Source organism: Chaetura pelagica, unplaced genomic scaffold (assembly GCF_000747805.2).
Source record: "Chaetura pelagica isolate M959 unplaced genomic scaffold, ChaPel_1.0 scaffold169, whole genome shotgun sequence".
In the NCBI taxonomy this organism is placed as follows: domain Eukaryota; kingdom Metazoa; phylum Chordata; class Aves; order Apodiformes; family Apodidae; genus Chaetura; species Chaetura pelagica.
The window spans coordinates 518717-628053 of NW_009954616.1; the positions used below are offsets into that span (position 1 = coordinate 518717).

Below are 109337 nucleotides of genomic sequence, written 5' to 3' on the forward strand. Positions count from 1 at the left end.
AGAAACTGGGAGAAGAAAATAGCTTACAAAAAAAACTAGGAAAGGATACATATTTTCCTTCTGTTGCTCCTCATTAGAAAATGTTAACAAGTTTTTAAGAAAATCAGCAACCTGACAATGCAAATCAATTACGGTGAAGGCAAAGAGCTCTACTTTCAGTACCTCATCCTGGATGCTTGACTTCTGTGCATATGCCATCACACTGCAAGGGAAACCACCCACTTAAAAAAAAAATCTAATTTTGTGTAAGGACATTGCTACATGTATTTTGAGGCCAAGTATGAGACACAATTTAGTTGCCATAATGTTATGCAGCTGATGGGAATACAGTAATTTTTGGAAAGTTTTAATTGGGATTTTAGATAAAATACTCAATAGCAAATGGCTCAAATATGCTGCCAGTTGATTCAATAGGCTTGCAAAACAAGAGGCGATTAAAAATCTTTTATATTTTTGGGAAATCTTAAATTCATATGAAAAAGCCAGGCTATAATTATTGTTTAAAATGATGGCTACATAAACACATTTGTCTCACAACAGCAATTCCAGCATGACAGTATATAGAATCATGTATTTCATATTTTTGAAGGAGAAAGATCACAATCTTAGTAAATTGTTTCATTGATTTAAACAGGGGTCAGTTTACACACACAGTACTAGTTTCCTAGGTAGGATCCTAAACCACTGGTAAGACAATAAATGCAGCCACTAGCAGCCTGGCACGTGTTTTAAAACTCTTTTTAAATTAGCTATCCTTCCTACAGCACTAATTATGCTTTCTTTTTATTGTGTTCCAAATATCAGTAAAAACTTCAGTTTCAATAGTGAAACACTGGTTAAATCACTCACCATATCTGTGGCAGGAAGAAACAGGAGAGAACTGTAAGGTTTATCCAAAAAGGTGGGAGGTTGTGTCTTGTAAGATTGGTCTTCAAATTTTAATATTCTTGTTTTTCTTCTAAACTCTGTGTTTTAATCTATGTTTACAAATTTCCAAACAGAAGATAGTATCATCTCCTGCTACTTTGAATCTGAATGGCAATTACCTACTCTAAACTGCCTATTCATGATCGCAATTAGAAACTGGCTTTCCCATAGGAAATATACATTGTTAAGCCCCTTGGAAGGAATATGCCCTTTCTTCTGTGAATCTCTTAGTTCTGTACCATGTGTGCATGTCTCCCACCAGAGGAAGCACTGAAAAGAGTGGATGTCCTGCAAAGAGGGAAGGTGAAATGCAGCAGATGCCAAAGCTTTTGAAAGAGCACTCTCCACTCTCACTGTTCTGTGTGCATGTGTTGCTATTTTCACCTGGGGTTTGCTCAAATAATAGCCACAATTACTTTATACAGCACTCGATACTGTAGAAGATCTTCGTGGATGTTAATCATTAAATGAAGGACACCCTAGTAACAGCTCTGTTTCAGACTGGTCAAAGATCACTGATAAGAACATCAGCAAACAATTGTTTAGCCATGTTACTAGAACAACAGCAGCTATGTATGCAGAAACAATGAAAAATACACAACATAGGAAGGCACAGACATTTTCTCATGCATTACATGGAAACTGAGATCCTCATGGAACATTCTGAAGGACTTCTAGTTGAATAACACAAAACATATAGCTTTTAGGATTTTAGCTGTCTGAGAGTGTTGTTTCTTCTAGTCAATGAAATGTGACTGGTGCCTTTTCATGATGTGCTGCTTCACTGTTTGGCACAGTGTGGCATGGGGGGGAACACTACAAATAAGTCAGATCTAATTTTTCAGACCATTTTAAGAGTTCCCTTACAATGATTAAAAGCTAATGGCCAGATAAGATGAAACTTGGCATCCCAACAATTTTGTACATGGGTAAGTAAAGGGTTCTGCACAACAAATGGAACAGGACGTTATTCGTGTTCAAAGCATAATGTGCAATGAATAAAGTAAGATGTTGAGTAAGTCACTGAGAATGAGAAGAGAATATGGTAAGTCTTATAGCCACCTGTGTTATAGGAAGGTTGTGTGTACATGTGTGTATACTCAAGCACACATACTTGTTTATGTATTCACCTCTTAACTGTGTAATACTTCTTTGCAATATACAGTATTATATAGCTGCAGGCTAGGATTCAAGGAAAACAGCTGATGGAAATAAAAGTAATTGAAACCTAGGCCCTGAAATCTCTCTCTTCCTGCTTTGCATTTAATTTCATTCCATTTAACTATTTTTTTCCTAACCCTCTCCCTTTGAAGGATCACTTTTTAACGGGGTAGGACAGGCCCATATTAGATTCACAAACTACTTTTATCACAAGCCAGTGGTGGACAGGCATATATCTACAAGGCAGAAATTAAGAGGTAAGAAGACACGTATTAGAGGTTAGAATATAGATAGTATTATTAGGGGGAAATGCTGGGTGACAACTCCAGCTCTAGACAACAGAGGAAACTGCAACAACACATAAGATATTGGACTCTTGCAGAATAATGTGGTTGTGACGAGTTGTGAGTGTTGTCTATTAGCAGTAAGTACCTTCACCCTGCTCTGGTCAGGACTACTGGTGAAAACTGAGTGGCAGGTGGTAGATTTCCAAGATTAGAAAATAGGAAGCTGAGCAAAAACCCCAGATCCTTAGAATCCAAGAGAAATGAGCTTAGGTGGTTAGCTGTGAAGAGAATGATGAAAGCCAGTCTGCCAGCAGTTTCTCTCTCTCACTTGCAGACTGATGTGTCTGACTATAGCTCAGAAGTGTTGATGGCCAGAGTAGGGGCAAGATCTCCACAAATTCGGTTATGTGACATTAAAATATATATTCATTAATACCCTAGGTGGAAAGGACAATACTTCTGTGTCAGGTCATCCTCATCCAAATAACTTTGTAGTTAAGTAATTTTCAGTCTTTGGTTACCGGACTGTGTACTGATCAGACGTGAGCAATGTGTTCCAGACCTTTGTCAAGTAGGGAAGATCGTTTAACCTGGAGAGCAATTACACCTTTAATTTTCCCATTTTTTTTTCTAAGTATTTTCCCCTAGTGAATGTAGCTTCTGCGTATGTTGTGGAAGGAAACTGCCAATAATTATTGCTTTATTTTTAGTTAGACAGGATGAACACCAAGGGCTAGAAAACATGGCTACATATTACAGGCCAGTGTCTTTGGAGATAATTCAGCCTACGACCAAAGAAGAAAAGTAAGTCAATCGGGCTGATTTTGTCTTTTTCCTGTTTCTGACATGTTGAGTCACTGCATCAAAGAAAGGTCTTTAATGTGGATGAAGTTGTGTATAATCACTGCATACACCTAGAGTAGGACTAAATACTGAAGGATTCTTTGCAGGAATAAGCAGAGTATTCACCAGTGCCACAAAAATAAATAAAGCAGATAACAATAATGGATCTAAAAATATTTTGCATTATGTGTTTGAAATTATCAACTTTAGAAAAAAGCTAATGTGGCTGATTTCAGCATATACACTGGTTGTAGACTGGCTGAGGGTAACTGAAGTTAAAGGAGATCTGTACTTCACATTATAAATAGGTGCTTTCTGTGTAACTCATAGGTTCTGAACTGAGTTCCAGATTTTCTGGCTAACATGTCTCTGCTAATTCTACATCACTGTCTGAGCCCTGTCTTATCTCCAAACTGCAGGCAAAAATCTGTCTTTTCATGCTTTGTTTCCTGAACTAGCAGTATTGGAAGGTACTAATTCAGGCAAACACCTAGTATTTTCCAGTAAGTAAGATGAACAACAAGGCAGGAAATGCAGAGTTAAAACAGTTTCTAAGACATGTTTTCTTCTGGAATACGATTCCCGAACATGTGTTTTCTTTCAAGACTCCAGAGGAAGTGGAGCATTTCTGTTTTCACTACTTGTGTCTTTGATCCCCTGAGTGTAAGGATCAATATTTTAATATTTTGTTTGAAATTCCAGTTCAATTTCCAGGTTATTAAACAGGAAACATGGCTTGTAGTTTGTATTAGCATGATATAACCTTATTTAGGTCAAGAGGTGCAACTGGATGTAAACATGCTTCTCTAACTAATTAAGATAATTTTAAAACTCACAATGGGGTGGAGAGCTAAAGCCCATCACACAGGCTGTCCATATGAAGGGCTGCAGAGTATGTTATATTGCTAAGAACTGGAATCAGCAGTTGTGTCTCAAGAGCAGTTATACAAATACATGGCTCCACAGTGATAGAAAACAAGGACAGAGAATAATACTTACTCCAAATGGAGCTGAGCTATATACACAGACAAGAAGATTCCCCCATATCTGCACCCATTGTAAGAGAGGGCCAGCAATGGTCATTGTGAGAGGACACCCTCTCCTTGTATCAGTTCAGCCTTCTAGATGTGTAGGCAAACCTAGATAACCTTCCTTCTGAATGTTGCTGTGAAGTAAGAAGCAAGTGAGAGCAAGAGCAGTGAGTTTTGGCTTCCTTTAAAATTGTGCCTCTGGTGAGAAAAGCAATTTGGGATGGAATCAACAGAATGGCATGAAAAGAGAGAGAGAAGAGCTTGAGTTAGCAGTCTTTGTCCTGCTTCTCTAAGATGATGAACAAAGAGTAGACTACAGGAGCCATCAGGAAGGAGGGTTAACACTTTTTCACCTGTACTGGAAGTTTTTTTAGTACACACCTTTGGAAGGGCACAGGCTAAAATCAAGCATAGAGGAAGAAGGCTTCCAGATATATCATTGATTAGCAAACCCCTACAGCACTCCAGGAAATTCACTTGCCAAGAGTCTGTACTCAGGAATCAATACAATGCATAACAAATGTAGTGTGTGCTTCCAACAAACAAGATGCTAACATGAATATATCAAACATTAATTACCTGGTTAAAAAGTAGAAACACAATGAATAAGATGCTTTCTAGAAATAGGAGACTGCTAAGTCAAGCACTATTATCAGAGAACCTACAAGGCGTAAAACTAATTATTATTTTTTTTTTCCAGTAATGAAAATGTGGTTTCTTTTGTTGACAGTTTTAAAATTTTAAAGTAGTTGACCATCATTTTTAACATTATTCTAAATGCTGTCAGTCTTCTCTGTCTTCAGGGGCCATTGTACCTTTCGTCATTGCCGTTGTTGGGATGAGCTTTACAGGAGAAAAGAACTCTAGACCTTATATCCTACTTCAATTTAGACTGAAAGGAGTTTCCAGCTAGTGGTCGGTCAGTTCAGTGGCCAAAACAAAGTAATAAGCAGTTTTTATTATTTGAGTTTGATAGCTCTGATACACAAACGTTATAAAATTCAGTTCACTATGGTGTTATCAGGGATATAAACAGACCATTAAGGGACTATTAGTGTGAGATATAAGTGAATAGACCTTTCTACTGTCCAGTATTTGTTACCTGAGGTAGTTTTGGAAGCTGCAAAAGAAGACAGAGTCACTAAAGACCAAATAACTTTTTGTTATAATGTAACATTTGGGTCTAGATCTCCATTAAGTATCTCTGTTCCAGCTTGTGGATACTATCTACCTAACCAAGTGTTTATAGCTTGAAACGGCATTCACTTCTTTTGTCTTCATGAGATAAATCTTTACTGTGCTCATACCCAAGCAACTGATTGCTCAAACAGCTTTGATGGTAGTTTGTGCAATAGTTCATATATATGTTGGGTCAGTTAGCTCACCAGACAGGCAGAGTCTAGCTTTAGGTTTTGGTTAAAATGTTTGTAAAGTTTACGGATTCTTTTCCTTCGTTCCTTTATTACATTTATATTTTCTCCCTTTTCCTAGACACTATTATTCTTTTTCCCTTTTCCTGCCTTAGAACTTCCACTCTTAATGCCGGACCATGCAAGGTCCATGTATTTGGGATTTTTGTTTGTCTTTATGAATTTCTGCTGTTGCTATATTCCACTCCATCCAGACTTAATCACATACTTATGATACAGCCAGGATTCAGAATAAGAACCAGCATTGAATTTAGTATAATTTTACATGTAATAAGATTTTAGTGTGTTAGCCTTGAACAGTATCCCCAAAAAGTTTAAGATTATTTTTCTGTTGCCTATTTCCTCCACAACAGTCAGATGGCATGAAGAGTTGGATCTGGATGTTCTTCAGAATTACATACAGAGATGGACAGAATATACTACTTTTACGTGTACAGTGCATAGCAAGACAATGTAATATTTTACCATTCCTGTTGATGTTTACTCCGAATATGTACAGAGGCTTCAGATTTCAATATAAATTGTGTAGTAGTTACAAGGAGGTGCTTATATGCTGCTAATGAATGGCACAGAGAGACAGGGCTCAAATACAATTCTAATTGGAGAGAACAGCCTTGAAATAATATTAAGGCCATGAATAGTAGCCAAAAAGATGCAAAACTTGGTGAAAAATAATTCTTCTTCCCTTACTTTAACATAGTTTACAAATTTAAAATACATGTTTATGTCAGACTTAAATATAAAATACTAAAGCTCAAAAATCTTGACTGTTTATGCCTAAAACTAAACATACTTCGTAAATTTTGTTTCTTACTGTATCATCTTTGAATTATCAACACAAAAAAATGCCCACTAGTTTTCCATACTCATGCTTTTTTGTTTGTTTGGGGTTTTGTTTGGGTTTGGTTTTAAATTAAGCCACTTTCTCATTTGTTAATGGCAGAAAACCACACCTTGGGCTAACATTTTGGTGCTATGATGAATAGCAAAGGCATTTGTTAATAACAGAAAAATGTAATTTTCAGAATCAGTAAACTAAAGAGTGAACTTTAAATGTAGTGGATTATCTTATCATGTGAACTTGAAACTGCAGATAGTTCATCAGGTAACACAAGTTGTCTTAGCACCACTGAAAGCAATGTCAGTTTCTGACATCAAATGTTCTGCCCCTCTTGTCTGCTAATTTTACAGACATATTTCTGTTTAATTTTTAACACTAAGGTTTCAAGGAGTTTTCATAGCCTTTTGCAGAGCAGTAGAACTGATGATGACTCCTCACTGTAATCCAGAACAGTCCACAGCATATGGCTTAGAAGAAACACATTTACTACTATTTACTTTCCATCCTCGCACTTAGCCTAATAAAGATGTTGCCACTCCCTGCAGCTTTGGCATGACTTCTTTCTTAATAGCCTTTCAGAGAGATATTTGAAAGTGTTAAATGGTGAGATATCTCTAGACCTATTAAAAATCAGATGAGAAAATGTTATCTAAAAAAGTGTATAAAAGTTAAAGTAATGAACATGGTTTTTATTCCAGCTTTTATTTCTTTTGAAATTATTATTATTTTTTTTTTAGATGTTTCAATTACTTTCTATTATTAAGTTATGGCCTGACTAAATGTACTATGTGGCATTATGTGGCCACATACTTTTATAATCATTCCGTGACAAAGAAAAATATATTAGAAAAGTAAACACCAAACAAACTTTTCTGAAAGCATCTTATTTTTCTTATAGTTCATTGGCCTGATTCTCTCTTTTTCATACTTAAAACAAATATTTGCATTGATTTACTCCTGGATTAAGACAAATTCATTTTTTAAAATGGTAAAAAATATTCCAGATGCCACAAGCGTGAAGAAATATTTTTTCCCCTTGAGTATTAGCAGTAAAGGCTGAAAGTGCTTATTTTGTTATTCTCTTTGCTGCTTACCCAAACACAGGGTGTACTTGGTAATCTTTACTTTAGATTGAATCTACCTAAAAAGATTTCCCAAAAAAGAGGCAGTGCCACAAATTTTTATCCCCTAAGCACAGCCATAGAAAGTATTATCAGTACTGATGCAGTGTCTAGAGTTTCCCAATTAATTCTGCATCAATACTGCTAAATCTTTGATTTACATGTCTCTATTCTTACAAAAGTTCACAATACCATGGCCAAATTTAGCATCTATTTTTAAATAATATGCCTGCTTGCATTTTAAAGATCAAATTATCAGTATGATTTTTACCTTCCTGGACATGTCACTGAGAGTGTTTTAAGAGGTAGCTCTGCAATTTGAATTTAAGTGGTTTTGAATAGCAATGTATGCAGGCAAGCAAAAGTGAAATTCAAAACTTTCATCCAGAGGTTTCTAAATCTCTGCCACTCCAAGTAACTTTTGAGTTTGATTTCTGACATCTGAGCACTCTACTAAGCACTGAGAATCTGAAGCCTTTGCATCAATAGTCAGGAGAGTTGACAGTTGTTATGAAGGAGGAAATAACTAGTAAATGGCTTTTTCCAGTTACATCAACACCTGGGTTCTCGTGTCAGGAAGCCGAAGTCCTACCAGACCTCCACATACTAGAACAGTAGAGGCAAGGAGAATAGGGATTGCTTTGGTGATACCAACAAGGGAACCAAATATTAAGTTTCCAAGTACAGCTGCTGCTTTGCATAGTGCATTCAAAAAGCCAAAGCCTGTCGACCTAGAAGAAAAAAACAGAAGAAAGTTAAGAAATGGTTTAGAGAGTAAAGCCTTTGAGACTAATCCTCAGTGGGAATGAATCAGTATAACCTTGATATCTTAAACAGAGCTTATGCCAACAATGACTCTGTACATGTCTTTATAATACAAAATCAAAGCTCAGCTGCTACAGCATGTATTGAGGCAAATTCAGTCTGCTGCCTCAGGGACCAAAATGTGAAATGAATGACTGAATAGGTAACTTTACACCTCTACAGCAGAACAAAGTATTTGCAAATGTAACTCTTAAAATGTTGGATTAGGAGACAGGAGATGGGAAATCCTTTGAGAGCTACTGGTTTGGGATTTGGGAACAAAGTCACTAGAATAAAAGAAGAATCATCTTGATATACTGCACAGAAACAGATTTCTTATGGGTGGCATACATGTTCAACCAATGTTTTTTCAAAGGGTTTATGAGACCTCCAATAAAAGTTTTTTTTCTCTTAAAGCTAAAGAGAACAGAGCCTGAAAACCCTTGCTTGGTGCAGAAGAGGTATCTGAGAAACTTTGGAGAAAAGGCAATAAATATTTTGCCAACAGAAAGTACTACCTGGGCAACTCGTGGAGTCTTTTGCACTGCAGTGGTGTGATTTTAATAGTCTGGGTTAAGTATTTTAGATGTTTCCTAACTTGCATAAATGTGTTATGCAAGGTACCATAATTTTAATCAATGGTGTTTTGACCATTGACTGTATGATTCATAGTTGCAGGAATAAATGCATTCTACCAGAAGTATCCTAACAAAAATATTTGTACAATAGTAGAATCTCTATAATTTCTCGTATGTCTTAGAAGCGAAAAAGGGAAGGACTCAGCAGAGCTCACACTGTGCTTACAATGATAAATAATAAGAATCAGGGAAATAGAAACCTTTCAGAATAAAATGTTTCTTTTTTGTTAATATGAAGTACTGCCATTAGAAGGAAAACACTTCCAGTCTAAACAGCAGGGATTAACAAAAATGCTCCCAGTCTGAGCAACTAAAAAGAGCCGTAGGCATTGTAGTGAGGTGCATAAGATAGAAGGCCAATGCTCAGATGAAGCCTGAATTCCTAGGAATTAAGTTTGAGAAACTTCTGCTGGAGCTCCTAAAGAGCAGAGAATCAACTTGAAGTAAGCAGATTTTATCCCAGCTGAGAGCAAAGGTATAAAAGCCCAGTGTTCTTCACAGAACTATTTTTTAATTTGGGTAACAGCAAACCATGGTATCAAGGGAGAAGGGACCCTCATCCTCAAACAACCACTGGACATGGCCACAGCCCAGAGTGTCACTAGTTTATCTCCTCTTCTGCCAAACCGGATGCTGGATCTCAATGGTTTCAATGAGCCAGGCCCTTTGGTGTCCTACATGCAAGTCCTATACTGAGAGAAAGGTAAATGCCTCTGTTGACGAGGACACAGAGGGGTTGAGAGCTGTTTGTGCCTTGACTATCTGACATACTGTGCTTCAGAATTATACCAGTCCTGGTACATTTAAGGACCTGCCCCAAAAGGTGAAGGTAGATCTAGTTCCTTCTGGTATATTTCTAAATCATTCTAGTTTGCTCTAATTAACACAAATTAGAGTAGAAGCTCTAAGAAGTTCTAGCTAATCCACAGAGTCAATTCCAGAATCTGAACAAGATTCAGAAGTGTGCTAAATAGAAGTAATGGTAGTTCAGCTGCAAAACTCTTAAATCAGTTAAAAGAATGCTTGCAAAACAGAATTAAGATATGGAACGGACTAGATAATGTACCTTCAAAAATAAAATTTTTTTTCTGTTACTGTTAAATCTTCATTTGTTCATGGTTGCAGACCAAAGTCAAACTTCTTTGCCTAAATCATTATGGAAGTAAAATCAGAAGAGTTGGTACTTACTTTTCCAGTGTCAGCTCTGTGTATTATATACTTTTTCTGATCCAGGACAAGACAAGAGTTAGTATCTTTTCTGGGTAATTTTAATAATAGTAAATTTATTGTTAGTTTGGTTATACGTCTCTTGCAGTTGATAGCATTGTTTCCATCTCTGTACAAATACCTGAGATTTAGCCAAGTAATTACTATCTTTCCTGAAGTAATAATAATTCCTCTTTGTGCAAAACATGACACCAATTGATGTTACTGCATGACAGTAAGTATCAGCAATATCTAAGGAAGGAAAGACAGGTCACTCTGATAGCAGAGCAGAAACCATCTTAAAACATTGTGGGGAAAAAAAAAAAAAAAAAGCAAAAAAAAAAAAAAGCAGAAGAGACTCAGATATGCCTTCTGAACATTCAAAGCCCTCATTTAAATTTATTTCTTTCCCCTAAATTTGATTCCACTCCCAGTACTTCTATGTAATACGTACTGCCAAGAGAAACGAAAAATGCTCATCCTAGAGATAACAATCTCAAAAGAGATCTCCTCTCCAGCAATGCAAACTGCTGAGGGCTCCTTAGAGTACAAGGCTGGGAGCAGGTATGGGAACTTCAAAAATGTTGCTTGTGAAGGCTTCTGACAGAGAAATACTTGCAGCAGCTCCTTGAAAATGCCTTCCTTGGAGGAGAAATGCACAAGTTAAAACGTGCTCACTTTAAGAAAGACTTTTGGAGAAATCAGTCCAAAGGAGGAGTGGCAGATGCACTGAAGGAAACGGAGAAGAGCCATCCTATTGGATGAAGCTTTCAAAGCCTGTGAGAGGAACATCAAATATCTTAACCACAGAAACATAGGTACTACAAGGGCAGATAAAGCAAAGCATCAGAAGAGTGTCTGCAGGAGGCTGACTAGCACAGAGAGAAGCTCTTGAGAGGGAAGGAGCTCGAGACTGACACCTCTTCTAGGGCCAACAAGAGTGCAGATAGGAAGGAGGAGCACAAAGACCAAAGACTGTGGTAAAATAGACTTTGTTGCAAACCAGTATAAACAAGCTAAAGACAACACAGCTAGCCTGGAACCCAGAGTTCACGTAATAGGTAACAACAGGCTGCAACTATTTAGGACAATTCAGGGAAAGAAGGAGAGGCAAGGAGTCTGAACTGTTCTAATTTCAGCCTAGTTTACATAGAGAAAATATTTCTAAAATATTTCTGGTGACTGGTTGCAATCAGCCTCTGCATGTGTAAAATAGGATTTATTCAGCTGCCAGTACTGATGCAAAGCCAAACCTGCCCCTAAATAACAGGGAAGAAAAAAAAAAATGCTCACATGAAGAAAACAGACACTTAGTCATCAACAGCCTCAACATATTCTGAAATATACCAGAACTCCCCAAGAATATATAGATCTGACGAAAGCAAATTTGTTAAGATACAGACAGGAAATCTTTGGAAAGGCAATAGCACAAAACACATGGGGAAGCTTTAGTTATATTCAGTGTTGGTTTATTCTGCCTTACAAAGGGAAGCTGCTTCACAGATGCTATTTGCTTGTATCAACTACTTACAACAGGGGTCTGAATATAATTTTCTGAGCAACCATCTGCCCTACAACACCTAACCACTAAACCATCTCCTGAAACACCATACCAACCCCTCTTTTTAATACCTCCAGGGGTGCCCACCTCCCTGGGCAACCTGTTTCAATGCCTCACCACTCTTCTGTGAAGACATTTTTCTTAATATCCAATCTAAACTTCTCCTGGCAGAACTTGATCCCATTTCCTCTTGTAGCTAGCCACTAGGGAGAAGCCAACACCCACCTCACCACAACCTCCTCTCAGGTAGTTGTAAAGAGCAATGAGGTCTCCCCTCAGCCTCTTCTTCTCCAGTCTGAACAGGCCAGCTCCCTCAGCCTCTCTCATAAGACCTGTTCTCCAGACCCCTAATCAGCTTAGTTCTTGCCCTTCTCTGCACCCTCTCCAGCACCTCGATGTCCTTCTAATACTTGGGTGCTCCAAACTGCACACAGTGCTCAAGGTGCAGCCTCACCAAGGCCGAGTAGAGGGGCAGGATCCCATCCCTGGTCCTGCTGGTCACACTATTCCTGATGCAGGCCAGGATGCTGTTGGCCTTCTTGGCACCTGGGCACACTGCTGGCTCATGTTCAGCTGTCACTCAGCATCCCCAGGTCCCTCTCTCTGCTGGGCAGCTCTCCAGCCACTCCTGCCCAAGCCTGTAGCACTGCCCAGGGTTGTTGTGGCCAAAGTGCAGGACCTGATATTTGGCCTTATTTAATCTCATGCCATTGGCCAAACCTGTCCAGATCCCTCTGCAGAGCCTCCCTGCCCTCCAGCAGATTTATAGTCACAGATAGCTTACTGTCATCTGCAAAATTCCTGAGGGTGTACTCTATCCCGTCATCCAAGTCATCAATAAAGATGTTAACCAGGAGCAGCCCCAGTACTAAGCCTTGGGAACACCACTTGTGACTGGTCACCAACTGGATTTAACTCCATTGAGCACAACTCTTTGGACTCAGCTATCCAAACAGTTTTTTTATCCAGCAAAGTGTGTGCACACCCAAGCCACAAGCAGCCAGCTTCTCTAGGAGAATGCTGTAGGAAACTTTGTCAAAGGCCTTGCTAAAGTCAAGGTAGACAACATCCACAGCCCTTTCCTCATCCCATAAGCATGCCACCCTGTCATAAAAGAAGATGAGGTTATTCAAACAGCACCTGCTCTTCATGAACCTATGCTGATTGGGGCTGATCACCTGGTTGTTCTGCAAGTACTGCATAATGGTACATCTTTTCCCTTTTTTCACATCCGGTCCTTTTTTAATGATGGAAAATGGCTTGGTGAGCACCCCTGCCAGCTCTTGCAGCACTCTTGGGTGCATCCCATCCAGATCCATAGATTTCTGCATGCCTACATGGTGTAGCAGGTCACTGACCCTCTCCTCCTGGATTGTGAGGGGATTGACCTGCTCCTGGTCCCTGTTGCCCAGCTTAGGGATCTGGATTCCCTCAACATCACTGGTCTTGTTACTAAAGACTGATGTAATCTGTGAGTAAGTCATTAAGCACCTCAGCCTTTCCCTCAATATTCATCACCATGTTTCCTCCTGCATCTAATAGGGGTTGGGGAGTCTCCCTGGTTTCTTTTGTTGTTGATATATTTATAAAAGCTTTTCTTTTTGTCCTTTACCATGGATCCCAGATTAATTTCTAGCTAGGCTTTGGACCTTATAACTCCCTCCCTGAACAGCCTCATAGCATTTTTGTAGTCCTCATGAGTGGCCTGACCCTTCCTCCAAAGGCCATAGATTCTCTTTTTCTCCCTGAGCACCAGGCAAATCTCCCTGTTCAGCCAGACTGGACTTCTATGCCACCAGCTCACCTTACAGCATGTGGGGATGGCCTGCTCCTGTGCCTTCAATACTTCCTCCTTGAAGAGCCTTGAATTTAGTTCTATTATAAGCTATATGCAGAAGATTACATTATTACAACTCAAAGTAATTTTGCAATATAATATTTCTTGTATCTGAGCAAAATTAAGGTTAATTTTTTGCACTGAAAAACAAGTTCTGCTTTGTAAAATGGGCTTATTAAATTTTTCCAATTGTAAGGGGTCATTATTAGTCTAATCCCATTAATGTTATCAAATATAAACAACAACAAGTAGTACAAAGTAAATCCATTTTTATTGTCCTTGGCTATTCCAATGACACAAAATCAACAGTGTAGCAGAATTTAAATCTTTTAAGATTTAAGCATTTTTTAAGCATATCCTTTTGCCTAAAATATGCACATCATTGGCAGGAACAGTAATCTTTTTTCAGGCTTAAGTAAAATGTTGTTGCATCCTGTAATTGAAAACTGTTGTAGTTGTTCAACCTTCTGCCTTCATATCCTTTAATTTTCATACTGTTTTTAAATGTGAATTTGTTCTGTACTAGAAGTCATAACAAAGTCATTAAGCAAACTGTTGAGCTTTAGGGATAGCAAATTCAGACTTGCTGGTTTTAAAACACCTTTCCTAGAACGGTGTTCATTATTAAAATCAGCTAAAATCTTTATTAATTCATGACTTTAATTCTACTTAATTCAAGGGAGTGAATATAGCCAGGCAGTAAATATGCTGCAATTCTCATATATATAAGAGCAAGTACAGTCTCTGTTACACTGTTTCAGGAAAGTGCTAGAGTGTATAGAAAGTCTGTGTATGATCAAAGATGTGTCAGCTCAGCATCATGAATTAATCAAGTGAAAAAAATCCAAAGGCATAAGCCATTGGTATATACACTGGTTTCTATTATCTTGATCAGTTACTGGGTGAAGCACTGTCACAAGAATGTCTTGGGTCCAGGAGGAATCTTGGAATCCTTGTTACTGGACAAGGAAACTAGGTAGCAAGAACCCCTTGACCAGCTAGAGAATGTCATTAAATCCTTCAGGCACACCAGTAAGATAATGCTGGTTAATCAATTTGGGATTGCCTTAATTTATTATTATTTTTAAATCCAGATTTTAGTGTTGATATGATAAAAATGAGGGACTATAAAAGCATCAGGTCAAAGAGAAAGCTGAATGTTAGGGAAAAGGAATTTTCTATGATGTATGTTACTTCTGTTGCTGGGAAAGCTGTGACAAAGAAAACTGCTTAACTTCCTTTCACCCAAGGCCCACATAAAAATGGCAGAAGTCCAAACAGTTAAAAATAGAGAGATTATCTCTAGATTACAAAAGCTTGTTTCCTGGTTGCCACATATGCTCCTTCTTAGACCAGGTGCTTAAGTTCCTACATAAAATACTTTTCCATTGCTAATACTCAGAACACCTAAAAAAACTTCATTGTCCTTCAGTGGACAGAGCTAGTGCTGAGCCTATACAGAAAGTCACAGAAAACTCCGAATATCACTTTTGTGGTTGTTGATTATATGCAATGTCTACCCAAACAGAGTTCCTGAATGTGCTATGAACAATTTTCTAATGTCCAGACATTTTCAGATCTTTAAAAAAAAAAAATAATAGAAAGATGTATATCACAGCCTGGCAAGTTATAGCACCCAGTGTGCAAAACTGTGGAGTTTGCCCTTCTACCTTGGACTACTGCCTAGGGCATTGCATAGGTTCAGCATATCATGCCTTAAAAATATTAATATGAAATTTCAGCAAAGCGCAGCTGAAGCACATCCACAGGATGGCAGTAGAAAATAGCTGTCAGGACGTCTGCCGGTGACTGCTGTTATGACTCAAAGGAGTAGAAAACAACTCTTCTCACAGCCACAACAATACAAAGCTGGACTTAAGATACCTTGTCAATAATGCTTATTACTCTGGAGATAGATGCTCTGGGCTCAGGAAGAGAAAAAGATAAATACCATGAAACAGGATGAGAGAGAGTGGCCTGAAACTGTGACGGAGGAGGTTTAGACTGGATTTTAGAAAGAATTTCTTGACCAAAAGAGTGGCTGGACACTGGAACAGGCTGCCCAGGGAGGTGGTGGAGTCACTATCCCTGGAAATGTTTAAAAGAAATACGGATGTAGTGCTTAGTGACACGATTTAAGCACTGAACTCAAGATAGATTGCTTATTTCTTAATTATGACCAAACCCTTACAATACTTTTTTTCAGAGGTATTAGTAAAGGCAGAACAGAATTACTTCATTTTAGAGCACACCTAAATTCCTAAATATTCCTGGCCAAGATTTAAACCCAGATGTCTGGCAGCTCTGGTAAAACTGATTAGTTGTTGGTTATTTGATGCAATCTGACCTTGATTTACTCCACGGGAGATGACCTACTTCTTTCCCACTTTCTGTTTAGGTTTGCAATACTTGTGTCCACTCCTTGATGAGCTTATAATGTTGGTGCTTCTCAGATTAGCTCAAAAGATGACATTTATTATTTATGTGGAAGTAACAACTGAATTTTAAACTCATAAAATCTCCTAAATGTTACTTCTTCAGAGAATTTTAACCCTTTCCATTCATATCATATTACAGGCAGAGCTAGGAAACTGTGCAATGTTATTGCAAGTGCCTTGGGCACACACATTACAACACAAGCTATAATCACCTCATGATGCATTTTTTTTTCCCCCACATCATTGTGCCAATACACAGAACAAAGAGACGTTGAGGATAAAATGTAAACGTAGTGAAGAAAACTGGATTTCCCTCATCTACCACAGAAGTTGGAAGGTGCACTATGAATAAGGTTGAGGACTGCAAGATAAGAAAACAGTCTTATGGTTAAGGTAGTTCTGTGCTGTCAGGAGAAAGAATACAATCCCTTTCCCGGCCACAGAATTTGTATATGATGCAAGCAAGTAACTTCAAATTAAATAAATTATCATTACGTATGCATTTCACACTTCCTGGGTGCTCAGTTTAACACCTTCAGGTTTGTGTTGCTGAAGTGCTGAGCACTTATAGCTGCAGTGGAATTTATACTTTGAGCCCGTTTCTTCTTCTAAAATGCTGAGTAACCGGGATTGTACCACGTGTGTCAAATTGAGCACTTAAAATAATTTTTCACAAATCCTTCTCCCTCCATGCTTCAGGTTCTATGTCACATCCTTTCAAAGCAGTGTTTGGAAAATATGGAAAGTTTATGAAAGAGTAGGAAAGTACTCTAGGAGCACCCAAAAATGTTCGCAAGACATTTTAAGAATCACAGAACTACAGAATCATCCTGGTTGGAAGGGACCTTGAAGATAATCAAGTCCAACCAAAGCTGAAATCTACACATTCAGTGCTTAAATCACGTCGCTAAGCACCACACCTGTATTTCTTTTAAACACTTCCAGGGATGGTGACTCCACCACCTCCCTGGGCAGCCTATTCCAGTATCCAGCCACTCTTTCAGTAAAGAAATTATTTCCAATATCCAGTCTAAACCTCCCCTGGTGCAGCTTCAGGCCATTTCCTCTGGTCCTGTCATTATTCACTTGAGAAAAGAGGCCAGCTCCCACTTCCCTACAGCCTCCTTTCAGGCAGTTGTAGAGGGCAATGAGGTCTCCTCTCAGCCTTCTCTTCTTCAAACTAAACAGTCCCAGTACCCTCAGCTGCTCCTCACAGGGCTTGTTCTCCAGACCTTTCACCAGCTTCATAGCTCTTCTCTGGATTCGCTCCAGCACCTCAGTGTCCTTGTAGTGAGGGGCCCAGAACTGGACACAGCACAGGTCTCGGTCCCTCAGTCCAGTCTGTCCAGGTCTCTCTGCAGAGCCTTCCTACACTCAAGCAAGTCAACACTTCTGCCCAGCTTAGTCTCATCTGCAAACTTACAACTTACTTTGGAAGCATTCCATCCCCTCATCTAGGTCATTAATAAAGATACTGAACAAGACTGGCCTCAAAGCTGAGCCCTGGGGGACACCACTGGTGACCAGCCACCAGCTGGATCCATCTCCACTCACTACAACTCTGGGCTCAGCCAGTTTTTAACCCAGCAGAGAGTGCACCTGTCTATGCCATGAGCCACCAGCTTCTCCAGGAGATGCTGTGGGAGATGGTGTCAAAGGCCTTTCCAAAGTCCAGAAGGACAACATCCACAGCTCTTCCCTCATCCACCAGGTGGGTGACCTGATCATAGCAGGAGATCAGGTTGGTCAAGCAGGACCTGCCTTTCCTGAACCCCTGCTGGCTGGGCCGGGTTCCATGTCTGTCCTGCACCTGCCATGCGAGCACACTCAAGATGAGTCTCTCCATGATTTTGATGGTACTGAGGTCAGGCTGACAGGCCTGTAGTTCCCAGGATCCTTCTTCAGGCCCTCCTTGTAGATGGGCATCACATTGGCAAACCTCCAGTCATCTGGGACTGTTGGTAGATGATGGAGACAAGCTTGGCAATCTCCTCAGCTAGCTCTCAGTACCCTTGGGTGAATCCCATCTTGCCCCATACACTTTTGAGTGTCCAGGTGCTGCAGCAGGTCTCTGACTGCATCCTCATGGATTGTGGGGGGTTGTTCTGCTCTCCATTTCTATATTCCAGCTCAGGAGGCTGAATATCCTGAGGGCAGCTGGTCTGACTATTAAAGATGGAGGCAAAGAAGGCATAAAGTACATCAGCCTTTTCTTCATTCCTGGTTGCCATGTTCCCCTTCTCATCCAATAAGGGATGAAGATTCTCCCTGGTTCTTTTTTTGCTGTTATTGTATTTGTGAAACATTTTTATATTGTCCTTTATGGCAGCAGTCAGATTGAGCTCCAGCTGGGCTTTTACCCTTCTCATTTTCTCTCTGTAGGTCCTCACAAGCTCCCTGTACTCATCTGAAGTTTCCTGCCCTTCCTTCCAAAGGTGATAGACTCTCTTTTTCTCCTTGAGTCCTAGCAAAAGCTCCTTCTTCAGCCAGGCTTGTCGTCTTCCCTGACAGTTTGTTTTACAACACAGGGGGACAGATGCTCCTGAGCTTTTAAGATTTCCTTCTTGAAGACCATCCAGCCTTTCTGAGCCCCTTTGCCCCTCAGGACTGATTCCCAAGGGACTCTTTCAACCAGTGTTCTAAACAGGCTGAAGTCTGCCCTCTGGAAGTCATAGAATCATAGAATCATGGAACTATTAAGGTTGGAAAAGACCTTTGGGATCAGCAAGTCCAACCATCATCCCTAGTCTACAAAGTTCTCCCCTAAACCACATCCACCAACACAACATCCAAACAACCCTTAAACACATCCAGGGATGGTGACTCAACGACCTCCCTGGGCAGCCTATTCCAGTGTCTGACCACTCTTTCTCTGAAAATTATTTCCAGGGCCATGGAATAGATTGGTTTGGCCTTCAAGAGAGTCACAACCAACCAAAGACTTTTCAGAACCTACTAACTAGTGCAGAATAGCACAGGCTATTAAGAAGATAAGGCAAGAGACAAGAAAAAAAGACAAGATATAGGATAAGTCAAGTTTTTCACATTGTGGACCTGGGTCAGCTTACTTGCTTATTGAAAATCAGCTAGTTCATAGCTAGTCATCATGAGTGTTCCTTAAAACTTCTGTGTTGGAAAGAAAAAAAACATTAAAAATATGAAATTATTGTTTGTTACCACCATGTCTGTCATGTTGATGACAGAAACCTATCTATTGCTAGCATTAGTAACGTACGTTCACCTTTTAACACAACTTCATCAGCTACCTGAAAACCATTTGAAATCTACCAAGCTTTTAACATGTTTAATTTTAGCAGCTGTGCGAATCAACTGAGAAGTTATAAAGAACACGCAGGTAAAAGCTACGCTATGATGGCTTAAAATTTGAAAGTAATAATAAAGAATATAAGACAAACTACTTACTTAACTCAAATCCAAGCATTTGTAAATTAAAATGTAAATAGCTAGATGAGTGTGAATGCATTACAGAATCCAAATCTGTTAAGATTTTAAAGCAAAATTACTCTGCCCTGCAGACAGCTGATGAAGAGGAAACTGATATATATGCAGTGTATCATATACACTGCACTTTTCCAAATTGCTCACCACACCCCTACCTGGCAATAAGCCAGGGTGATCCCTAAATAACGTAAAGTATGATTTATGAAACACCTTTTGTATTACACTGTATGACACTGGCAAAGCCCCAGCAGTTGGGCAAATGGCTGGTCTCCAAGAGGAGTTTTGCAGGAGGAAAAGGAGGGGCTGCCCAGCCTGGTCTCCTGTGCATAGTAGTGTAAACTGGCCTCGTTACATGCACTTTTCTTCCAGCCCAACCTCCAGCTGCACTGTGCTGCCGGTCTGTGGTCATTTTAGTGTTCAGGAGTAAGAGAAAAATATATATTGGAATAGTAAAATAGTGGCAAAGTGAGCAAAGTTGCTGTACCTAGGTTGCCTTTTGAGGGGAAACTGAAAGCCAGTTTCAGGACCAGATTCAGTCTGCATGTAGATTTGAAGTGAAAGAGGAGATAATCTTAAACACCAAGGACCTCACATGCGAAAACAGATCAGGCAGCTTCCTGTACCACAACAGCCTGGAAAGGCTCTTCAGCCCTACAGATACTTGCAGAAGCTAGAAATTCCCACGAAGTATGGCAAGTCATGCTAGGCTCAGAGGAACCTTAGATGGAAAGACAGGACGATCAGAGGTGGGCAATGGCAGCTGTTAAAATGCAGCTGGCCTGTATAAAAATAGTATCAGAGTAAAAATTATTGGAAGCAAGTTATTTGAGTTCCTGTGGGTATTCATTTTCAAATAATTCTTTTGAAACCTGAAGAAGCTTTGCCCCAGTCTAAAAAATAACATGTTTAGGAAGTTAATTCTAGAACTGCTAGTTTCCTTATAATCCAGCTGGCAAAAACTGGCAGTGATCCACCACTTCCAGATCTTTTGGGAAAAAATCTCATCTACAGTATGTATCAGCCATGGCACCTGTAGATTTGGTCTATCAGACTTCTTATATCAATAAGATGAAGTTATTACTGAAGTTATTACTGAAGTTATTACTAAAATAACTGAGTTATTACTAAAATCCCCCAAGCTGCAAATAAATTTCTGAGATAGAATTCCCAACTGCTATTATTGCACACACAAGCTCTTTAAAAAGAAAAATTAGGAAGAATTTGCTGCAATCCCAAAGCTAGCAGAAACTATTAAAAAAATAACAGGGAGCTACTAGATGCCCTAGAACAGTATCAGTTACCTTCTTCTTATCACTTCTAGTAATTATGATAATTTTGGTTTCCACTAACATTAGTAACTTTTCCAATTATTTTGCTTCAATAGAAGAAAATATTTGTGGCTGCTACAATCAGGAATAGTAAAAAGATACTTTTTTTCCTAAAGGATATGTATTACAAATATTCTTACCAGAAGAGCAATTTGCTGAAGTGTAAAAAAAAACAAAACAAAAAACCCCCCCAAAACCCCACAAAAAATAACCAACCAAACAAACCAAAATAAACCAAACCAAAACAAAACCCCACCTCTTAATATTAAAGCTTAGTCCTTTGGATTTATAAGTAGCCTAGTATGGTTATTCAATACATTCACAACAATGGATATTTCTTGTATGAAGAAGCATATATTTTTAAAAGGCCAGTGAAAGGAAAAACAGAGAAGCCCATCTACAGTCTTCACCTCCTGGTGAACAATACTAGAGGCAGCAACACCTCTGTCCACAAACTTTAACTTGCCAGCAGGCATCACTCATTTATAAACTGTAAATAGTTTTTTGCCATTTTGAAACTTCTCATGAATGACATAATTAATAGAACTGTGACAGAAGAAAGGGCACACTGTCCCTTAGCATGAATCCGGGCAATTTTATACACAATCTGTTTAAGGAGAGGAGGGGAGAGCGGGAAAATATCCCAGTCTATTCAAGAAAATGCAGCTTTTAAAATTTTACACTTGTCATTGAACAGAGCATGACTCAACTGTTTTTCTTCCAGTTTGTTAAGTGACATAAAAACAGCATTGAAAAGTATGCTGTTTCTGAAAAAAACCCGTGTCATCTAGCAACAATATTAGCAGGACATGTAAATTGTTGTGAGCTTTCTTGCAAGAGCCCTGAAGGGTCAGGAGCAGTGACTGAGACATTTTTGTGTCTGCTTAATTCTGAGTTTGTACACTCCTAGGGACCCTGCACAAGAACTTGTGGGAGCAAACTGATTAACAGCTCAGCATGGTTCAAGCCCACAGTCTCTTCCAGAAGATGCTGTTTGGCTCCAGACAGTGATTTTTATTATCATCCCCACCATTTTAGAGCCCACAGACAAATGCATCTATATTGCTATTTTGGACCAACTACTGCTGTCACAGCCAGTAGCACTAGGGGAAACCCAGAAATATTCTATTACTGTTTTCAGAAATATTACTCATTAGCTGTGTAAGAGTAAGACTAGCAGTTAAACCTTATTTTTAATATTAAACTACATTTGTGGCATTTTCCTGCGTAGGTAATATTTGGTGCAAAATACACACCAAATAGTTAAAAAAAATAGATCTGTTTTTTCCCTTTGCTATTCAAGACAAACTATTCATTCAGCCCACTCAGAACTCTGCTACCTCCTTTAAAAAAAAAAACCATTTCTATTTATCAGTCCTGCTGGTGCACACGGTCAGAGAGCTTAGACAAAGTGCGTCTACACATACCTTCTGTCTGTAGGATACAACTCCACAGTAATGACATCTAGAGAATTCCATGCTGAGATGGTGAGGCCATTGTAGAGGCACAGCATACCTATCATCATAGATTCACTGGTTCCAAACCACAGGAAAAAACAGCTGATCCCAGAGAGAACCATGGAACCACCTAGGTATAAGACAGGTAAAATGAGCACAAAGTAGAGCTGTATTTAAAGAATGGTCTTTATTTTGTCTAGTGCTTCTATACACACATTGTGGCCAAATAACTGACTCATATATTTGAGTTAAAAACTTAATGGTTTCACACTGCTGGTGAGACCAGTCAGGCAAACCAATGTTGTAGGTAGTTCAGAGAAAAAAACCCATAACTCCTCAAATATTAGGATATATTCTAAAGTATTAAGGTGTAATCCTCTCTGAACACCCAGAGGGAGCTACCCGGGAAAAACTACCCCCATTCTTCCTTGCTCATAATCTTCTGCAATCACATTAAACTCATTCATATATTGTAGAAATAAAAACAGTGAGTGGGAATTGCATTTATATAGAGATACTCTCCTAGAAGTGAACACAATGAAATAGTGCATAGTTATTTAAGTAAATTGAAAACACATTTGTCATTGCAGATAATCCACAGGAAAGATCTTTCAACTGTATTACTTTGCGAAAGAGATAACAGGCAAAGGACTGCTGACTCTTGTGAGACGATGGTCTACTAGCTGAAGGCCACCTGTGCACAACTTGCTTTCCTTTCAGCTGCGGCAAAGACAAGCCAATGGTCAGAACTCTCCAAAATCTCATTCCAAATGCCTAAGTAGTGGTCTTGTAATAGCATTTTGGAAGATCAATGGCTGATAACATGGCATAACAAAAATAGTTTATTTTTAAATTGTGGGCTTTTTAAAATGGCATTTATGAAGACACATAATTAAATATCTGCAGCAGGAAGTTTTTGCATCTCACTGAACCAAATTACTTAAAAGAGAACATGTTACTCTATTGGGAGACCTTTAGGTTTCAGTGTTGTTTGCTGTTTTAAAGTGAAGGTCCTACCCAGCATTGTCAACCGTCCAATTCTGTCCATCAGGAGAGCAGACACAATATTCCCTGGTAAGACTGCCAAAGTTCCCAGGAAATTAACAAAGTAAATCCAGTAGGCACTGTAGTCATCATCAAAAGAAATTTGGCAACCTGTCCTGATGATGGAAAATGTGCAATTTATCAATTCACAGTCAACAAACTTATATTGTTCAAGATCTGTGGAAAGAAGAAAAATAAGCATTTAATCTAACAGCCAACTCAATGTGCAGCTTTTGATTAAAAACATTTCAAGTTTAGGCAATGCTAATGGCAACTTGGAGCTTATCTTAACAGAAAAAATACACCAATCTCATGAAAAAGAGCAACTAAGGCTTGGAATTAGGCAAGTGGTATTACTGTATTTCAGCTTGGACTGTATTTGGTAAAGGTCTTTCAGCACCAATCGGCCTTGCATAAAAAACCTTGGATATCTGTAAGTTTCTAGCAATCCGTCTCGCACATCAGACAGCCAATGATGATCTGTTTGTTTTGACTTGCTTTAAAGCCAAATGTTCCTATAGAAGTCAGATCAAACCAATTTTCATTTCTGAGAAGGCCTTATGGTTTTCTGCTTGAACACAGATGAGTTACTTCTACGTGCAGCTATTCAGGACATTCTCCTTTCAATAATATTCTGGAGATCTGTCCCTATACTTCCACTTCTTTCTGTTTCTTCTGTAGATCTTAAAACACTCAAGAATTAAGAATATCTTTTTTTTTAGACAAAGAAAGCTGGGTGTTGCTTGCTCTGAAACTTAACTTTATGACTACTATGATTGCTGGAGTTACATGACAGTGTTAAGAACTGCCTCATCTTTTCAACAGTCTTTTTTAGCCACATTTTACTTTCAGTTACATTTCATTGAATTAAAAAAAAAACACCCCAAAAGTCCTCTGTTTGAACATATACATTCCTGTTTTTGTTAGAATACTAAGAAGAGTGGGAATGATTATAGATGAAGCAGTTTGAATTCTGAACACCAAATTCAAAGCAAGCACAATGAACAAACTCTTTCACCATTCCAATTTAGACTAAATAAAAATACACTAGATAAATCTACCAATAAGGCAGTCAATATATTTTATTCTCCACAGACTGAATCTCTTTAGAGATTATTAACATCAAATATCAGAGTCAGTATTATGCCTGCAGTATCTCTAGCGCAGGTGTGTTCCTTTTACTTTTCTGATATAATATTAGAGTGCCAGTTGTTATTTATAACTTTTCATTCCCTATGAGAGTGCTTCTCATGCCTTATTAGAGTTTAAAAAAAAAAACAAACCATGACGAGAACATGCAGCTGAACAATGAATGTTCAGGTGTTTTTTTCTCATAATACCTGTGTTGTTGAAGGAGGTATTCACAAAAGTACAGTTCCTGAAGTAGGTGTTCAGGGAAGTAATGTCTTCAAACACACAGTTCTTAAAAAGTGAATCTTCAAAGGTTACTGATTTAAACTTCATCATAACAAATCTGCCCAATACAAAAAATTTCTGTCAGTCTACCTTCACATGCTAGAAAGAGCAGCAGATCAAGCTGATGCAACTATACAGCTCTAAAAAATTTCAGCCTCAGAAGAGTGATTCCTTAAAGGGAAGCTGGGATTGCCTGGGGGATCCTGACACAGAAACCACCAGCACATGTCCATCTCTCCACATGTTCCACAAGTCAGAATGAAATCAAGAAGAGAAATAAACTCCCATTAAAAAGTATCCAAACCATCTATCATCAGCTAATGGAGAAAAATACTAGCTTATTAAGGCATGCTTTTGAACATGCATTTGTTTATTCAAGCCAAGTCAGGATATTAGTAAATCTCTAAACCTGTCATTGATGTATTGTCCACTGCTGTGAATCTGATTTTCCAGTGTGAAGTTGAAAACGAAATGTGAGACCTCCTCATTGTGGAAATGTTTCACTCGGGATGCATACTCGTCTGACTGCAGATGTTTAATGACATCAGGAAACCAGACAGATAAGCCATAGTAGCTGTGAAAACAGAAAAAACTCTGTCACCAATGTCACTTGTTCAGAAATCTCTGAGAGGTCAGGACAAGCAACTCCCTCAGCCCTTTAAGTGTTGGAGCAGTTGCTCCTTCATAATAAAATCCTCCACGAAATAAAAATATTGAAAGTTGCTGACCTCAGAAGAAGCCACTTTTCCTGAGCAGATACTACTGATGAGTCAGGCTTGCAACCAAGAACCAACTAGGCAGTGAATATCACATTTTGTGGAAACATACCGAAAAACCTTTCCAAATAAACAGGATAATCACAGTGACAGAGATTGCATGCAGAATATCCTTCTGTCTCTCTATGGAAAAGACTTAAGATTTTAATCACTCTTACCCAAAAGACAGAGTGAACCATACAGCAGTAAGTTTGATTGTGTTATCCTTCACTGGGTAGTTGAAGCATCTCATAAATGTCAACCAAATCTGTAAATAATTAGGAAATACATTTATTTTAAATCTTCGTATGAAAAATTTTGTTACATGATAGAATATTGCTCAAAACCCCATCCAATCTGACTTTGAATGCTTAGAGGGATCAGACATCCACAACTGCCTCCCTGTGCAACCTGTTCCAGTGTCTCACCACCCTCACAGGAAAAAAATTTCTTCCTAATGTTTAACCTAAATCTACTCTCTTCCAGTTTGAATCCGTTCTCCCTTGTCCTGTCACTACCTGGTCTTGTAAAAAGCTCCTCCCCAGCTTTCCTGTAGGTTCCTTCAGGTACTGGAAGGCCACTATAAGGTCTCCCCAGAGCCTTTTCCTCTCTAGGCTGAACAACCCCAGCTCTCTAAGCCTGTCTCATAGGAGAGCTGCTCCAGCCTTCGGATCATCTTTGTGGCCCTCCCCTAGACTCACTCCTAGAGCTCCATGTCTTTCTTATGTTGGGGGATTCAGAACTGGGCACAATACTACAGGTGGGGTGTCACCAGAGCCGAGCAGAGGGGCAGAATCACCTCTCTTGACCTGCTCACCACCCTTCTTTTTTGATGCAGCCCAGGTTACAGTTGGCTTTTTGGGATGCAAGCACAGAACGCTGGCTCATATAAAAATTTTTATACAATATTGTGTACTGTGTCCATTAATTCACCCCTGTTCTCACCACCTCAAGCTTTCCTAATCTCTAGACAGCTTCATTTCACTCTCTCAGATAAATGAGAGATCTTGTCAGAAATGTTTTATTCTCACTTCCCAGTCCAACACTACTTCAAATTTAGATAAACAAGATTCCACAATTCAACAGGGACCAACTCATCATCTGACCTATCATGACCCACCATAGCTAGAAGTTGGTACTTTGACTATATGAGGAAAAGCTAGGATTATCCCCAGGTCAGAGATGCTACAGTAGAGCTGACTGAGGACAATGTTCTCCCTTATGTCAAGCTGATTTCCTCCTTTTGAAGTGAAGAGGCAGTTTGTCCTAGGAAGTTTCAGCACACAGCATGCAACAAGAAAGATGCTCTGACCCAGTGGCTAGTTCAGTGAGATAATAAGGATGTGAGACAACCAAACCTCAACTCCTTTAAAGCTGGTTTAGTAACAAGGCCAAAGCACAAATGTTTCAATATTCAACTGCTCCACTTGTTGACAAGTAATTAAAAAAGCAGATACTCTGTCAATTCATTTTTTCTTTTCATTGGGAAAATGCTGTTTTTCCAAGCAAATCTATTTAATGACAAACCTTGTTTTACAACACTTCATCATAGCTCTGGAGAGCTTTAGGAAGCCAGATTTTTTACTCCTGTAGTAAGCTATTTTTTGCATTTTGGAGATGTTTTTCAAAATTAATGAGATTTTTCTCAGTTTTCATTACCAGGTTCAAAAGTACTGTATAACTTTGGTTTTGCAAGCAAGCAAGAATGTATACAGAGCACAGTCCCAGTGATCTTGATTAAATTATCTGAAATGGTTCATACATAGTTGTCTGGTAAAACAATTGACATGCCTAAAATACATGCAGATATGATGCCATATACATTTACACAATTTATTAATGACTTTACCATTTGTAAATAACACAGCCACCTCAGGTTCCTGCTGATAATTGTTCATCTCATCATGTGTCACCTCTTCCCATAGGAATATATTGATGTACATTCCCAGTACTTTCATACTGTGTTGATTTGGAATGCAACTATGTAACTACTAGCCTTCACTTGTGTGAGGACCAATGCAGCATTTTCCTTCTCAGAAGCTGGGACCAAACTCTATGATTCACTTGCACTTTTTCTGGTTCAGTAACCCAGAACCTCACACTGCTTCCTGAATCTCCCTGTTGCATGGAAATCTAGTATTACATGAGCTAAATCGTCCCATTTCTGAAGGCTAATTGAAAAAAGATGAATGGCAATTACAGAACAAACAGAAATGTTGTTACTTACACCATACAGCTCTGTGCGAACTCTAACAAAACACCTCCTGTACCACGTTCCTGTATCACTCTCTATTTCTATGAGCTCATCAATCTGCTTTGGAGTTTTGATTCTGTTAACCTAAAACAAAAAACAGAACAGCAAATATTTGCAATTTCTTGAATCATTAACTGGCTGTCAGAGAAGGCTTTTATAAACCCCGTATACTAAAAATTAGCAGATATAAAACCTATGTTTATACCAGAAATGTTTTAGAAATGTAAAGGACATTATAGTAGCACACGATACTGCCAAAGTTCATTGTGGATGCAACTGTATTGGAAAAGCTCTAATTTTAAAGCATGCAGAAAATCCATTCCTTTTGAATGAATTAAGCTGTTAATGCCAGGTTCTGCTAGAGTGTTGTAATATATAGCCCTAATATCACAAAGGATAAAATGTTACTTAAACTCTCAGCCACGTCTAGAGGTTGATATCAAGTGGTTTCTGACTTGATGTCACAATATTGATGAAAGTACATTGATTAAAGATAGCAACAAAACCAGAAATATTTGAAATTCTGAGAATTAATAGCTGAATAACATGTTTCTCCTGTTCTGATTTCTAGTAGTGCTAGATAGGGAACTCTCTTTGTCTTTTGGATCTCAATTTTAACTATCCTTTTTAATGAAGAGAGAAAAAAGTTCAGTGAAATGATCTGGATCTGCTTATTATTGCTGTTATGAGGAAACACCTACTTCATCCAAAGTGAAAAGAGAAAAACAGGTATCAGGGAAAATTACATAATCACCATTGATAGAGATTGTGATGTTGCCTACAATACTGATTTTTGCTTGGACTCTCCTGTGCAGCAGAACAAGAATATGTTATATGGTCTTTTCAGATGCAGGACCTGACAAACCATGGTATGGTTTTTGGTCTCGGCTCCTGCTCTATTCCCAGGTCCATAGTGGTATCTCAAGAGCCAGTGTATTTATCCACAGTTCATATAAAAAGAAGACAAATAAAGAATGGAAAGAAAAGAAATAAAAGAGGAAAGGGACTGACTTCTTAAGGAGGGAGAGAGCCACAGACTCAGTGTTCACTGTTTGGCTACAGTTTCTGAAGTCAGCAATAGCTTGTATTTCTTCTTAAGAGAAGAATGAGAACATCACCACCCACAGATGGATCATAGAGGATAACAGGACATCAGGGAATAGCAGTGTTGGTAAAGCTCTAGTTTAAGCCCACTGCTTTAACAGATGTACACTGTTCAAGATGCACCAGCAGCCTCATCCAGTGAAGATGAAAAAACAAAAGCCCACCAAGCAGTTTTATCTTTAATTACCATAATTCCTGGAATACTACAGCTCACTGTCTTGCCAAACCTTGACTATATCAAAAGCCTGTACCCTCTCGGCCTGCCTCTTTCTAATAGCAATAATCTCATCTGCATCATTCCATTGATTTTAAGCTTTTATGAAACATGTTATACAAACACTGAATTGAGTCCTCCAAAACCCCTCTGGGCAGAAAGGGCATGCCTTTTGAATCACACTGTATAAGCCAGTACCACTCTCACAGGCTCAGGACCAGCCTCTTCACCGTCCTGGAAATGTGTATATCCTAGGACTGTATGTGATTGGCAACAAAAGACCCTGGCCTTGATGGTTCTTTAGCATAAGAAAAGTCCTATTGTATCAGGCCAACGGTCCATCTGGACCATGCAAATTTAGCTGTCAGTATAGGATGGATGAAAGAAAACAATAAAGAATACCTATTTTAATGAAAATAGATCCTCTGTTTAAAAGCAACAGCTAGTAATATGCAATATTTAAAATTTTTAAAAATCAAGATATGCTGCAAAGGGAATTGTCTGCAGAAAAAAAATAATATTAAAAAATTAATACATGTCAATGAAAAAGAGGAATGACTTTTAATTTTAGGGATACTAAGATTTATCTTTGAGGTAGTTCAGCATGGATATAAACGTTTAACTTGCGCAGTCCCATCAACTACTATTTTACTTACTGCTTACTTGCTGTCATCTCTGTTAGTGTCACTGTTCTCAGGAGAAGTTTTCAAAAGTATTATGAGCTACCAGCTCCACATACATTTACTAGAATACATCCATTCTGGAGTTTTTAACTTTAAAAATAACTGTGCACCAGCTGATGTCTTCTCTGTTATAAAGGTTAAAAGATAAAACCCTCAATAACACAAATAACATAAATAAATATGACTTGTGAAAAAGACTTCTAGGAAAAGATGACATCAGTATAATTAGGAAACACATAAAAGGAAAGCACACTAAAACCATAGAAGTAATGGAGAAAAAGTTAGAAAAAAAGGCAGGCAGAAAACATCATTTCTAAATGTGATGTAACTAGTGAAATTAAGTAGAGTAAAATACATCATAGAATACATATGTCATAGAATGATGCTGGATGAAGCAAGGGGGTTTAGGAAAACTATGTGCATCAATTGCTGAGGCAAAATTCCACAACATCCAGGACTAATTTGTACTTTTAAGAAGAGATACTAGAAGGATATTCCAAAGAGATTGCATTTACGTTCTTTTCTTTCTGTTTTTTATAAGACAAAGCTGAGTTTGACCAACAAGAAGGCAATGATGCATTTTCTAATCATATTAATGCAAGCTTAAAAATAGAGACTTCCATAGATGTGTAACTTTGACATATAGTACAGTATTTTTAATCTTCTAACTCCTCAATATCAGGAGTTGAATTTTCCCAATGTTAATGGATGACCAGTTAACAAAAATAGCTATAAATAAACTGTTCAGCATGGCTCTTTGTCACATTTTAACAACTGTAGAGAGAAAGCCTTGTTAGATGACAAGAACTGGAAACAGCAAGCATGTGCTTTGTTTTTTTCTCCACAGTTGCTTTAGGATGTGATTACAATTAAATCAAAGTGATGTGAGACTGTGGGTGATCCTTCCTCCCATCTTTTATCCTAGTACATTTCTGTCTTCTTCCTCCTGCCTAAAACAATACCACAGAGGGAAGAGGTCTGTGCTATGTCTGACTGTGTAATCAGCCAATGAAAATCAATACTGGCAGAAGAAAAACAAGGAGTGATGGGGGCAAGGATGGTCTTGTCTGAGAGCAGCTCAGATCAGCTGGAAGCAATTGTGTGTGCTGTTAGGCAAATCCCTTTACTCATAAATAAAATCAGAATATAAAGTATTAGGTTAGCTGAGATTAGGGGTAAGTCACTGATATATCAATAAATGTGGATTTAACATGATAGATATGCTAACCAGCCGTCTGTTAGGCTTAATGCAGGAGTTCTTGAGCTGTGTGGAAAAAAAATAAACTGAGGCAATGGAAACTACATCCAGGTCATTAAACTGCAAGTCTCAATGGAATAAAGTTTTATGGTGAGATGGTCACTCTTCAAGACTACCTGCAAATGCAGAACCTTCAAGATGATTTTTCAATGGAGTTATACATGCCTTAAAGTAAGAAGAAAGCCTCTGGAAGAGGAAAAATATCCCACACATAGCTCTGAGAATGCTGGCACCTCCCCAGCACAGCATAAGCTGAAAAGGCACCCTGGATTTCAAAGTAAGAAAATGTATTCTCCTGTTCAGCCCTAATGTATCCAGGAAGACAAAATTGTCACATATATTATTCATAAATAAGAAATACTCCATTAACAATTCTCAATGTGTTTTTATTTAAATTTTGGAGAAATGCCAGTTTCTCTTCCATATAAACAACCTATCGATACTTTGAATAAGTCCTTATTCGTAGACCTGCAAGTCAACAAGATGCAGTTGACCTTCCAAGATACTTTGAGAAAACTGTATGTCTGAAATTACTATTTCACAGAAGTGAAAATGAATTTTTTAAAATTAGTTTAGCTGATTAAAAAAAAAAAAAAAAAAGTGATAACATCTACTGTGTATGTAACAATTTCAGTAGGACTGCAGTTATCATATTTAGGTATTTAGAGTGCAAATGATCGGCTTTGTCATGTAGAGCATTAATATTGACTGTTTAAGCATTCAAGATTTTGCCAGTCAGCAAGTTCACTGATCTGCAAACCAATGAGCTTTGAAAGCAATACTCACTGTGAAGACTTTCTCAGGCTGGCCACGAGCTCGCATGTTTGTGTCATGAATTTGCTTGAGTATCATCCAAGCTTCATCATGTTTTCCAACCTAAACATTTGATCAACACATTTAAACAAAACATACATAGAGATTAAGATGTTCATTTCAGTCACTGAACAATCTTAATGCCTGTTATACAGAGACAACAATGTAAACACAGATATCGTTTTTACTAGAATCTAAAAACCATTTGGAAATTCATACCTCCAGCAAGAACCGTGGGCTTTCTGGCATAAAGGTAAGGGCTACCACTGAAGAGACACAGGGCAGTGCGCAGACAATCACAAATACTCTCCAGCTGTGGAACTGGTAGGCAGAGCCCATGCTGAAACTCCATCCTGCGAAAGCAGAAATTCACAAAATGCAAGAAATAAGGAGTACAGTAACTGGGAGTCTGCAGCTTCTTGGAGATGCTAAATTATACCTGCATTTAAATGAAATTAAATTTATCTCCTCTGTTTGCCCAAATATCAGTGATTTCACAAGTTTATTTTATGATTTGAATTTCATCTTCTTGCATATGACTAATCATGATGGAAAATTACCATACTACACAGAGTGGGAGACACAGGGATGAAGAAGCCTCTTTCAAGCCTCTTGGCAAAATCTGCTTGAAAGTAGCTATGTGAACAAAATAGGGATGCCATCACCACGCATACACAAACAAATAGTTTTCTATGAATACTGGAAGACAGGACAACTAAAAATCTACAGTCAAGGGATGTATTTATGGAATTTTACAGCCTTTCTTGTTATTATTAACTTTTTCTAAAAATAATAACTTTCAATACTCTTAATAAGAAACTCCTAATGAAACACAGTGTAACACATAAAGAAATTACAGTACCTAACCTGTTTTCATCTTGTTCCAGAGCACTATACCACTTCTTAAATAGTTAGAGTGACATCCATCCACTCTGCCCCGTAACAAGAGGTACAGGAAAAAATATTCTGTTTTTAAACTTCTGTCTGAGATAAACAACCTTAAAACTAAGGTAAAGTAAGAATTTATTGTTAGACAAAGAGATTAGGAAAAAAGGACACTAGGAAAACAACTCTCCTGAACTGAAAAACTGATCTTGAGGTACATCTGAGTGTTAACATGCTGTTCAAACGATTGTTAAAATACACTGAAAAGAACATAAAAGGAAATACTGGAAAACATGCATTTGAAAATGTAGGGCTGGTAGTTTGACTTTTAAATGAAGTGTCTGATTGTTTGGTATAGTATGACTGGACTATCAAAACTCTAGATTTGTAAGATACTGAAGGATTTCTCTTAAAGAGAAAAATGTTATTTGGGTAACTACCTGGCATTTTAGTCTGGCTGCAATGTAGCTTAATTTTTCAAGTAAAATTTTCAAGGATAACTTAAAATATGAGTGAAAGATAACAATCAGGGACAGAAGAGGTTAATGGAAGAAAATGGGATCCTGGCTAATTAAAGAGCTGACGCCGGATTAATGCGATATTTTTCTTTGCTAACTGATTTTTCCAGACAAAAGACATAGTAAATTAAATCTGTATGGATGTCAGTAAACAACTGGTACAACATGGTCTATTAAATAATTCTTCAAAGGAGTTATTTATCTGTTAAATATATAGTGTATTTTGGAATGTAAAGGTCTCATGCTGTGGAACATAAGCTCATCCTTGGAAAAAAAAATCACTTCTCATAATAAAGCACTTACGTGTTACCACATGAAAAATTTAGTCAAGCCATTATTTATTTTTGCCTTTTATGAAGAGCTTGGTGACACATTTTCATCTGCAGACTTGGTAACCTATTTTTTTTCTGGTCTCCCACAAAATTTTTGTGTTTCTCAAATGGCATTGCTTGCTCTATAGCCTCATTAACTCTGCCATCTTTTTTTCCAGGAAGATAGAGGTAAAATCAATGAAAGCATTGGCAATAAATTTGGAATGCCATGTTACTTTTTCCTAAGTGAGGCCTCAGAAAAAAGTATCTTCCACTTCCAAAGTTTCCTCTAACAAAAAGAGGAAAATTTAATGTTTAATTTTACTCCTAAATAGAACTGGGAATTAAAGCTTAAGATTAAAAAGGAACAAAACCAACAAGAACAACAAATCCAGCATGTAAAAATATAAAAATTTGGAAAATGTAAAATTTTGATCTTAAGTAATTTAAAATCTTAAGTAATACCAGCACACTTTACATCTCAATTGAGAAGGGAAGGAAACAAAGAAAGATTTAGTGTGAGTTCATGAGGCAATTAGAAACCATACCTTTCTTTTGCACATTATGCACACATTCTATTGCAATAATTAGAATCAAATTCTTCATTATACATTCTAAACCACGGTACAAGATCTTCTGGTACAGAACTTGTATATTATTTCCTTTCAATTAGGTTAACTTTCAGCCAGAGCAGCGAGCTGATCTTACTGTCTGGGCAGCCATGCAAGTACTGGTGGCACAAGGAAGGCAGAACAGGGCAGGGGTTTTCATCTCTCAGAACAGTGCAGTCAAAGCACTTGCTCTTGCGGTCTTCAGAAACTGTTCCCTAAATATACAGAACCACGGGCATATTTAAACCATCTGCCTTTCACAACTTTGCTTTATGTTTTATGAGATTAAGCTGTATAAAAGGTACTTCTGTGGTGAATTAAATCAAACTGGCTTTATATCTGTTATAAAACAAAGGCAGCATCTTGTGCTCTGTAGCCAGCTTTGGAGAACACCAGTGATTATTTACCCAAGGTGTCATTTATTAATGTAACTGACCATATTATACTTAATTTAAAGCAATGAATGCACCTTTCATCCTGCTGTCACACTGACACCCTTCAAAGCAACTTTTTTACTCCTCAAAATACTTCAGCGGAATGTCAAGTGAAATGTGTGTTATGGTTTTATTGCTCTTATTCCATTTTTTCTCTGTGTACCATATTAGCTGCCGCAGTTTATCTTTTGATTCAACATTTCTGCTGAATTAATGATAACAGTGATCATCAGGATCATAAAAAGCAATTGGATGAAAAAAAGCCAGTTGAAACACAGCTTTCCTGAGGATGCTCTCCTGTCTATTCTAGCACCAGAATTAGATCAGCAAAAGAAACATATCTTCTAAACGCAGAGCAAGTTTAGATTTATTCCTACATTTAACACATCCCGTCTTCCTAGGTCATGAGCTAATCTAGAAAATAAGGCCATTAGAGCAGCTCTGAATTTAGCTTTAATCCCCACTGTACATAAGTCTTGAAACCAAATGGAAGTGTGTTCTTGGCTGTAACTCAATTTGCTTCTCCCTTCCCTGATTTATGACGCCGTAGCAAAGACAGAATGGCTACATGGTTCCGCTCAGAGCAGTGCACAGCAACCTGGAGCTGAACTTCACCCTTGCTCCCTGGCTGTGCCTTCTTCAAGAGCCATTAATCTTGAAAACAGCATGAGTCTCAATGCTTTATGAATTGCTAAAACACTTTGCCTGAATGTGTCTTGGGGATGATGTTCTGTCGAGCAACGTCAAACCCGCAGCGGGTGAATCTGAAGCTGCTGCAGCAACCTTTGTGCTACATATCACCCTCTCGCTCTCCTGACTGCTGGAAAAGGGCAGGCGAATCATAGTCAGGACAATTAATGAACCCCAGCAGCATGCAGAAGAGCAAGATCTAAAGTACAAGATGCTAATCTATATCTAGCCACTAATTTATACGTTGAATTTGATGTCAACAATATCTTGCCTCACAATACACCATGTTATCTGCTTCACGATATTAATAAATTAAAAGCTTTGGTACACAAATTCCTGCTCCAAAGGAGAGAAAAGAGTATTTCTGTCACAGATTTTCTGAATACATATAGAGGTAAATATGGCCATGTTATGCTGAATGTTATAAATGTATATTACCTGATAAACAGTGGTATCTTCAAGAACAAGGATCACCTTTTGCAGTGGCCAGGCTACTAGACAGCAGGCTAATGGGGATGATTTTCTTAACTTTCCAAAATGAGGGCCGAAAGGGAATGTGCTGGTTCTCTGCAAATCCATATGGGTTACACTGAAGGGCAATGTGGGGAATGAAAATTATGGGTGCCTATGGGCTCTGGACAAATACCAGCTGTCAAGGGGGAGGCTTCTAAATACCAGGGGAATAAACCTGTGAAACACCTTTCAGGACACTGTTGTGGGCAAGGAAAGCCTAACTGAAGGTAGGGATTTTATGGCATGGTTAGTTAAAGACTGACCACTCTTGACAAGTTTTGTTTGTCATTCTCTAGGAATAAGAGGAACTAGATTAATGGCAATGTCATAAATTGTCAAAGGTCAAGTTTTAATGAGCTTCTGTATTTTGGTAGATCAAAGGAGTAGAAACAAGGGTATCCCTAAAATTAGGGGTGGAGTAGGAAGATAGCCATGGAATTTAGGAGACTGATACATTCTTCTGCAGAATCTTTCTATGATTTTCTAACTTTTCTTTTTTTCTGTTTTACCACACCATCTTTGGTAAGAACTCAGCTTTCCAGACTCAATTTTTAACGGTTTAAACCTGAAAAAATGTCCAGAAACTAAGATCTGTGATTCCCCCAAACTGCCACATGGGGACACTGTTATCACATGTAAGTTTAAAAATATTCTGCAGAAAGGCTTCTGCCGTTAGATGTTTTGTTGAGTATTTCCCAAATCTAAGCTAAATCAAAATTAGAAGGAGAAATGGAAATATTTCACAGCTGGCGGCACTGAAACATTTATATATATATATATATCAGCATCTCTGGCTTTCACATGTTTTTGCATAATGATAGGGCTAATATAACATAACAAATCCTAAACATTATAATTATTATTATTGTTATAATTAATAATAATAATTAACACTTCTACCACACTTATATTTAGTCTGTCCTGGTATTATTAGGTTTAACTGTGAGTGACATCTAGCATATTTTAATGGTACTGATTAGAATAATGGTAAAGCACCATGGAGACTGGAAAAAAAATAGTTCAGGTAAGTTGCATAGCTGGGGAAGCTCAGTTTGACATTTTTACGACTAAGCAAAATACGTTTTTTAACAAATGCATAATTCTTCTGTAATTGTATTAATGTGAAATTCCCGTGACACAAAGTAGAACATTAATTAGAAAGTTGTCTTTCCTGTGATTACATTATTAATATCATATGGGAAAGGCATTGATATTTTTAGACTCTATAGGTACTTAGGTACTCTACAAACCCACTAGCTCAGCAGGTCAGTTTCTGGTAATTTCTGCAGAAGAAATCTGGAAACTAAATAGCTAAAGTGTGGCAGGCCATGATGTTGGTACCTTCACAGAAGTGTCTGTGCAAGACACTCTAATTCTCATTGGCATCTGCTTGGCTCTCTAGCCCCTGGGAGAAAAAAAACAGTTCAATGAAAGAATAAAGTAATAGTATCAAACAGATATATTTTACAAATACATTAAGCTCAGTCTTGGTCTACTGACACTTAAAACTGTGATTAATAGGAACAAAGTGTTTCCTAAAGACAGATTTACTCTCCCTCAGAAGAGAGGGCTGTCAGTCGCTAACACTCATCACTTCCCTGTGCCGTCATTGATCTTCATCTGAAGACCTGAGATTATCAGGTCTCTGATCACACTGGTAATATTATCTGCCATTCAGACAAGCATCAGGACAGCTGAAAGCAGTGCTGATCTCATAGACAAAATAATTTGCTCTCTAATAATGTCAGACACAACTCCTTTATCCAGTGCATGGCACTGTAGTTCAGATGAGGTCTCCAGCTGTAGTTGTTTCTGAACCTCAATTACACACTTAGAAAATGTTTTCAGTACCTGTTGTGGTATTACTTTTTATTGGGAAGGAAGTCTGTATATCCCCATAATTCAGACAATCATACGGTATGATATGGCCCCAAAATTCAAGGTTTAGTAATGATATGTCAGCCTTTCACTTATGCTTATGTACACGATGCTCAGAATTTGGAGCTCTTAGGCATGTTTTCTTGCTATGGAAATTCTAATTTATCTGTGACAGGCCTGACAGAGAAAACATAAAAAATAGTTTCAGATCAGAATACCTAGCAATTCTGTGGCAAAAAAGACAAGGGAAGCTTGCAAGTCATTATATGCATGGATTGCAGTGGTCTGTCTGAAATCTGACTTTGATTTGGCCTTAAAGTACAGCTGTATGAAAATGCTGTGATTCACAGTAGCCAATACAGGCAAAAAGCTAATCTTAAAAATGGCAGAAGAGATGAACAGATGTAATTATATAAGAGAATCAAAGCAACAATTCTTAGTAAGAGAACTACAGGTACCCATCACCTGGGTCATGCCACCTGTTCAATCTTGCCTTCCTAGCTACATAAACATGAATACACATAGATACTTGAAGAAGGTTGTTGTCAGTACTGAACCTAATGGAAATGGCAATTCTGTATCTTGACTTCAACAAAGGAAGCTATTTTTGCATTTCAGTTTAATGGGAAAGATACTAGGCCAACTACATAAAACTGAGGCAAGAATAAGGCAGAATAATTCATTAGTAATTTGCATTTGTTGAAGACTTACAGGGCAGAAGAGAAGATACACAGAAACAGAGAGAATGGATTTGTAAACTAAACTGACCATAATAAATTTTCTATATATTTTCCCATATTTTCCCATATTCTAAAGATGTAATATTTATAACAAACAGTGGCAAAAAAAGTATAAGAGCTTTCTCAAGAAGCATCTCATGGCATTTTCAGAATTTCTTTTTTATCTTCTGCACTAACTATATGACTTAGAAAGCCATGAGAACACTTCACAGAGCTTTATAAATCATGTTTTTACTCATGTAAAGAAGTGCTAGGGAAAAAAAAAAGTAATAATAATAAAAAAGTTAATTACTACCTGTATATAGAAAAAGCATGTTAAAAAGAAAAAATGAAAAAGGTCTTGGGTAAGTGCACTTTGCAGGAAATGTTTGGGTTTGAGCAGCAGCTGTAAGACTCAGATGACAGCAAAGCAGCTGACAGGAGTTGAAGATTCCTTTTCCTCTTAAGCTATTTATCTTATACAGAGGTATTGGTATTTGTTTATTCACTTTAGTTAGCCTGCAAACCAACACATCACCCAATTACATGGCAAGTTGTTGGCAATTTGCACTGGTTTGTTGTACTTTTCTGCTGATTTATATGCTGCAACCCTAGCAATAAAATAGGATCTGTGTAATATTTACACAGATAAAGTCTTAACTCAGAGCTGGGAGATCACAGTAGCACTTCAGAGGCATGAAAATAAGAGAAAAATCAGAGCCAAAATATACACAGTTTGGGAGAAAACTCTACTGTCAAAACCGATGAAGACAGACATAGACACAAAATGCAGAGCTACCATCCCATAAGCAGAGAGGGAAAGCACAGTCTGTCTTCATGGGCCTGGAGCACCTCCACTATGAAGACAGGCTGAGGAAGTTGGAGCTGTTCAGACTGGAGAAGAGAAGACTCTGGGCAGACCTTATAGCACCTTCCAGTACTTGAAAGGGGCCTCCAGGAAAGCTGGGGAGGGGCTTTTCATCAGAGGAGATAGTGATAGGACATGGGGTAATGGTTTTAAACTGAGAGAGGGGAGATTTAGGTTAGATATTAGGAAGAAATTCTTCACCATCAGGGTGGTGAGGAACTGGAATGGGTTGCCCAGGGAGGTTGTTGATGCCCCATCCCTGGAGGTTTTTAATGCCACGTTGGATGAGGTTTTGTGCAGCCTGGTCTAGTGGTAGGGTTCTCTGCTCATGGCAGGGGAGTTGGAACTTGATGATCTTTAAGGTCCCTTCCAAGCTTAATAATTCTATGATTCTAACTTGTAAGCAGAGATATTAGGACTCATATGGCATCCTTCTAAGTACTGTGTAAACCAATCCTCCCAGTAAGTCTTTGGATGTAAGTTTGTTTTATACACACTTTTGCAGTCTTCCCAATGGCCTTGTAACATTATAGAGTCAGAAAAAAAAAGATTAAGAGTAGTGTTAGGATGCAAAAGGCCAGTGGTTCGCAATCTTCCTGAACTTAATGTCCACTAGACAAATGGAGGTGTAGAGTCCTACATGTCTAATTAAGTCTATGGATGAAAGATTTGTCTTAATTATTTTTATGGGCATACAACCTAGAAAGATTTTATGAAACCCTTGCTATTGAAAACTGTGTTATCTGGGAAGAAAACTGAATCAGAGAATGATATAAGAATTTTCTTAGCTTAACAACCAGATAATAAGTGAGCATGAAAATTAAAAAGTTTTTTTTCCAATATGAGCAATATCTACTTAATAATTACACTGAGTTTACTTTATACTCTGAAGTGGAATGGAGACTGAATAACAAGAAAGATTATGTTCTAACTACTGATATATAAAAAACCCCAACCTGATTAGGCCACCGAGGGTTAATGTTTAGCTGATACCATCAAAAATCTCATTACAGGCACTGTGGCACATAATGGATCTGACTGTTTGGCTAACTGAGTCAGTGGCCTCACAGATTTATATACTCATGCAGTTCTACCAAGTCCTTGCTTGGGTCTGGCTCTGGGCAGCTGTCCATTGGAGGCAATTCACAATCTGCCAGACAAAGAGGTAAAATCTGCTGGCTATGACTCTGGAAAAATCATGACTTACAGTCTCATCAGTCTAAGAGGAAAAGTCCATGTTGTGCTTTCCAGACATGACAGATCAAGCAGATGTAACTACTGTCAAAAAATTAGGGGAGGGTACATATTAAAAGATGCTGCTGTCAGAGCCTAAAAATATCATGGTTCATTTTGACACTGAGACTGTGCAATTAAATACCACAAAAAGTGGTTCAGATTGTGTTTGTATGACTTTGGATTTCTTGGTAAAATTTCTACCTCTGGACTCCTCTCCCTCTCAATTAATTTACTGGTTTCCACTAGTTTATATTACCACACCTAATTAAGAATTGGAAAACTGCATATGAAGTTCAAAATATACATTCGGTCAGTGCTAAAGAGTACAATAAGAGCAGATCATCAACAGCACCCAAAACCCATTTTTCTCCACTTACAAAAATCCACTTATAAAAGTAAACAATGTGAACTTGTGAAATGCCCTGTGCAGTTGTCATTATGAACCAAGTCTAGAAGAAAAGTTTTGTTTGCAACAAGATCTGATTATATTGTTATCCTACCAATATGCTTAGTATCAAAACAGTATCTATGTATTTTTGTGTAATGCCCTCCGTGGCCTGATCACAGCTTTGAGCTCACAAATTGTGTTATATTTGGCATTACAAGTTGTTGTAGACACTACTAGCAGGAGCTGCTAAATGGAAAAGCTGATTGTAAATGTAAGTGTTCCTGGCCTGGTCCAGGACTTCCAGTGATTTATGTGCATCTGGACTAAGGATATTTAAATGATGGGCTTACAGGAAAGAAGAGAAGCAATTAATCAAAAAAGACAATCAGAAAAAGGTGCAATAAAACAATGCAGTTTATGAAAAGAAAATGGAGTCTTATCTAGCCTAACTTACAAACAAAACAAACAATGAAATGCTGGAACATTTTCTGAAGAATACGGAGAGGACGCGTCTTTTACCAGTGATACATATGTTGCCTTTTGCATGCAGTTGCAGTGTACAAGAACATCTATGCAATTCAAGAAACAAAAAGTTTAACATATTTTTTTTGTTTGGAAGTTTTTTTCAAGAAAAATGTTTATTTCTTTTATGTTAGCATTTCAGTGCTGTGATTTAAGTCTCATTTCCTTTTTTACTATTTAATTAACCTCTTATTATATTTTTACAATTCCAAAGAAAAAGGAGCAATACCCTAACACTAAGAGGGAGACAGACTACTAAGCAGTTTATGTGATCTAATAATTAGATCAGACGTGCATTCTAAGAATTATATTCTATTCCAACAGTAGTCAATTAACCAAAGGTAGTCAGTTGAATACATCAAGCTTTTCTGTACATGCTGCGAACTGTAGGTCAGAAGTCTTGAATTTAAACTTTAGTAAAACATTTCCTGAATAAACTTTATTTGCACTTGCAAATTGAGCATTAATGATCACAGAATCACAGAATCACACAATCTTAGGGGTTGGAAGGGACCTCGAAAGATCACCCAGTCCAGCCCCCCTGCCAGAGCAGGATCACCCAGAGCACATTACACAGGAACATGTCCAGGCAGGTTCTGAATGTCTCCAGTGAAGGAGACTCTACAACTTCCCTGGGCAGCCTGTTCCAGTGCTCTGTCACTCTCACAGTAATGAAGTTTTTTCTGATGTTTACGTGGAATCTCCTATGTTCCAGTGTGTACCCGTTGCCCCTTGTCCTGTCACTGGACATCACTGTAAAAAAGCCTGGCTCCATGAGGTCGCCGCTCAGTCTCCTCCAGGCTAAAGAGACCCAGTTCCCTCAGCCTTTCCTCATCAGGGAGATATTCCACTCCCTTCATCATCTTTGTGGCTCTGTGCTGGACTCTTTCGAGCAGTTCCCTGTCCTTCTTGAACTGAGGGGCCCAGAACTGGACACAATATTCCAGGTGCAGCCTCACCAGGGCAGAATAGAGGGGGAGGAGAACCTCCCTTGACCTACTAACCACACCCTTTCTAATGCACCCCAGGATGCCATTGGCCTTCTTGGCCACAAGGGCACATTGCTGGCTCATGGTCATCCTCCTGTCCACCAGGGCCTCCAGGTCCCTTTCACCTACACTGCTCTCCAGCAGGTCAGCCCCCAGCCTGTACTGGTACATAGGGATGTTCTTCCCCAGATGCAAGACTCTACACTTGCCCTTGTTGTATTCCATTAAATACCTCTCTGCCCAAGTCTCCAGCCTGTCCAGGTCTCACTGAATGGCAGCACAGCCTTCTGGTGTGTCAGCCACACCTCCCAGTTTTGCAAAGCAACCTTGCTGAGAGCACACTTTGTTCCCTCATCCAGGTCATTGATGAAGATGTTGAACAACACCAGTCCCAGTACCGACCCCTGAGGGACTCCCACTAGTCACACACCTCCAACTAGATTCTGTCCCATTGACCACAACTCTCTGACTTCTTCCTTTCTGCCAGTTCATGATCCACCTCACTGCCTGATCATCAAGACCACATTTGCTCAGTTTATCTATGAGGATACTGTCTGAGAGAGTGTCAAATGCTTTACTGAAATCAAGATAAACCACATCTGCCGCCCTACCATCATCTATCCATCTAGTTACTTCCTCATAGAAGACTATAAGGTTGGTCAAACATGATTTTTCCTTGGTAAAACCATGTTGACTGCTCTTAATGACCCTCTCATCCTTGATATGCCCAGAGATAGTGCCAAGAACAAGTTGTTCCATCACCTTTCCAGGGATGGAGGTGAGGCTGACCGGTCTATAGTTACCCAGGTCCTCATTCTTGCCCTTCTTGAAGAGTGACATTTGCTGTCGTCAAGTCCTCAGGCACCTCCTGTTGCCCACGACTTACCAAAGATGATGGAGAGTGGCCTAGCAATGTTTGTCTTTACTCATTTCATACTGTTTTCTGCTGACATCTTGGGAAAGTGTAAAAATTCATATGTGTTGGGAATACTAAGCACACAAACACTATAAGGAGGCAGATGAGGAGTTTTTTCCCATGTGTTTGTACAAGTCCCTCCTGTATAAATATGAGCAGGAAAAATACAGTCAAATGCTGTATTCAGATACTCAGATATACATGGATAATTGAATATGCCTTGATGGGATTACCTTCACTGAAGTAAGCATGATTTTCAAAAGTAACATTTAGCATTTTTCTTAGAGAAAAAGTATAAACAAACTTCCTGAAAAAGAAATCCAATTTCATTCTGCAATTGGTTATGTTAATTTTATTTTGAGGGAACCTAGACTGCAAATTGAAGAGTGATATTCAGTTGTATAGCCAACATACAGACAGAATGTATTATTGGTCAACAGAAACTGTTACTGAAAGAGCAATGAGTCCTTCAGAGCAGAGAGATTTATAAGCCAGACAAACAATATATATAGTCAACAAATTTGTACTGTTGTACTGTGTTCCAGAGAAAATGAATATTTTATGTATGAGAATAATTACAGAGTAAATCCAGTGGCCTCTTCTTTCACTGGACTGTACAAATGACCTGAATTTTTCATTTGTTACAGACCAGCCACAAACCAAAAGCCTTCTTGTCTCTTTAACATTAAAAATTCAAACAAAGATAAATATCAACAGAGTAGCATCTTATTTGTTTCCAGAAGTGAAAAGCAAGTATTATGCTTGACACTGCAGCTTCATTAACTTGGATGTAATTTTTCTAAATGTATACTCAGGGTGAAACCGTGCTTCCATTAAAACTAAGGCCGAGGCATTGTTGTTTTATTGGCATAAGAATGATCAGCTATTCCTATGGTTTCTGTCAAAAATTATGTTTTTGGCATTAGACAATAATGTTTATGGCAACAGTCTGTTCACCTGTCTGTCAGTTCTTACACCAGCACTGTTTAAAGCTATCAACAAACTTCAATCAAGTCTGACAGGAAGAAATATTCTCAAAGGCAAGCACATTTCCTACAGTGCTGTGAAATGCAGTGCCCAGGCAGAGGGGAGAGACCCCATCAGAGGTGAGAGGAAAAAGGAGGTAAAGTCAGTGGTCCCCCAGAGATGCTACAGCCAGGCTGGTGGCTGGACTGTGCTGTGGCCATGACATCCATCAGCTCTGGCATCCATCCAGCCCATGCCAAAACATTTTGCCTCCTCACTGATGGCATCTAGACAAGAGCAAGGCTGTAACACAACAAGCAGCACAGTGAGAGTGTGGGCAGACAAGTGTTTCTTATTGAGCAGTGCTGGGGATGAGAAAAAGCACCTGTAGAGACCACAGCAGAAAAAGATCTGGAAAAAGCAAGAAGAAATTGAAGTACTGCCATGGCACCTTGTAAAGGATATAGAGGAAGAAAGGAGAGAAAGGGTCTAGAAAGGATGGCAGAGACATTCACAGAAACCTGTAGGAAACTGAGTCTCAGAACCTCTCAATTTAAAACATACAAAAAACCCCATAAACAAACAAGAAAACCCCAATTTTTTTCCTCAGTCAACCTAAAGGAGTTAGGAGAAGGTTTTATTTGAAGCTCACTAATTATCATCTTTAGCGGTCATTAAGTAGATGTGCTAAAAGCTACTTCAGCTTCTAACACTTGCAAATATAAACATTTAAATGACCATATAAAAGCCTGCATTAGGGCACAGAAAACAGCAAACTGATAAACAAAGTAATTTGATTTGCTTTACTAGTTATAAGCAGCTGTTCTAAATTCTGCTGTGTTCTGTCATTCTTGTTGTTCTTAGAAGTGAAGATTTTTTTTAAAGCATTCACATATACACAGCATAATTCACAGGATTATTTCAAATGAAGAATAATTCCTGAGTAGGAGTTGATAATTAAAGTTAACAGTAAAGGCTGCCTCATATCCACTTCAATTAACTCTGAATTAAAAAGTATAGATGTAGCTTCAGCCCACAGAGCACTAGACTAATGGAAGTGGGCTAAGTACTGGGGGAAACACAACACATTGGGGATCACTTTGCCTCTTAGTGGAATGCAAAACAGATCAACAGATGTTGCATTATGTAGTAGATGCCTTGATGTCTGATCTATTCAATTTGTTCAGCATGACACAGTCTCATAGCAAATGCAGATATAACCTCAACAAAGTTCCAAGTTTGTTTTTAAAATCTCAAACAGCATTTTTTAATTGGGTAAGGTACCCGTAGATTCATGGATTCTGATGACAGAAGATGTATCAGAAAGATGACTGTATGGAGAATGCACAATTACAGGTTTCCTTCAAGTTTAAAGTAAAAATATTGATTTAAAATTCTGCATGCGTTATCTTTCTACAACTAAGAAAAGACACATATTTCTCTTCCCCAGGTCATCTTCTTTGGCATCTCTCTTTGTTCTGGATGACAAATAAAATTCAGAGATATTCTGCAGAGAACAGAAGCTACTGTGTAATAGAAAATGGAGCCTTGGGCTCAGTTTCGTCCAAAACAGCCTCTGCCACAGCTTGGATTCATTCTGAACCACCATGAAAAGGCAGACTAATAGGGAAAAGTTTGAGAAAAATAAGAAAAAATGTTTTTATTTTAAACTGAGAGTCCAGAATTTTCAAGATTAGATAAATATTGATTTTTTTTTCATTTCTCCTCCTCCTGTACAGGGTTATCCAGCAGAGAAACATTTTACTTTCCTTTTGGAGCTGCCAGCTAGAATAGTTTGATACAGTCCTTTTCCTACATGTGTTGGGAATGTCCAGTGTTGCTCCTTTCAATTTTAATTTTTTCCCCTCTAACTTCTGAAGTTCTCTCCCAATTTTGTCTTTCTTTTCTTCATTTGCTCTTTTCTGGCATACCCCAGCACCCAGTATCCATTTAATAGTTCCCTGAGAATAGGGGTGGATGGCACCTTGAGGGAGAATCCAATGCATCCATTTTCTCCAAATCAGTGTCAATTACGACCTCTACAGTATTACAAAAATGTGTTCTTAAAGTCTCACAATAACAGCCATTTCTCTACTTACAAGCAGTTATGTTCAGATGTTAAACTAACACACCATTACAAAGCCTTTTCATGATCTATACTACCTCCCCTTGACAGAAATTTCAGTTCATTACTGTTTGTCTTATCATCAGTAAGAAGTTTATTCCTTTTCCTTTTGCAGATAATCGTGCTTTTCTTTTATTTGGCTTCTGCAAGATTAAAGAAGACATCACTGATGCACCTCACGCATGTTTAAATCATTGATGGCATCCTATTTCTGCAAGTTCCAACCTTGAATAAGGAAACTAAATAGCCATCGCATAACCAGGTTTTCTATTTTTAACTCACATTAATCAGGTGCTGATACACAAGGAACTGCAGTAAATCATCTCTTAATATATGACTACTGAAAACAGTTTCTTTCCCTGTTTTTTTGGGCATGGTCACTGCAGTTATGAAATCAGTCAAGTGGGGCTCTTTTTACTATAAATCATGTAAATGCATCCTCATCTTTTGATCGGATGGATCCACTTTATCAGAAATAGTAAAAGTCTCCTCTGGGGATGACAGCAAAGGAAGAGCAGAGGAACAAACTTGGTGATCCTTTCCCTAAGATGAAAACATGATTTGTAATACATTTATAAGCTGCTGGGCACCTTGCTGCTGAGGAAATTCTGGGAGCAGCTGATGAAATAGGCATAACTGAAATAAAGCTGTTATTCTGAGGCTCAGAGCCACCCCTAACACATATTTCAGACTTTAGAAGCACTTTAAGAACGATCTGAAATGCAGCTGTATCTGTAAAATTAACAACCACTTCTTTACAGCATCACCACCAACTTTGACACTGAGAAGCTCATAGATTTGAGGCGACAAATTGTATCTGAAGATGCTTTACTGGTTAGTATCTGTGCAATCTCAACAAAGTAATTAATAGTAGTTTTCTATAGACAAGCAATCATGATGTTAAGAGCTCAAATTTTCAAAGTACTCCATAATTTTCTACGCTCATCCAGGTACAATCCTGACCTAGATGTTGAGATATCAAATTTCATGGGTTACTGTGGGAAAAAAAAAAAAAAAAAAGTGTAGCCTATACTGGCTGCTACCAAAAAAAATCTGCCTTGTAGTCTTTCGTCTTACTAACAAAGCCTTTTATTAACCTTTCAATTCCTACAAAATAAATAAATAAATAAATAAATGATGACAAACAGGAAAAGCTCCATTTTTTCCTTATACTCTGTAAAACATATACCATGTAACATTTATGCACTGGAGAACAACTGTTTCACAGCATTCATCACAGAAGAGTGCAACCTTTTGACTCCACTTTGCTAATGCAATAAACTTTTATCTCCTCGTAATGGGAGGAGACCAGCAGCCTGGATTGAAGTCTCTGTACATCCACACTTACAGCTCCCACCACTTGGTAGGATCCAGTTCTGCTCATCAGAATTGCTGGAAGATGGATGGCTCCTAAGATCCTTCTGCTTTTATTGTTAATCAAATACTTGCCATGCCCTACAACCCCACTGATAGTACATCGCACTGCCATAGGATTTTTTTATCCCAGTATTGCTGCTGATATGTGCCACTGAGAAATCCTTCAGGCCAACAACAACAACAAAAAAAAGATAAAATAAGGGAATTAAAAGTTTCTTCTGATTCATTGCACCTGAGAAGTCTTAGTCCATCATATTCTCAGTTTAGCCTGCCACAGGCTGAGAGGTTAACTCCCCCATTAGCACTGCCTGGTGCTGTACATGGTCTGCATTTCACAGTGGGCCAGTAGGTCTCCATCTCCCCATCTGCTGCTGCATGCAGCTCTGCTTACCTCCTTGCCTATTCCACTACAGTGTAGTTCATGTTGGTTTCATACAGAAGGGCATATTTTTGCAGTTTTGAAGATATGCTTACCTTTTTTATTTCCAACAGGAGAACACAAGAGAAAAGCAAAGATGACAACTGAAAATACTACAGAAACTACTCTTGAGCCACCAGACAAAAAGGGGTTAAAAAAATCTTTTGATTGCCAGTAAAGTTAATTCCTTCAGAAGAAGTGACCCGCTTCAGCTCAACAATTTTGTGCTACAAATTGTGGAATGTTTTCCAGTCCACTTTGCAAGCCTCTTACTCAACAGAAAAATGGATTGCTAATCACAATTACACTTTGTTAGAAATAGAAGCCATTTATGGGCTCCTGTGACTATAAAAATACTTATTCACTTATGGAAAGCAGAATAAAGAACAGGCCAGGAGTCTCCAGTAGGCCCTCTGGTGAATTTAGTGAGCTTCTAAATTATTGAGGACAGGCTGTTGTTTCATGTCCCCTTAAAAGCCTCCAGAGATGGAGATTCTATAACTGCATTTGGCAGTTTATGCTAGTACTTTATTACATCTCTATTTAAAACTTAAGATGTTTCCTATCTAAACTAAATCCCAGTTTCTGTCATATAAACTCATTTAGAGATATTGGCAGGAGAAAAGTAAAAGGTGAAGATCTTCAGAGAAAAGTAGGAGCAAACTTCATTTACAATCCAGAAAATATAATTTAAAATTTCCAGTAGGAGACACAATAAAACCTTTTAAAAAAAGAAGGTACCATTAAGCTTTTAAATGTAATTCTTTGGAAGTCAAGTGTGGGCCCATTGATTGGACACTTCCGTGTCAGCATTTTTAAGTTCTGTGTTTCTAGAAAAAAAGTTGTTATCTTAAAAAAATTAAATAGTCAGAAAAAAAAATATTTAGTTTAGTAAAAATGCAGTGAGTGGAGTAGAAATATCATTTATAACTTTTTCTCTTTCAGTCACAGGATAAAATACCCATTGCTTGCAGATACAATGGAAAAATCTGCTTACACCAGAAACAGTTAAGCGATGTCTTTGTCTCAAATCATACTGTGGAGATTTGTTCACTAAAGCCATTTGACATGGTTGTCTCCTTTCTCCCCTGGTAAATAGCAGCGGGAGGGGGTACGGTTAAAGTCTGGTGAAAGCAACAGATTTCAACTGCAGCTTATGCTGTAGCAGCCTGGACACCTGCACCATTCTGTTCAATGCCCTGCAATCTAATTTCTTTTTGGCTGTGTGCTCTCCTTGTTCAGGAATAAGATTTATAAATCAATAAGGTTAATGTTTGCTTGCCATTAAGCAAAATACTTCAGGGAACATTTCAAATTTTGAAATGTTTTTCTGTAGCTTATTGAACCAGAAAAAGCTTTTATGCAGCATATAGGCAAAAAATAAAACTACATGGAATACCAAAACTGACAGGTTAAATACACAGAAATCTTTATCCATATTCCTCTGATTTTTAGTTTGGATACATGGTAAATAAAAATTGAGAATGATTTTTAAAATAACACTTGTATGGCAGGCAATATGTTTTTTTAGCAGAACTGATAATTCCATAACTTTATTTATTTATTTATTTATTACAAGCTAGAACAGTTTGGATAATTCTATTTTATTTCTTTCCTCAGACTAGTACATAAGCTTGGTGTAAAAAAAATTGTAATATTTGGATATAAATATCTGGATTTAAAACTGAAATTTCTCACTCTTAAGATTATTTGTCATTTGATAGTATTTGAACTAATCTACCTTGAAACATGATGCCAAATTTCAAGTTTCACTTGCAAAATTATTTATAAAATGGTAATTATCCTTCCTATCCAGCCAGGTCTAAGTAATGAGTAAAGCAATGTCTTTATAGCAATCTAATCTGGGTATTTGTTAATTGGCAGCAATTAGAAGCATTTGTCTGCAGATGTTTCTTCTAATAGCTTCTCTATGACCTGAATTCCCCTTCTTGAGACTCAGAACAAGTCTACATGCATTCTCAATTCTTAAACAAAAGCCAATAGCTATAGAATTCAAGAATCCCTGGGACAGGGATGCCTGTCTTCCAGATGATAGTAACCTTTCCGTATGTGGTCACTGCAGCACTACATCACACTGATTCCTAACTTAACAACATGCTGATGCCAAGTCAACTGTTAGTTTCCCTCTATTTTGAGTTTCAGAGCATAGAAACACAGGTTTCAGACACCCCTGTGCTACTTGAATGGAAAGAGAGGTAAACTGTTACATATAGAGAATGTAATCCTTGTTTTCTGACAGAAAGAGAGCTGAATGTTCAGCTGGTAAACTTGTACAGATACCTTCACTAGCTGCCTTGGGCTAGATAATGCATAAGGGCTGTGAACCTAGGAGTTTTTAAAGAGGCAGTACAAGTGAAAGGGATTCATTTGTAAAAGAGGGGGAAAAAACCTACAACATTATCCTACTTTGCTGGCCTGATGTTTTTCTATTTATTTAAGAATAATTCCACTATACTTAATGACAGTTTATTGCTTTCAACAGATACAACTTGATTCACTGCCACTGAGTAACTTCTGAGTTCAGCTCAGAAAAATCAACTGTTTACTCCTCCTCTGAGAAGCAGAGACCTCAGAAATCCCTACACTATAAACACGAGTCTTAGAAGTGTGTGGGCTGCTTTGTTTACAATTATGTTTTGCTTGCTTTTCAGTGGAGATGTAAATGGCAAGAAGTATTGGAAGTGATTTAGAGAAAAATCCATATCTTTGCTTGATTCTGGCAAAAATAATTCCATGGAAAACATGTAGAAAATGGTAAAGGAGAAAATGTCACCAGAAGAGCCTCCTCATGAACACAGATGATACAAAAGGGGCAGATCTCTGTGCTAGCATTCACCCAACCTGAAGTTTCCTAAAGATACTACAAGGACAGTGACTAACACTTAAGAATGCTCTCTTTTAAAATTGCTCTTTGCATTCTTTTGTTTTAAATGATGTTATAAATATTTTTGTAGAGAGATACAGAAAAAAATAATCAGTGCAGCATGGCTTTTTGTTGCTGACATTCTTCCACTGCTAAAGACAGGAGAAAATTTTTCACTCTAGTGCTGCTCCTTTGCAATAAGGAAGTGTATTATTAGTCATTGAGATATACTGCCATGTAACATTTTTAAAGCATCTCAGTTGAGTTATTTTTAAAATCTACAATGAAATCAGACAACTTATGTAAATCAGTCTGTCATAATGTTTGCATTTCCACTGAAAGATAAAAAAATAAAAATTCAGAGGAAAGCAAAAAGTACTTGGCATACAGAGCAATTTAATAATTGGACTTAAAAAAATAAAACAACCCACATTGCACCTTGTCAGCAAAAAATTCCACTCTTTGATTTTATTTCAAAGCCAAAAGCCAAGGTTGAAGACATAGATTCTAGTTGCGTATACTGGGCACTAAAATTAATTTTAATGCAACAGACTAGATATTTGATTAATCTGCATGATTATGATTTATTTCTGGACATTAATACTTGTTAAATGTTCCCATCACTTCAGGCAAACCTTAAGAAGTTGTCCTCTCTTCCATGATCCAACAGTGATAAACCTCATTGCTTGGCTAGAGAAAGCTGCTTTGGATGCCAGCCAGCTCACAATGCTGCTTTACTTGCCTTGAGGAGCATCAGGGAGAAGTGCTTGCAGAGGCTGATTTTTAGGAACCCCTGAGCAGTGTCAGCAACCCTGGAGACAGGTGAGCATTTAACTCTTCTAAAAGGCAAGCCCCAGAGATTAAGAATTGAATCTATACCTCCATACACAGGCAGTTCTTTCACAACATTGCTTATATTGCATGTGTGTATAACTTCAGCCATTGAAAACTTTCTGTCTTATTTGCCTTCATGCACCTCTATAGCATTTAAGTGCATTCTGATCAATTCTTCTATTTGTAGACCAGTAAAGAGATTTACAAGAATGAAGCATTCAACACTGCTTTATATTCACAACTAGTGCTGCAAACATGACAGTCTTCACTCTTCTTTCCCAAGACTCTCTGACATTTTATCACTGAATCAAGGAAACACAGCAAGCACAAATTTGACATACAGCAATTTAAAATTTGTTTTCTGTGGTGCAAGTCTCCACATCACATATTTTCTCCAGATTCAATAATAATGCAAATTATATTTTTATGGTCCAGCTTTTCAGTAGTATAAAGAATCTGACTAAACAAGTACTGGGTAGTTTTTGTAACTTTTAAGCTATTGTTTGTTATTTATAGTACAACCTATTCTCCTCACCAAAAGGAATCAGTATATTTCTTAACAGCAGTGTCACTATTTTGAGAACAGACATAAAGTCCCCTTTTCAAACCATACTTCAAGACCTTTACTTTCATACTAGAATAACTAAAAATCTCAAGGAGATGTTTTTCTTACCATAATGGGGAATTATTGCCCAAGCCATTGCAGAAGCATAGATGCCACCAATCATCCAAAACATACAGAGCCAGCTCAGGTGTTCTCCTCGTTTCTCCCGAGCAAGCACTTCCGAAAAATAGGAGAAGACGGTCGGCACAGCTCCACCGATCCTAAAAGGTGATAGAGATCATGCATTACAAGAGAAAGTAAGAGCTGGTAAAAATTTGAACAAGCCCATAGCTGCAGTCAGTCACTGAAAACCCAAACCACAAGCCGTTTTTCTGTCAAGAGTTTTTCTTCTCAAATTACACCATGTATTGAGGAACTCTTGAGGAAACTTTCACCAGTTTGGGTATAATTTTTGTCAAATATTTCCTGGAAGACTCTGTATACAATTTGTTGCATTCAGTGTTTCCAGGGGATTGTCAGTGTGTCAGCTGCTTCAACAGAAATGAGCACAAACTGTTGACTCTCACCATTACAGAAATCCTGAAACCATGACAGTCTACTTACAATTGTCAAAATACATTGCTTCCAACTGAAAATATTAGCTATTTCCCCAAAGAATAACACATATTTCTCTAAGTCTTATCTCCCATGCTCTACGTAATCAAGCAGTGACTAAACACCAACACTACTACTACATTTTATTTCATGCGTATTTTTGTAAAGATGTTCTGTGCAGTTGTTCTATGTAATTTGCTAAGCCCATGCTGTTTTATTACTTATTTTTTAAAATGAAAAGCCTATGCATTCATATAATACTTAATTTTTCAGATAGTAAAAGTAAACACTGTCTGAAGTTTTAGACAAAAGAAGTTCAACTTGGTGTTAAAGTTTTATGTAAAGTATTATGTATAATTATGAATATCACCTTCTGGATCATATTTTACTGTCTTTACCTCTTCATTACCAATACAACTTGTCATGTGTTCCACAACAGGACAAGTCCTTATGGATTTTCTTTTTCCTACTGAGGAAAATACCTGTGAAGCTTAAAGAGATATTCTCTTCTACCAGATTACATCCTTTAAAGCAGTGTCTTGAATGGTTTGAATTCTTAACTGAGTTTTGTCATAGCATGACAGCATATTTATGGGAGCAAAAAGAAGGAAGCTTGAAACAGATTAAAAGAAATATTAAGAAGAAAACCAGAAATGGTATTTTGCTCCTAAGACCATTTAATGCCATAGCAATACAGTTTATTTTTAGATGTCTTCAGGCATAGCGATGAATACTAGATGAAATACTGGATTGAGCTGTTATACTGTTTAGGAGTCTGCTGCTCTGTCACTTCCCTCTAGACAGCTCTTCATGAAGTATCACTGGTTAACTCTTAGTTTGCAATGAATGTTTCCCATAGTTGTGCTTGCTAGCTCTTACCCTCAGTCAGTTCTGCAAAGATTGATACCTCTGTGAATTCTTGTGACATATACAACTAAAAAGGGCTGCATCTAAGTTCTCTTGGGTGAAAAAACTAAAAGTCTTCACTAGTGACAGACAACAGCAGACATTGTCCCCAGGGGTTCTTCTGGAATCTAAGGGTAAGAAACGGTGGAAGGGGTATGGCCAAGGGTGTAATCACAGCTCATTTTGCTGTGATGGGGAAGCCCTGCTACCTCAGTGGTTCTATGGGCTCAGGGCTCTCCAGTTCCCAAAATATAAGTGGATTACAGCTACGTTTTCTTACCCGCCAGGGCTCAAGCACAGCTGTGAATTGCACTCCCATAATATTGCTCAAATATAGTCCCCATGGATCTAATTAGAGTTCATTGTCTAGTGTTGAAAATACACCAGCAGAACCAGAAACAACGTTTTCCTCTTTTCTCCCTAAACTGGAAAGTGCTGATGGGGAGTTACAGGTGCCCACTTTCAAGAACACCTAAATTAATAGATTGCTGGCAGCATGTGGGACAGTATGATTCACACAATAACATCCTATCTAAAGAGAATATTTTTTGGTAATAATTTTCTACGATTGCTTCAGCTCATTAAGAAAAATATGGAGAGTGGTAAATAAATATATATTTGGCAATTTTCCTGTTCTATTATGCAATCTGTTCTTCTAAATTTAAAATTTTCTTCATTTTGTATGTTCTTCATGAGGTACAGAATCTTCTCTTTGTTTTAAAATGCAGTTACTATGGTAGTAAATATAGTCTGAAACCATCTGTGCTATATAACACAATTTTTAATACATCACATATAACACTTTAATTGTTTTCCTATTGCAAAGTGCTTGAAAGCATTCTATATAAAGGGCTCATTTTAGGCTTATGAAATTCAAGACTCAACATACAATCATCTTAAAATCTCTCTTAAATTTCCTAGGCTGGAATTCTAATGAAGCACGGCTTGTGAAGAGTTTCCAATGGCTGAAAGAAGTAACACAGGTAGGTCATGCAACTGTTGGTGGGGTGATGGTTTAGGAAATAGGCGGATGCTACAAAAGGGAAGAACATACCTTATCTTAATGTCATAAAATGTACAGAGATCCTCACCAAATACAGCAAAAAATGCATCTCCTACCTGTCATCATGAACCAGTTGTATCATGGAGGATGGGATGCTGATGCTACTTTATCTTTTAAAACTGATCCAGGTGGCTTGACTCCTATGCTATGTCCTAAGAGTTCTCTAAGGCTACAGAACAAGTATTGTCTACTGACCAATTTAATAAGTCAATTTTTCTAACAAATAGACCTTTTAGACATGCAAAAGGAATTTTGGAGCCAACAGACTAAAACGCTTATTTAGAACATGCAAATAAGCAGAAAAAAAAATTGTTAATTAACTTTGAAAAAAACTCAGTATTTCTCTTTCATCTGATGTGATTTACATTTCCAGTGAGTACATCAACAGGTTAAGAAAAACTTAGCAGTCCAGACAGTATGTACTTATTGATCCAATAGTGAAAATAACTTGCTGACTGTCTAAAGGAGAAATAAAGGATATATTTTCATCATAGAGACAACAGCTGCTATTCCGAGTTGTAGGTCTTTTTTTCACAGCAACTGTGTAGTAAAGTGTGTTGTCCACTTCCCACCTTAAATATGCGAATGGAAAACCTACATCTCAGCTGGTCAAATTCTTTCTTCTGGCCTCACATAAGTGTGGAGTGATTCTGCCAGACCTCTTAGGATACCAGTACCTAAAAAAAGCTCTTCCTATGTCACAAAACCATTACAATGACTAAGAGACACTAATCAACAGCTGAATTGGGGGACAGAGGAGGTAGAGTGAGAGGAAAAATGGTGCTCTTTTGCTTTTATGCTGGACCATCTCAGTATGGCAGTAGCCATGCCTCTACTCCTTAAAACTTGCTACTGAATGCAGAGCAAGGAAAGCAGAAAGGGAAAGCAGGAAGAAACAACAATATGGAAACTCTGTAAACACTGTATGGACCTAGAGGACATTTTTAAGGAGCAAAGAAATTTTTGTTTGTCTCTTGCAGAAATTTTGATGTGTGCTTGGTACCACAGTCATTTGCTATTAGAGAATGTTTGTTTCATGTTTGTTCTGTGAAATTATTGGAGGGGGGAACCAAAAGGAGATTTAAGTGATGCACCCGATGACAGAAGGATTTTGTGAAACAAGCAGTAAGCTGAGGTACATTTGCATTTTCTTTATTACAAACAGAGATGATGAATGTCTGCTAATCTACCTTCAGAGCTGTGATTTGTCACAACAGATTTTGGCAACTGAACAGTGTGACAGCTGAAATAAAAACACTTCTGTGAGACATTCAGGAGCCTCTGGCTTTCAGATAGAAGCCTTTGTTTATTTGCAGATTTAGTAGCCAAAGGGACTTGAAATGCAAAAGCATATAAGGAATGGAGATAATTAGGAAAAAATCCCTTACAGAATATCAAACGCACAAAGCAGGATGCTGTTCTGAAATACCTTATCTTCTTCTCTTCCAATCTTGGACAACATCCAGATTGAAAAGACAGTGTTTGTGTGCAATGGCATTTTTAAGTTGTCACCTTGTTATTTGCAATTTGTTAAAAAGTGATAGAGATCAAAACACAGATTCTCTGTTGTTTTCCTTTCAAAATGGTCATTAGACCAAAGTCATTAAACCAAATTTTGCCATTAGCAAAGCATTTAAGGGTGAGAAGCCAGATTCATCCAATCATAGAATGGTTTGGGTTGGAAAGGGCTTTTAAAGGTCATCTAGCCTAACCCCCCTGAAGTGAGTAGGTACATCTTCAACTAGATCAGGTTGCTCAGAACCCCGTTCAACTTGGCCTTGAATACTCCCAGGGACTGGGGCATCTACCACCTCTCTGGGCAGCTTGTACCAGTGTTTCATCACCTTCATTGTAAAACATTTCCTCAGATTATCTAGTCTAAATCTACCCTCTTCCAAATTAAAACCACTACCCCTTGTCCTACTGCTACAGGCTGTACCGAAAAGTTTGTCATCTTTCTTATAGGCCTCTTAAGTCTGCAATAAGTTCTCCCTGGAGCCTTCTGTTCTCTAGGCTGAACACAAACTCTCTTCATAGAAGCCTGTCTTCATAGGAGAGGTGCTCCAGCCCTCTGATCCTTCTTGTGGCCCTCCTCTGGGCTTGTTTCAACAGGTCCATATCTTTCTTGTGCTGAGGACTCCAGATCTGGACATAGGACCAGAGGTAGGGTCTCACCAGAGCAACCTAGAGGGGAAGAATCACCTCCTTTGACCTGCTGGCCACCTTTCTTGTGATACAGCCCAGGATATAATTGACTTTCTGGGCTGTGAGAGAATTTTGCCAGCTCATGTCCAGCTTTTCATCACAGAATCGAATAATGGTTCAGGTTGGAAGGGACCTTTAAGATCATCTAGATCCAACCCCCTGCATGGGCAGGAACACCTTCCACTAGACCAGGTGACTCAAAGCCCTGTCCAACCTGGCCTTGAACACTTCTAGGAAGGGGGCATCTACCAGTATTCTGAAGTTCTCCTCAGGGCTGCTTGCAACCCCTTCATCTCCCAGCCTGTATTGATAGTGGAGATTTCCATAACTCATATGGAGGACCTTGCACTTGGACTTGTTGAACCTCATGAAGTTCACATGGGCCCACTTCTTGAGCTTGTCAAGATCCCTCTGGATGGCATCCCATCCCTCAGGCATTTAAACTGCACCTCTCAGCTTGGTGTCATCTGCACACTTGCTGATGGTGCACTCAGTCCCACTGCCTATTGCATTATTGAAGATATCAAACAGTACTGGTCCCAGTACAGCTTCCTGAGGGAAACCACCTGTCACCAGTCTCCATCTGGACATTGAGCTATTGACCAGTACCCTCTGAATGTGACCATCCAATCAATTCCTTATCCACTGAGCAGTCCACCCATCAAATCCATGTTACCCCAATTTAGAGAGAAGAATGTTGTGGGGGAACTGTGTCAAAGGCCTTACAGAACTCCAGATAAATGACATCCATATCTCCTTCCTTGTCCACTGATATAGTCACTCCATCACAGAAGGCAACCAGGTTGTTCAGGCAGGACTTGCCCCTGGTGAAGCCGTGTTGGTTGTCTTGAATCACCTCTCTGTCTGTCACATGCCTTAGCATAGCTTCTAGGAGGATCTGTTCCATGATCTTGCCAGGCACAGAGGTGAGGCTGACAGGTTGTTAGTTCCCAGTGTCCTCCTTTCTGCCCTTTTAAAAAATGGGTGCAATTTTTCCATTTTTCCAGTCACAAGGCACTTCCCTTCACTGCCAGGATTTTCAAATACCTTGTCAAATGGCTTGGCGACTATGTCAGCTAATTCTCTCAGGATTCTGGGATGCATCTCCTCAGGTCCCTTAGACTTATGTATGCTCAGGTTCTTCAGATGGTCATAAACCTTACAGAGGGTGGGACTTTGCTCCCCAGGTCCCTGTCTTGTGGTCTATCCACTTCAGAGGTGTGGGAGGAGTGATAGCTGGCCAACACTGAGATGAAAAAGTTCTTGAGCATCTCAGCATTCTCCACATCTGTCATTACCAGTCTGCCAGCCTTAGCCATAAGGCTGGGACCATTTTCTTTGACCTTTGTTTTCTGGTTGACATACCGGTAGAAGCTCCTTATTACTTTTGCACTGCTTGTCAGGCTCAGCTCCATCTGTGCCTTGGTCTTCCTGATCTCATCCCTACACAACCAGGCAGTGTCCCTATACTCTTCCCAGGACACCAGTCCGTGCTTCCACTGCCTTTGCATTTCCTTCTTGTCCTTTAGTTTGACCAACAGGTCTCAACTCAGCCATGCTGATCTTCACTGTGAGCAGTGAAGAACTTGTGGGTGATGTGACAGCTGGAGGCCATCTCAGTCATAGCAAGCATTCTCAGATTTCAGTGAAGTGAGAAGGGAATTTAGCAGAACTGGTACCTTGGATTTCCAAAGGACAGATTTTGGCCTGTTCAGTAAGACTGGTTTTTGTGCAGGTACCCAGTAACTCCTCTCTGACAGAAAGAGGGAGCAGAGTGAAGCCCCCATAACCTAAGGGGTAGGTCAGCAACCTACTACAACACAAGTCTACATACACAAATCTACGGGGTCAGGTGGGATCTACCCAAAGGTATTGAGGGATCTGGCAGAAGTGCTCACCAAGATACTTTCCATCATTTTTCAGCAGTCTTGGCTAACTGGAGAGTTGGGTTCTGCACTTGGTTTACAATGCAATGCTACAGGCTTGGGGAAGAGTGGCTGCAAAGCTGCCCAGAGGAAAAGGATATGGGGGTGTTGACTAACAGCTGGCTGATTATGAGTCATCAGTGTGACTAGGTGGCCAACAAAGTGAATTATGTCCTGGCTTGTATTGGGAACAGTGTGGCCAGTGGGACTAGGGAAGTGGTTGTACCCCTGCACTCAGCACTGGTGAGGCTGCACCTTGCGCACTGTTCAGTTCTGGGCCCCTCCCTACAAGAAGGATATTGAGGTGCTGGAGTGAGTCCAGAGGAGGGCAATGAAGCTGGTGAAGGCTCTGGAGAACAAATCTTATGAGAAGCATCTGAGGGAACTGAGGTGTTTAGTCTGGAGAAAGGGAGGCAGAGGGGAAACGGTAAAACTTTCTGCAACTACCTGAAAGGAGTTTGTAACCATGGGGGTGTTGGTCTCTTCTCCCAAGTAAGAAGCAATAGAAACAGTGGAAATGGCTTCAAGTTATAGAGGGGAGGTTTAGATTGGGTGTTAGGAAAAATTTCTTCACCAAAAAGGTTGTCAGGCACTGGAACAGGCTCCCCAGGGAAGTGTTTTAGTCACCATCCCTGGAGGTATTTAAAAGATGTGTAGATGTGGTGCTTAGGGACATGGTTTAGTGATGGAGTTGGTAGTGTTAGGCTAACAGTTGTCCTTTCAAACCTGTATGTTCCTATGATTCTATACTTTTTATTGTTTTCTATCATATAGGCTCTATACCTTATTTATATGTTTCACTTTTCTAGTCTTTCTCTCAATTTTGTACAATCTTATTTTCCCATCCTGAATGCCACACCTCACAACAAAACTGTCCTCTTCTCCTAACAGTCTTAGGAAGAATCACTTCTCTTCCAGGTATCCCAGGTTTACATTAGTCAACCTTTATCTAGTGGCAAGGGATGGATCAAAGCTTTTTGGAAAGCTCAAACTTTGCCAGCTGCTTCCTTGGCTTGACTGAGAAGCCTGTCTACAGTTTTGGCAGACACCATCAGCTTTGAAGCCAGTCACCTGCAGAGCTATTCATTACCTCACAGTGTAAAATCACAGATAGCCATTGGTGGGAGACAGCTAGGAGCTGGAGAGGAATTAGAGGGGGTGGGATTACAACCTTCTGAGGGTGTGAGGACACGAGTTATTTCATGAGAAAGAAGTGGAGCAAGTGGGTATGAAGAGGTAGAAGATAAATATGACATAATACAAAACAGTGAAGACACACTAATGCAAAAGCAGCTGGGTGGTCTAGATCTGAACATTTTTACAGTTGTTATGAATACAGACTACTTGCAAGTCTTTCCTGTCTTGGCCATTAAGAGAAGAGGGACATAAAAGACTGAGAACTTCTTGTCACTACCCATGATACACAAAAGTGCTGGCAAAAATCAGAGTGGGTGGATTTGCACAGGCAATCACCTAAAAACTGCTAGTTACAGAAACTTCTTCCACAGTTTTGGTTTTTTTCTAACTGTATAATGAGCTTAGTTTGGTAGATCCCAGTAATGTGGAAGGAGCATGGCAGGTAGCTGTAGAGATATTTTCTGAGGAAGGGCTAAGAACGCTGTCTGATGTTGCATCTCAGATTTAATGAAGTATAGTCTAAAGTCTTCTGGAAAAGAAACAGCGTACAACAGTATATCAAGAGAGAGGCTCATTCACAAGGGGCGAAGGGCAGGAAAATGACTTCTTAATAGCTTTCAGTGACAAAAACTAACCACATCCAAACTGAATTTCCTAATATTTCTGTTGATTTGGAGAAGCAATTTGGCCAAACTGCTAATTTTTGCAAATTAAAATAAATTACTGTAGTTTGAACATAGTGTCTGGTTTGTAAAATAGGACACAACTACTTAGCATTTTTTACTTCGCTCATTTGCTTCATCTGGGAGCAAACATACAAGGTTGTCTGAAGAATTTCTAAACCACAATTTATCTCAGGAAATTTATTTCAGCTAGTTTTTACTGCAATAAAACTCTGATTATATCTAGAAGCCATATTTAGTGTGGATAAGCATGATAAATTTTGCAAATTGTATAATCTTTGGTTATTTCAAAGCAACCAGTACAAAATTTGCTGGGAGAATACAAATATAGAGAGAACATTAAAACAATTTATTTTAAAATTCGTTGTTGTACTTGGAAAAACTGCATCTAAAATTACCTGAAAGTATGAAAAATAGTAGACTAACAGCTTTGTACTAAAAATACAAGATTTTTGTATAATAGAGGTTAGATAAAACTCTTTAGCTTAGAATACTACTTCACAGTGACAGTGTTGTATAGGCAACCACTCCAGTACCATTCAAGTTAGCAGTGATGTTATGAATCATGTTCTGGTATTAGACAAACCTTCTTTTGATGATTTCAAAGACAGATCTATGAAGCTGCCTTTTGATGCTAAATCTTTGCACATTCTCCCAATGGCTAAGGATGAATGCAGCTCACCGTTTCTTGTCCAGCTTTTTTGACTTTGTAGGAAAACATGTCTAAAGCCTCCCTAGACCTTTATCAGACTTTAGGATTAAATTTCCTCTCAAGTTTTGATTCTATATTAATCAATGGAAGAATCAGAGTTATTATACTATTTCCTATAAAAGGAAATAATTTTGGAGATTGTCCATCATGTCTTTATTCTTTTCAGTAGCGTAAGTTCACCTTTCAGACTTTCATATCCCTCAATGCCCTTTGCTCAGTAATATCTTAATATTATCTATAATGTTTTGTATTCCAAACCACATTTTTGCATGCAAAATTTTTACTAGGTTTAGGTTTTTCAGATATAAAAAATAATAATTTGATGGGATTTTTTTTGCCTGAGCAGTATACTTCATAAACCACATTTTGATTGCAAGAGAATCTGAGAAGAATCTTTTTCATAGTACTTTTTAGAAATAAAATCTTCTGTCAGATTCTGATTTTATTTTTGATGCTTCTTAATCTGATTTTATATTATCTAGAAGGTAACAGACCAGTCTAAACTCTATACATATAAATTATTTTATATCTTTTACATACTTCTTAATATTTTATTGACTTTTAATTACATTAAATTGTTCAGATAACTCTCTGACTGTCCTGGTTTGAGCCAGGATGAAGCCAATTTTCCTTTTACTGATTTTTTTTTTTTTGTTCAGTAAACTCTCTTTTAACTAGTAGCTGAGTGTTCCAGCTAGGAACAATAACAAACAGTGGAATGTTTTTCTAACTGCTGGGTCTTCAAGGTCACACCTTCACTCTGCCAGCTCAGACACTACGGGGAGATCTATGACCCCCCCGTAGGAGGCTGAGTTAGACAGACAGCAAAACTGGCCAGAGATATTCCATTCCATATATCTATGTAAGCTCAGAGGAAGGTCAGAGATCAGAGAAGACAACTTCCTTCCTGCTTCTTCTTCCCTTCTCTTCCATCTATGGCTGGTGTCCAGGGAGGATTCCGTCCATCCATCACCATTGACCCCCGGGCTCAAGCTCTCCTGACCGTCATCACTCTGTGCTCTCTCCAGCAGCTCTGGGATTTTTTGGGACTGTTTGCAGCTCAGGAGATGCTCTGGGAGTTGCTGGGGGAAGGGGGAGGCGAGAGACTTCTGCATATTCCCTAAACACATTTGTATAGAATTGTACATATTTTCTTTTATCATTGGTATTTAATTAAAGCTGTGTAGTTTAGTTTTCAATCCAGCCAAGTCTCTCTGTTTTTCTCTTTCTCCTTCCCTACCTGGTTGGGGGCAGGAGGGGACCAAGAGCATTGTTGACGGACCTGAGTCAAAGGGTGACACTGACACTTCAGAAAGCTCTTCTCCAATGTGGGTAACAATACTGTTTTGCCTTTAAAACATATATTTCAGGTTTTTGCTTGAAATTATTCTTGAATAATTATTCTTTATAAATTATTCTTGAAATTATTCTTATTTGGCATTTGGGGTCTTTGATTTACAGGAAATTACAGGAACAAAGCCTCCTCCCTTGATAACAGAGGAATACATTCAGTATACACTAAGAAAGGAGATCTGACATCTACTATCTAAAGACAGGACATCTAAAATGAAGAGAAGTTATAAGGAGAAATTAAGTTGAATTTCTATTCCCATTCAGTTGACACAACTTCTTGTTCATTAGAGCAAGATGTGGGATGTAGTGAAGAATGCAATACATGTTAAAGATTTCATTCAAACCAGATTTAGTGTCATGCTGCAAGAAGATACGGCTTCAAAGCTGGCATAAACATCTGGGAGTACTTCAGTAAGTAATACCAAAAAAATTTGCCTTCTTGCACAGCAGCTGATGCAAAGTATCTGGAAACTCAGAACTGTAAGATGTATGCTCTGACAGCGGGTATATTTGTGCCCAGCTGTTTAAATGTGAAAAGAACTTACTTTGCTGCCTCTGCAGCTGGAATATTCCAGTCTCTCCCTTCTTTCAAGGTGCTTGACATGATATATCTCTTGCTGTTACAACTGCTCTCAAATACCATCCTGAATATGGCTCTCAAGTGAAAAGTAAGCATTCTCCAAGAGCATTCTAGCAGATGAAAAAGAAATGCTCCAAACATGCGAAGTCTGGCAAAAAATCTGCATTATGGCAGGCAAAGAGGGAGAACAGAAACAGGAAGGGCTTTCCTCCATCTTGAGGGTATGAAACACAGATTCAGTTCTGGAAACCTGTGACTTATAAGATGCAACTCCGATACCAGCTGAAGGAGGTTATTCTGAAGAGAAATCTGGTCTTTGAAGTAAACAGCGAACATGAGGCAGCCATGAATCTTTCTCTGCAGTAATTGCTATGAGGAATGGCTCTGCGGCTCATGTTGTCTTCTGAGGTGTTTTTTTTTGTTGGTGGTTGGGATTTTTTGGGGGGAGGATTTTAAAAAGTAGCACTTGGTAGCATATTGTCTATGATCTATTCATGCAGCTCTCAAAGATGACGTAAGCAGACTTTGGACACAGTGGGAACCCACACGCAGATATAAGATACAGATATAAAGGACTTACTCCTTCAAAGACGTTTTAGTCATAGCTGGGTACATCATAGTACGTGCTTCCCAGTCCCAGACATATATCCATCGTGAGTAAAGCATTGTACATTACTGGAAAAGCTACTGCTACAGGTGGGGAGGAGACCCTGCAGGCAAGTTTGTCATGAGGCATGACAAATAGGTCTTTTGCTGTAGGCCCCAAGAGAGACAATCTGAGTGAAAGCCAACAATGTCATAAACCTGTCTGCCAAAAGACAAACCTTTGTGGCACAACAGTCCAGTGCTACCCTCAAGAACTGGGCATGCTAAGCAGAAGCACAACAAGCTTCTGGACTTAGACAGGATCACAGAAGAGTGAGTGTAATGCAATGTGATCTATGTTTCTCTATGGAGAGATGAAACATAACACCTAAAACTGATAGTAACTTTTGAGAGGAAAAATATGTAAAGAAGCAGAATGGGATTTTTTTGGTTGGTTGGTTGGTTCGCTGGGGTTGATTTGTTTGTTTGTTCATTTGTTTATTTGTTTTGTTTTGTTTTGTTTTAAGAATTAGAACAGTTGACATTTCCTCTAGCTCTCTTTATGTACTATCTGAGAACTAATTGACAAACTACGGAGATTCCTCACATCTCCCTACCTCTCTTTGCCCTTCTAGCCCCCTTCGTAAATTAGTTTAACATTACTTAGTTTTATGGTAATCTCTTTTTTGTTTTGGTGTCTAGCCCTATCCTTCTTCAGACCAGTTCAAGGGGGTTGTAAAACCACAAACATTACACAACAGTGTCAGGGCATTGACAAGCAGTGGACTTTGTGTGTGTGACACTAAGACAATGCATACTGGGGTCTCACCAGCTCTTGTCTGTTTAGCATCCTAGGGATTGATTGATAGTGGCCTGAAATGGAATTGTAATTGGGAGTTTTGATCTGAATCAATTACCGAAAGTGCTAAACTAACCATTCTGCAGAACAGAGTTTTGATTATCCAAGAGTACAGTGAAAGTAGAAGCTTTCTCGTATTAACTTACTTGTGTATCTCAATCTCTGTTCATTTACATTGAAAAGTATAAACTTAATAGACCATTATCAATATCTTAAACTTTTCCCAAAACTAAGAAGGTATTTAAATGAAAACTAAAGCAAACACAGGGCCATGAGAGAGCTGTAACATTTAGCACACTCTACAGCCCTGTTTTAAATTTTACAATCTTTATGATATTGCTATTATAAACAATATTATGCACACAAAGACTTCAGAAACTTTACAAATATTACTGGAATTCTGCAGTATACCTGTGAGGAGAGTACTATTTTGCTGACTGAACAAGCAATATATAAAGAAGCTGAGGCAGAAAAGAGTTAAGCAAGTTGATAAATTTCACTAAGCAAGTCTGTTGCAAAATAAGATCAGAACTCATTCTCACAATTTGCAGTCTTTATCTTTCCCCTAAAGTCATGATTTTTCACCTTCAGGTTGTTACTTGGGAAGGTAGAAGCTATTTTGTTTAATTCTCTACCCCCTGACACAGACTATATTTCTACATTAAATAACATGCTTTTGCAAACAAGCAAATGTTATTTACATACAGATTTGTGGAAATTAACAAAACCAGAGGAGCTTACCCAAATCCAGAAAACAAGCGACAGAAGAGGAAGAAGCCATAGCCCTGGACAAATGATGAAAGGAAGGCAAAGAATCCATTGACAGACATGCATATCAGGAGTGACTGTCTCCTTCCCACCTTGTCTGCCAAGCCTCCCCAGAAGAATGCCCCCACCATCATCCCAAGGTACACTATGCTACCTGCAACACACACACAAAAAAGAAAATTGCTTTGTGAGCTACATAACTCATCACAATGGATCATACTACTGTATTTGCAAAACAATGAGAGGTTATTTTCTTCTTTCTCAGTGAATAGAAATTACATGCATAGTTTTACAAATGTACCTAGGGAAAACAGATTTCCTACTGTGTCTTCGTCATCTGTTCCCAAACATGGCAAAGCTTAATATAACTATTAAACAAGGTGCCCCTAGCCAAAACAATTAAAATACAGGCAAATAAGACTGAATGGGAGAAAGAATGCCATTATTTCCTCAGTAATAAACTGCACTTATGCTAAATACTGCAAAAATTGTAACTTCCCCTACATAAACAAGTTGTCTGAACAATTGTAGAATATAAGCAGTCCTGCTGGGGATTAATTACTGGGTGTAAAATGTGTTAAGTCTAAGTCTAAACAGACAGTTTCCATTTCAGATACATAGAATCAAAAATGTCCAACTTGATTGGTTTTTTTTTCCTTCTTTCTGCTTCAGTGTACTGCTTTATTCAAAAAAGGATTGTCCTGTACACAGAATAGTACTGGAATGCTTCGGTTTGTTCTTTTTTCTTTTTCCCAAAAGATTTTTTAACTGATACATTACAATTTAGCTACTTATATTAAAATGAGATAGAGAAAAATATTTTGGGATTATTTATTTTAATGTTAATGATGTTTTCAATGTAAAGTCCTTTCCCACAGAAAGATAAGCTGAAATACTTGATACTAACCATTCACATTTTAGTGTATTGTCCATCATTTCCATTCCAGGGACAAACCTTCTGTAGGACATTTGGCAAATATGCACAACACACTGAGCAGACACAGTGTGAACAAAAATTAGTTCCCAAGCTTTGGACAGAAACAACCAGATTTGTATTTTATTGGATAGAGGTAATTCTTTTTCAACCTACTTTCTTACTGAACTTCCTGGATTGGGTTTTATCTACCTAGCAATTGCTATAAAGTACCTGGAAGCAGCTAAAATAGAAAAACAGAATCATAGAATGTATTGGGTTGGAAGGGACCTGTAAAGATCATCTAGTTCAAGCCCCCTACAATAAGCAAGGACATCTCCAAGTAGAACAAATTGATCAGAGCCACATCAAGCCAAGCAATCCTTGTCCTGTGTCTCTTTTCCATCAGCTACAAGAGCAGAAAAGTGTCCCAGCAACTCTGCTGGGCTTTAATTGCTGTTGTGTAAAATTCTGGTCTCCAAAAGAATCATTTCTGCCCTGCAGAAATTAGTTGGAAGGGAAAGAAGTGTAAAAATATACAAACACCTTTAAAAGCCTCAGCTTGGTTAACTCCATGTTAAAATAGAGGTCACTCATCTGTATTTCCATGCTTGAAATTACAGATGTTAACATTTGAAGACGAGACATCTGCAGGAGCCTCATCCACAACACAATGTCCCTGCTCTCCCTCATGCTTTGTACAGTTTCCACTGCTGCTTCTTTATGAGACGTCATTGTAAAACATTTGATAGAGCATACATTGTGTTAAATGTGTATTAGCAAGATAGTTATACTTTGTTGAGATGAGCATGCTGATTTTAGCAGTGTCTCTTACCATTGATCATGACCAATATCAGCAAATCAGTCTTTTATGCAGCTGCCTTTTTAGCTAGCATAAAAAAAACTCCAGAGTATTTTTAGACTTAATGTCTTCTCCATGAGTCACTCAGGACAGTATGACAGAACCACTGCTGCTCATGACAGAAGCATTAACTATCTCTTTAGCTAATCAAGAGCAATAAGCTCCTTAAGAAAAACAACTAAATGTCTTTTGAAAACAACTTTTGTCAATAGACATTTTCTAGCTATTACTGAGGTCTTAATCTTTAATCAAAGGGTATTCATGAGAATGTAGGTAAATACTGAATTTGCAGAATTACTGATAAATATCTTCTCTTTCCTCTTAGACCAGGAAGGACACAGACACTACAATATTCTTATTGATTTAGAGGTGTTTAGCAATATTGGGTAGTTCCTTCATTCTAAACAGAAATTTTTGTTCCAATAGTTGAGGTCTTGCTGATAATGCACATGCAGCCCATTCATTTTCTGGTCCAAAAGAGACCACTCCTGTGGGCAAGATTACTCTATCACACTGCAGGTAGACGAGTACTAACCAGCAGTCTGGAAACTCCACCCAGCAGAGCTGGCCCTTGCTTAGTAATATTGTTTGAAAGAACTTAGCAAAATAGTTCAACAGGTGCATTGTCAGCAGACTGATTTCAAAAAGGCAAGTAAAATGGTTAATCTTTACTCTAAAAATGAAATTCCTTATATTTTTTCATACATAAACATTGTTGGTATTTCCCAATCAACATTAATATTAGAAATACTCAGAGAAGGTAAATCAAATAGTTTTGTATTTCTTTATATAGATATTTTTAACATAATAATATACTCATAATTTTACTATATAACTACTTCCCTTGTGAATCACAGAAGTATCAAAACATTATGAACAATGAAAGAATAAAGTGTCAAAGTCTTGAGAGTTTTAAAAAGTTAACCTTTGTTTTTTGATAACAAGTCCTTTGGTCATTGTACTGTGCCTTGGCCTCTCATACCCAATTATTTCTCCTGATGAGCATTCAAAAGATGCTGTTAAAAATAATATTCTCCTCTTATCAATAAACTGTCAGAAATAAGCTGCTGCCTGAGCTGCACCATGAGCTTATTACTTTCTCATTATATTAACTTTGATTTATTTCCTAATTGCTTTGCAGACCCTTCATAACTCTTCTTTCCCAACAAAGACCTGTATCCCTTCCATCCTGAATGTATTGCAGCTACCAATTATACCTGTTTCAGTGTATTTTCATGTCCTTCTTTTTTTTTTCACATTTTTCACAGAACACAATCCTGCCTGCAGCCCACAAGGGAAGTCCCCTTCCTCTCAGTTTTCAAATTATTCCTTAAGTCCTTTCCCTTCTGCAGCAATGTTCACAAAAAAACATATAACTGACAAATGGCAAAGGATAACTCTATAAACAGTTAAATAACTGAACAACCACCTAACAAATGCAAGTAAAAAATAGCATCAAATTATTTCAATTTTCATCCCTTCTTTTCCAACCCTTGTAGCTCTTGTTTATTACATCACGGATATGAGACTTCCTGATGGTTGGCTTTTGCTTTAACACACTTAATATAAATTAGATATAAAACCAGCCCAAAGCTGTTTTCTTCCTGTTGTGTTGTTCAGGTTATTTGTCTGAGCAAGGAATGCATCTTCTACCACTGAAAAAAGTACTATTTTTTTAAAAAAACGAAAACTCTAAAAATAAGATTATAATATTATTTTTATTTTGGAAAGTGAGATTATAAATGTGTTCCTAAGATAGCTCCAAGAGGAGAAAAACTCCTTTCATAAGAATTATATTAGACTTCAATCAGTGTTTTATTTATTTGTACTATGATCTTCCCATATGTTATTGTTTAGATTATAATAATTCATAGTGAAGAATTCCAATGCCTATAAGTAATATAATGAACAGGAATATCCAAATTTTTCTCCTTTAACCCTGATAAACAGTATATTCACAGTCTAAAGATGATGATCTTTCAGAACCATAATTATAATCTGTTATTAGTTTATTTGATCACAAAGGACTTCAAAAAGAATTGTAACCCTTGCAGCAAATAACTTCAGTAAAACATAATGTCTATTTAATTATCTGTTTAGAATAGGAGGTAATTAAAGCAAACACTTTTTCATTAGTGTTTGCTAAGACAACAAATATATGGAAACTGTAGTAACTCCAGAACTGGTAGAAGAATTCAGCTTTCTGAAGCTGCTGTCTTTGGATGTCTAAAACCATCCATGTAGTCAGAATACTAGATCTTCAGTTCTAATTTGTTATGACATTCACCTCCTCAGAGGTTCTAACACTCCCAACATTCTTACATAAAGAACTTCCATGAACTAATATTCTTCCATAACAAGTATTTACTCTTTTATCTAAACAGTGCTTGAAGCTGGGGAACAGCAAGCTCTATATTGATGGAATGGTAAGTTTTAAAGGCGGATATCTAAGTGGTTAAAGGGGTAAAACATCAATTGTTCAGCTATCTGAAAAAGTTGATTGGGACTGTTTTCCAACAAACATGTGAGCCAGCCACCATATTAACTAAAATTACAATTTTACATTATTCTGTGCAAGACTTCTCAAGACATGCATTTCATTGGCAGGTGCCAGGGGGCGTGTTTAAGAATCGTGGCAAAATTTAAAAGCAGCCTCTCAGCAGCTCCCTCAGGGCAGCGGCAGCGCGGGGCGGAGCGCGGCACCGGCACCGGCACCAATGCCAACGCCAAACACCAATGCCAACAACAGCACCAACACCAGCACCGGCAGCGGCCATCGCAGAAAGCAGCCCGAGCCAGGTTAGTGGGTTGGCACAAGCCATTCAGTGTGGGTGTGCGTGAGGGTACACTAGGAGCAGCAAACAGAGGCTGCTTCCTTTTAGCTAGACAGACCATCATGGTCACAGCACTACCAAAAGCCACAGTGAGAAAGAATGTGGGAACTCAGACTGAGCTTTTGTGCAGACACGAGGCCGTGCAGGGCTGGGGCTGCAGTGAATGCCCGAGCCTGGCACTGGTACCAGAGGGAGCCAATGACACAGCTTGTGTGTGATATGAGCAAGGACATGATCTGCTCAGGCAGGTGGTTGAACTGAGGGAGGAGGTAGAAAGGTTAAGAAACATCATTGAAAGTGAAATAGATTGGTGAAGCCACACCCTGAGGCAAGGGCAGAAGGAAGAAGTTCTTAAACAAGTGATGGATCCTCTCCCCTCCCATCATCAGACAGAAGGAGGGAACTCACAGGACAGGAAGGAATGGAGGGAGGTTCCTCCTCGGAGAGACAAATGAAAACCCTCATAGCCCCTCCCCACCCTCCCTGTTGCCCTTGAAAAATAGGTATGAGGCTTTGGAATTTCAGGGCCAGGCACATGAAGAGGGAGAGGTAGATCCATCTGGTGAGTCATCTACAGCTTGTCACTCACCCCCACGCCTTAAGGCTTCCTCAACTAAAAAGAAAAGGAGAGTAATTGTGGTGGGTGACTCCCTTCTGAGGGGAACAGAAGGGCCCCTTTGTCGACTAGACCCATCCCAAGGGGAAGTCTGCTGCCTCCCTGGGGCTCAGATTAGAGATGTTAAAAGGAAACTCTCTGATCTGGTGCAGTCCTCTGACTACTATGAAAGTGATGAAATTGTTACAAGAAGTCCAAGGGCAATGAACAGAGACTTCAGGGCCCTGGCACAGCTGGTTAGGGGGTCTGGAGCATGGGTAGTGTTTGTCCCTATATCTGTTGCAAGAAAGGTTGAAGAGATAAACAGGAAGAGTCTGCAGATCAATGCATGGGTATGTGACTGGTCCCAAAGGCAGGGCTTTGAGGTTTTTGATCATGGGATGCTATATGAGACACCTGGCCTGCTGGTGGCAGGTGGGATGCCCTGTCCCAGAGGGGCAAAAGGCTTTTGGGGCAGGAGTTAGCAGGGCTCATTGACAGGGCTTTAAACTAGATATGAAGGGGGAAAGGGACATAACTGGACCTGTTAAGGTCAAGCCCAAGAGAAACATTCCAGGGCTTGAAGGATAGTGGACTAGGGAGAATTCTCACTCTGTCATCTCATTTGAGAGAAAGGATAGGTGTTTAGAAACCATGGAAGCATCTGAGAATGGTCTGGTAGGAAATGGAGCCCACAGTGGAAAAAAGGTGTTGGAATCATAAGCTCATCTGAAGTGCATCTATACCAATGCACACAGTACAAGCAACAAAGAGGGGGAGCTTGAAGCCATGATGCACCAGGAAGACTATGACATAGTAGCTATCACAGAAACGTGGTGGGATGCTTCACACTGCTGGAGTGCAACAATCAATGTCTACAAGCTCTTCAGGAGGGATAGAAAGGGAAGGAGAGGGGGTGGAGTAGCCCTGTATGTTGGAGAATACTGTGAGAGTTTGAAAATCGAGTACAGGCATGATGAGGTTGAGAGTGTTTGGATTAGGTTAAGGGCCAATAAAGCTGATATCACTGTGCGAATCTGCTATAGACCTCCCAACCAAAGCAGTGAGGTGGATGAAGCTTTCTATAAGCAGCTGGGAGAAATATCTGTTACTTGCTGTTGTTCTTGTGGGGGACTAACCTCCCAGACATCTGCTGGGAATACAACACAGCAGAAAGGGAACATCCCAAGAGGTTCCTGGAATGTGTGGAAGATAACTTCCTTGTTCAGCTGATTAAGTGAGCTGATCAGGGAGGGTGCCCTCCTGGACCTGCCTCTGGTGAACAGGGAAGGTCTTGTGGGGGAAGTAAAAGTTGGAGGCTGTCTAGGGCATAGTGATCATGAGATGATTGAGTTGTTGACCCTTGGAGAAACAAGGAGAGGGGTTAGTAAAACTGCCACCTTAGACTTCTGGAGGGCAAACTTTGACCTGCTCAGAAGGCTGATTGACAAAACCCTTTGAGAGGCTGCCTTGAAGCATAAAGAAGTCCAGGAAGGCTGGACATGCTTCAAGAAAGAAATTTCAAAGGCACAGGAGCAGGCTGTCTCCATGTGCTGAAAAACCAGTATGGGGATAGGAGACCAGCTTGGCTAAACAGGGATCTTCTGTTGGCCCTTAGGAACAAAGGGAGAGTCTTTGACCTTTGGAAGAGGAGACAGGTCCCACATGAAGTCTATAAAGATGAAGTGAACCTATGCAGGGCAAAAATTGGGAGAGCCAAAGCACAGCTAGAGCTCAAACTAGCTACAGCTGTTTGGGATAACAAAAATTTTTTCTATAAGTTCATTAACAGCAAAAGGAGGATTATGGAAAATATCCATTCTTTATTGAATGCAAAGGTAATCTTAGTAACAAAGGATTAGGAAAAGGCTGAGGTGCTCAAAGCCTACTTTGCCTCAGTCTTTAGCAGTGGAACTAGCTGTTCCATGGATACACAGCCACATGAGCTAGGAGACAGGGAGGATATGCAGAATGAGGTCATCACAATGAAAGAGGAAGTGGTCAGAGAACTGCTACACCACTTAGACACACACAGGTTTATAGGACTGGATGGGTTACATCCAAGGGTGCTGAAAGAGTTGGCAGACATGGTTGCCAGGCCACTTTCCATTATTTACCTGAAGTCCTGGCTAACTGGGGACGTGCCAATGGCCTGGAAGAAAGCAAATGTAACACCCATCTATAAGAAAGGCAGAAAGGAGGATCTGGGAAACTATAGACCTGTCAGTCTGACCTTGGTACCAGGGAAGGTCACGGAGCAGATCATCCTGAGTGTTATTAGAAGCCATATAGAGGATAACCAGGGGATCAGGCCCAGTCAGCATGGGTTTATAAAAGGCAGGTCCTGCCTGATGAACCCAATCTACTTTTATAACCTGATGACCCGACTATTGGATGAGGGAAAGGCTGTGGGTATTGCCTATCTGGACCTCCAAAAAGCATTTGATACAGTTCCCCATAGAACTCTCATAAAAAACCTGGCTGCTCATGGCCTGGATGACACATGATCTGTTGGATGAAGCACTGCCTGGACAGTCGGGCCCAAAGAGTGGTGGTCAGTGGAGTCAAATCCAGCTGGGGCCAGTCACAAGTGGTGTTCCTCAGGGCTCAGTGTTGGGACTGTTTCTGTTTAACATCTTTATTGATGATCTTGATAAGGACATAGAGTGTATTATCAGTAAGTTTGCAGATGACACCAAGCTAGGCAGGAGCATTGATCTGCATCAGAATAAGGAGTCTCTACAGAGAGACTTGGATAGATTGGATCACTGGACTAATGTTAATTGTCTGGGCTTCAACAAGGCCAAGTGCCAGGTCCTGCATTTGGGCCACAACAACCCCAGGCAAGGCTACAGGCCTGGGGAAGTATGGCTGGAAAGTGTCAGGCAGAAAAGGACCTGGGGGTTCTCATTGACAAGTGGCTGAATATGAGCCAGCAGTGTGCCCAGGTGGCCAAGAAAGCCAATGGCATCCTGGCTTGTATTAGAAATAGTGTGACCAGCAGAAACAGAGAGGTGATTGTCCCCCTGTACTCAGCACTGGTGAGGCCACACCTGGAGTGTTATATCCAGTTTTGGGCACCTCAATTCAAGAGAGATATTGAGGTGCTGGAGCGAATATAGAAGAGGGCAATGAAGCTGGTGAAGGGCCTAGAGAATAAATCTTATGAAGAATGCTTGAAGGAGTTGGAAATGGTTAGTTTGAGGAAGAGGAGGCTGAGACCCCATCAGTCTCTACAGCTGTCTGAAAGGGCATTGTGGAGAGGTTGGTGCTGGTCTCTTCTCACAGGTAATTAGCAATAGAACAAGAGGGAATGGCTTCAAGCTGCAACAGGGGAGGTTTAGACTGGACATTAGGAACAATTTTGTCACAGAAAGAGTGGTTAGACACTGGAATAGCCTGACCAGGGAGGTGGTTGAGTCACAATCCCTGGATGTGTTTAAGGGTCATTTGGATGTGGTGTTGGTGGATATGGTTTAGGGGAGAACTTAGTAGAGTAGGGATGATGGTTGGACTTGGTGATCCCCAGGGTCTTTTCCAACCTGAATAGTTCTTTGATTCTATGATTTATCTAAATCCTCACTGTTTCCTACAGCAATAATATTATGTCTTAACTTAAAGACATAAGCTTAACTTATTGCTCATGCCTAGTAATATGCAATATATGCAAATCCCCAAATGCCACAGCATATCAGGCTTTTTTTCTATTACTGCTCTTCATATTAACCCACTTGTCTGCATTCCCTTTCAAGACAGCTGCAGACAGGCTTCAGTCTGCAATTTCATACTCTCTAGTGAAGATGCTTAATTACACACTAATTTCAAAGCATTTTTCTCTTCTGCTTAATAAATATATTTACAAACAGTGTAGCTTTACTTACTATTACACGATATAGAATTATTTTAGCAATCATGGTGATAGGGTGTGTCTGTTCAAATACACGAATAGTATAAAGTTATTTTAAAGTAAGTGCTGAAGTTCTTCAGTCTAAATAGAAAGGTGTGTACAGTGTCTATCACACTGCAGTGATTCTTGGACCTTTAAGTGTGGCTTGCAACTGAGTAACCTGTATGCTTATTGCTTTAGTAGTATTAATTCCAAAGTGACTAGTCTTCACATGAGAGACCATTTACCTTTTTCATATTTTGTTAGCTGCTTAGTGCACAAGACATTCTGGATAACCTTCACAGTCAGTCAAAAAACATGCTTTTATCTCCAAAATAACTAAAGAAAGATACAAATTCATACTTATAAAGACAAAAGAAGATAATCCCAGTGACATTAGTGGGGAAAAAAATACAAACTCCTCTCCTCTTCTAAACATGCTGAGAAATACAGAAACATTAATGTTTTCACAAAGGGAAGAAAACTAAAAAAAAAATACTGTTTCAATTCAAACCAAGCTTTAAAAAAAGTTTATTAATTTCTAAAAGTCTGTTTGTCTAATCTTTACACAGGAAAGCAACTCAGGAAAATGTTCTGATATGAAGGCTACCAAAAATACATGGTATACAACTCACAGCTCAAATCAATAAAAAAAAGACAACGCAATATATAGTGCCTGTACTCCATCAACAGAAAAAAGAAAGCAAACACCTCCTTATACCACTTTCAAACATACCTACAAAACATCTGGTGACATTCAATCTGATACCAATCCAGAAATTTCACATAAATAGAAATCAAGTGAACTGTATCTGCTTCACACACAAAATGATCCTGTTCTCACATAATACTGATAAATTATAATAGAGGAAATCAACCGTGAAAGTCATGAAAATGGGACTGAAAGCAAAGCTGAACAAAAGCAAGATCATACTCAGGTGACCAGTGTAGGCAGGAAAATAAGAAGAGCAGGTTACTCAGCAGTTCTACCTGCAAAACTAGTTATGATCTTTAAGACAATATGGGAAAAACTCCAATATCAACAATATAAGCAACTCAGATGATAAAGATGTGTTACAGTATCACAGACATAAATTGATGATTTATTTAGTAAGAGGACAAAATGTAAGATAGCCAAATACTGTACTTGTAAAAAGAAGCTTCAAAAATACAAAACATATCACCTAGAAAAAGTACAAAATAGTAAATATTATTTTTTAAAAAAAAACCCAAACACCAAAAAAAACCCCAAACCATAAAACCATAATTTTTTTCCCATATTTTTTTTCCCTTTTAAAAGGTTAAAGTCCAAATATTTAAGACAACTGATCTAAAAAAGAGAAAGAGATGTAGAAACCCACTATGGAATCTCCAAGATAACTGGAAGATAACTGAAAATAAATGAATGGGACTTAATGGCACACTCAGAAAGGAGAAAGCATCCAATGCTAGACAAAATTTGACAATACAAAATCTAAAGTCAACAAAATTTTAGATAATTCCCTACAATGTATTTTTACAGATTTAGCATTGAGACTGAAATGAATATGGTCTACTGGCATGGCTACCCAAACTCATCACCCAGCTGTGCTTTTACAAAGTCAAAAGTGAACCAGGAAGACTGTTTTGTTGGTTTTTCCTTGGTAGGAAAGAAGTGTGAAGAAGTCATTTATCTCCATGAAATAAAAAGAAAAACCCACTGTCTTTTCCAGGAAAACAACTTCTAACCCATTAATCTACTCCATTGTTTGTCCATCCTCAGGGACATTCCAGCAATGGAAATCCATAGCTGAAAAGGTTTGACCAATACTTTTCTGGTGCTATAACTGAAAGACCATCCACATGAAAGTCAAAGGGTCCCACAAAAATAATTTGCACAAATTTCTCTCAGGTTTTAGTTAATTTTTTTTGTTTGTTTCCTCTGGCATGCATATATCAAACTTATGTGCCTAATATGTCTACATTAGATTTGTTGCCTGGATCTCAGGTGTGAGCATTACAACCTGAAGTGTTTGTGGTACAAGGGTCAATTTAATTTCAACAGGAAAAAAACTGGCATTTTGCCTCCTTGTTTCCTCTCATTGGGCTACTGGAAATAATTCTTGTCTATGTACAAAGTGCAGAACAGGGTGAGTTAGCTCTGGACCTTTACATTAGCTGTTAATTTTGAAAACACAGTATTTTCTTACTTTAAGAGCATGTATGCTGTTAACTGTCCTTACAGTTCTAGAGACATTCAACTTTTAATTAATCTAAAAGTCACACAAGCAGGTGGGCTGATACATTGTTTATTACTAATGAAAGTATTACTCCTTCTTAACAGATGACTTTCCGGTGTACTTAGATATTATTTTAATTGAAATACTGTAATAACAAAAGCTCCTGCTTTTCCTCAGATCCAAATTAGATAAATTAATAATGCAAAGAAGAGGTTCCAGAAACTGCAGAGATTGTGACAGGTAATAGATTACCTGCTAGGATGGGGAATTTTCTTCACAGCTGTATTTTCTGATAAGGCATAAAATAGAGAATATGGTAAACAGGTACCTTTGCAATACATTTTCTTCATCACTTCTGCTTTAAGAACACTATCGTGTCAATAGCTAAGCCTTTTTAAAAAGCACCATCTACTACCAGATGCTAGCTCAATTTTAATTTATTCCACAACAATTTCTCAGAATAAAAAAACTGATCAGGGTTATTCCATTTTCTTCATTAGAATCATTTACAAGCCAAATCCTGGCAGAGATTACTGCAGGAAACAGCAGCACACTGCTATTCCTTACTGCTCTTGCTCAGCTAGCTAAGTAAGCAATGCACTGTAGAGAAAAAAAAACAAACCCCAAAGGCCTGCTTCCTTGATGCTCACAACAGGAACAATCAATCAGCATTCAAATTTAGCAACACAGGGTTGTAAGAATCAGACAATATGTGGGTTTCTCCCCATAGAAACAATATTTTTACAAGATGGTAGTTACCGATGTTCAGTATATAGAGTATAGACTATATAAAAAATTCAGGTAATCCGAGGTGATGACATGAAGCTGTGAGCAGCTTGTCTAGGTGCTATCACCGAACATACTATTTTCACACTACCTTCTCCTTTGATCCAAGAGTTCCCTCTGGCATGAGTGAGAAAATCCTAACACACAGGCTTTGGTTAAACCACCATAGTTAAGCTGTCCTAATACCCCTAATTCCTGTTTTCTTCCACTGTAACTGTGGAGGTTCCTCTGGATTTTTCTACTCTCAGATTTAGATGCTAAATTCAATGCATTCTTTGTCCACCTCTGAATTGACCCTGTCATGCTAGAAATTACTGTGACTTTGAAATTTGAAATGCACTTCTAAGGCAACCTTGAGAATCAGAATGATTATAATAGATATATGTTATTGAACAGTGCATGACACTGTGCAATGTGCTAGGATTAATTAAATTTCAAAGCCAAATATATATATTTCAGGAAAGCTTTAAATTGCCCACACAGTAATCTACATTAATCATCCCATTTTGCATCAAAACTGTTCAGTTTGGATACATGTTTTATTGCCTGAATGTTATTTTTTTTATTTGCCTACTCCTGCTACTGACTCTAAACTAAGAAGAGTCCGTGAATATCACTAACTTTTTATTAGTGCTGATTTAAAACAAAAAGACCAAAGTATGTACACCTACATGAATAACAGATGCATCCTACTCAGCAAATTAAAGCACATGATAACATTTAAAGAACATCACAGAACCGATTAATACATCCAGTGCTCCTAGTTAAGGTATCTGTACAGTATTAAACTAACAGTTGATGTTTTCTTCAGTGTTTCATCAACCATTAACTCTCCTTAAAGTAACTATATTCCAGTACTGTGTAAAATTCTTTCATTTTAAATGGAATAACTGTTTTTATTATTTTTTAATAAAGGGTGGAGGAAGATTAATTACACTTTAAAAAATGATAAAACAAACAATCAAACAAAAACAAACACAAAAAACCCCCAATCAACAGAAAACAACAAAAACATACCCAGAACAAACCAGCTGAAAAAACCACTTCAAAACCAAAGACTTTCTATGAGTTTCAGGAAAAGGCATTGAATTAGGCCTAATCTCGTTAGGAAGAAGCTTCTGAAATTAGTAAGAGTCTGACACTCACACATCTGCCAAACTAGCTGACAAGAGACCTGGTCTACCTCACCTAGCACACAGCAGCACACAACTCAAAAAGGAAACTTCCACTGATAATAGTCCCATATCTTCTTTCTGCTTTCCTATTTAGAGTCAGTGAAATAGATTAACTAATCCAATGTAAGAATGAAGCATAACAGATCAGAATAATTCTCTGTATGGTGCCAATACACCTGCAGGTGCTGGTGAAGCTAAACAGGCTTTTTAATTAAGTATTTACAACAGTGCCAGAAGGCATGATTATAATGTCTGAATGGAAAATTGTTTAGATGACTGTATCTATCAGTTCATGATCTCTATTTAACAAGACTTACTAGTGGCAATTTCAGAACCAACCTTGAAAATTGCCCTGAATTCTAGAAAAAAAATTGGAAAATACTTGTGCTCTTTGAAAATGAGCAGGTCTGAAAAATGCCAGACAAAAGCAATTCACAGCACAATAGAGTCACACCTCACAAGGGTTATATTAATCCATACTCCCTCAACTTTGTATGAGGCTTTTCACTGCTAACCAGTATAAAGCAAATAATTTCAGTCCAGTTAATATGCCATAAAGAAATTTGCAAATGGGCTAACTTTGCCTATACTTCAGAATGTAGAACTTTTTTAACACTATGGATGTAAAGCCAGTGTCACATCACACCATTTTCTTAAATTTCCTCACTTATATAACTCTCCCAACTTTCTACAATCCCCCCAAAATGTCAGATAAAATCAGATTTATCTGCCCAATAAATGTTTCTATGAATCTTTGAGGATATTTTACCTATCACATATTTATCCTGAGAAAAATTTACTCCTTAAGGAAAGCTAGAATAACGTGATATATGTAATTTGTCTTTAAAAATGTTTGGCACTGTTTCCATCAGCTGGAACACAGACTACATGTTGGCTAAAAGGGTCACTGGTTTAAGAGAGGCAGAAAACCACATTATAGAGTTAGTGGTAGGCAAGTGCACATCTACCAGTCTAAGTAGTAAGTAGAGTTGGCCTGGGTGGAAATCTGAGATTCTTCAATTGAAAAAAAAATATAGACAGAACTTCCCAAAGCTGCCGACAGTCCCAGACATATAATAAATCTGTGAGTAATTCTTCCCAGACTCCTGCAGCCTGTTAGTTTTTTGCAGTAAGCGAACATGCAAAATCTCACATTTATATCACATCCTCCTATCAAGCCATCCCATGCTGCACAGGGCTGATAGAAACTTGAAAAATGGTAAAAATAAATGAAAAAAACCCACCACTTTATGAAAAAGTCAGTAAATAACAAAGTCATGGACAAACTATTAACTATCACTATAGCTATTGTTAAACAATTTTTTGCATTGATGATTAAAAAAAAATTACATATGTCATATAAATGTCTCTATTCTGGGAGTAACACAGTATTTATTCCTTCATTCAAATATTTATATTTGTATAGTATTGTGACTTTGTTTCTTTCATCAGCTATGAAAGCAGTGATATTACATACATTTGAAGCAAACATTTGAGAATAGATACACCCATTGCAAGGGAAGAATTACATATGCAGTAAAATGCAGAGTAGATTAAAAAATTGTGTTCCGTACTTTTCAGCACTGGCATGCCCTTAAATAATCCCAAGATCTGAGAAAGTAGCTGTTTCAAACCAGGCTATTGCCATATACAACTGCTTCTTTGAAATACTGATAGCATAAGATAAAAAAACAAGTGAAACTTTGAAAGATTCTAAAATCCTTGACTGATTAAATCAATGGATAAAATGCATAGGAAGAATTCTATTCAGCTGTGACAAAGGGCCATTAAATTTGTTCCATGTCTTAATGAAATTCATTAACACTTTCTCAGGGGAAATAATTATTATTTTTGCTGAGGATCTCATACTTCCTCTATCTTTTCATAGCTTGAAACTTGATGCAAGATGCAAAATTCAGAGCTACAAGCACACAAATAATGAAGATCTGTATTTCCATAAATAAGAACTTGCAGATCACAACTTAACTGCATTGCAGCATTATCCAAACAGGGACTTGGTAGAGAGTGCAGCATCATATTTACAATGTTCAGTTTTAAAAACTCCATTTGACACTTTGATTTAAGAAGTGATGTATCATCAGGCAGAGATCCCATGGCAGTTGAGCGAGGAAGGAAAAAGTGGAGGTGACAGCAAAATTAAATGTGTGAAATCATCATGGCCCTCAGGCTTTTCCTTTGGGAGGCATCTCCTTCTTTTGGCCACTTTGGTGAGACTATAAATCTGTGTGACATAAATGGTAAAATCGCTCATCTGTGATAGGTTAAGGAGATCCAGAAAATAACCTGCACTGCATGAGAAAGCAGCTCAGTGATTTTTAACTATTATAGACACAATCAATCTCTGAAACAGAAATTTGAAGATTGCTACAAGTGCTTAATTATTTAACTTTATTTTTTGTCTGCAAATAAACACTGCAGGCTTACTTGCACATGGTGGTAAAGCAGCATTTATAAGTGGTTAGATGTACAAGTATCTTATTGCTATACTTACGGTCTTCACAGGTACATACATTATTGCAATTGCAGGTTGTATTTTTCATCATTTAAATAAAAGCAAGTTTCCCAATATCCACTGTACTCACTGAATTCAGCTGAAGCAGGCATAGCTTAAACCTTGAAGACATGTTTGATTCAGGCAACAAATGTCTTGCTCAAAAAGTGACCTACTACTTTACTAGAGGTATGTGCATTGATCGATCTCTGACATTATCCCAAGGTATATGATTGTAATTAGATCCATTTAACTATAAAAGTGGTAAATATTACTTACAGAGCTCTCAAAATATTACTTGGTTAAAACAGCATTTGGCTGTTTGGCTGAAAATGCATAAAAACACCAAGGCTGCCTGCTATGAACTGCAATGCAGTCATTTCATGTTGCCTTGTATTGAGTGTGTTACTCAGGCTAAAACTGCATGACTGCAAGTGGGTATTGAGCCAGGATAATATTGTATTTAACCCCAGGCTAAATGCTGAACATCTTAAAAGCAAAGATGAACATGTAAGTTAATGGTGTCTGATAGCTTGATTTCCTCAGTAAAGCTGCATGCAGGAATTCCTTGGAAGAAGAAAAACATTTAGCATGGTGGTACTGATCTTCTGTTAGCACCCAGCTTCAATAAGGTGGTTTGAGAACATCATCATCCTCAGAAAAGAAGGGCAGCTATTACCCACCTTAAATAAGTGCTTATAATGAGAGCCTGCAACAGTGCACAGGACTGAATACACTGCATTTCATTAATGGTTCCATCTGTGCTCCCAGTTCCCGTATTGTAACAAGCCCATGATGGGATATGGGTTTAATCCAGTTAGTACCAGAAAAAAATTACACTGTGTGTGCTCTCCAGTCTCTTTTTTCCCCTCAGAAAAGAAAAACAGACATGACCACCATCTCCACTGGTCTACATAATGTAGCTGTTTAGAACAGTTAAGGATCTGTGTCTTAATTTTTTCCCCTCAAATAATTGTGTTTGGAAGGCAAGCAGAAAAAGCAATGCAGTAGGAGAAGTTTAATAATGTCATTGCAAGAGAACTGAATTGCACTAAAGGTGAACAGCATGGACAATGGCATTTGTTTTTCTGGTATCTTCTTCTGAAGAAATAAGACATTAATCCTGGAGATCAGTTATCACCTTGCTCTGGGCTATTTAGCATACAATTTGATGACCACAGCTCTATTTCTAAATCTTTCTAACTCTGCTAAAGATTTATTACTACTATTAACTCTAACTCACACTGTTAATTCAAAGAGATTACTCACACTCAAAGGTCTGCTATAGTTTTAGTAAGCATTTGTAAGCTAGATACACTTCTTGTGAATACAGTAATTCTCATACCCATATATAAGTACCTAACATTTTGACATCTGTGCCCTCTTCAATAAAACATACACCACAGCCAAGAATCCACACTGAAAAACTAGTTCTTAATCTCTTATTCTGTCCCTGCAGCCTAAACAGTTTTAAAAAAGGACTTTCAACATGCTTTCCATAATAAAAATATCAACCTCTCTTGGAAGTTTCAATTGTATAGGAGCACACTTACAAGCCGCACATAACAGTAAAATACAGAGTAGCATGAACTGTTTTTTCTTTATCTCACTTGTAGTCTATTATATCATTACAAATCTGGTACCCTGACAATAACTGGAATATAAACAGACGACATTCATTTTATCCTAATGTATTCTATGCAGGAACAAGGAATAAATATCACCTGTATCTAATGATCGACAGTAATATTTAACTAGAAAAGAGAACAGTACTATACACAGATGCCTGCTTACAGCAGCAGAAGGAATTTTACTCACTGCTGTGTATGGACAGATTTTTGACAATCTATTAAAATTAATATTTTGTAATAAGTAAAGAAGTGTCAAATAGATGGTTAATTGTTCATGTCTTCTGCATGACTGTATGGAGGAACCCTGCTGTCAAAACCAATTGTCACTGGAATTGAGTAGATGAGAGAAAACCATAACACCTGAATAGATTTTGTTTTGAAATAAAGTCTTAAATGTCTGAATTTTAAAATAACAGCAAAACAGAAAATCAGTTGCTCAGTGTTACGCTTCTCCAGGTTTCAGTCTTTAGGGTCTGGACTTGGTCTTGAAGAAAGTATTTCAGTTAAGCCACAAGTGTAACATAACCTAGAAAAATGAAGCTGGTTAAAAACATTTTTTTAAAAAATCACAAACAGGAGTAATTTTAATTGATTGTTAACATAAAAACATCAAGTTTGCATGGCTTTTTTCAAGATTCAAAAAATCCATTTATTTACAAGTGGCAAAAAGAAAAAGCTTGCCATAAAATGTTTACTTAACAATTTCAATGGTTAGTATTAATGTAATGTTAGCATTAACTTCTTAAGTCCTCAGAGGAGGGCCACAAAGATGATCAGAGGGCTGGAGAATCTCTCCTTGGAGCCTTCTCTTCTCTAGGCTGAACAGCCTCAACTCCCTCAGCCTGTCTTCGTAGCAGAGGTGCTCCAGCCCTCTGATAATCTCTGTGGCCCTTCTCTGGAAGTTGTCCAAGAGCTCCATGCCCTTCCCATGTTGGGGACCCCAGAACTAGACACATTATTCTAGGTGGGGTCTCAAGAGAGCACAGTAGAGGAGAATCACCTCCCTTGACCTGCTAGCCATGCAGGCAGGCTTGTTTTTTTTATTTATTTAATGAAATTAGAAAAACTTGGCTTGGCAGAGACCTATGCAGAGCTTGAGTCTGTACTGCTGCTAAAAGTAGGGTTACTTTCAGAGCTAGACAATATTGCTCCAGGCAATATATGTTAACTTTTGAAAATCCCAAAAAGGTGCCACAACTTCTCTGTGTCATGTCTCCAGTGGTTTATCAACTCATTGTCAAGTTTCTTTGTTATACCAGTTCTCCAGTTGCACCTTCTGACACAAGAAGTTCCCTGGTTGCACCTTCTGACCTCTTGTGATCCTCTGAGAAAAATTTTACTCCATCTTGTCTATAGCCCCCCTCAATTACATAGTCAAACAGTACAGACAGATTCCCTCTTAGACCTCTTTTCTCCAAAGTATACAAGACCAGTTCCTTTTACTTATTATATGCCATGTATTCCAACCCTCTAACAACCTTACTGGTCCTTTACTTGATTACCCCTAATTTTGTTAATCTCTTCTTTCTCAACAGAATAGAGAATCCCACATGTGGCATTACTATGCTGAGAAAGAAAAATAGTCACTTCCCTCTACCTTACTGGCCACTCTTGCCAATGCAGGCCATCTGCCACTGCAGATGGAGGTATCCATCTGAAAATATGCCAACTGGTGCCATGAATACTGGCATCATGGCCCAGTCAAGCTGAAGTCAATCTGTATCTACTGCTAGCAATGGTGACATGAAGGTGAGCACTTACAAGTCTCACAGGAAAACCAGTGAGAAGAGGGTCAGCAGTGGCATGGCATCCTGAACAGATAGAACTAGGAAAGGCTAGCTTTGCCTAGATTAGGGGAAAGAATGTTGCATTATTTCAGATGCAGAGATGTTGAGCAAAGAAAAGATAATTACTTAAATTTTATAGGAAAAAAAAAAAAGTATATATAAAACTTAAGGCCAATCAGCACGTGAAGACATAGAAACAGTTATGTAGAAAAGTACACACAAATCAGAGCTTAAAAAGTTAACCTAAAACCAGTACAGTTCTGAGCTGCATGTAAAACCAAAGAGATAAGATGCAAGCAGAAAAAGCAGAAGACAATGTCTTTATGCTTGATCCTCCAATCTGTCTCATGAAGGTACATTAAAATTCAGTGCCTCATCAGTGCCAGTACCCAAGGGGTCAACATAAGACTGAATATGTGGAGGAGTTGACAAGTACAGCTTATAGAGTGGGGAAAGGAGGAGGCCTTACCTTCATGCTTAGTGACAGATTGTTATGGTTTAAGTGGTATTGGCAGGTTCTTGAGACTTGTAAGAGGAACTAGAGAGAGGGAACAGAAGGACCTGGGAGGGTCGGGAGAGAGAGGGGTCAGTATTCCCTTCCTCTTCCTGCCGTGTTCTATAATAAAAATCAGGAGAACCGGAAGCTCAGACCTTTTTTTCTGCACTTTTCTTCCTTGCTGCTGCTCAGAGGTTTTTCAACTTGCCACGCGCTCTCCAGAACCCAACGCCATTGGGCACTGTGAGGAGACGTGGATTCCTCTCCTGAAGCAGCCTTGCCACAAGGAATCCTCGTCCACCTACTCCTGCGATCATCAAGAGGAGTTTTGTATACATGTAAGTTTTTGTATCTGTTCTTCCCCCCATATATTGCTTCCTTTCTGTGTTACAGTAAATTTGTTTCAGTTTCAATTTTCAGTTCTCAAATTTCTCTACCTTATTCCCTCTTATCTTCCTTCAGGAGAGGAGAATAGAGAACAATCCTGCCCTCTGGTTTGTGTTTCACCCTGACCGTGAAACCAGGATACACGTCACTATAATCTTGGAAGAGTAAAAGTCAGCTTCCACATGTTTACTAAAACAACTGTTTGCAGGTGAAAAAATATATAATTTAATTATTTAACTCAAAAGGCAAAAACCTGTTTTTACCACTGAATCAATAAGTGCTTTTTCTATGACAAATTATTCTTAGTATTCTAAGTAAAATATTCTTAGTATGTTTCTAAACAGTCCAGAAAACTGTCTGGAAAATAAATGTTGAGTAAGGGCATAAATTCCACATTATAACTCTTAGCACAGGTCCCACGATTTTAGTATTCTAGCATTAGAGCCTCTGGATTGTAGAAGTACAATAAGGAAAAAAAAATAAATTAAGCCTATCTGGAAGACCCCGGCTAGGATGTAATTGAGATGTGAAATAACAACAGCAAAATAATTGAAATGCATGGCTGTGAGTGCCCAGTTATGATGCTTTCACTCAGCTTTCACTGCCGTGATGAGTATTTTGTATCACTGGAATTAAGGTTATGCTGTCTGCAAAGGCTGTCTATCTACACTGTTTATAAGCAGTATGTACCTCAGCATACTAATGAGCTGCAGTCTTCAATATATTTCTGCTAGCCATGGGCAAGTCATGTAATTTTGGTGAAAATATTAAAACCACCACATGTTGTAATGCCTTCGATACATACTTGGAAATAAACTGTTTTTCTCTGTTCCTTCCTGCTTCTATATGTTAATCTTTTAGCACAGAATTATTTGTTTGTTAATATCACAACACAGAGGCTAGTCTTATGTTATTACAAAAGGAAGATAAGGGAATATGTATTGCAACTTCTATATTTAAGGCATGAGAATACAGTGCTTGCACACCTAAGCCTTCTAGAGTAGTTTTCTTACATTTGCCAGAAGGCATCATTTATATACACACACATATATATATCTATAAGGTATTAATTGCTTCTGTGATGAATTTTAGTCAAATGCTGACAGAGTAATTATGAAATATCTCAAGACTGCATCATACAAACTCTAGTGACAGGGAAATCATCAACCGTCTTCTTGACATGGGTCAGATCTTAACAGGTGGCTGTGAATCTTCATGGTCACCTGCCATACAGGGACCATATTCCCCACTCCCAATTCCAGACACCTCCGTAATGTTTAAACAAAATTTTGTATTTAGGAAATATAATGTATATGCCTTCAAATTTCAATTCTATATAGCAGGTGTAACAAAGAAAAAGCCTTACAGCCATGTTCCCCACACTCATAACTTGACAATCAGAGAAGCCAGGAGTACTAAAGTGTTCAGAATGTCTGAATCAGGAAAAGATAAATTTCCCAACTTAACATTTAATGTAAGTGGGAGAGACTGCATATGAGCATCCATTAGCTACTGAATGTGTAAGCACTAGGAAGTTCCCTCTTAATGTTGTATAACCTTGGTGTTTTTTTCCTTGACCCCATATGAACTAATCACAGAAAGATACGTTGGCTACCCTTATACTGTTGTCATCTTGGAGAACGAAGACAACTTTGACCATCCAATTTGTTTGGATGGCTAGAAAACCATCATTGGGATAAAAAAAGTAAAAGACAAAAGAAATTGCAAGACAGCATTTTCCCTAGATTTCCTGCATTTCCTAGATTGCATTGCAGCTCACCTTTGGGAAGGCTCCCAGGCAGTATGACAGTGTCCCATGTGTGACAGTTTTATGATCTACTCTTCAATACTCATGTATAAATCAAGCTGAACTCCAATACTGTGACTGTGATTTGTTTGTTTGTTTGTTTTAAATTAGTCAATCTGCATATCTACTCTTGTGTATGAGAAGAAAGTGTACCCCTCTCCTGTTAAGTTTTACTGTGCAGTCTTCAACTGTAGTAATTTATTCATACTTACTGACTGGAAGAGAAAACAAATATCTAAAAAATAAAATTTTAATCTTCAATAAATCCATATTAGCTGTTAATGCACTTTTTGGGTAGCCTATTTATATATAATACAAACGTTTTAATATAAGTGTTGATGATGACAAATATGTATTGAGGTATACTGTAAATAACACTTATAATAGCACAAACACAGAAAAGACTTTACTCACCAAGCCACCCTGATCCAGAATTGGGTATACACATATCTGTTTCAGCACTGGGCAACACAAATCCAACTACAAAAACTTCAACCCCATCAGCCATTAGGGCCATTCCCAACACAAAGAAGAGCGCCCACTGGAAACGCCCATGGCCACATTCTTGTATTATCAGTTCGTACTGCTGTGCTAGCTCTTCTTCATCAGCTTTCCTCTCTGTTTCCAGTTCATGACGATCCTTATATACATCACACATAGGCTGACCTAAGGCCACCATGCCATCCTTGCTGTGCCCCACATTCGGGATTCCCTGATATTCCCCTTCATAAATTTCATCGTCTTCATCATGCCCTTCAGTTGCTTCACTTGATCCTTCATCATCATTAGCTTCTCCACTATAATTTCCTCCTTGGACGTAGTAATCATCATCATCTTCTTCATCCTGGAATCGGTTGTAGGACCTCTGAGTGTAGCCATCCTGAGCTTTGTCAACAGCTTTATTCACTTTTTTCACCGCTTGCCTCTTCACCTCTTTGGCAATATCTTTTGCCCCTTTCACTAATGAAGTCCTATCTTTGTATGTTTCCTCCATCTTGTATCAAAGAAGGACTTGCGTTATGCTGCAGAGGGACCTGCTGAATACCCTTTAGAATATCGAGTGTGTGGTGAACAGTAGTAGAAAAGCCTCAACCTGAAAAATACAAAAGAAAAAAGTTTTGCTCCTTCTTAGTTGCTGCTTCATACTGATACAGTACCCTACCAATCTTCACTTAAACACAGAACAACACAGTTCAGGACTTCAAATACACAAACATGGATTTTCTTCAGAGATGCAAATATCCCAGGTTACAAAGACAATACTCCAAAGAGAAATCTAATCTCTCTGCCAGTTTTCAGAATGAAATTTATGACACTACAGTCTTTGGACTTAATGGATAGCAGTTTTTATTCTGAAAGCAAGCAAGCAATTCTGTGCACCATACAGCATACTGACTCTGTCCCCCATGTGACATCCTTCCCCATGTGAACTCCCTTAGGAATAAAAGGCTACCAATATTAGCTTTTCTCTCAATGAGCAACCATGAAATGTCTGTCCTCTGTCCAGTCTCCCACTTAAACAAATCTTGTAGGGAGTTAATCTCACAGAGATTTCAGTCCCTCAAAGCTGACTGTACTTGGCCAATGCATTCACAGTGCACTCACACTGAGTCTTAGCAATACATAGCTCCACACTAAAGAATCAGCACAGCAAGCTGGGTGGATGGAAGTGGTGGCACTTTCACACTTTGAAGATTTCCAATACCTACATCACAAACAGACACATCCCTCTTTCCCCTGTCCATAGTAACAGCAGAGACAGCCTGGAACAACTGTGCATGACCAGCTAATTCACCCCAGAATGTGTCAGTCTGGGATGAGCTCAGATGAATCTAGCTGCATGAAAGCATGTCTCAGTCGGCCTCCCTGCACCACTTGTACCTTTCCATCTCTTCCTTTATGCAGCCCCAGCATCACAAATGCTGACACAGGTCCAGGCATGCTTGCATATTTGGCCAAAGACTAGCCATTGCCTTCTTTTCTGGGCCGTTTTTAGGGATATCAGCAAGGCAATTTACTCATTCCACATCTGCACCATCACCAGGGCTGGTAGAAAGAAATGGCACCAGCATGCAAGCAGGGGAGGAAAGAAATGCAGTACCCTTCTTTGGCAATAGTCCATAGTTAGAACAGCTGAAATCAATTACAAAACTGCACCATTAGTCATGTGCCTAAAGTTAAGAGGAGGTGAATCTGGGCACTGCAACAGGATTGAAGAAATCTCACTCTGTGAGAAAGCAGACTAAAATTTCTGTAGCAGTGCTTCCAAGAAAACACTGCCTACTTCCAGCTTGGGGAAACGGTTATTCATTTTAATGATCTGTTTTCCAGCAAAACCTCAGGGAAAGCTACAATAGTGCAGCTAAGAAAGCAAAGAGATATTATGCAGCAGTAAGCATAAATGGCTGAAAGTTTCTGAAGTAAATCCTATTTCCCTTGCTAAAGCAGTGTGAACTTTCCACCCAAGCCCCTTGAGAGAAGACCAGGGTAAGTTTTGAGAAACTGTCCTTTACTCAGTCAGTTGTAAACTCTTCCCCAGAAGTATATTCCAAAAGTCAATCATAAGACTGATACTGTTTTGAGGAGGAAGAATTTCAGGCCACATTAGCTAAGCTAAGAACATGATGTACTTCTGATAAAATAAAACCAACTTAAAAATCACACAGACATGCAGGTAATACAACTTCAGAAGCTAGAAGATATTTTATTATCTTTCATCTGTAAAGAAAAATATTTTTATTTTTAGTCCCTTCCTCTACATTAATTTCATCCACTCTGAATGTTTCTGAAAGAATTCAGATATAATGGCACTGTTCAATTATTCAATGCAAACTGAAGCGTTTACGAGAAGAGAAATGCAGCCTTAAAAAAGCCTTTAAAAAGCCAGGATGTAATATTTATGACTGAAATCTGTAGCCTGAATTTAGGTACATGATGATCCTTCTAAGTAGGTCATTCTGGTGAATCTTTTATGCTAAGGCAGTTTCTCCAATTACAGCTTTTCGGTTTTGAGATGCTCCTTAGAAGATATTCTTTGTGTACTGAATTAGGCCTCTGATCCTTAGTGTTACCTGTATGTGACTACAGTATTCTAATAGCTGTTACTGAATATTCACTGGGTTTGCTGTAGCTTTCTACAAACACTTTCAAGAACTTCAGGAACTCCTAAAGGTACTCTTCTGAGGGTTAATGATTACAAGGTGTTCCTAGACTTTGAGCATTTTAGATTATTTCAGAGTGTGCATGCAAAGTATTTAACCTGAACTCTGAAATGCTCCAATACTTAGATTACAGATTTCTGTTGTTGTTGGGGTTTTGTTCGTTTGGTTGGTTTTGGTTTTTTCCCAGAAAGTACAGCCTTCTTTTAAGGATTTTTCCTCATCAAATTCCATTTCACTGTAGGGTACAACTATGAGGAAAGACAGCAGGAGTTTTGGAATATGGAATGAACATAAAGTCTAAATGCCAACACTGACAAAACTGTGCTTTGCATTCCCATACCTACCTCTGTGGAGAATAGCCATGGGAAAAGGAGCCTCCTCTATCTGTAAAGAAGTAGGCAAAGTAATACGAGACCAGCCAACGGCCAGGGCTTGCTGTAAGCAGCACTGTAAATATTGACAAAAATCAGAACACTGCTTATTGTGTGTTTGGTGTGTGACTGGCTACACCCTGGGAACCCAAGGTCTGTGGGTGTGCCAAAGAGCAGGTGTGAGCACCGTTTATACCCTCTGTACCCTGGTTGCATATTCTCAGTTCCCACCGTAAAAGTATTTAAGGGAGCACGTTCTACTGATAAAAGATTCCATTACTTCTCACCGTGGGGTCTGTGTCTTAACCACCACATATGTCGAGAGTTCAGCAGACTAAAAACATAATTTTGCAAATGCAGGTGAACTTACAGAATAGTTCCTGATAGAACAAGTATGTCAATAAGGAATTGCACCTGTTCAAACTCATTAACAGTGTAACTCTGCTTACAAAAACCTGCAGATAGACAAAGTCAAATTTCTGTCTGAGCAGACAGAAAGACATACTGAATATGAAATCAGAAATTTCTGTGATTGCTGAAGTTTCCAAACAACACACTTAATTTAACACTTTAAAAAAACAACAACAACAACAACAAAACCAGCTTTGCTTTCTGAGTGAACTGAAATCTCTGCCTTAAGGGTGGTGAGTACAAAGAGCAATTATTTACAACCCATGCATGATAGCTCCCCACCCTTTTAATTATGCTGGACTGATTGGCTACAAGTAACTGGAAAATTTGAAAGAGTGAGGGTTAATGACTACCTGCATAGCATAAAGCAGCAAAAGCATACAAGAGAATCTAGCCATATACTCGTTTGTACCATTTGCCTTCCCTCTCAAACCTGTTCACTTTCAGTAAACTAAACACCACATTCCTGTTCAATTAAAAGTGAACAAACAAACAAAAAAATCCTAGGAAATTAGTTATTTGACCTGAAATAAAAATACTATTTTAAGAAATGCCTATACATTTTTTCAAAAATACTCAGAGATGCATGTGCAAAAAAATTTAAAATATTTGTTCCCTCTAGTGTTTATACTTTTCCATTCTACTATATTCACAAATGTCAGTAAAGTTACTGCATTGGGCTAGATCTGAAGTAAAGGTTTGACATTACAAACTAAATCAATGAGGTCCTATGAAGATTTAAATTTATGAGAAGTCAGAAGACTCATCCCCACAAAGGCATCTTTGTTTAACATAAGCCTTGGGAAGACTCACTGAAGACTAATGACACATGGTATTAACTACATGTATCTCTTCAGGTAATAAATTTTCAGAGTACACTTGGGAGTCACACTGAAATGGAGCTATGGCATTTCAGATACATTTGGGGACCTAGTATAACATCATTCCTGGAAAATATGGAGAAAAGAGATTTCTTATTTAAGATTATGCGTTTTTCCTGTTATTCTACCTTCACTTTTTATAATCAATGACCTTTTCATGGATACAAATGCTTTGTTTCTTCTGACCTTAACTGTTCTTCCAAGTTAGTCTACATCTGAAGGGATAATTTTCTGTTAAATTATACCTACCTCAGATTATACTGCTCCAATGTGTGGAATGATTTTATTTCCACATGAAATACAGACACCTGAACCAAGTAAACTCACAAACAGATGATACATTTTTCTTGCATGTGGTCTCAGTTTATAAAAAAAAGGTAAGAGAACACAGAAAAGTATTATGCATTGCTGTGTCATGACAAAGAATAACAGTATTCAAATTCTATGGCAGTTCTCAAAAAATGTTTACATGGTACAGTTCAACTCACAAGAAGGATGCAGTCCTACAAGTTACCACAGACCCAAGCCATATGCAGAAGTACAACCCATCTGCGAATTTGCTGAGATACCTGCAAACTTCCACCCCATCTCTTCACACACACTCTTCTAGAACAGTTGTTATTTTATTGTTATAGGGTAATACTTGCATCAGAATGCCTCAATAAAAATACATGTATTAACATATAGAGGTATCCATACATACATACATCTATCCATTTATAATAAATAAGATCTAGCTCCAAAGCTGGTGAGAATATGATTTATTTATCCTTAGGTACTGTTCGCAGAAGAAAATATAATCTTCTATAATCTAAGTAAATATTATTTTTCTCATGTTAAGAGTCACATGTGCAGGCTGCAACTTTTCTACCTAAGGCTGCAGCTGCCAAGGATGTGTAAATCACTGTAAGGCTGCAGTGCCACCGACAGTGGCAGTCCCCAAACCTCTCAGCACAGCCACAAACATGTATACAAGATGAGTGTGGGAATTTATTAATCTAGTACACACCGGAGACCCTGAGCTCAGGAGAGGGTAAGTTTCATGGCACACTGCACTCTCTCCCTTCCTGTTTTATTCATTTCCTTCCTCATTAAACCAGCAGAGATAAATGTTTCTCTCTCTGCACTGCATACTCTACCTGCCCAGTTTCTCTTAGACTGTTCAATGAATTTACCTAATTAAGATAAAACCAGAGGAATTGGTTTGAAATTGGTTTTGCTTGAAATTTGATAGCCTTTACCAGAAAAAACCCATAACGAAACAACAACAACAAAAAAACCCCACACGTTTTTACCTGAAAGTGTGTTCATTTTCTCTGTGTATGTAAGCCGTTAACAAAAAATACTATATTTAACTGCTTTTTAGGGCCTCAGAGTACCACCCAAACTAAAAAACTCTACCAATTCTTTTGTCACAGGGCTTTTGACCACACTCCCAGCTCTTACTCCCTTACAGCTGGATATATAAGCACAGAAACAGGATCTGCAAAAGCTCTGCTTAAAGAAGTACAAACCCCAAAAGCTAATGGTACAATGAAATCAGACCAAATTCATATATAAGACAAAACACTTAAAATTGAATCCAGTGAACATCAGGAAATCTTAACTGAATCATCTATAATAAAAAATCAATAATATTGTAAATATTAATTTTCCTTTAACAAAACAAACCAGAATACAACATGATGGGTGCAAAATTAGGAGGTGGGCCATTCTTCTCTTTATATTTGCACTATATTACTCCTCCCTGTATTACTTCTATGCTCTGAATATCTTTCAAAGAATATCCTGAAGGAAGGTGCCACAAAGCTGATCAGTTTTATGAGCACCACCATCCTTTTCAACAGAGACGTAGGCATGTCTACTTCAACTGTCTGTCACTAAATACACTCAGGCTTCCAAACCCGTCCTACCCACAGTTCCACCTGAGGTCACAACCTGGACTGAGGATTCATCTATGGTCTATCCTCTCCTATTAAGGTATTTTCATGCTTTCTTTCCTTTGATTTACAACATACTTTTATTACTGACAGTAAGGGAAGGTGCTACCTACTATGTGGGTGTAATACTTACCAACCCATTTATTTCTTTAGAAGCGAATTCAGCTCAATGCCTCCCCCAACATTACCTGTACAAGTATCAGACTGACAGATGCCACACAACAGTGCTGGGGCTTAGGGAAAACACAGGGAGGTTGAAGGGCACCTTGTAGGGCAAGCTGTATGACAAGCTGGAATTAAGCTCCTTGCCTTTCTTTCTGGAGTAAAACAGGCAAGCATTTTTTACATTTCAGGAGGAAATACATGGTCTCCGACTACATGCCCACTGGGAAGAACTTTCTGAAAAGAATCAGCTTTCTGTGCTGCCAGTTTTCTGCTGGGGCACCTCATGGCATCCAACACTCTTCTCAGTTCTGAGCTAATACAGTCTGCAATCTCCTTCCTTCTCTGCTGCTTGTTTATATTGGCCTTCTCATGGGGAATCAGCTGTTGCAGCCAGTAAGCTTTAGTAAGAGAGTAGTGGTTTCTTGGCATAATTTTAAAAGACACATTAACACCCTGGTTTTTTACCCATTCTGACTTCCAGGCATTCTGCTATTCACACAAAGCACATATTCTTCCTTTTTTGTTATTGACACCTGTTATATTTAACCGTTTGCAACAGGATATGAAAAGCTGAAGAACAAAAACCTTTTTTAGAATTCCATAGTTCTCTTTCCTAAATATTTTATTTTGACACATTTGGGCTAGGTCTTAGATATCTATTCCAAACTTGATGGTTCTATGATTTTCAGCATGACAATTGCTGAACTTCCTTCTCAAACTGGTAACCAGTCACAAGTGTGTTCCCCCATGGATTGATATTGGGTCTGATGCTGTTTAACATCTTCGTAAGTGACCTGGATGTTGGGACCAAAAGCAACCTGATGAAGTTTGCTGATGACACCAAGATGAGTGAAGAGGTTGAAACTCCAGAAGGGTGAGCCACCCTCCAGGATGACCTGGACAGACTGGATGAATGGGCTTACAGAAACCTTATGAAGTTCAATGTAAGGTCAAAGTGTAAGGTCTTCCATTTGGGAACACATAACTTGGGAGCACAGTTCAGACTGGGACAGAACTGGCTGGAGAGCAGCCTGTGGAAAGGGACCTGGGGAGCTTGGTGAATAACAGGCTTAACATGAGTAAGCAGTGAGCTGCAGCAGCAAAGAAAGCCAACAGGGGCTGCATCAACAAGAGCATCACCAGCAGAGATGAAGAAGTCATCATCCCACTCTACTCAGCGCTGGTCAGACCACACCTGGAGTATTGTTTTCAGTTTTGGTCCCTGCACTACAAAGAGGATGTGGACAGGCTGGAGAGGGTCCAGAGAAGGGCCACAAGGATGATCAGAGGACTGGAGGACTTGCCAAATAAGGAGAGGCTGAGAAAACTGGGTTTGTTCAGCCTTGAGAAGAGAAGGCTTTAGGGAGACCTTATTACCATGTTCCAATACTTAAAGAGTGGCTACCAAGAATATGGAGTCACATGGAAAAGACAAGGAGTAATGGGCACAAGTTGCTCCTGGGGAGATTCTGACTGGACACAAGAGTTAATTTTTCACCATGAGGACAGTCAAACATTGGATTAGTCTCCAAGGGGAGATTACCCAAAATTGGACAGTTTTAAGTTTTAGCTTGACAGGCACCTCATATAAAGCATAGTATTACCTAGAAAAGTTGGACCAGATGATCCTTGAGGTCACGCCCAACCTGGCATTCTATGATTCTATAATTCTGTGATACTAATTCAATTTTATTTCTCTGTTTCATAAGCTTGACATTGCACTGATGTTAGCTCTGTGAATTCCAAGCACTAATGTCAACCTTCTCCACCTTAAGTAAAAGATGTTTGCATTGTTTCTCTCTAGCATAAAAAAGTGATGAACTATATATAGAGCGCTTTTGGTGACTTATAGCCCATTTCTTCATTGTCATTCAGCTAAAATATCTTGTGAAAATAGATAAATAATAAAAAACAGGAATGAGCTTTTCAGCTGAAGAACTGCTTCATCTGTGGAATTCTAAGAAGAAACTGAACATTCAACAATTTGACCTAAATAAGAAAGGGAAAAAAGAAGTAATTCCAGGTGTTTAGTAAGATGAAATGAGCTGGGGTGGAAAACATGAAAGGCATCAGTGACTCTAGCTACAAAAAAATATTTACATATATATGTACATACGTGTGTATATATATACTAATGTATATATAACATTAGATTAATAAATTATGTATACTTATGCACATATATAATTAAATGTTTCACTATAAACAAATAATTAGTAGCAACTAACTTTGGATGGGAAGAATGCACAAGTTCAATCAAAAAATAAATACTTGTGCTTTCTGGCTGTATTGAGTTTGCAAGGAAAGGTTTTGCTAGCTGGGAGACTACAGATGTGGCTTCTGCTAGAAGATGCCAGAAGCTTCTCCCATGTCTGACAGAGCCAGTTCCAGCAGGCTCCAAGATGGACCCATTGCTGGCCAAGGCTGAACACATCAGCAATGGTGCTGGCACCTCTGCGTAATGTATTTAAGAATGGTGGGAAACTGGGCAACAGCAACTATGGTCAGAAGAGGAGAGAGAGTGTGTGTGGAAGAAACAACTCCGCAGACACCAAGGTCAGCGGAGGAGGAGGGGAGGTGCTCCAGGTACCACAGCAGAGATTCCCCTGCAGCCTGTGGAGAAGACCATGGTGAGATAGGCTGTCCCCTTGCAGCCCATGTAAGTCCACAGTTATCCTGGTTTGAGCCAGGATGAAGCTAATTTTCCTTCTACTGATCTTTTTTTGTTTGTTCAGTAAACTCTCTTTTAACTAGTAACAAAGTGTTCCAGCTTGGACTGATAACTCAGCAATGTTTATGTTATTGCCAGGACTTCAAGGTCACACCTTTATTCTGCCAGCTCAGACATTACCAGGAGATCTATGACACTCCCACAGAAGGCTGAGTTAGACAGACAGCAAAACTGGCCAGAGATATTCCATTCCATATATCTACGTAAGCCCAGAGGAAGGTCAGAGATCAGAGAAGACAACTTCCTTCCTGCTTCTTCTTCCCTTCTCTTCCATCTATGGCTGGTGTCCGGGGAGGACTCCGTCCATCCATCACCATCGACCCCCAGGCTCGAGCTCTCCTGACCCTCATCACTCTGTGCTCTCTCCAGCAGCTCTGGGATTTTTTCGGACTGTTCGCAGCTCAGGAGACTCCTGTGGGTGTTGCTGGGTGTGGGGGAAAGCAACAGAGGTTTGCACATACCTGAACAAATTTTATATAATGGTATATATTTTCTTTTATCATCGGTGTTTAATTAAAGCTGTATAGTTTAGTTTTCAATCCAACCAAGTTTCTCTCCTCATTCTCTCCTTCCCTACCTGGGTAGGAGGGGATCAAGAGCATTGTTGCTGGTTTAATTGCCCATACTGAGTCAAACTGTGACAAAAATTTATTTGGGCTTAAGATTAAGCCTAGCTTCATCCTGGCACAAACCAGGACAACAGTGTAGCAGATGGATGCCTAAAGGAAGCTGTGACTCCATGGAAAGCCCGGGCTGTGGCAGGTTTCTGACAGGGCCTGTGGCCCCATGGAGAGAGGAGCTGACAGTGGAGCAGGTTTGCTGCCAGCACCTGTGACACCGGGGGTGACCCGCATTGGAGCAGGCTGGTCCTCAAGGACTGCGCCCCACGGAAAGGGCCCACTCCGGAGCAGTGTGTAAAGACCTTCCTGTGGGAAGGACCCATGTTGGAGCAGTTTGTGGAAGACTGTCTATAGTGGGAGGGACCTCACGCTGGAGCAGGGGAGGTGCGAGGAGTCCTTCCCATAAAGAGGAAGGAGTGGCAGAGACAACATCTTGTGAACTGACCGTCGCCCCCATTCCACGTCCCCTGTGCCACTGCGGGGAGGAGACAGACTGGGAGGGAAGATGAGCCTGGAAAAGAAGCGAAGAGTAGGAGAGGCAGGGAAGTTTTTTTTAAGATTTACTCTTTACTTCTCATTAACATACCCAGATTTGTTTGGTAATAAATTAAACTCATTTCAAGTCTGATTTGCCTTTGACAGTAATTGTGAGTGATCTCTCTGTCCTTAACCCATGAGTCTTTTGTTACAATTTCTCTCTCCTGTCCAGCTGAGAGGGGAGTGACAGAGCAATTTTGTGGGCATCTGGTGTCCAGCCAAAGTCAGCCCACCACAAATGCACAGACTGCTTTGTGTGGAGTTATCCCACTATTGCTAGAAAGCAATGAAAGAAATGAACAAATGAAGCATTCTCCAATAACTCTTCTAATACAGAGGTGCATTATTGTTGCATCTCATTAAGCTGGTTACACAAATATGCAAGTTTCAGATGGAGAAAGTACTCAATTAAATCAGTATTTACAAAGGTTATATTTAAGTCTCTGCATTAAGTCTGTAGAAATGGAACCAAGGGTCTAGTTATAAACAGGCTGAATGTGAACCTGCAGAGCATCCTTCCCACCATGACAGATGGGTCTTGCCCCAGGTTGCAGTAGCAGAAGTGCTGCCTGCTGGCTGAAGGGAGTTTTTCCCCCACCACCTCTCTAGCCACACCTAGATTTCCATGTCCTAGTTCTCCTCTCTCAGAACCACCACAATCTAAAACAGACAATGACAAACTGGAGAGGGGAAGGATTGCCTGGGGTGGTTAGAGAGGTTACACAAAGAGAGGGAGCTGTGTTTGCTCAGTCTCCAGAGGAGAAGGCTTAAGAAGGAATCTAATCATCTTCTTCCATCCACTAATGAGGGATTATAAAGACAATCGGGTCAGGCTCTTTTCAAAGGTAAGGAAAATGAAGAAAAGAGGAAACAGCTGCAAGCTACACAAGGGAATTTCCAGCCAGTTCTAAGAAAGAAATTCTTTGAGGTGAGGCCAGAATGGCTACACAGAGGAGCTCTGAGTTTCCTAGCCTTGGAGGTATTCAAAACTCAACTGGCTGAGCTAAGTCCAGATTTGAGAGACTAGAAGATGACTTGCAGACTAAATTATTTAAACTTTTTTTTTTTTAATTCATTTGACCCGTATTAAATGAAGAGCTCATTTTTAGACATGAAAATTAAGTTTCAAATGCTGAATATAACAGTATATAAATATACCTTCCACAGAAAAACTGAAAAGGCTCAGAATCTAGTCAGGGAAACTGGTGAGAGAGTAAGGGACATCTCAGCAGACTCTGGAGCTCAGGTGGGATATACACACAAAGGTCACAAAGCCAAAACCAGCTAAACAACAGTTGCCCATATTAGAAAAGGAAAATGGTCTTCTACTTTCAAACTAATTTAATCATTGAAAAGCATTTGGCATCTTCAGAACTGAAGAGCAATTAAATAATGATCAGGTATTGTTCATGTCCCTGTCATGTTCCATAAGAATACCAACATTTTAATGATACTATTTTAGTTGAAAAGGTCTGATCTCTAGTGATTTTGAAATACAAGAAGTGGTGGATGTGCTTCTTATCTTTGCTGTTTTTAAGAACAAACCTAGATGGCATTTAGCCTTTAAGTTTCTTGTTGCAAACAAATTAGGATAGCTGGGAAATACATAAAAAATGCCTTAGACTATAAATGTTAAAAGCACAAGAATTGCTTTTATACACGTACCTTAGATAAATTACACAGGAAGGGTATTTGATAATTTTCTCTTTCCTGTTTGAAATAGTGGTAACTTAAGCACCAAAGTTAGGTCACTTGCCCAGCTTTACAGCAGCAGGTATCAAAATAAGTATTAAAATTAGCAATTGTTAATTTCAACAGGTTCCTTGAATTGCACGTAATTTCTTCCTTATGTTTTCCATAAACTTGCTACTTCTAAGAGAAAACAACTCAAAAAACCCCAAACTCAAAATAGAAAGCTGGCTAACTATAGAAGTAAAAGCTGTGCATGTCAGATACAGATCATTAGGCACAATAAGGCAGTATCAGTGTTTATAAGAAGTGTAATTGCACCTAAGAAGTAACAATGACTTTCAGAGTCTGACATGGAAATTCATCAATATGGGAACTCAGCTGTAATCAAGAATGACAGGAAGAACATTCACAGAGAGCTGTAATAAAACATTCTGATAACATGCAGACAACAGATACCTTGGAAAAAGTATTTTCAGTGCTTTCAAAATAGATACATAAAGAGCAAAAAATTTTCTTGCATACTTAAGTAGGAATTAAACTTAAAAGCTTCATACAGTTTTACTTTATTTTTCATTCTGAAATAATTAAAAATTGATTAACCATCTTAAAATACCTTGGCATCTAATATAAAAGAGTAAGGAGATTAATGAACATACTGCTCCATTTTAAAAGTAGCCTGCAAACCCAAATTCTTCTCAAACATTTTTGTACAAGTATGAGCAAGACAGCTAGGTTCCTTCTCACAAACCAAGTGATTTGGTTCTACATCCACCTTAACTTATGTCTGTTAATCCTAGAGAACTGGGCACTTTCTGTGCTATGTATATTCCAGATGATGCACACCAATCTCTTCTAGTTCGTTCTGTTCCATTAGGGTTTTCCTATGACCGTTTTCTGCACCACACTAGATAAAGTGTTTTTACTGGAAGCCTGTAATCACGGTAATGTATCCCTCTTCTTATCATAGAATCATAGAATCTTAGGGGCTGGAAGGGACCTCGAAAGATCATCTAGTCCAACCCCCCCTGCCAGAGCAGGGTCACACAGAGTACATCACACAGGAACGTGTCCAGGTGGGTTTTGAATGTGTCCAGTGAAGACACAACCTCCAGTGTCTCCACAACCTCCCTGGGCAGCCTGTTCCAGGGCTCTGTCACTCTTACAGTAAAAAAATTTTTTTGGATATTCACCTTGAACCTCCTATGCTCCAATTTACACCCATTACCCCTTGTCCTATCACTGGTCATCACTGAGAAAAGCCTAACTCCGTCCCCCTGACACTCACCCCTTACATATTTGTAAACATTGATGAGGTCACCCCTCAGTCTCCTTTTCTCCAAGCTAAAGAGACCCAGCTCCCTCAGCCTTTCCTCATAAGGGAGATGTTCCACTCCCTTAATCATCTTTGTAGCTCTGTGCTGGACTCTTTCGAGCAGTTCCCTGTCCTTCATGAACTGAGGGGCCAGACGTACCTTGGATATTAAAGATTATGGAACATGATATCCAAATAGAACAAAAGCTCTGCTGCATTAATTAAATATATATATATATTAAGAAAAAATATCTGCACATTCATAAAGTCTTAACTCTCCTATAGGGACAATGTAATAGTTTCAGGTGAAAAATATTTTTTTCACAATTAAGGCTGACTCATTGTCTTCCAGGCTTCAACTGGGTAAGAAAGGAAAGAATGAGTTCTCTAATGTCCTCAAGTATAAATGCTGCTGCTAAAAGGCTCTTTCGAGCAGTTCCCTGTCCTTCATGAACTGAGGGGCCAGACGTACCTTGGATATTAAAGATTATGGAACATGATATCCAAATAGAACAAAAGCTCTGCTGCATTAATTAAATATATATATATATTAAGAAAAAATATCTGCACATTCATAAAGTCTTAACTGTCCTATAGGGACAATGTAATAGTTTCAGGTGAAAAATATTTTTTTCACAATTAAGGCTGACTCATTGTCTTCCAGGCTTCAACTGGGTAAGAAAGGAAAGAATGAGTTCTCTAATGTCCTCAAGTATAAATGCTGCTGCTAAAAATCCAGTTGCATTTTTTTAAGGCTGCAATGATTTATACCTGTGCAAATTGTTTACATAATTTTATTCCACACTGGAAGACAAAGACTTCTTAAAGATTCCCATAAACTCAGGTTTTTAGCCATATTCAAACTGCATCATTTGTTGACACCACGTTTAATTAGGTCTCTTCAGTTTGTTACTCTAAATCACACTACTATTGCAAGTTGCACAACGCACATGCAGTTTTTCAGCAAGTGTAAAGAAAGCTGCAGCCCTGAAGTAAATACATCCAAGTGGTTGTAGGTGTATGACTTCCACTAAATCACAAATTTAGAATTTCAGTAGCTTATATTTTATAACTCTTCCTGGTTCACTAAACTTTTTAAGTCTTTATTTTGTAGATTTGAGAACACAGGTGAGAAGGGAGCACAGAAATAGACTACAACAATGGACTGATTAATAGAGTCTGTACTGAAAATGCAGCATTTCCTAGCTTTTCAGATTCTGCAACTTAGACCTCTGACAAAATGGGATTTTCCTGTATCTTGGAGTGCATTATGCAATCTGAGCACTACCTCAGTGTGGCTTTCTTCCCTTGGGTAGAATATGTAGAGGTGAATACACAACTGAACAAACATAAGTGCTCTGTCATTGAAAGCATAGAATAAGCAGCAAAACTAAGATATAAGAGCAGAACATTTTTTTTTTTTTTCAATTTCAGTAAGGTTCCTGCAGCTTATTTTGAAAACAACATACTCACCAACCTGGAAAATGTTCTGTTCCTTTTATTTGACTCCACACAGCAACAAGGTGTGGTGAGCTGACACATTTCATAAATAAATTCTGCTATATTAAACAATTTATATTTTCTTTTAAAATAGAATGACAAATTACAGCCTTTTTTCTCCATATGATCTTTAGACGTATTGACAATTGTCTGATTGACTGAGATCCTCAGTCTTCCCAGTCATTCTTAGCCTAATTCCTAGTCTGGTGCTTGAAACTCTTGACACCCAGTACTGAAGTTGTCCATCTTCCCGCAGTTTGCTGCTTTCAAATTGCTTTTCCTTCTTCTTCTGGAGAGTTCTAATCAACTGACAGGGCCTCAAGTGCCTCAATAGGCCTTAATTACCCTGAACAATCTCACCAGAGACCCCACCCAGGCACTTCCTCTGCCATGGATATCAGCTCACTCTAAGCTCAAACCTGTATACCCTGAGTCTGCCTGAGCTACACCATAGGATATTTTCTCCTACGTCTTGCTGTTCCTGGATCTCAGACTGGAATTACTTTACTGATCTTTGATGTAAGATAGTGGTCAGACACTGGAATAGGCTGCCCAGGGAGGTGGTTGAGTCACCATCCCTGGGTGTGCTTATGGGTTGTTTGGGTGTGGTGTTGGTGGATGTGGTTTAGGGGAGAACTTTGTAGAGTAGGGATGATGGTTGGACTTGCTGATCCCAAGGGTCTTTCCCAACCTGAACAGTTCTGTGAATCTATGATTCTATGATGAGCACCAGACTGTTGATGGAAAGCTGTTGCTCTTGCCATCTCCCCATACCCTACCTGAGACAAGTGCTCCATCAGTGAAAGCCCTGCCCTGCCTACACTGTGGTGCCCCCTGTTCCTGCCTTTTGTTCTCTCCTTGAGCAGTCTTCTGGTTGCTGCTCCCTGGCAACTCTCACAGAGGCTGGAGGCTGAACCCTGAACTTAAAGAGTTCCTGGATCAGAAGGCAGAAAGTGTTTGTAAGAAGAGTCCAGGTGAGGTCTAGGACAACTGGCTGCTCCCAACTGCCTGCAGCCAGCTGGCTGCTGGATGTTCCTATAACACCAACTCACTGCTGGGACAACTGCACAATAATCAGCAGGGACCTCTTGTTCAGCACCACAAACAGAACCTTGGGGAGCAGGCGGCTCTGCTCATGGTGCTCTCATTTTTGCAAGGAAACAGTATATATATATATATATATATGTATATATATATTTATATTTATATTTATCATTTGTTAACAGAAAAAGTTAAATATGAGATAAAGGCAACTCAATCAAACGTATTATGAACAGCTAATTTCAGATCACAGTTCTGAACATCATATTTAAAAACTGTGTTTTGATGTTTTTTAATTGTGCTCGTTTAACATCACTTTTAGAAAATACCTCATATTTGACTGATTTGCCTCTATCTCATTGATAATTTTTCTTGCTGCAGATTATGTGACTCATACAATTGAACTCCCTTGTACATACACAGCTTCCTTGCAGAAATCAGAACACTGTGAGTAGAGCCATCTTCTCCCTGAGATTCTGGTCACAGTGCTGAGCAAGACCCATCTGCTGATTTGTGTACAGTTGTCCTCATGGTGATTCAGCAGTGCAGAAGTGTCCAGCAGCCAGTTGGTGGCAATGAGGTGGAGTAGGACAGTTGCCCCTTTCCCGTCCAGATGAGGCTCACCCGGGAAGATGAGGTCTTTTGGGGCATTCAGCGTCCTCACAGAGCATATGCCTGAGAGTATGTGTCACTGCATTCACGGGGCCATGGTTTTGATTTCCTGTGTTTCCACTCAAATAGCATATTCGAAATATAATCAAAGCAGGATCTATTCTGTCATATATAAAGAAGGGAGTAGCAGCAATTAGATATTTCTGTATGGAATGGTGTCAAAAGTCTTAAGCTCATTGCATCTTAGGTTTGGAGCACACTGAGAAAAAACTGGTAACCTTGCAGTACTGAAGGGAGAACAACATACCAGTGCTGCCAGTTGCTGAGGCTCAATGTATGCATTCCTCTCCTTTTAAAATTCACCTTAAAAGAGTTGTTCTGAAAAGAAACTCAAATGAAACATTGGGAGGGAAGGTCATAATTATTATTTACAGCTTGAAAAGTGGGTAATACTTGCTTAATATTGAAAAAAATCAATACTTCTTACTGTATGTCTTCCTGCTGAAAGAAGTACTTGTTACTATATCAGTGTGGTCTGTAGCACATAGAAGCTCACAGTTACATCAATGTTTTTCTTCTAGCCCCCAGGGTTTAATATAATTTGATAAATCAAACCATTAAGTGAGAGAGTACACAGCAGCCTTATTTAATTTTTCATGTTACCTACATATTTTAAAAGATGGAATACAGGCAATATGTAGAGCACTTAATGTGACAGTCAGAAAAGCAAAAACCATATCAAGAATACATGTTACAAAAGAAAAAGCATCTGGTAATTTCCTGAAGTCTGACCTCAGACTAGTTCAATCCCTAAAAAATCTTACATTCTCCGAGAGATAAGAATTATTTAAGTTTTTTGACTTAGTATTATCTTTACTAGGATCACTGAAACAATGCTCTTGCTCTTTGGCACTGCAAATGTCAGTAAGGTACCATATCAACCTGGCTTTGTTCTGAAAAAGCATCCTTCATATTTCTGCAACCTGACTAAACGTTTTGCACCCTGACTTTTTAACACTACTGCCTGAGAACAAAACCAATCATGGCTCTTCAGGAGGTAATCAGGTGCAAAAGCCTGCATAGTGTTACCATGTTCACTTGTGCTCTTTGTGTAAATAAAGATATGGCTACTATTGCTGAATGAAGGAAGTAATGACACATCAATAACATCCCCTGAATGCCACAGATAAGGTGGCCATGCCCTTATCAGCATCTCAGTTACACACACTCACAAAGCATGTTGAAGGACCACTATTCACACTTGATAGGCTCCTTCTGGGAGTACTCATTTACCCTTATGCTTGGGCAGCAAACTATTTGAATGTTCCACATTATTAATGGGCATTTATAAGCATTTCCATTTTTTTATCTTCAGACTTGCCTATTATTACCACTTTTCTTATTAAGAAAAACACTAAGACTCCCCTTACCCACCCACAAGGGTGTCCTGGTGGACTCATACCAGATAATATTTTTGGTTCAAGAGCAATTATCTGCATGTCACCAGTGCCAGCTGACTAATGAAGGAAATAGGTGTTCCTCTCCAAGCAGGTCTCTTGCCTGCTCTCTGGCTGGAAGAGTCAGAAGAAACAATTCACTTGTGTTTGCAGAGACATAGGTCCAAAGTAGGCAAAATAAACAACTAATGAGGTCCCAGTGAAGCACAGCAGCTAAGCCCTAATAGTAATTATTCTATAGAGGGGAAAAAAAAAAAAAAAAAAAAAAAAGAGAGAGAGAAAAAAAAAAGTCATAAATGTTTAAATTCAATAAGAAAAGCAATTTTAGAAAATAAGTTCTCACTGCATCAGCCAACTAGTTCTCAATTATAGTTTACAATTAGGAGTTTAAAAAGCATCACATTGTGGTGCCCCTAGGATATACATCACATTGATTAAGTGCTTAGTTCCATGAATATATGTGTATCAGCTTTCACTGAAAATAAGTTCTGCAGATTGCTTATCCAGTGAAATGTTCAATACAAGCACCCCTATAGCAAGGGATGCTCCCATTAAGGAAAGGCAGGTTTTAATCTAATCCAAATTTTCACAGGAATTTGAACCCATATCCCATATACCCCTGCTCTCCACTGCATGTGCTATTCCCCCCCTGACCCCTCCACAGCATTGGTACAGTTCACACACACAGTATATAGCCCTTGCATTCTATGCTGTTATAGCACTGTTGAACCAGCAGTCAACAGGTTTTCTAAATTGTATTTTTAACACTTACCTGGATCTTTTTAAAAACCTCCATGTGTTTACAGAGCCCTTATGAAGAACAGCAGCCGTGCCCTTTGTATCAACACTACTACATTTATGCCCTATGCTTTCTCAGAAAGTTTTATAAATAGCTTCTTAATTAAAAATGTACTTTACTAGAATATTAAAGACCAAAAGCATTACAGAATTACTGCTTCATTCCTTTAGAATATTAAATAAAATGGAATTTAACATTTTAACAAAATGCAAAACTTAAAGACATGCTGCTACAGACAATGAAAGGATACTTCTGCTCACAGAAATTAGTTTTCTTAGTGACAGTACAGATTAGGGGTTGTCCTACTAGAAAGCAGCTCCATGGAGAAAGACCTTGGAGTCCGAGTAGACAGTAAATTATCCATGGAACAGTAATGTGCCCTTGCGGCCAAGAAGGCCAATGGTATGCTGGGGTGCCTTAAGAAGACTGTGTCCAGCAGATCTAGGGAGGTTCTCCTCCCCTCTACTCTGTCCAAGTGAGACCACACCTGGAATATTGTATCCAGTTTTGGGCACCCCAGTTACAAAGAGACAGGGATCTACTGAAGACAGTCCAACTGAGAGATAGGAGGGTGATTCATGGACTTGGGTATCTCTCCTATGAAAGGCTGAGAGAATTGGGGCTTTTCAGACTTGAGAAGGGAAGGCTGAGAGATCATATTAATGTCTATAAATATCTGAGGGGTGGGTGTCAAGAGGAAGGGGCCAGTGTCTTTTCAGTGGTGCCCAGTAATAGGAAAAGAAACAATAGGTATAAGCTAGAATATACGAAGTTCCACCTCAACATGTGAACAAACTTTTTTACTGCACTGGAACAGGCTGCCCAGAGAGGTTGTGAAGTCTCCTTCTCCAGAGACTTTCAAAACCTTCCTGGATGTATTCCTGTGTGACCTGCCCTAGATTCTGTGGTGGTTCTGCAATAGCAGGGTGGTTGGACTAGATGATCTCTAGAGGTCTTCTCCAAGCCCTAGCATTCTGTGATTCTATGATTCTATTGGAACCTGTAGCTCACTCCTGCTCCTAGATATTGAAATACAGACTTAAATAATGGCTTCCAGTTATTCCACATATAAGAGGTACAATACAAAACCATTTCTCCTGATTAGGAAAAAAAGCATTATTTTCTAATAATCAGAAATAAAATAGACCCAAAAGCACATTACATGTTTAATAATCATCAATATTTGACAGAATGTTTTTTAATTGGTAGTTCAGTTCCATTTCCTAACTGTCCTCTCACAGGGACTTCCACTGTCAATACTTACTTGCCCCAAGATTTCCACTTTATCAGCCAAGGGGTCTTATTCTGCATGAACTTATGCCCTTGGGTAGAATAATTCCTATAAACAACATTACTGCAAGAAATTAGATCACATACATACATATATATATGTATTTGTAAGTACAGCAATGTATTCCTCTACTCTCCTCTGGGACAGGACCTAAGTGCACAAACTACAAGAAAGCACTCCTGTAAATTACTCAGCCTCAGGGGAGGGCAACGGAGAGTGAAGAACCTTCACTAGATGTTTTTTAGGGGTTTCTATGTTTTGAATTCTCACAATCTGATTCTGCACCACATTGGCCACATAGCTAGTTAAAGTTAATATTAGTGCATTTGCCTGTAGTAGTTTTAAGACTAACCATATGCAAAAATATCACGGAAAATACACTAAAGATACTGTGGCCCTACAAAGCAGTTCAGTCTTCCATGTTTTCTGATCCCATACAAGGAGATTTATTCAACATATTTTATTATTTCAGCCTTAGAATAGCTATTTTTAATTATAAAGTGCAGTAAATTTTACTCAAATTCTCTCTGTGTACTCCTGGCAACTGTCACCTATGAGCTGACACTATAAGCTACTGCATCTCCATAAATAAATAGAGAATGAAACCACTCAGCAGTTCTACAATTTGGACCATTAACACCTTGATTTTACACCTCAGACTGTCCTAGTACAAGTGTTTCTAGCCAAATAAGAGACATTTTACAGAACACAGTTCAACAAGATGGAGTATTTTGCTGTTAGTAAGCAAATTCCCTCTCAGATTGCAAATTCTTCACTCATAGGTGTACATCTTCTGAATATGTAAACAATTGTAAAAAGAGGCCCTGATGGCAACCAGATACTATTTGGACATGAGCAGAAGGGCTCACAGGAGAGGGAGACTGAATTCCATGATCTATTAACTTTCAGTCATATATTATAGCTGTAGTCCCTCATACCAGTATCATTACAGAATAACAAAGGTGTTAAGGGACTTCCGGAGGTCTTATACCCCAG

The 109337-nt window shown here is 38.7% G+C and overlaps 1 protein-coding gene across 1 annotated transcript; it reads right to left on the reverse strand.

Annotated features, from left to right (window-relative positions):
- Positions 1-8188: 8188 nt before the first annotated feature.
- On the reverse strand, positions 8189-88814 carry SV2C (synaptic vesicle glycoprotein 2C). Its single transcript, XM_010005544.1, has 12 exons — positions 88235-88814; positions 65904-66084; positions 52669-52820; positions 32133-32266; positions 31887-31976; positions 27815-27925; positions 25767-25855; positions 25242-25406; positions 24757-24890; positions 23390-23593; positions 22343-22502; positions 8189-8372 (listed from the first exon to the last, which is right to left on the reverse strand). Exons 1-12 carry the CDS (start codon positions 88812-88814, stop codon positions 8189-8191), a joined length of 2184 nt encoding a protein of 727 aa, XP_010003846.1.
- Positions 88815-109337: the final 20523 nt, after the last annotated feature.

Bases quoted from the DNA above. Each gene is read 5' to 3' on its own strand.
- SV2C (XM_010005544.1), bottom strand. From the start codon at position 88,814: ATGGAGGAAACATACAAAGATAGGACTTCATTAGTGAAAGGGGCAAAA. The intron at 32,267-52,668 runs GTAAGAAAAACA...CTGCTTTCGCAG, and splicing joins GGCAATAATTCCCCATTATG to GATGGAGTTTCAGCATGGGC. The intron at 27,926-31,886 runs GTGAGTATTGCT...TTTTTGTTTTAG, and splicing joins AGCCTGAGAAAGTCTTCACA to GTTAACAGAATCAAAACTCC.